This window comes from Cetorhinus maximus, chromosome 7 (assembly GCF_964194155.1).
Source record: "Cetorhinus maximus chromosome 7, sCetMax3.hap1.1, whole genome shotgun sequence".
In the NCBI taxonomy this organism is placed as follows: domain Eukaryota; kingdom Metazoa; phylum Chordata; class Chondrichthyes; order Lamniformes; family Cetorhinidae; genus Cetorhinus; species Cetorhinus maximus.
The window spans coordinates 15,644,618-15,788,796 of NC_135885.1; the positions used below are offsets into that span (position 1 = coordinate 15,644,618).

At 45.5% G+C, this 144,179-nt stretch overlaps 1 protein-coding gene across 1 annotated transcript; it reads right to left on the minus strand.

Annotated features, from left to right (window-relative positions):
* Positions 1–9,028: 9,028 nt before the first annotated feature.
* Positions 9,029–76,596, minus strand: LOC144682608 (interleukin-5 receptor subunit alpha-like). Its single transcript, XM_078545100.1, has 11 exons — positions 76,396–76,596; positions 46,892–47,046; positions 42,020–42,177; positions 34,398–34,545; positions 28,029–28,149; positions 27,757–27,935; positions 27,506–27,645; positions 25,449–25,590; positions 22,719–22,812; positions 20,938–21,028; positions 9,029–11,233 (listed from the first exon to the last, which is right to left on the minus strand). The coding sequence occupies exons 2-11, from the start codon at positions 46,986–46,988 to the stop codon at positions 11,147–11,149; spliced, it is 1,257 nt and encodes a 418-aa protein (XP_078401226.1). The 5' UTR covers positions 46,989–47,046; positions 76,396–76,596; the 3' UTR covers positions 9,029–11,146.
* Between the last annotated feature and the right edge of the window lie 67,583 nt (positions 76,597–144,179).

Sequence of the window (144,179 nt, forward strand, 5' to 3'; positions counted from 1 at the left end):
TCATCTATCCCCACTAAGCTAAACCGGTGCTGGTCCTTTCGTCACACTGCCTCACTAATTGAACTAATCGGCTCTGTGCTGTAATCTCACCATGAGGGATCTGTCTACTGACCAGCTCCATATTTGAACACTACCCCAGCATTGTGGGTGGAATCATCCCAGATTTGCACTAAGTGCAGTAGCGGGTAGGAAAAGGGATGTTTTACCCTTCTGGTACAATGGCGGCTTTTCACGCTGTATCATCCGTTTCCTGCCACATTAATTATGCAGCCACAGGAAACACGCTGTCTGGTGGCCTCTGAATCACCCGCCATATCGTGCCACATTGTTTCCTCACTCCAGGTGCCGTATCTAAACTGCAGCCAAGCACACACAGTTCTCAATGCTCGCAGCCCAGGTCTGCTCCAGTGAAGACATGGCCCTGAAATCCAAGAAGAGTTCAGTGATCCATCACTGGAATGCCTTTCGGAGGCCCACCATGATATCCTTCACCCCTGATCTGGTCTCAGGAGGTCCATCAATCTCACCGCTCTGGCTTTGGGAGGTGGTAGCAGTGGTGATCAGTGCCAAAGCTGCACAGAAGAGGTTCACCATCCAGTGCAGAAAGAGGATGAATGATCTCATCCATGCCACCAGGGTAAGGCAACCATCTCATCGCTCTAAACTCACACTCACAACCCATCACACATTGACTGGCATCTCACTCACTGCCAGATCAAGGGACATCACCATTCAGTCTCTCACATACACCCTCACACCTCCATCTAGCATCACCTTCTCTGGAGACTGCCTCCTCAGCCCTCACTCTCCTGAGGCCACTTTCACAGATCAATTTTGACCCCACACACACCCTGGGATGTGCCCCCCCCCCCCACCCCACTTCCCCAGTACAGCCCTCGCCCTGCAGTCTCTTCCCTTGCCTGAGGTCACTTCTCCCCCTTCCCCAAGCAAGCCCTAGCCCCGCAGCCAATAAAAACCCACCCCTGCTTTACACTGGTCTCGTAAGTAGAGACCTGTCTGTGAGCCGCCCTAAAGCTGATGTGGCGCTGCCAGTGAAGCCTGGCGCTGATGACTGTGAGTACTGCCCACAGCAAGGTGGGCAAACAAGTCTCAAAGTCCCAAGCAAAGGGCAGCTCGCCAGGTACAATCACACTGGCGTACCTGGATGCTCCAGCATTGTGGGGGGGGTGGGTGATTCCTGTGGACAGAGATTATAATTATATGCACAATACCGAGGTATTAAAATGAAGAAATGATATTCCTGATGTCCAGCAGCAGGAAACGTTGCCCGCTATTGACAGGTGCAGCGGATGATCACGAACTGGTTTTATGACATCATGAAACTGATTTTTGCCATATTGTCCGCTCATGCCCACCATGACGCCTGACGCCAAAAGGGACGGAAAATTACGGCCATTTTCTTCAAAGATTTTCTTTCCAGTCACCGCGCTGCGGTTTCAACACTCCCTGGCATTGTGGCTCCATTGCAGTCTGACCAGAAGGACAAGGGTCATCTCACACCATATAGAACGACCTAAGGCTGTTCACCATGTCGTACCTGTACTTAATCGTGCTGCCAGGCTGTTTGACCACCACTGCACACCATGTTGTGTTGTTATAATGATATAAAGGTACCAATCACACATAAAGGATTGGGTAAACACATTGCAGTTTCATTTATTCAGACTAGGCACATGAGAACAGTTATAAATGAATTGAAAGCTTGAAGACATCAGCAGCAGAGCTGTGTCTATGTGCTCAGCTCAAAACCAAAAGTGAAACTAAGATGAGTTGCATGACACACGACTCTTCTGGCGGTGTCATGCTGCTCTCCCTTAAAGGCATATTACAAAAAGAGGGGCTTCAATGAGTCCTTTTTCACCATGGATGCACTACACTGGAACTTAACAAGGGATTTAGGGTGACAACATGGGTCTCTTTGGTCGCTAAAGGAAAAGCTACTGTCTCAATCCACTCAAAGCCTAATAATATCACTCCTTTGAAATGGCCTAGGAGCATTTACATTTATTGCAATTTATAAAGAGTACCATAGTTACATGATTGCTTGTTGCAATGAATTTTCAGACCTTTTAATTGTCTTCATCTAGTCTCTCCCCTCAGATGACATTGCCATAATAATAGTCAGAGGACTGAATGAGGCAGCAGTGAAGGATTCTTCATCAGACCTAGCTTCTCAGAAGTTAGGTATTGGGCCAGAAGAGGCCCAACTAGTTAAATTTTATAGCATTATTTTAGATTTCCTTATGGTTTAGGGGGAGCAGGAATGCTCCTCCAGGCCTCACAAGGAAGCCTTGGCCTTCCTCATCCTTGAGTTCTGCCGTCTCCATGATTATGGTCAGGAACCACTAACACCCCCCTCCCTCAAAACCCCCCACACCCTGCCCCCTTCCCCCATGATCACTGCTAGATCCCCATGTATCCCGAGCAGGGTACATGATCTGACTGGGCTGTGACAGCAATCCAAGAGAATCATGCAACTTGGCAAGAGCTCAACTTATTTCACTCCTCCTGGGTTCGCTGTTGGCTTTGGGGCTCGTGTTCATCATCCCAGCCCCCACCATCAAAATTAGGGCCAAAGGGCTGTGTTTTACCGCAAGCTTTGGGACCCCAATATCAGTGTGAAAATCATGTCTGGAGCCTGTACTTGCCAGCAACGGGAATGACTTTGAGATTTTATTGCAGGCGGACTCCTAATTGACCGGCTGCCAGGACAACCAGAGGTCAAGCAGCTCTGAAGCCTCAGCAATCTTCCTGGGAGAGGTGGGTGCTGCTGAAGCAGGCGGGAGACCTGGGGGATCCTCAAAATGGAGGCGCACTTGGACTGGTGTTTAGAAATTAAAGTTTATGGAGCTGAAGACATCAGGCCCCGTGAGGTAAAGGAGGAATCCTTTTGGGGATGATTTTCAGATCCACAAGGACTGCCTTCCATCCCTGTGGCCTCCTTTTTGGGGCATGGAGCCTTTGGCTCCAATAACCACCACCCTCCCGACCCATGCCCACCCCCATCTCCCCAGCCTGCCGCAAGGAGGTCACCTCCATGAAAGTAGAAGCTTCCCCATGCAGGCGGGTGCCACCGCTGCCAGTCAAATGCGGGCCGCCACATAAGATGACGCCTAATTGGGCCCTTAATTATGCAAAAAATGTCTCCATGGAGCAAGAGGCTTACCTGCCCCCTGGTCTGCCTACTACTCACCTCTGGGAAACAGCAGCAGCACAGCAACGGGGAAACCAACCCGACATGGCTGCCCGATTTCTTATACGACCCGATGCGCCTCCATTCCCAGCTCCTCGGGGCCGGTAGAATTCAGCCCTTTGACTCCATTTCCCACAGCTTCCAAAAAACACTGGCCTATTAGCCAACACGCCTGTGTGACTGAACTGTGACTGAATTGTAGCACAAATGCACGCTGCTTTGTTCCTGCTATACCGGAACTGCCTTGTGGGTACATTTTATATGTTGTTTGTGCTACGGTTGATCACCTCTCATGCCTTGTTTATCAGGGTGTGCCTTTGAGAGTTCCCCATTACTGAAATAACCCTGTCCACACAGTTGTGAAATTAATCAAGAGGGTAGGGTTGCATCTGATTGTCGCTGACTGCTCAGTTAGGAGGCCTGTAACATCAACAAACAACCACAAGAAACATTTATTTTTATATGTGTTCAATGAATAAAAACACCGCTGGCTAGGCCAGCATTTATTGCCCAACCCTAATTGCCCTTGAGAAGGTGGGGGTGAGCCACCTTCTTGAGCCGCTGCAGTCCATGTGGGGTAGGAACACCCACAGTGCAGTTAGGGAAGGAGTCCAAGGACCCAGCAACGGTGAAGGAACAATGATATAGTTCTGAGTCAGGACAGTGTGTGACTTGGAGGGGTACGTGCAGGTGGTGGTGCACCCATGCAGCCGCTGCCCTTGTCCTTCTTGGTGACACCGATCACGGGTCTGGAAGGTGTTGTCAAAGGAGCCTTGGTCAGTTGCTGCATGTATCTTGTAGATGGTAAACACGGCTGCCACTGTGTGCTGGTGGTGGAGGGAGTAAATGTTTAAGGTGGTGAATGGGGTGTCATTCAAGCAGGCACTGTCCTGGATAGTGTTGAGCTTCCTGAGTACTGTTGGAACCACACTTGGAACCCAGGTCATTGTCAACTCCTTCTCCAAGGCATATGAGATAATGGGACTTTCACTAAACACCCGGAAAACCAAGGTCCTCTTCCAACCAGGTCCCACAGCAAAACACCTCCCCACATCAATTAATATCATTAGTGAGATCCTGGAAAATGTGGACCATTTTCTGTATCTTGGGAGGTTCCCCTTGCTGAAGGCAGACGTAGACAATGAAATTCACCCTCACCTCCAATGTTCCAGCCCAGCCTTCAGCTGACTAAGGAAAAGAGAATTTGAGAACTGCGATCTCAAACCCAAGACGATGGCCATGGTTTACTGGGCAGCAGCGATCCCTGCTCTCCCAGATGCTTCAGAGACTTGGACAACCTACAGCAGGTACCCTAAAGCACTGGAGAAGTGCCTCCAGCGGTGCCTTTGCAAGATCCTGCAAGAAAGGTGGTCCAATAGCAACTTCCTCTCCCAAGCCAAACATCCTCGCCAACTCATGCAATCCCTGGCTTGTGATCAACCAAAATGGAGAAGGTTCCTTCAGGAGGGCACCGACCACATCAAGAGGCTTTGTTGGGGACACACAGAGACAAAGTTGAGGCATCAGAGAGAATACACAAACCTCTAAAGAATTCATCTACCTAACCCTCCAAGCACCAGGTGCCCCACGTGTGGCAGAGTCTGCACTGGACGTATCGGCTATCTCAGGACCCATTGAAGGGGAGTTGGAGCCTTTCATCCTCGAACCTGAGGGGCTGCCTAAGAAGACTCACCCAGGCAAGTGGAGAGTATTCCATCAGACTCCTGACTTGTGCCTTGTAGATGGTGGACAGGCTTTGGGGAGTGCAGTTATTCTCCACAGAGCTCCCAGACTCTGACCTGCTCTTGGCTGGTCCAGTTCAGTTTCCGGTCAAAGATAACCCCCCAGGAAGTTGGTGGTGGGGATTGCTCAAAATACCTTGAGTGATCTCGATGCACCCTTCAGTAAAACTTGGCAAGGAGTTTCCTGGACATTGGTGGTGTTGACGATCAGGTGGTGTCCTTCAGTATGGGCCAGCCAGAGTGTCCCATTATGCAGTCATCTGCTGTGCGCTGCACAACATGACAATACTAAGAGGGCTTGGAGCTCGATGAGGTGGGGTCACTGATACACCTTTTTTTCCTTGGAGGAAGACTGGGAGAAGGAAGACAACGAGGAAGAGGGGAATGAAGTGGGTACTGCAGAGGAGCCTGGCGCCCACGCTTTGGAAGGAGATCATCGAGGCTGCATGTCCCAGGCCTCACATCACTCATCAGGCTGGCATGGCCATAAGTGCCACACTGACTCAGCAACGCTTCAGTTGAGTGGTTCCCAGGACAATAGCAGTTGACTGCAAAATTCTATCAGAGAGAGAAATTATTCAGCGAGCACCCAAAGACATGAAGCCTGGGGTCTCCAATGCCACCATCATCCCAGACGTCTGCAACAAGGCCATGCCTACTCTCCCTCCCCAACTCAGCCTCCTTTTCAGTCCCCATCATAATCCATGAACAAAATCAAATGAGAAAACAATCAGGGATAACTCCACCCAGCTAACCCCATCAAGTGCAGCTGATGGTGCATCACATTGTGCTCCGATGTGGTTCTCTCCCTGTGGCTGAGGATGAGCTGGAGGCAGCCTGTTCCATTGTACCTGCATCTGATAGAGGGCTCATGAGGGCTCTTCCCCAGGCTGTTGTGCCTGCATCTTTGCAGATAACCTCTGAATCCGGTCCTTGCGATAGGGATGGTTCCTGAGGGACAGAGGCTGAGGGGGTGAGGGATGATGGCGATTCCCCCTTGAGGTGTGACTTCCGTTATTCAGAGCCCTCTTATCCTGCAGAATGAGGAGAGAATGATGCATGAGTAGGCTGTCTTCCCTCAACTCTAAGAGCATGACATCGATATGAGGTGCTGCACTCCTCGATGATGCCCCTATGCTCCCCAAATGTGAAGGTGGCTGACATTGCAGAGTTCCTACTGGGCATTAGCTCTAGCAATGCTAGGAAGCACTTTGGACACTCAGTCTGCTGAGCTCGTGTACACGCTGTCGTGTTCCGAGTTCGAGGCCTATCAAACGGGCATCACTCGCCATTCACCTTCCCAGAGTTTATGAGGTCATTGATGTGCTTTCAGAATTGGACCACCCACATCCTCCTGGGCACACCTCACCTGCTGACCCCTTCCACCACCCCCAGCCATGCCCTTTTGGTTTCCTAGGGGTGGGGGTTGGAGTATCGGATGGAGGCCGGGAACAAAATCTCCCATCTCTCGGAAACAGCCTTGATCCGGGAGGCTTCATAAATCCTGGGGTTGCTGGTGCCCTTCTGCCCCCGGCAGCGTGGGCCCGGTCCTGACCTGCTCTCTTTGCAGGCATTTCTACAGCGAGTGGCAGGTCCAGTCACAGCTACCGCCCAAAGAGTCCTCCATTTCTATGTCCTGCCTCCATGTCGCTCCGGGCTTCCCTGATTGGGTGCAGAAACCACTCCCAATGGGGGCCAATCAGCTCCTCTGCATTTGAACATTGTGTTGCGTCAGTGACATTGGCACGACATAAGGCCGGGACCTGGAACTGCTCGTGCAGGCAGGCCCCTGACCCGGAATTGAAAATCCCACCTGTTTCTCTCTCCACAGAGGTTGTCTGACCTGCTGAGTATCTGTACTCTCCACCGTTTCTCTTTCAGATTTCCAACATTCAGAATATTTTGCTTCTGCATTTTCATTTGCTTTGCCTGAATTGCTGGGTTAATTCAAGTAATAAATGTTCCTATTCGAAAATAGTCGTGAAACTAATGTTTGAAAAATAGCATTTGCAATAGTTTTGGTCTGGAAGCCTCATAGCCAAACAGTGCCCCTCCTCCCGCTAAACATTCCCCAACAAAAAAGCCGACCCATGTCCGTCTTCCATGTTGACTCTCTGTGGGGCTCATTGTTTGTCTCTTTTCTTTGGAGGGAGAAAACAAAATGGCCGACATCTTCCTCCAGGCTGTTCCTGCTCAACCACCATCGCTGCTCTCATATCTCTACCATGGGATGTCTGCTGCCTTTCCAATGAAGTTATGACAGCAGCTCCAAAGAAAATTCCTGACAACTGCTATGGGCCTGCGAGTGCCATGAGAAACTTGTCCCAGATGAGGTCAAGCATTTCGTGATGAAGGGAGATAAAAGTTTTGTGACTCTTTAAAAGAATTTTCCTTGAAGGCTGGCAGAAACCATAGCAGCGGGGGTGTATGGGATTTTGAGGAAAGTTAGATGCGTGAGTATTTGGAGCGGTAGCTCTTAGCAGAATTATTTTATTCTTTCATAGGATATGGGGGGGGGCGCTGGTAAGGCCAGAATTTGTTGCCCATCGCTAATTGCCCATGAACTGAGTGGCTTGCTAGGCCACTTCAGAGGGCATTTAAGAGTCAACCACATTGCTGTGGGTCTGGAGTCACAAATAGGCCAGGCCAGGTATGCATGGCAGATTTCCCTCCCTAAAGGGCATTAGTGAACCACCCGTAGGTAGTCCAGTGACATTATCACGATGACACCATCCCCCTCTAGAATGGAGCTTCTCTGAAACCTGGTGCTGAGAAAGAGTATGATAAGCAAGGAGTTAAGTAAAGCTGTATGACAAGGTAGAGGATGTGTATTGTTACCAGGGACTCGACTTACCTTAGCTACTAGTGTGAGGTTATTGAACCCTTTTCTGCACCATGTGGCAATTCTTGGTTTGGTGAAGCCTACGTTAACCATTCTGCCATCTCCCTCCAGACAAGACTGCACAGGTCTCCTATGGAACTTGCTGCCCTCAGAGCTCATCAGTCTCCCCAGGCCCTCACTTCTACCAGAAATATTTCCACAGATTCTTTGGTAAATCTAGGGCCATAATCAGTGGCTGACTCCCCCAAGGCAGCTGTTTCTTCTGCCTTGTGGCTGTGAAGTGATATTTCCCTTTGACTGGATCCAGTCATTTAAAGATTGCATTAGAACTGTACTCTCCTGCCTCCCAGCAGCTGTAAGTCAAGAAAGGCTGATGTTCTGGTCAGCAAAATACATTCAATGGCTCGTGACCCAATGGATCGAAGGATATGGGGAGAAAGCGGGAGCAGGCTATTGAGTTGGATGATCATCCATGATCATAATGAATGGTGGAGCAGGCTCGAAGGGCCGAATGGCCCACTCCTGCTCCTATTTTCTATGTTTCTATGTGACTGTTATGAGGGAAAATCATGGTGAGCCTGGTAGTTTCATGATGGTTGGTATTAGCACCTGTCCACCACAAACAGGAAGAGAATTCAGGCCTTCCTATTTTGAGTTTAAGAGGAGGAAGGGGGAAAAGTTCAGAGTAACACCAATAACTGTGACATAATTTACATTCCCCCTTGCCACCCATCTTCCGGTGCACAGCCTATAAATATCTACATATCAGATTGTGTTCATGTACACAGTTGGAGCTGAAAGCAAGATGAAGGAAATAGCTTCCATTTGTTTATCCATCATTTCAAATGGATTCAGCAATGATCCTTTCCCTTACAGGTTAAATAGTGGAGACACAGAGGGTTACATTGGATATACAGTACAGAGACAGGCTATTCAGCCCAACCAGTCCATGCTGGTATTTGTGCTCCACTCAACCCTCCTCCCATCTTTCCTCATCTAAATAGGTCATTGTAACCCTCTATTCCCCCTCAAGCCAGATGAATTGTCCTCCACATATATATGGGAATCTCATTCCCTTCACAACACGGAATGCCACAGCTCAGGAACATCAACTGCAAAATCACAAAATGACCCCCTATGGGCAAACTTTAATTTAAAAAAAACATCAGGATACAAGTGTATCAGCCTCTCTATACAATTCAATACCTGGGATCACTTATCATGTACAATTCAAACTCATTTAGACAATTTAATTTTACCACATGGCTAACTGCTTAACATAAGAAACTAAAACACACACAGATCATTTTAAGTTTTGAAAAAAACATTTAATACACCGTGACATTCTGACGAATCAGACAGCAGTCGTTAAAACAACGTATATCCCCGAATTCGTTGCACATTTCTCCACCAGCTAGCTGCGAGGCTGCTTTAAAAAAACACTTGAATTAAAAATGGCAATGATGTTTGAGCTAGGCTGGACTAGGTAACCACCATCAGGCTATTTAGCTTAAAAATAACATTGCTGTGGCAGTGATCTGCTTCACACATGCCAACACATTTCCACACCTGCTCAAGACCTTTACACAGGAACAGCTCTTGCATTGAAACTTTCCCTCATGAAATGAAAAAAGCTACCAAAGATAAGTCTGTGTCAGCTTCTATGATACAAGTGCAGAAATCGCTGATTGCATTGTTTGCAGGCAAACGCTTAAAATGTATTTAAAAACTGAAAGTGCTGGAAAAGCTCAGCAGGTCTGGCAGGGATAATGTTTTGCATCCATATGAGTCAGAGCTCTGAAGAAGAGCCATACGGACTCGAAACGTTAATGCTGTTTCTCTCTCCACAGATGCTGCCAGACCTGTTGAGTTTTTCCAGCATTTTCTGTTTTTACTTCAGATTTCCAGCATCCGCAGTATTTTGCTTTTAACTTGAATTGTATTTGTCTGATATCTTATCCCCTATTTCATCAACCACAGTACGCCAATGAAAATGAACACCCCAAGTGAAATAGCTGGAGAATGTGTTAAGCAGGCTGCTACTAATATCAGCAACAGACTATTTATAAATGGAAGAGCCTGATGTGAAGTAACACTTTTGGTCCATCTCAAGAAGGCGTTAGATAAAGCTCTTGGGGGTGAAAGGGATCAAAGGAAATGGGGAGAAAGCGGGAGCAGGCTGTTGAGTTGGATGATCAGCCACGATCATAATGAATGGTGGAACAGGCTTGAAGGGTCAAATGACCTACTCCTGCTCCTAGTTTCTATGTTTCTATGTATCTCAGCCACCCACTGTTATTTTTGACAAGTGAACACTTTTCTGCAAAAAACATTAGCTTTCCCATTAGTTTTACCCATTGCTCCAGTAGCGAACAAAATCTGTCGAGAGACAGCAAAGTTGAACAAACATAAACGTTATATCTGAACAAGCAAAATTTTGATAAATGCACACTCGTTGCTTGAAAAAGCTTTGTTTTTTTTAAGATGGGGGTTGGGGGTGAGGGTGTGATGTTTAAACACCACAGAATTAGTTCAAAGAAAACAACAAGTGTTGGAAATCCTCAGCAGGCCTGGCAGCATCTGTAGAGAGGGGAAACAGAGTTACTGGACAGAATTTTCCAGCAGGTGTCAGGACCAAAAGGGGGGTCCTGAGACTGCACTTGTTGGGTGCAGCTAATGCAGATCGTGGAATGCAAGGTCACCACAACATGGAGGCTCTCTCATTGGCCTGCACATGAAGCATTCAAAGCCACAATCTGTACCAATAAGTGAGTCATCATAGAGGGGAAAAACCTCCACTGCATCTGTCTCAGCCTCAATTGCGGCCTCGCGTGCTTATAGCCAGCAAGCAGCCTCTCGTTCCAGTGGCCTCCCTGTACCGTGACAGGGAGGGCACGCCCATTATGTTGGCGGCCTTTGCACCAGGCAGCGGGCCGTTCCACAGCCCGCAAAATACAGACGAACCCTCTAAATTGCCCTTAATTGCGGCTTTAAATATGCAAATTGGCTGCTTGCCTCCGTGGTGGAGGTCGCCGATCTATTTCCCAGACTGCCCCTGGGAAACTTGGCCGGTGGGCAAGAGGGTGTCAGGGAAACATTCTGACGCAGCACCCAGTATTTTCCTGGCCCACCATCTTGGGGTCAGGAAAGTTCAAGCCTAATGTTTCAGGCTGCTGACATTGCTTCAGAACTGACCCAGAGCGATGTGGAAACCTTGACTGACAATAACTAGCAGCTTTTAATAGATAGGACATGGGCAAAATGAAGCATCCTGAACATTGGGTTGTACACACAGGTTTATGGCAGTCTGCCAGATGCAAAAATTTGTCGTGATGAAATTTTCTTCATTCATGCTTCAGTCTTGGGGTTTTCTTCAATGACAACTGGATAGCACTCGTCAACTTTTGAGATTGGTATCTGATAGTTAATCCAATTCTGCTGAGGAAGGAAAAGCTCAATTTAATATTAATGGTTTTGGTTTGCTTTCGTTATCGTAGAACCATAAAACGATACTGCAGGGAAGCAGAGCCATTCGGCCCATCTTATCTGTGCCAGCTCTTTGATTGAGCGATTCAATTTCTCACTCACCATGCTTTCCCCATAGCCCCATAATTTTACCCCTTCAAGTGTTTAGCCAATGCTCCTTTGATTGTTACTGTTGAACCTGCTTTCACCATCCTTTCAGGCAGTACGTCTGAGATCATTCTAACTCTAGCTCATTGGAACTTTAGCTCTGAAGAAGAGTCATACGGGCTCGAAACGTTAACTCTGTTTCTCTCTCCACAGATGCTACCAGACCTGTTGAGATTTTCCAGTATTTTCTCTGTTTTTATTTCAGATTTCCAGCCTCCGCAGTAATTTGCTTTTATCATTATAACTCGCTGTGCAAAAAATGTTTCCTCATGTCGTCTTTGGTTCATTTGTCAATTACATTAAAATTGTGTCCTCTGATTACTGACCCTTCTACAAATGGAAACAGTTTCTCTTTATTTACTCTATGAAAACCTTCATGATTTTGAACATCTCTATTAAATCTTCTCTTAACCTTCTCTGTTTTAAGAAGAATAATCGAAGCTTCTCCAGTCTTTTTGATAACTAATTATCCCTTGTACCACTCAATAGATATCTTCGGGACCTTTTCTGAGCTCTTAACATCCTTTCTAAGCTCTGGTATCTACAACTGAACATATGACTTCATCTGAGGCTTAGCCCCCTACCAGAAAATGTTGGCATCATTTAGCGTGCAACAGGCATCAAATGAGCTCATTTGTGATTGGCTGCATTCAAAAGTGATCATTTAGCCATCATCTGACATCCCATGTAATCAAGTAGCGATCAACTGACATCATTGGTGATCAACTGACTTCAAAATCAAATCATACAAAGCTCAAAAAACATCATTTGAGATCATTTAGCACCATTTGTTTGCCTTCAAAGCATTCAGCAGGGTTCAGCTGACACCAGAAGTGACCATAGAGCTTGCTCAGGAGGAAATATTCCAAGTCCTAGTGATCACGACAAAATTTGACACCAGTTAACATCAACAATATCGTGCCATGATTTTTTTCCAAGTCCCAGCAAATGCAGAATGTTATGCATATATTGTGTAGATTATTTAACACAGTGCACACACCATTAGTGGGGGTGCAAAAACACCTCCCTTTTCCCCCACACCTGTGATTTTAAGAAATTCCTTTCTTTTCTGATGATGACAGTTTTGTCTCATCTCATCCACACCAATCAGACCCCTCCACACCTTGCTAAGATGCCTTGACCAACCATGACTCCAGAGCCATAGTGCCATGGACCCCAAGCAAAGTCATTTCACATCCCTCGTCTTCAGAATCCTACTGGTTTCATTGAGTCTAATATACATGTAATCATAACCTTGATAGGCATAATTAATGTGTACATAAGAAATGGGAAGAGTAATAGACCATTCAGCCCCTCAAGCCTGTTCTGCCATTCAATAAGATCATGGTTGATCTTCATGCATTTCAATTTCCATATTCCCATCTAACCCTGATAACCTTTGATTCCCTTGCCTAACAAGAATCTGTCAACCTCTGCCTTAAAAATATTCAATGACCCGCCTCCACCACCTTCTGAGGCAGAGAATTCCAAAGTCGCACAACCCCCAGGGAAAAAAAATCTCCTCATCTCTGCCCTGAAAGGGCAACCCCTAATTTGAAAACAGTGCTCCCTAGTTCTGGACTCACCCACAAGAGGAAACACCTTTTCGATGTCCACCTTGTCAAGGCCGTATAGGATCTTGTATACTTCAATCAAATCACCCCTCACTCTTCTAAACTCCAGTGGAAACAAGCCCAGTCTGTCCAACCTTTCCTCAAAGACAACCCACTCACTGGCTGCTCCCAACGTGGTCTTGTCTACATTAGAGAGACCAAACGCAGACTGGGTGACCGCTTTGTGAACACCTTTGGTCTGTCCGCAAGCATGACTCAGACCTTCCTGTCGCTTGCCATTTCAACACACCACCCTGCTCTCATGCCCACATGTCCATCCTTGGCCTGCTACAATGTTCCAGTGAAGCTCAATGCAAATTGAAGGAAGAGCACCTCATCTTCGGATTAGGCACTTTACAGCATTCTGGATTTAACATTGAGTTCAACAATTTCAGATCATGAACTCTCTCTTCCATCCTCACCCCTATTCCATCCCTTTTTTCAAATATTTATTTCTTAATTTTTATACATTTTTTTCCCACCTATTTTCATTATTATTATTATTTTTAAATTTATTTCCATTTTTATTAATTGTTTTATCCCCACCTTTTTGCCTACTTCGATCTTTTTTCCCATACTGTCCCCTCCCCCTACCCCACCCCCACTAGAGCCATCTATCACTTGCTCATCCTGCTTTCTACTCTTAATGTCACCATTAGCACCTCCTTTAGCCAGTATCACCACCATCAACACCCCTTCGACCTTTTGTTTATGACATCTTTTGCGACCTCCTTTGCCTCCACCTATCACTAGCCTCCTATCCAGCTTCACCTGTCCCACCCCTCCTTAAACAGTATATATTTCACCATATTTTTACTCCTTTTTAGTTCTGAAGAAGAGTCATAGAGATTCGAAACATTAACTCTGTCTTTCTCTCCACAGATGCTGTCAGACCTGCTGAGTTTTTCCAGCACTTTTTGTTTTTGTTTCAGGTTTCCAGCATCCGCAGTATTTTGTCTTTAACTCATTCCAGGTACCAATCTAATAAACCTCCTTTGAACCACCTCCAATACATTTACATCAGTCCTTAAATAAGGAGACCAAAACTGCACACAGTATTCGAGGTATGGTCTCACCAATGCCCTGTATAACTGAAGTATAACATCCTTACTTTTAAGTTCAATCCCTCTCGTAATAAAGGATAGCATTCAATTAGCCTTCTTAATTACTTGCTGTACCTGCATACTAACTTTTCGTGACTCATGTACTAGAATATCTAGATCCCTCTGCACCTCAGAATCATGCAGCTGTTCTCCATTTAAGTAATACTCTGCTTTTTGTTCTTCCTGCCAAAGTGAACAACTTCACATTTTCCCACATTAAACTCCATTTGCCAGATCTTTGCCCACTCACTCAACCTATCTATACCCATCTGCAACTTCCTCATACCCTCTTCACAACAAGCTTTCCTGCCTATCTTTGTATCATCTGCAAATTTAGCTACCATGTCTTCACTCCCCTCATCTAAGTCATTGATATAAATCATAAAAAGTTGAGGTCCCAGTACAGATCCCTGTGGGACTCCACTCATCACATCCTGCAAACCAGAAAAAGACCCATTCATGAATACTCTCTGCTTTCTGCCAGCCAGCCAATCATCTATCCATGCTAATATGCTACCCGGTACACCATGAGCTTTTATTTCCCGTAATAATCTTTGATGTGGCAACTTATCAAATGCCTTCTGGAAATCCAAGTACAGTACATCCACAGGCTCCCCTTTATCCACTGAGCATGTTGTTCCTTCAAAATACTTCAATAAATTGGTTAAACATAATTTTCCTTTCACAAAACCATGTTGACTCTTCCCTATTGCCTTGAGCTCTTCTAACTGCCCAGCTATAACCTCCTTAATGATCGATTCTAATAACTTCCCCACGACAGACGTCAACCAACTGGCCCATAGTTTCCTGGGGCAGAGTTTTCAGGTCGACGTGTGGGGACGGGCCTGACACGCCAATGTGGAAAATGATGTGCGATGACGTCGGGTGTGCGTCCTGATGTCATCGCGCTGAGTTGTGATGTTTTGTTTGCACGCCGGAGTCAGCTGCACGCCTGCCGATATGTAAACGGCCTACTAAGGATCTAATTCAAGTTATTCTAAACGCTGCCCTTCGAACCTTAAGGTTGGCGGGCAGGCGAAAAGGCCAAGCGGCCTTCGCATTTTTTAGGAGACCTCATCCACGAACATGCGCAAAAGAGCACTGGCCCCGACTCTCCCTCCCACCGCCCGCACGGTTGGCGCTGAGTGCTACATGGTGCATATTACGCCGGGCGGGCCTTAATTGGCCCGCCCGCGCAAAATGGTGGCGCGGAGCCATCACGGGCGGCGATCGGCTCTGCCCCCGCCCCCACCTGCTCCTGCTGAGCCCGCCCATCATATGAAAAATCCTGCCCCTGTTTTCTGCCTCTCTCCCTTCTTTGAACAGAGGGGTTATATTTGCTATTTTCCAATCTAATTGAACAATTCCAGAATCTAGCGAATTTTGGAAAATTAACACCAGCACATCGACTACCTCATTAGCCACCTCTTTAAGGACCCTAGGATGTAGTCCATCGGGACTCAGAGACTTGCCAGCCAGCAGCTCTGTCAATTTCCTCAGTATCGCTTCCCTAGTGATTTCAATTTCACCAAGTTCCTTTCTCCCATTCATCTCCTGATTTGCAGCTATTACTGGAATGTTTTTTGTATCCTCTATAATGAACACAGAAGCAAAATATTTTTTAATTTCTTCCGCCATTTCCTTATTATCTACTATTAACTCCCCATTCTCACTCTCTAGAGGACCAACATTCATTTAACTTACTCTTTCCCTTTTTAAATACCTGTAGAAACCCTTGCCATTTATTTTTATATTTCTAGCTAGCTTCCTCTCATAATCTAATTACATTCTCCTGATTAACCTTTAAGTCATTCTCTGCCATTCTTTATATTCTGTCCAATTATCTATCCTGCCACTCATCTTTGCGGAGTTGTATGCTTTTTCCTTAAGTTTGGTGCTTTCCTTAACATCTCTAGTTAACCACGAATGGTGGGTCCTCCCCTTAGAAATTTTCTTTATAGTAGGAATATACTTATTCTGAATACTCTGAAATATCCCCTTAAATGTCTACCAATGCTTCTCTATTGATCTATCCTCTAGCCTAGTTTCCCAGTTCACTTCAGCTAGCTCAGCTTTCACCCCCACATAGTTGCGCTAATTAAAGTTTAAGATACTAGTCTTAGACCCATTCTTCTCCCTTTCAAACTGGATGTAAAATTCAGTCACTCTGTGTTCGCTGCTACCTAGGGGTGCCTTTGCTCTGAGATCATTAATTAATCCTGTCACATTACACAATATCAAATCTAATATTACCTGCTCTCTGGTTAGTTACAGAACATGCTGCTCTAAGAAACTATCTCAAAAGCTTTCTAAGCAGTCTTCATCCAGGCTGCTACTGTCAATCTGATTTTTCCCATTTATGTGTAGATTAAAATCACCCATGGTTATTGCGATCCCTTTATCACAAGCACACAATATTTTCTCTCGAATACTTTGTCCTACATTGTGGCTATTGTTAGGGGGCCTGCAGATCACTCCCACTAATGACCTATTTCCCCTACTATTCCTCATCTCCACCCAAATTGATCCTACATCCTGATCTTCTGAACCAAGGTCAGCTCTAACTATTGCACCAATGCCCTCTTTGATTAACAGTGCTACCCCTCCACCATTACTTAGCTTCCTATTATTCTTGGATGCCATGTACCCTTCAATACTAAGGACCCAATCTTTTTCTTCCTGCAGCCACGTCTCCGTAATTGCAAGCAAATCATATTTATTCACTTCAATGTGGGGCATCAATTCATTTACGTTGTTCTGAATACTACGTGCATTCAGATAGAGAACCTTCAGTTTTGTCTTTTTGTTACCTTTGTAACATCTAGCCTTGCCTGCTGATGTATTCTTGGGTATTTTTCTCTCTGTCCCTTCCTGCCATTCTCTGTCCCTCATTTCTCATATTATTATTTCGCTCTCCTGTCTTGACTCTACACCTTGAATTGCTACCTCTACCCAAACTTGATCCCTTACCCTTCTTGTTTAGTTTAAATCCCTCTCTACTTCTCTGGTATGTGATTTGCGAGGACACTCGTCCCAGCATGGTTCAGGCGTAAACCGCCCCAACGGTACGGCCTCCACTTTCCCCAGTACTGATGCCGGTGCCCCACAAACCGGAACCCACTACGTCCATACCAGCCTTTGAGCCACGCATTTGTCTCTCTAATCTTATTTGCCCAATGCCAATTTGCACATGGCTCAGGATTAATCCAGAGATTATTACCTTTGAGGTTCTGCTTCTTAATTTGGTACCTATCTTATCATACAACCTCTTTCCTAGTTCTACCTATGTCATTGGTATTTACATGGGCCACAACAACTGGATCCTCCCCCTCCCACTGCAAGTTCCTCTCCAGCCCCAAGCAGATGCCCCGAACCCTGGCACCAGGCAGGCAACATAGCCGCCTGGACTCTCGCTCTTTGATGCAGAGAATAGTGTCAGTCCCCCTCCCTATACTATCCCTTACTACCACTACATTCCTTTTTGCCTCCCCCCACCGCTTGAATGGCGTCCTGTACCACAGTGCCATGGCCAGCCAGCTCATCCACCTTGCAGACTTTGCTTTCATCCACACAGGTTGTGAGCACCTCAAACCTGTTTGACAATTGCAAAGCCTGAGGCTCCTCCCCTACCATCTGCTCGGTCCCATTACCTGCCTCACCGACAGTCACATCTTCCTGTTACTGCTGATCAAAGTAGATGACCCTATTCTAAAAAGTGTGACTGTCTTCAGGAACAAAGTAGCCAGGTATTTCTCCCCATCCCTTATGTTACACAGTGTCTGCATTTGGGCTTCCAGATCAATAATCCTGATCCGGAATTCCTCAAGCTGCTTACACTTCCTGCAGACGTGTTTGTCATGGATCACCTTGGCATCCAAAAGTTCCCACATCCAATAGCCCCCCACATCTCACAGCTGCAACATAACACCTGTCCGATCATTCTAACTTATGTCATTTAATTTACTTTAATTACTTTCTTCCTATGTATGCTACAATTTACTGTGTTTTTTGAATGCTAGTACCACTTGTATGCTTCTTAATGACAAGGTATGTCTTTGTGCTCTTTTATCTTGTATCTCTGCCACTCTCCTCTTGCTCTTTTCTCCTGTGTCCCCGATCTCCTCACTCTTTTTTATCCTGTGTCTCTGGTCTCCTTGTGTTCTTTTACCCCGTGCCTCCGCTCTCCTTACGCTCTTTTATCCTGTGCCTCCACTCTCCTCGCGCTCTTTTACCCAGTGTCGCCGCTCTCCTTGTGTTCTTTTACCCTGTGCCTCCACTCTCTTTGCACTCTTTTATCCTGTGCCTCCACTCTCCTCACGCTCTTTTACCCTGTGTCTCCGCCGCTCTGCTCGTGCTCTTTTATCCTGTATCTCTGCCGCTCTCCTCACGCGCCTTTGAAGAGGACATGTATTCAACATTGGTATCTGTATTTTAAAATCATCCATGGTAAGGTGGATATCAAGCTGGTTCAGTACAGTGACTGTTAAGAAATAAAAATATGGCAAATTGTGTAAAGTAATTTTCCCAATTCCTATATATGAGTGTACGCATGTACTGTAGCTTATAACATCCCATTCCATTCCACACAGAAAATTGAACTGTAAATTAAATGCACTTGGAGTTAATTTACAAGTATATGTTCCATGTTTTTAGTTTTTTGTTGCAAGCAGTTAAAGCTCCCAAAAAGCCTTAGACAATTCAATCATGGGAGTGACCCATCAGAAAAAAAGTCACCCCATAAATGGAAGTGACAGGTTCTTTAAGGAGCTGCACCTTCATTAAGTGAGTGGAGGTGGAGAGTGAACCCAAACAACTGAAGCAGCAGCGGTCAGCAAGGCCCAAGAACCGGAGCAGCGGTGGTGAGCAAGGCCTGAGGACTGGAGCAACACGGGTGAGTGAGGCCCGAGGACTTAAGAAGCAACACCTGAGGGGGGCCGAGGGGGAAGCAAGGCCAACAAGCTGGTGAGGTCGGTGGGGGATTGGGGGGGAGCAAGGTGGGAGGGGGCAACAAGGCTGGTGATTCAAGGCTGGATGGGCTGCAAAAGGGAGAGCGGGGCTGCAAGGGGGAGAGGGGTCAGTAAGGGGGAAGAGGATGGATGCTAAGATGGAGAAGGGGCTGCAAATGGTGAGAGAAGGAGAGAGGCTGAGGTTAATGAAAGCCTTTGATCGCTAATGAATACTTTTCAGTGCAAATGATCACGTCCGAGCACTAATGATCGCTTCTGAATATTAATGATTGCTTCCACAAATTTACCGAAGCTGTGATGGTTTTTGAATGCTTCTGAACACTTTGCTGACACGTTGATGCAAATGATGACTCTATCTGCCATTAAAAAATTGCTCCAAGTTACACCTTTTGATGATAAATGATGTTACTGAATGTTTTGAGCGCATTTGAAAGAAAAATTATGTCATAGTTTTCTGGTAGTGTTTAAATTATATAGACAATTTTCATCAAAAATGTTTTCGATTACTTTTTCCAATTCCTCCTTCTCACTAGATTGTGCTCTGGCTGGGATGTACCTCCACAGGTGGTCAGCAGGGCATTGGCGGGATGTTGTTCCAAGGCACTTCCCCAGGAGGGTGACCAGATAAAAATTGTCATGGGAACCAAAGGAGATATTCGAATGTTGAATAAAAGATTTATCAAAGAGGTAGATTTTACAGATTGCCTTAAAGGAGGAGGGCAAATATGTTTCGAGTGGGAATGTCAAAACTTAGGGTCCTAATGGCCTGAAAGAACCGACAGGTCTTTTTGAGAAGTGGGGAGTGATGGTGGCAGATTGGAAGGGGAGGGGGGGCAGTACCTGAGGAGAGTGAACTATTTACAGGATCAGCAAGAATGGGAGTCAGGAGAGAAAATTGAGTGGGAATAAAGTTGAGTCAGAGCAAGGTGAACCTCATGAGTTTGGGCAAGGCATGAGGGGAGATAAGGAAGAAACTAGTGAAAGATTGAACTGTTGAGCAAAGTTGATCGACCTGAAATGTGAATTCCTTTCTCCCTTTCTACCTGCTGAGATTTTCCCAGCATTTTCTGTTTTTATTCAGAATAGATTTTCCCTCTGATTCAATCAGCTCATATTCCATCAGGTCTTTTTTTTTTTACAGTATTGAGCACCTAATAATTATTTGGCTTGAAACTGGTGACATGCCTCCAATTTTGATGTGAGTGTCTCATAGCCTTGTTCACCAGAAACCAATAAAACACCCCTCTAGCTATCCATAGAGAAACTTAAATATGGTTTGGGTGAACGCTACACTTCATCTCTCATCTCATCCAATTAGTCAACCCTCCTTGATTATCAATGCACCCTAATAGCTGATCAATGGGATGTAAACTGGGCAGGGTCTATAACTAGTGGGGGACCTGCTGTACCAGATTACCATGCATACAGTAAAGACAAACATTTACTCCATAAACTCTGATTCCCCAGTTGTGTTATTTCTGTTTTGTTGACCTTGAGTAATGAAATGTTTGAACCCTGAGGCTCTCTGGCACTTGGATCATCAGACAGGATCAGTACTCATTCTCAGATGAGATACAGAGTGAGAAAGAACAAGTCTTGATATAACACCTTCCACTCCCAGGTGAGGGCACTCAAATTTGAAACTTATTACCTGTAAAAATGTTTTTTTTTTGACAATTTATATTGCATGCCTGAGGAGGAATTACTTCTAAAATTGAGTTTTCCATTCCATGCAAAACACAAAATGCTACATTAGATACAAATAATCAGGCGATGAATATTTGAATTTCTGACCATGAAGCATTTCATTAGTGTATGCTGACCTGGAAATCACCGTTGTATTCCTCAAACAATGTTTTGAACTTCTTTTGAGGATCGGGGATTGGTTTGAATACAGTTTCCAACACTTTGCACCTAAGCAATGTTAAACACATTAATGAAATCCACATTAGCTTTGCATTATTTTACATAGAAATATAGAAGAGCGTTTGAGGTAGATAGTGGCTTTGTGCGATAGTGAAGAACCTGTGATATCAGATCAGCAGCCTGTTGCAGGTCTCTCCCTATTAGTATTTCCATTGAAGTCAATGGGAAAGCTGTAAAATAAATGCCAACTCCTTATCACCCGTTATACACTATCCCACAAAGTCAAAATCCACATTTCTGTGCATTAAAACAAATCTAAAATGCATGTTAAGATAATGAATTTGTACACCATTTGCCATATTAATACTGTGGCTACAAAAGCAGGTCAGGGGCTAGGAATCCTGCGATGAATAACTCACCTCCTGACCCCCTAAAGCCTGTTCACCATCTACAAGGCACAAGTCAGGAGTGTGATGAAATACTCCCCACTTGCCTGGATGAGTGCAGCTCCAACAACATTCAGGCAGCTCAATACCATCGAGGACAAAGCAGCCCGCTTGATTGGCACCCCATCCTCAAACATTCACTCCCTCCACCACTGATGCATAGTGGCAGCAGTGTGTACCATCTACAAGATGCACATCAGGAACTCACCAAGGCTCCTTAGACAGCACCCTCCAAACCCACGAACTACCATCTAGAAGGACAAGGGCAGCAGATATATGGGAACGCCACCACCTGGACGTTCCTCTCCAAGCCATTAACGATCCTAACTCGGAAATATATCACCGTTCCTTCATTGTCACTGGGTCAAAATCCTGGAACTCCCTCCCTAACAGCACTGTGGGTGTACCTACACCACATGGTCTGCAGCGGTTCAAGAAGGCAGCTCACCACCACCTTCTCAAGGGCAATTAGGGATGGGCAAATAAATGCTGGCACAGCCAGTGAAGCCCACACCCTGTAAATGAATTTCAATAGCATTCTTTTCAACAAGATCATTGTTTTCTGCGTGGGGACTTAGCTCAGGTTTTTATGCAGTGTCGCTATCATTGGTCTCGGTGACCCTGGGTTAGGAAATAGAATGCCAGCCAAGGTTGTCACAACAAGACAATGACCCCTCCAACAAGTTGCATGTGTGAGGATGTTGGTTGTGTTCAAGCGTGATGCCTCACAGTGTAGCAGTCAGCAGAAACCCATTGTCTGGTTCATGGTCACTTTGTCCAGGCATCAGAGGAAGCCAGAAACAAGTGAGCACATTCAGAAGAGGAGGTGAGGGTTGAAAATTCACAAAGGAAAAGAAATCTACTGGAATTAGACAGGAGGAGGCTATTCATCCCCTCAAGCCTATTACGTTATTCACTGAAATCATAGGTGAGCTGTGTCCTCACTCCATTCACCTGCCTTGGCTCCATGTCCTTTTATATGCTTGGCTAATGAATGGATTTCCCACTGTGATTTACCAGGAGATTGGTGAGCAGCCCAACCCCCACAGGCGAATAGCACAAATTTCCAGTTCAGCTGCTTCTCGGAGGGCTCTCCTGGTCTCACATCAAAGCTGTGGCAGGAGATTGGGAGAAACCCTGTGAATTTCAGGAGTCTTGACTTTTAACAAGGCACTTCAGGGCAGCTGAAACGCTCTGGAGCTGAGCCTCGATGTCGGTCAGTGCATCAGGACAGGAGCCGGGAGAAACCTGACACTAGTTATAACACAATTAACCTCTGCATGGAGAATTACCTTCTGAATGCAAACAGCAGAAGAAGCCCTGCTGCCATTGTAAGCATGGCCAAAATAAGTAGCATCCGATGCACATTAAACAAATGGATAGGTCCTGTAAATAAACAAGGCAGTTACTATAGGTCACAAGTGATATTCGTTGTTTCAAAAGATGTGAAAGTTGCTTAAAAAGGAGTTGCAATGCAATGAGACATATAGTAAAATTCATTAGCTTGAACACATTCAAAGATATAGCCTTAAAATTGGATCGCACTCTGCTTGTTTTACAGATGTAGAACAGTTGGTGAAGGGTGCAGACAGAATACTGTAATTGCACATTAGAAGTGTCAAATTGGATAGGGTACCTTTGTGGCTGTGCGTCTGCAACTAATGTTCAGCCCATTGCTACACCTGCCCAACCCTTCGCAGAGTTGGACCGTGAATAACTAAAGCAGAGTTATGTTTCACTGGCAGTCATTTTCCCCAGGTGTTCAACAGTCTTTAAAGGGACCACTGAAGGTTGCCACCTGAAAGGCAAGTTTCAAGTTGTCTTACCTCACTGTGGAGCCAGGAGGTGCGTGAGTGAACATTACAATTGCAGATCGCTTGCCAGCCACTAATCATGCCCTGTCTCCTGATTGTCCTCCAGCCCTTGCTCCCTGGCCTTCCCTGAGGACCTAAGCCAATGTTCACCCGCTGGGTGACCTATGGGAATGCCAATGACAATGGTAGTTCACCAGTCCTATATTACTGAGTCCAGCGGAACAGTTTAATGTGATCCTCCCATCAGCCTCATTTGGTGTGCGCAGTGCGCGCTGCACCTAGATCTCACACTCAATTAGTGTAATTAAATTTCCAGGCCCTAGTCTCATTAAAATGAATAGCTTAATCCTCAAAATAACAGAAAGGAAAAGATGCATTTATATAGCTCTTTTGAAGACCTCAAGATGTCACAAAGCGCTTTAGGGCCAATGAATTTCCTTTGAAGTATAGTCACTGTTTTAATGTAGGAAAGGTGGCAGTTGAATTTTGCACAGAAAGCTCCCACCAACAGCAACACGATAATAAGCAGATAATGTTTTTGTGATGTTGATTGAAGGATAAATATTTGACTGGATATCAGAAGCAATTCCCCTGCTCTCCTTTGAACAATGCCAGGGGATCTTGGAAATCCACCTGTGAGAACAGACAGGGCTTAACATCTCGTCTAAATTATGGCAGCCTCAAGAGCACGGAACTCCCTCAGCGAGTGTCAATTTAGATCTTTTGCCCCCAAAAGGGCCTGATTTAATGCTCCCCCACTGGCGGTTTTGAAGTGTGCGGGGGCTCATTCAACTGTGTCGGTGGCCTGTCCGCCACCTATCCACCCGCCCCTACCCTCACCCAAATTATACCAGCGATTGAGGGCCTCGTCCTGATACTTCTGCCAGGATTTAACCGGCAGCAGGAGATGCCCATGCCAAGTGACCAGCCTGGCAGGTTTCCTTGCACAGGCTGGTGGTGGGCGGGTGGGGGGAGGGGGGGGTGGTCCCTCTTTAAAAGGCCCCTATAGGCTTATTAGACAATAGAGAACGCCATACAAGGCGTTACCCTCCCCAGGTTACACGCACCCTCTGCCCCCTCCCCCACCCCCCTCCGCCCCCCCCCCCAACCCCATGGCTTCTGAAACACAAGCCCATCGCCAGAGCTTGCCAGCTTGGCACCCGACATTGCCCCCAAATACTTACCAAAATCTGGGAGCCAGAGCAGCATGCTTCTGTCCCAAAGCGCTAGAGAACGGCAAGTGGCTAGGACTGAAGTGATGCTGCCTGACCTGCCGAGTGTTGCCAGCACTTGCTGTTGGTAATTCAGGTTTCTAGCTATATTTTATTTTTGAGTACTTAAACAGACACGTTTTACTGGCGAAACAGAGAATTCACATACCTTCATTGTCAACGTGATTATCGAAAAAGAACACATTTTTAAAAAGATGTACATATAACCTGTTGCTTATCCAGAGCTAATTATTTATTCATGGATAAGTCATTACCACATTATGGATTAGCATTTAAAATTTAGCATATGTCGGTCATCCAATTTTATTTGCTACATATTTTTTAAAAAAAACAAAATATATCCATGTCCTTTGAGAAGCGTGCTTTGCAGATGAACCAGAGTTAAAGCAGTTTGTTTCTATGCATATTTAGGGGAAAGGGCAGCCAGTGTGGGACCAATCGGATAGCTCTTTCAAAGAGCCAGCATAGACACGATGGACCAAATGGCCTCCCACTCTGCTGAACGATTCTGTGCTTTACTCTCCATGAAATAATCACTGACTTCTTCAACATGGCAAACTCTCCTAATAAAAACCTCAGCCGTCTTGTCTACGCAGGAGAATGAAAATCAGAAGACAGAGGAAGAGAGGCATCACAGCACAGGACGCCATTTTGTGCAGGATAATGAAGTTCCTGTCTGTTTCCTCCAGGTACCTAGGTCGGCTACATTCTCCCAAATCACTTCTTCAAGAGTGGGAGGGGCAGAGGGTAAATCAACAGTAAGTTGATCATTTTCATCTCACTAATGCCACATTCAAGCTGAAAAACAAGCCGGTAGAGAAATGAATAAAAAAAGCCAGCCCATAATTTCACTGGTAGCAGTTGTGGGAAACTTACCGGTTTCAAAAATATTACTACAAAACAGGAAATATGAGAAACCCTCAATGAGCATAACAATGATCAAAGGCTCAAGAAAAGAAAAACACAGGAAACTTACCAATAAAACCCTCGTTGCTCCAGTTACTCCAGATCTTAGTCTCTTGGCAATGTTTTAATTTCATCCTTACTTTCACTGAGTAACGTTTTGCTGGGTTGATGTTTACGAGAACATACTTTGGTTCATCAGTGGTAGTTGAAAACTAAAACAAAACAATTAGTGATGCAGACATTGTGTACTAAAATACCCTATAAAGAAACCAGAGGAGAGATGAGAGGCATTTCCCTTTTCCATGCGGCGAGTTATGGTGATCTGGAATGATCTGCCTGAAAGAAGTCATGGAAACAAATCCAACTGTAACCTTCAAAAGGGAATTGTAGGCATACTTGAAAAAGAAAAGCTTTGCAGGTCTATGGGGAAAGAATCGGGGAATGGGACCAATTGGATAGCCCTTTCAAAGAGCCAGCATAGACACAATGGGCCGAATGCCCTCCTATTGTGCTGTAATGGCCACCATACTCACCTCTGCCCCCCGACTCTCTTGAACTTTGGGGATGTCACCCGTGTCTTCCACTGTGAAGACTGACACAAAGTACCTATTCAGTTCCTCCGCCATTTCTTTGTTCCTCACTACTACTTCTCCAGCGTCATTTTCCAGTGGCCCAATGTCCACTTTTGCCTCTCCCTTACCCTTTATATATCTAAAAAAACTCTTGCAATCTTCTTTTATATCACTGGCTAGTTTACCCTCATTTAATCTTCTCCCTCCTTATTTCTTTTTTAGTTGTCCTCTGTTGGTCTTTGTAGGCTTCCCAATCCCCTGGTTTCCCACTGCTCTTCGCCGCATTGTATGCTTTCTCTTTAGCTTTTATGCTTTCCCTGACTTCTCTTGTCAGCCATGGTTGCCTTGCCCTCCCTTTAGTATGCTTCTTCTTCCTGTGGATGAATTTTTGCTGTGTCTCCCAAATTACTCCCAGAAACTCCTGCCATTGCTGTTCCACTGTCTTTCCTGCTAGGCTCATCTCCCAGTCAATTCTGGCCAGCTCCTCCCTCATGCCTCTGTAGTTGCCTTTATTCAACTGTAATACCGTTACATCTGATTCCAGCTTTTTCCTCTCAAATTGCAGGGTAAATTCTATCATATTATGGTCACTTCCTCCTAAGGGTTCCTTCACCTTAAGCTCCCTTATCAAATCTGCCACATTACACATCACTAAATCTAGAATTGCCTGTTCCCTAGTGTGCTCCACCATAAGCTGCTCCAAAAAGCCATCTCGTAGACATTCCACAAATTCCTTTTCTTGGAATCCACTACCAACCTGATTTTCCCAGTCTACCTACATATTGAAATCCCCCATGACCACTGTAACCTTGCCTTTCTTACACGCCTTTTCTATCTCCTGGTGTATCTTGTGCCCCACATCCTGACTACTGTTCAGAGGCCTGTACATAGCTCCCATTATGGTTGGGAGCAACACAAAACAGGCACAGATCTCCGCTCCCTTTGAGTGTGATTCATTGTGAAACACACTCTCCCGTTTTAGAGTCTTTTAGCCATACAAGTTATTCCACCAATACAAACGTTTACACTTTTTTTGTGAAAACAGCTTTATCTTTATACCATAGGATTTTTATACTCATAATCTCTACTTAAATGGCATGGAAACACAATGGTGGCTTTAAAACTATGTCAATGGACTAGTCATCCAGAGGCTCAGGCTAATGCTCTGGGGACCAGGGTTCAAATCCCCTCTCAGAAGCTGGTGGAATTTAAAGTCAATTAATAATCTGGAATTTAAAAGCTAGTCTCAGTAATGGTGACCATGAAATCATTGTCAATTTTTGTAAAAACCCATCTGGCTCACTAACACCCTGTAGGGAAGAAAATCTTCCATCCATACCTCGTCTGGCCTACATGTGGCTCCAGGCCCACAGCAATGTGGTTGACACTTAACTGTCCTCTGAAATGGCCTAGCAAGCCACTCAGTTCAAGGGCAATTAGGGATGGGCAGTGAATTGCTGGCCTTGCCAGGGGTACCCACATCCCATGAAAGAGTAATAAAAGTGAATTGTTAGCAACTCACAAGAGAGTGAAGGAAGGAATACATAAACGTTACCTCAGTCCTACCCTCATCCATGTCTGTGACTTTCAGCTGGAATTGAAAACACTTAGGATTAACATCATAACCTGAAGGCTCGTCCCATTTCACAGTCAGATTCGGTAAAACCGTAAGATTTACCGGTGGGTTGTACATCTCTGAAAATTAAGGACACAAAACCATTCACCATCAGTTGAACCTTTAACGCAACGAGAAACACAACGATCCAAAAAAAAAGACACGGCCTTAGAAAAGGAGCTACACCATACCATAATCCAATGGGTCAAATTCTGTATAATACGATGGAATTGTGCTAGAATCACTTGATCCATTGATACATATTAGAATATTCTCCTCGACATAAACTCTGCCTTGATCAACATGACAGCCCTGTCTCCCATGCACATCTGTAAAATAATGAGTACATTTCCTGGTGGTCTCATCCTGTCTTAAAGGGGAAATGTTTGCGATTAATATCAAAAATTTAACAGCAAATTTGGAGGAGTTTTAATTTATTACGTGCCCACATTTTGACGCTTACCTGTAATACATTGTATATTGGGTGTCAGTTGGTGCTCTCCTGCCTTTTCTCCATGTGCAATTCATGGATGAATGATTATACACAACACATGAGAAGTTGGAAATCAATGTTTCTGGATCGTCTGCATTCATAAAAATAAACGACATTTTAGTTAAAAGACTTTGCAATGTATGTGGCTCATTAACAATAATTTTAGTCCACAGGATTTTTAAAAGAAATTATATCAGCGATGTTTCCTCTCATAAAGTTAAAACTAACACATGGAACAGCAATATAGAATGGAAAATGCAAGTCCAAATTTTAAAGTCATTCAGGAGAAATAGAATGAATTTCTCCAAATCCCTGCTTTTACTATGTATGTTTTTCTTTAATATGACTCTTGAAGTGTTGGTGCCATAGGCAAGGCCAGCATTTATTGCCTTTGAGAAGGTTGTAGTGAGCCTTCCTAAACAACTGCCGTCAGGACATTTTGAGCCAGTGGTGAGCAAACAAAAGCGATCTTGGGCTTATAAATAGAGATGTTGAATACAAAAGCAGGGAAGTTATGCTTAACTTGTAAAGTTCTGTTTAGGCCACATACAGAATATTGCATCCAGTTCTAGACGTCACAGTTTCGGATTGTCAGCAACTTCCTTAAATTCTCTGGGGGTCAATTGGGTTCCATTGTCACATATTAATCTTTCAGGAACTCCTTCCTCAGTGAACGGAACTTGTACGGCTGAGATGATTGTTGTAGCTCTCAAATCTTCCACCTTTCAAATAAAAGGGAATTTTGAGTGGTAGTCTGCAACTATGAGATATCATTCTTAATTGGATGTGAATAATTTGGTTCCCACAGTATGCCATGGTCTGGGTGGTACTTCAGTAGCTATCATCTCCTCTTTCTGCTGTGTATTTCTGTACTTCAGGCAAATATTGCATGTAGGTACCATTTGTTTGATGCCTTTGTAGATGCCTATCTAGTAAACAGCTGATCTGGCTCTGAGCTTACACTTCTCCATTCCCATGTGGCCTTCATGTATTTTCTGGAGTAGCTCTTACTGCATTGTTTGTGGTATAAGTATTCTGGATTCTGCTAGCAGAACACCATCTTCTAGTGAGGTATCACCTGTGATAGACCAGTGCTGCTGTTTTGCTGGCTGCGTTTGCTGTATCTTTTCAGGCCATCTCTGGATCCCTTGCTGAAAGAACAGTTGAAACTCCTCAGCTTTGCTGATCTCATCTCTAATTTGGCTTAGTTTCGGTGGGTGTTATGTTCATTAGCTGGCAGATCTTTGTACCTAGATCTTTAATCTCATGTTTCTCCTGTGGTAATAACCGAGATAAAGCATTTGCTTGCACTGCTTCTCTTCCTGGCTTATGTTTCAGTGCAAAATCATAACTTTGAAACCTCAAGAGTAACTTCTGCAGTTTTGCACAGATTTCATGTAGTTCGCAGTTCACCCAAATTTTGTGTCATATGTATACCTTGAAATTATGCTTTGTACGCCCAGGTATATAGATTATTGCGTTTAATCCTTGGACTGCCACCAAAACTTGTCCCCTGGGCCTGGCAAGTTTGAGCCTGATGATTGTAAAGCAAAATCTCTGGGGTTGGTGTCTGGAGAAGTTAGTAAAAGTTTTGTCTCTGGAGGCACCAGGGCAGGGTTGCATAATGAAGGTATAACAGTGGTCATATTTGATCAGGAATGACTTCATTATCTTGGCAATTTAGAAAGTATTTATACAGATGAAACATAGATGGGACAGAAATTATGATGAGGTAAGTTGTATATGGTCTTTGGAAGCCAGCACTGTGGCTTGCTCTCAGCCTGTTGGTACATAGTTACATATAATCAAAGCTAAAGAGGCTTAATACTATCATGGCTAAAGTAATCTGCTTGATCAGCCGCCCATGCAATAATTTAAACATTCACTCCCTCCACAACACACCGTGGCTGCAGTGTGTACCATCAACAGGATTCACTGCAGCAACTCAAAAAGGCTTCTTCAGAAGTACCTCTCAAACTCACAGACTTCCCCATCTAGAAGAAGGGCAGCAGGCACATGGAAACACCACCACCTCCAGGTTTCCCTCCAAGTTGCACACCACTGTGAATTGGAGAGGAACTCAGACATAAACTATCATTCATTTATTGTCACTGGGTAAAACTCTGCCACTACCTAGCAGCACTATAAAGTCTATGGCTGGATTTTCGCTACTGAGGCAGGTAACTCGAGTCAGGAAACATAATGAGGCCATCGGGTGCTGCTGAAAGAGGTCTTACAGCTCCTCTCATTTTACATGCTTGGCTGAGAGCCCAAACTCATAAAAAGGATTTTCTCAGCTGGGGTTTCTGTCTTGACAGCTGGAGATAACTGTTGACTTTGCTTGATTGACATTTTTAAGCAGTTATAATAAATTGTTCTTACTGCGATCTCAATGTCTCAATGTTTATTTGCAGAAGCCCCTGTTATTGATACTTATACTTGTTTGTCTGATTGGCACTTTTATAGGGTTGTATGAACAGCAAATGACTTATGAAGGAGCAATTATTTTTCTGAGCAATTCCACACGTGTCATTGTTAATATATTTTAATTCACTGTTACAGGATGTGGGCGTTGCTGGCTAGGCCAGCATTTATTACCCATCCCTAATTGCCCTTGAGAAGGTGGCAGTGAGCTACCTTCTTGAACCGCTGCAGTCTCTATAGTGTAGGTGCATCCACAATGCTGTTAGGAAGGAAATTCCAGGATTTTGACCCAGCGACATTGAAGGAATGGCAATATATTTCCAAGTCAGGGTGGTGAGTTGTTTGGAGGAGAACTTCTAGGTGGTCCTGTTCCCATCTATCTGCCACCCTTGTCCTTCTAGATGGTAGTGCCCATGAGTTTAGAAGGTGCTGTCGAAGGAGCCTTGATGAGTTTCTGCAGTGCGTCTTGTAGATGGTACACACTGCTGCCACTGTGCGTCGGTGGTCGAGTGAGTGCACGTTTGTGGAAGGGGCACCAATCAAGTGGGTTGCTTTGTGCTGGATAGTGTCAATCTTCTTGAGTGTTGTGGGAGCTGTACTCATCTAGGAAAGTGGGGAGCACTCCATCAAACTCCTGACTTGTGCTTTGTAGAAAGTGGACAGGCTTTGGGGAGTTAGGAGGTGAGTTACTCGCCACAGGATTCCCAGCTCTTGTAGCCATAGTATTTATATGGCTAGTCCAATTCAGTATCTGGCCAATGGTAACCCCCAGGATGTTGATAGTGGGGGATTCAGTGATGGTAATATATGGTTCATTGGTTTTGCACACAGTGTACATTGGGTGAATGGGGATGGCAGGGCCATGAGTTGGCATGCAGGATATGAGGTGCCATCAGGGAGGGTGGGGTGCATGTGTGGGCATGGGTGGGCATGGTGGGGACATGGAGAGGGCTTGGGTTTTTGAAAGGGCATGAGTAAGATCTTTTGACCTTACCTTTCTAAAGGTTCCTGAATCCAGGCTATAGGTCATGGTTCCTCTAAGGGGCCGTGAACCACTAATCAACCAGGAGCTGGCCTGACTACGTGAAAGCTGCGAGGGACATAGGAGATACCTATTCCTGCAATGGAGCCAGCCAGGTTGGGAGTGCAGGGTGCGAGCTTGCTACCTGTGTCCTCATCCCACACTAACAAAACTTTTTGGGTGGGGCGGTGAGGTGGGAATCGGGGTGGCAATCCTGTAATCTGATCCCGTCCACTGTTTTTAAATGCCTTTGGAGTTGTTTCAACTCCTTGGAAATTCAGAATGGCTCTTGATAGAACAATCCATGTTAGCCCCACTCCCCTCTAACCCATTGCCATCCAAGTTTATTTCCCTCAAGTGCCCATACAATATCCTTTCTAAATTACTGATTGTCTCTGCTTCCAGCAACCTCGTAAAAATCATTTACACTCACTGCATTAAAAACTTTGTCCCCTCCTCGTTCCACTGCCCACCTCTCTTGTCCAAAACATTAAATCTGAACCCCCTAATCCTTTACCACCAGCAAATGGGAACAATTACTTTGTCTACCTTATCCAAACCTATTATAATCCTGCACGCCTCTATCAAATCACCCCTCAAACTGCTTTGCTCCAAGGAGAACAACCCCAGCATCTCCGTCCAAAACTTTCCCTCATCCCTGGAGCCATTCTGGTGAATCTTCTCTGCTCCCTTTCACGGGACATGAAATCCTTCCCAAGTCATGATAACACCATAGTCAAAGCTAATTAAGAATGGCAGCATTTCAAATGACATTTTACCGTGAAGCCATTTTAGAATTAAGAAACATATCAGGCCAGTAACTTGCACACGCCGCGGGCGCCCAGCCCCATTGGGCATAAAATTGGGCGAGAAGACGTCAGGCGAGCATCCCAACGTCATGGCGCACCCGCACGATATTTCACTCGGTGGGCGCACGCAAAAGTCAGAAGTGCGCCCGCTGAGCATTAAATGGGCAATTCATCCCATTAACGGCGCAATCATCTCCGATTTTTCATGGCCCGTCCAACCTTACGGTTGGCGGACGGGCGTATCGGCCAGGCGGCCTCTGCACTTTTCAGCAAACCTCATCCGAGGGCGGGGTGAAAGCTCGGTTATGAAATAAAATAAAAATAAATATCTGCGGACAGCATTTTTATCAGCTCTGTTTCCAGGTGATTGATCATGACGCATGTATATTTTTTTCAGCTTTTTAAACCTTTATTTTTGCATTTTCAGGTCTGCGGCTCCCTTGAGGCAGCTGTCTGACCTCAGGGAGCTTTCTGGCAGCGCTCACCCGCACCCACGGAAACATCATCGCCCACCCTCTCCCCGCCCCCACCCCGCCCTCTCCCCACCCTCTCCCCGCCCCCACCCCGCCCTCTCCCCACCCTCTCCCCGCCCCCACCCTACCCTCTCCCCGCCCCGACCCCGCCCTCTCCCCGCCCTCTCCCCACCCTCCCCGCCCTCTCCACGCCCTCTCCCCACCCTCTCCCCACCTTGTCCCCGCCCTCTAACCACCCCCAACCCGCTCTCCCCCAGCCCCCACCCCGCTCTCCCCGCCCTCTCCCCGCCCTCTCCCCACCCTCTCCCCACCTTGTCCCCGCCCTCTCCCCACCCCCAACCCGCCCTCCCCCCGCCCCCACCCCGCCCTCCCCGCCCTCTCCCCACCCTCTCCCCACCCTCCCCCGCCCTCTCCCCACCCTCTCCCCGCCCCCACCCCGCCCTCCCCGCCCTCTCCCCACCCTCCCCCGCCCTCTCCCCGCCCCCACCCCGCCCTCTCCCCGCTCCCACCCCGTCCCCACCCCGCCCTCCCCGCCCTCTCCCTGCCCTCTCCCCACCCTCCCCCGCCCTCTCCCCACCCTGTCCCTGCCCCCACCCCGCCCTCCCCCGCCTTCTCTCCGCCCTCTCCCCACCCTCTCCCCGCCCCCGCTCCAGCAACGCTGAGCGTTTCAGTGCGCTTTTCATGCGGCCTGCCAGCACAAAATCACAACCGGGGGGCCGATCGCAGTTGGGGTCCTGTTTCCCGACCCCTCTTGGGCTTGCCGGTTGTGCCAAAGGTAAAATCCAGGCCTATGGAGCTGAGTGCCCCGCATTAAAGATACATTGGAATACACGGTACAGTTAAAGTCCATTCAGCTTAGAGGGGGCAACTATGGCAGTGGTAGTGCCACTGGACCTATAATTCAGGAACCAATGTTAATGCTCTGGGGACACTAGTTTAAATCCCACTATGGCAGCTGGTGGGATTTAAATTGGGAATGTAAAGCTAATCTTAGCAATAGTGACTGTGAAACGATCATAGATTGTAGTAATATTAAATTTACCTGATTCACTAATCGCCTTTAGTGAAGGAAGTCTGCCTGGTCTGGCCTACATGGTACTCCAGACCCACAGTAAAGTGGCTGAGTCTTAGGTCACTCAGTTTAAAGGAAATTAGGGATGGGCAACAAATGCTGACCTTGCCAGTGATGCCCACATCCCATGAAAGAATTAAAAATAATAAAACTAACCCAGGCTTGTGTTTTTGCTCCAGACAAGGTTCCTCTCATTAAAGATCGGAGCTGTCTATCCTATAAATGTCAATTTTTTTTTTATTCATTCAAGGGATGTGGGCTTCACTGGCTGGGCCAGCATTTATTGCCTATCCCGAGTTGCCCTTGAGAAGGTGGTGGTGAGCTGCCTTCTTGAGCCGCTGCAGTCCATGTGGTGTAGGTACACCCGCAGTGCTGTTAGGAAGGGAGCTCCAGGATTGTGACCCAGGGACAGTGAAGGAACGGAGATATATTTCCACACTGCTGCTACTGTGCTTCATACACACATGATATAATATATATATAATATTAGACACATGCACACTCACACGTTAATTATATTCATATATCCAGCTGCCATACCTGGTGGTGAATGGATATCCTTTACAGTCCAGTCACTTTCCATTTTTGGTTTTTGGTGGTTATCCAGAAGCACATTTTTAATTCGTACAGAAACACCCCTGTGTAATTCAAATGTTTTCACATATTCTGGGGACAGAAGCCTGGAATCCTGTGTTACAAGTAAAAACAATTTGTGCAATTAATGTCCTTTAAGATCTTCCATCCAGTATCAATTTTTTAAAATTCATTTTTATGGGATGTGGGCTTCGCTGGCTGGGCCAGCATTTATTGCCCATCCCTAATTGCCCTTGAGAAGGTGGTGGTGAGCTGCCTTCTTAAACCGCTGCAGTTTCTGTGGTGTAGGTACACCCACAGTGCCGTTAAGGAGGGAGTTCCAGGGTTTTGCTCCAGCGACGATCAAGGGACAGCGGTATATTTCCAAGCCAGGGTGGCTTGGAGGGGAACTTCCAGGCAGAAGTACCTGCTGCCCTTGTCCTTCTAGATGGTGGTGGTCACAGGTTTGAAAGATGCTGCCTAAGGAGGATTGGTGAGTTCCTATGGTGCATCTTGTAGATGGTACACACTGCTTCCACTGCGCATCGGTGCTGGAGGGGTGAATATTTGTGGATGGAAGTGCCAATCAAGCGGGCTGCATTATCCTGGATGGTGTCAAGCTTCTTGCATGTTGTTTGGAGCTGCACTCATCCAGGCAAGTGGAGAGTATTCCATCACACTCCTGATTTTTGCCTTGTAGATGATGGACAGACTTTGGGGAGTCAGGAGATGAGATACTTGCCACAGGATTCCTAGTCTCTGACCTGTTCTTGTAGCCACAGTATTTATATGGTTAGTCCAGTTCAGTTTCTGGTCAATGGTAACCCCCAGGATGTTTATATTGGAGGATTCAGCAATGGTAATGCCATTGAATGTCAAGGGACAATGGTTGGATTCTCTCTTGTTGGAGATGGTCATTGCCTGACACTTGTGTGGCTCAAATGTTACTTGCCACTTGTCAGCCCAAGCCTGGAAATTGTCCAGGTCTTGCTGCATTTAGACATGGGCTGCTTCAGTATCTGAGGAGCCACAAATGGTGCTGAACATTGTGCAATCATCAGCGAACATTCCCACTTCTGACCTGATGATGGAAGGAAGGTCATTGATGAAGCAGCTGAAGATGGTTGGGCCTAGGACACTACCCTGAGGAACTCCTGCAGTGATGTCCTGGAGCTGAGATAATTGACCTCCAACAACCACAACTATCTTCCTTTGTGCTGGGTATGACTCCAACCAGCGGCGAGTTTTCCCCCTGATTCCCATTTTTGCTAGGGCTTTTTTGCCAGTTTTGCTAGGGCTCCTTGATGCCACTCTGGGTCAAATTCTGCCTTGATGTCAAGGGCGGTTACTCTCACCTCACCTCAGAAGTTCAGCTCTTTTGCCCATGTTTGAACCAAGGCTGTAATGAAGTCAGGAGCTGAGTGGCCCTGGCAGTGCCCAAACTGAGCATTTGAGCAGATTATTGCTAAGCAAGTGCTACTTGATAGCACTGTTGGTGACCCCTTCCATCATTTTACTGATGTCCGATGGTTTATAGGTTCCATCTTGCTAAATGGTAAAAGATATTATAGTTTGGATTTTACAGGGTGGCACATTCCCTGCCCAATTCAGGCTAAAAGGTTGGTGAGGGCGGGCCACCCACCTACCTTGCTGCTGGCTGCCCCGCAGCAATTTAATGCTGGGAGTGACGCTAATTTCTTTTAGGTGAGTCTTTTGCCCCTTTCTTGAGAGGATGTCCCGCCTTGGGGAGACAGTTCCATTGGATGGCAGCTCTGTATTCCCAGCAGTGCCAGCTGGGAGCAGTGGACACTGCTGGGGATACAGGCAGCCCCACCACGCCAAGGAGTCCAGTTAAGCCTGGGGTCGGGGGGGCCTTGAAGCAAAGAGGGTGAGGGATTGAGAGCCGGGTTTAAGAGGCTACTGGGGAGGGGGTTAAGGAAGGATGACCTTGAAGGGGGTGACTCGGGTGGTCCCAGATGGCCCTCAAAGGAGGTCCCTGCCCCCTTGCCCAAACACCAGCCCGCACAGTTAAAGCTGCCAGGCTTCCCACATGGCTTAGGCCTCTCCCACCACAGGTAAAATACCTGTGGCGGGGTGGAGGGGTGGGGGTTAAGGCCATTAAGTGGCCATTAATTGACCACTTAAGCGCCTTCCTAGTCCCAAGGGTGGGCGGGCCACCCAACGCTTTTCCTGCCCACCCTGCCTGACCCCCTCCCACTTCAGGAAAGTTTGAGACAGGTTGGGAGGGGTGGGTAGGCAGGTCGGTGGCAGGATCAGCCATTTTGCGTGGCCCCTACCTTCAAACCTGCCAGCTGGACGTGTAAAATCCATTCCCATGTGTGTCAGCTGTGGCTCAGCGGGTAGCACACACACCCCTCTCAGTCACAAGGTTCGGGATTCGATTCCTACTCCAGAAGGTGAGCACAAAGATCGAGGCTGACGCTCCAGTGAAGGAGTGCTGTATTGTCAGAGGTGCCGTCTTTTGGATGAGATGTTAAACCGAGACCCTGCCTGCCTGATCAGGTGTAAATGTGAAAGAGCCCATGGCGATATTTTCAAGTAGGGCAGGGGAGTTATCGCCGATGTCTTGGCCAATATTCATCCATGTTTGATGGAGGTATTCAAAATTATGAGGGGACAGGGGAGCGTAGGGAAAGAGAAACTGTTCCCAGTGGCGGAAGAACCGAGAACCAGAGGTTTAACCGATTTAAGGTGATTGGCAAAAGAAGCCACAATGACATAATGAGAAACTCTTTTTTACAGACCAAGCGTTCAGGATCTGGAATTCACTGCCTGGGAGTGTGGTGGAGCCATTTCCAATCATGTCTTTCAAAACAAAATTGGATAATTATCTGAGCAGAAAAAAAATTGCAGGACTACGGGGAAAAAATTGGGTAATGGTATTATGCAAGATGGCATTGCTGTGATCTGGCACAGACACAACGGGCTGAATGGCTTCCTTTTGTGCTGTAACCCATTCTATGAGCCCACGATTCTATGCCTGAGGCCCTCCTCAAGTTAAAATCACAAGGCCTTTTTCTCTAAAACCAGTTTTTGCAGCTGTTCCATCTTGACAAGCTAAGCATTTAGAAGTAACAGTAATAAAAAAATAATCCTCCAGTTGTGGCAGGAACATTGTTTTGTACAGATTTATCATAACTTCTAAAAAAAAACACTGGAAAAACTCAGCAGGCCAGGCAGCAACTGTGGAGAGAAGCAGGGTTAATGGGTGGAATTTTTCGGGCCCGCTGGAGGCTAGCGCGGAAAATATGGCGCGACCTGCTTTACAACCGCTCAGCCTGCCGACAGCGCTTCCCGCCATTGGTCGGCGGGGAGATAATTGTAATACATTAGCATATAATTAAAAGGCCATCCCGCCCGGCTCTTGGAACCCCGCTGTATCGTCCGTCCACATCGGTGGGAACGTGCACTTGGCAACCTTCACTTTGGGGGAACTGAGGTGAATGAGCAGCAGCGTTCTCCACAGCTCGCCCGTTGTTTACAGGCCTCAGGGGCACCGGAGGGGGGGCAACTGATGTCCAGCCCCGGAGGTGACTGATGGCCAGTGCTGTGCTGGCCAGCCTTGGAGGTGACTGCTGCGGGGGGTGAGGGTGGGGAGGTGCCTGGGGGCAAGTGCTGGCCAGCCTCGGAGGCGCCTGCTGAGGGTGGCGCGGTGTCCGGGGTCAGGGGTTAGCTAGCCTTGGATGCGACCGTTGTCAGTGGGGGAGTCAAGTGCTGCCCTGGCGCTGCATCCTGCGCACAGGCAATCGAGGTGGGGGTCAGGGTAAGTGAGGGAAGTGGCCATGCATTAGGGACACATGTATAAACTGACCATCCCTCTGCAACTGAGACAGATCAGGCGCAGCCACAGGGATATGATTGGGGTCGGGCTTCTAGCCTGCCTGCCCATGCAAGCAACGTGGAGGCACCAAAGGGCCACCAAGCGCTCCATACCTTACCCCCGTCACCCTCCCCCAGCACAGACTCGGAGGCTGCCTCCATTTTACTGGACCACGCAGCATTTGGGCTGCACACGTACAATCCCCTCGCCAACACTGGCCATGTAGCAGTCACTGCTGGAGGTGCTCACAGCCTCTTGCAATCTCAGCATCCTGGTTTGGACCAGTGTCCCCTGTGTCACAGGTTGACAGGGCAGCCATGCAGCGTACTCATCTCTGACCATCCGAGGGGTGACCAGCACTCTCCAGGAAGTGTTAAGCGGCAGTCACACAGGGCCAGGAAAGATGCTAAGTACAGCCATGATAACCACATCTCTCTCTCTTTCATGCTGCAGGAGGACCACATCGGGATCATGGATCCTGGTGACCTAGCTGTGTGCCTGATGGCCTACAGAGACCGTAGAAGACGGAGGAGAGCGCGACAAAGGTACCTGGCCACATAAAGGCAGTAGCAGCAACCTCATGAAGAAGGGGCAGCAGGGGCTCCCGCACACGCTGCCCAGGAGTGACAGTGAGCCGTGGCTGGTCGGCGCCTAGCAACACCCAGGGTCTATAGACGCTGCCTGCCATTCCTGCAGATGACTGAGAACCAGTGTCGCCGTTGACTGCTCATGTCCAGGGACCTGGTGGCTCACATCTGCCACTTACTGCAGGACTTGCCACCAAGGGGACGTGGAGGGCATCCACTGCCAGTGGCTGTGAAAGTGACTGCGGTGCTCAATTTCTATGCCAATGGCTCCTTTCAGGGTTCCACAGGTGACCTCTATGGGATTTCACAATCCGCCATCCACAAATGCATCCATGAGGTCACGGATGCCATCTTCTCCATGGCACACAACTTTGTGCATTTTGCCCGGGACCGGGACAGCCAGGATGCAAAGGCCATTGGATTCGCCCTGATCTCGGGATTCCCACAGGTGCAGGGTGTGATTGACTGCACTCATGTGGCGCTCAGGTCTCCATCGCTACACTCGGTGGACTTCATCAACCACAAGGGCTTCCACTCACTGAATGTGCAGCTGGTATGTGACCACCAGAAACACATCCTGCAGTTATGCACACGGTTTCCAGGGAGTATGTACAATGCCTACACCCTGAGTTGCTCGCAGATCCCTGCAGTCTTCCAGGGTCCACAGAGGCTGCAGGGTTGGCTCCTTGGGGACAAGGGCTACCTGCAGAGGCCGTGGCTGATGACACCCATGCAGCGGCTTCAGACTGCAGCAGAGCGACGCTGTAATGAGGCTCATGCAGCAGACCATCGGGATGCTGAAGATGCGGTTCTGGTGCCTGAACCGGTCTGGTAGAGCCCTGCAATACAGTCTGCAGAGGGTGACTATAAGACCAAAAGGACCATAAGACATAGGGACAGACAGAAGTAGGCCATTCGGTGCTTCTAATCTGCTCCACCACTCAATAAGATCTTGGTGCTCCCCGGATATCCACAGTGGAGATGGAGGCAGCCTGCTGACTGTGACGCCCTGTCTGTGATGACTTTGGCGGGCATTCTCTGAAGGGCCGAGACTTGGAGGGCCTTGGTCTGCTTTCGGGGTCCTGCTGTGTGGCAGTGGCATCCTCCTCGGCCTGTGAAGCTGAAGCTGCAGAGGTGACAGGAAGAGGGATTCGGATGGGCCGGTCACTCCCAGAGTCACCTAGGTCAATGGCCCTGGAGTGTGCACCTGCTCATCCTCCTCCATATGGGTGCCCGAGGGCCCCTGGCTGACTCCGTGAGTGGAAGGGAGTAGCTGGAGCGGGATTCAGCTGCCCAGCACCCCTCTCGCGTACACACTGTTGGAGGCCAACTATGGCATCAGCAATGGAGTTAAACGCACGCAGCAGTGCAGGAGCAATGCCCTGGACCAAGGTCTCCATGGCGATCGCCATCCTACCAGCATTGACCTTAGTGCATTGGCATGCCGGCGCTATCACCTCAGCCTGAAGACGGATGGACTCCTCCATCATGCTTTGTAATCTGAGGAGTGCAGCGGACATTCCTTCCTGATGTTCCCGAGCTTGCCTTTGCAGCTCCAGCAACTGTGACATGACCGAGTCCAGAGGCTCCTCATCTGACTCGGACTCAGCAACGTTCTGGCCTCCAGCAGCCCTCTGAGTGCCGGGGACCTGGGAAGTCTCTGCCTCCGCCTGCTGTGGATCAGAAAGTGCGATGTGCTCACCAGAGTGTGATCCTGAGGCTACTCTAAAGCTAGGTCCCACCGAGATGTGTGTCTCTGCGCTGGTGGAGGGTGTGGGTGAGCACTGTGACGGGACTTCAGGGAGGGTGCCTCCAGATTCCTCTTCAGAGGTTTCTTCAGGGCTTGATTGGAGGCCCTGGGTCATGGACTCTGTTGGCTGTTTGGCAGATATGCCTGTGAAAGCAAGGGGAGATAAACAGTGCACGGCACTGGCCTGTGAAAGAGGACACATCACTCATGGCATGGTTGTCTGATGGATGTTGCACTGCTGGATCCTCAGCACCGACCTCAGCGTCAGCACAGGAGCGGTCCCAGTCATCGCCAGCCAGCTGGATGGCTCTGTTTTCGAATTCTGTCAGAACTTTGATCTCTGGTGACCCTCCACCTGTGTGTGCCAGTTTGTCCTACATGAATAGAGATGGGGAGAGTGTATCAGGAGTCCTGCCAGGCCAGATGATAAGTATACCTGGCCTGTGTGTGTGGTGAGTGGTCCCATGGATAGGATGAGGACAATGACGGTGTATGTGAAAGAGTGAACGGTGATGTCCCTTGCACTGGCAGTGAGTGAGGGTGCTGTGGATGTGTGATGGGTTTGTGAGTGTGTGAGTTGAGAGTGATGAAAAGAGTGACTTACCCTGACGGAACGGAGAAGATCATTCGTCCTTTTGCGGCACTGGGTGGCTGTCCTCCTCTGCAGGGCATTCATGCTGACCACCGCTGCCACCGCCTCCCAAGCCAGGTTGGTGACTTTGCTGCCCATCCTGCGGCCAGAGCGGGGGTAGAGCACAGCCCGTTGGGCCTCCACGGCATCCAGCAGTCGCTCGAGGGACCCGTCATTGAAGCGGGGTGGGGGGGGGGCGGGCTGCAGTCTTTTTTCCTTTGCTGGCCGTGTCTCCCGGGCAGCGATGGTGAGCTGATGGCGACGAGCGCTGTGCTGGCGACTGCCTTTTAGAAATGGCGGCCGGCGTGATGCAACAATGGGCTGATGGCGGGAGGGCGAATGAGCACCCGCGCACCATGAAAACGGCGTCTTTCACAGGAGTGAATAAATAATGAGGTGGGCTCAGGACAATACGGCGTGAAAACCCGCCATTTTCATTACCTGCTCGCTACCGCACTCAGCGCAATTCCGGGAAAATTCCACCCAATGTTTCTAGCCAGTGACCTTTAATCAGAACTGGAGAAAGATAGAAATGTAAGACTTTTTCAGCCAGTGGAAGAGGGAGAGGGGGCAGGAAGAACTAAGGAGAAGGTCTGTGATAGGGTGCAGGCCAGGGGAGGTCAAAAAACAAAAGATACAACAGCTGAAGAGAATGGTACTGGATATAATAAAGAAACAAAGGTGGGCAGATGTGGTGCATTTCTGGGGCATTTCCAAATAAACTACAACATATTGGAATTAGGTTTTAACATAATAGAGAGAAAAGAACTAAACTCTTACTTCTTGCCAAGAATCAAAATCAGAGTACTTGAACTCAAATCGATATCGAACTTTGCTCTGATTCTTTACGCCTTCACTGAGGTTGTCATTCCAAGTTAATGTCAGCTCTCCGAGCTGTCTATTTGTAACTGTGATGTTGGTCGGTGGATTAAGTTCAGCTGTTTAAAAATGAATAAACAAGAAATGAACGAGCAAAACAAAAAGTTGCAAATGCGTAAGTTTACTTCACATTCTGGCTCCTGTTCAACATTGGCAGACAATGAGAGAAAATGTACGCTCTCCTCGAGACTTTGTACAGCTCTTAGCAACATAGCAAGGCAGGAAAAGTCTATCTAAGCTACTCATCATAACCTTCTATCCAGCTCCTTACTGGGATTCTGCAACCAATAGCACTGTAACCCCTTTACTGGAAATGACATGCTGGTTGATTGATCTGCAATTCCATTGCCTGTTAAATAAATAAGTTTGCCTAAATTTCTCATTTTACTTCGACACTGTTGAATCGCTTGCCAAAAATCAGCATTCTTGGATTCAAATTTTGCCATTTAAGGTCTGTAATGTCATCTTTTGCTGTTCCACTCACTGCAAGAATAAAGTTCCAGGTTAGAGAACATTTCTTCTTAAGTCAGTCCTGTTTATTCCAGTACTTTCCATTTCTTTCCCATAAACAGCATTGTTCTGATGCTGCCTCACCAAAGCTAGACACAATTTTAAAATCATCAGTTTTGCCTTGGGTGGTACATTTCTAGTTACGCAAATATATTTTTACTGGCTACCTGTGAACACTGAGCCAATGACCTATGTGAAGTTGCTCATTTTGGCAGGAAGAATAACAAAGCAGAGTATTACTTAAACAGAGAGCGGCTGCAGAACTCCAAGGTGCAGAGGGATCTAGGTGTTCTAGTGCATGAGTCACAAAAAAACAGCAAGTAATTAAGAAGGCTAATGGAATGCTATCCTTTATTATGAGAGGAATTGAATGTAAAAGTAAGGATGTAATGCTTCAGTTATACAGGACATTGGTGAGACCGCATCTCGACTATGGTGTGTTTTGCTCTCCTTATTTAAGGAAGGATGTAAGTGCATTGGAGGCAGCTCAGAGGAGGTTTACTGGATTGATTCCTGGAGCGTGCGGCTTTTCTTATGAGGAAAGGTTAGGCAGACTGGGCTTGTTTCCATTGGAGTTTAGAAGATTTGGGGAGTGGGGGTGATCGTGCTGATTTGATCGAAGTATGTAAGACCCCGAATGTTATTGATAAGGTGGTTGTGCAAAGGATGTTTCCTCTGCTGGGTGAGCCCAGAACTGGGGGCACTGTTTCAAAATTAAGGGTTGCCCTTTTAGGACAAAGATGAGGAGAATTTTTTTCTCTCAGATGTTTGTGCGACTTTGGAACTCTGCCTCAGAAGGTGGTGGAGGCGGGGTCATTGAATATTTTTAAGGCAGAGGTAGATAGATTCCTGTTAGGCAAGGGAATCAAAGGTTATCGGGGGTAGATGGGAATGTGGAAATCAAAACACTAACAGATCAGCCATGAACTTATTGAATAGCGGAGCAGGCTTGAGGGGCCTGTACTCATTGGAGTTTAGAAGAATGCGAGGTGACCTTATTGAAACACATAAGATCCTTAGGGGGCTTGACAGGGTAGATGCTGAGAGGTTGTTTCCCCTTGTGGGAGAGTCTAGGACCAGAGGGCATAATCTCAGAGTAAGGGGGCACCCATTTAAAACCGAGATGAGGAGGAATTTCTTCTCTCAGAGGGTAGTCAATCTGTGGAATTCTTTCCTACAGAGGGCTGTAGAGGCTGGGTCATTAAATATATTCAAGGCTGAGATAGACAGATTTTTAATCAGTAAGAGAATCAAGGGTTATGGATAAAAGGTTGGGAAGTAGAGTTGAGCATCATCAGATCAGCCATGATCTCATTGAATGGCAGAGCAGACTCGATGGTCCAAATGGCCTACTTCTCCTATTTTGTATGTCTGTATCTACCAAAATTCCAAGATCTCTTTCCTGCTTTGTTACCTCAAGCACAGTACCACATAACATTGATTTCACATTAATGCTCTTCCACCAACTCTCATCACTTTACATTTAGTGGTGTCAAGTTTCGCCTGCTATTTGACTAGGATTATTCAAGTCCCCTTTGGTTATAAACATTGGCTGCTGCACCCAGTTTGGCCTTACCTGCAAATGTAAGCACTTTGATCAATATTCTGTTCTCTAAGGCTTTATAAAAATGATAAACAGTAGAGGCTTCAACTCCACTCTGTCCTCTCCAAACACAACCAACTTTTTCTGTCTACCTTTCAGTCTTGATGAATATCTTGCCATCTAACCATTCTGTACCAGTTATATGGGATACTGTTAAATGCCTCGCCACAACCCAGGTAGACAACATTAACCGCCTCATCTTTGTGTCATCAGCTATGTGACCTCATAAACTCCTGAAAATTAGTTAGACATGACGCACCTCTTAGGAACTTAAGATATCTCTTTCTAATCAATCATAGTCCTTCCAATTGATTATAATTTGTAGTTTGTAATTTGAGGAATCATTCTTCCCTCTTAATAAAGATGAGAGTCACACATTTCTAATCCAGTTAATATTGCTCGATTCCAATGAGCTCTGAAGCATTTATTTAACATCTTTCACACCCACAGGACACCTTAAAGTGCTTCACAGTCAATAAAGTTATTTTTGAAGGGTTGTCAATTTTTAACATTGTCAAATATGGCAGTCAATTTGCTCCCAACGGCAAAGGGGATAAATGACTAGCCACTTTTTTTTTGGTGATGTTGGTTGAGGGCCACGTATCGGTCACAATACGAAGAGTATTTCCCATCTCTTCCAATAATGCCATGGAACCTTGTACAATCACCTGAGGGGGCAGCATTCCCAGGCCACCTGAGAGATGGTGCATCTGATAATACAGCACTCCCTAGGTAATATACCGAAGTATCAACCTTGCCTATGTGCTCAACGGTCTGGAGTGGGGCTTGAATCTATGACCTTTTGACATAGGTTAATGATTGCTATCATCAAACCAAGGCTGACAGCCATGGATGTCAGCGAAGCAATTTGAAAAGCTCCTTAACCAACTCCACTAACATCCTTGGTTGGAAGTTATCAGTACACAGGCAATTAGGTTTACCTTAAGCTTCGTGAACCTTTCTACAATGCCTTCTGGTGTGATGCTAAGGCTTCCCGGTCTGCACTCTCCCACAGACTCACCTCTCAACTTAGACATCTCTCAGCCTTTTTCAGTGGCAAACAGCAATATAACACAATAATGTACTAATTCTACCACTTCCCTATCTTCAAACACCACTTCCCCAACTAAATAATAAATAAATATCCAATATACCCCAACTCATACACATAAATAATGCTTTATTAGCATCTGCTACATTCCTTTTGTGTGCCTCTTGTGTATCTTTTCAGGTATTTGGGTGTTACGTTGCTTGATTTTTAGTCCTCTCTACTCATGTTTCTTCACTTGGTACATTTTGTAAGGATCTTCTTTCTCCTTATTGCTTCCATGACTTCCCTCTTCACCCATCTCTATTTTGACCTTGACTGGTTTCCGGGATAAACTGCTTTTGTAAAGTAAAGATATCTCCTTAAACCTCACTTATTTGTCCTCCTCGCCCTTTTCCTTAAATAATTCTTCCCATTTTGTTCCTTTCCTGCAGCATCTTAACTTTTCAAAGCTGACACTCCTGGACCACAGTTCCTTAATAAGTTTTCATAATTTGTTCTGTCCTCATTTCAACCTTAAAATCGCTGGAGTCCAAATGTTCCCTCACTTCATGTACACTGATGATATCTCACCTCCACCTCTCTTGATCCCCCCACTGTCTCGAAACTGGCAGCCATCTTGTCTGACATTCAGTATTGGATGAGCAGAAATTTATTCCAACTAAATATTGGGAAGACAGAAGCCATTGTCTTCGGTTCCTGTCATAAACACCGTTCCCTTGCCACCAACTCCACCCCTCTCCTTGACAAATGCCTTGATAAAGGTTGCCTACAACCACCTCCGTAGCATCGACTTCACCCCTGCTTCAGCACATTTGCTGCTGAAACCCTCATCCATGGCTTTGTTACCTCTAGACTTGACTATTCTAATTCATCTGTGGACAGCCTCCATAATTCTACCCTCTATGAACTTGGGGCCATTCAAAATTCTGCTGCCCATGTCCTAATTCACACGACCTCTCCGTCATCTATCTCCACTGACCAATATTGGTTCCCATTAAGCAATGCCTCGGTATTAAAATTCTCATCTTGGTTTTCAAATTCCTCCATTGCCTTGCCTCCCCCTATCTCTGTGGTATCCAACCCTACATGCCTTTTGAGCATCCCCGATTTTATTGCTTCAGCATTGGTGGCCATGCCTTCAACTGCCAAAGCCCTAAACTCTGAATTCCCTCCCTGCCTCTTTACTTCACTTTCCTCCTTTAGGGCAATCCTTAAAACCTACCCTTTGACCAAGCTTTTGGTCACCTGGTCTAATATCTTCTTAAGCAGCTCAGTGTTAAATTTTGTTTGATAATATCTGTAAAGCATCTTAGGACATTTTAAAAACACTAAACACGAGTTGTTGTTTAATCTGGCTCATTGCTCCTTCCTTACTAGTTAGGTAGCAAATCTATAAGGCGTACATCAACAGCTTTAATGCGGAATTGTTTGTAAGAATGTGGAACATATTGCCTGAAAGCCCATAAGTGGTGTTTAAAGGTGAGATAGGTACTGACCTGAGAAGGAAGAGGAATAAGGAACATGGAAGTGGGATTGAAAAGATGGAGCTACCATTGTTAAAAGACAATGGGAAAGCAGACTCTGAAGCTTGTGAAAGCTCAATACTCACTTATGTTTGCTTGGAACTCTCGGCTTCCATCGCTTGGCATAATTGGCAAAACAAAGGAGATTGCAAGGCAAGGTGCCAATAGGAACATAGTGGACATCTTCAGCAGAAACACTGCTTACTCTGAAATAATCTCATAGGGCAGGTAGTAAAGGTCCCTGAAAAAAAGGAAAACAATATCATATTATAAAAATGGAAAAAAATTTGCAAACATACTTTTTAAATAATGGATTTTTACTGCTTCTTACAGAACTTAAACTCATGGCTAGCAAGTGCAGTAAACTCTCATGTGAAGAACAGCATCTCTGATAGTGCAGATCAGTACTGGACTGGACTGTCAGCTAGATTATCTGCTCATCTCACTGACTCAGCCATGAAATGCTACCCACTGAACCACATTAACCAAGTGGCTTATCACATAAGAATAGAAGAAGCTTCAAACAGAAATAAACATGGAAACTACCGGACTAACTTTACACAGTGGTCAACAGAAACCAATGTTTGACAGTCTTTTGCAGTGCAAAAAGTAGGCCTGGAATTTTGCTAATGAGGCGGGTAGCTTGGGCCAGGAAATTTCCCGGCACAGAGCTGCCTCAGAGACCTTAAGATTGTTAACTTTACAAATAAAGATTTTAAAATTAAGGAAAACATGGAGACGTGAGGGTTTGCGTGAGAGACTGAGTTGTGATGTTCCTTGAGCTGGCACAGAGTGAGCTGCCAGTGAATGTGTGATGGGCTTCTGACTGTGTGAGTTTAAAGTGTTGACATGGTTGATTCAGCCTGGGTGCTTAGGTGAGATCATTCATCCGCTTTCTGCACTGGCTGACCAACCTCTTCTGCACTGACCACCTCCCAAACCGGAGTGGCGAGATTGTTGGACCTCCTGCAGCCAGAGTAAGGGTAGGGGACATCACAGCGTGCCTCTAAAAAAGCATCCTAGTGACAGGTCACTGAACTCCTCCTGGCTTTCAGGGCCATGTCTTTACTGGAGCAGTCCTGGGCTGCGAACTGTGTTTGTGGCTGCAGTTTAGATATGGGACCCAGAGTGAGGAACCGGTGAGGTAATGGCATGGCGGGCGATTCAGAGGCTGCCCACCGCGAGTAGGCATGTTTTATGTGGCTGCATAATTAATGAGGCGGGGAGCGGATGATAAGTCGTGAAAACCCGCCATTGTGGCCAGTGGGTAAAACGTCGTTTTTCATACCTGCTACTTGCAATTGTGGGATGATTCTGCCGTTAGAAAATAATGGTAGGATTGGACAGAGTCAACAGGATACACTTGCCATAGAGGGAATGTAATGAAGGTTCACCAGACTGATTCGGGATTGTTAGCAGGATATTCCTATGAGGGGAGATTGAGGAGACTGGAACTGTATTCTCTAGAGTTTAAAAGAATGATCCCATTGAATTGTACAAAATTCCTACAGGGCTCGGCAGGGTAGATACAGGAAGGATGTTTTTCCTGGCTGATGATGAGGAGTTTGTTCACTCGATGGGTGGTGAATCTTTGGAATTCTCTACCCTAGAGGGCTATGGAGGCTCAGTCGTTGGGTATATTCAAGACTGAGATCAACAGATTTCTCGATATTAAAGATATCAAGAGTCATGGGCACACTGCGGGAAAATAGCATTGAGGCAGGAGTTCAGCCATGTTCTGGTTGGATGGCATGGCAGGCTCGAGGGGAGGAATGGCCTTCTCCTGCCCCTTATTTCCTATCTTCCTATGGCAATAATGTCAAGCTTAAATGATGCCATCAAGCACTTCAATGAAATCCATAGCACCACACCATAAATTTGAAGAACTTCCAGACAACACTTTTTTGCCTAGAGGTCAACTTACTTTGAAAAGTTAAAATACACTTACAAAGAAACATTAACATTAAACATTGCTAGTTTGGTTCTGTTCCTTTGCATTTATTGTTTTATGTATTTTGTTTAAGCCACAAAGTTGACATCATCAGCAATATTTTCTTTGAAAAGTTATTGAACATCCTGAGCATTGGGAAGCTGAACTAATCTAAAAATCCAGTCTTATTCATTCATCACTTTTGTGCTCACTGACTTACGTTGACTCCCGGGCCAGCAATGCCTTGATTTTAAAATTTTTATCCGTCCATCCCTATCTCAATAACCCCCTGCAGACCTATAACCTCTGAGTTATCTGCCCTCCTCCAGTCCTGGCCTCTTGCCCATACCTGAATTTCACTGTTCTATCTTTGGCCTTGCCTTCATTGTCTAGGCCCTAGGATCTGGAATATTCTCTGTAACCTCTCCACTGCTTTCTCCTTCTTTAAGATACTCCCTAAAACCTATCGGTTTTATGCTGCCTGTCAATATTCTCTCCTTATGTGGCTCAGTGTCAAATTTTGTCTTATAATACTTCTGTGAAGTGCCTTGGGATGTTTTACTATGTTAAAGATGCTATATAAATACAGGCTGTCGTTGTTAAAAGTAGAAATTACTGTTAATAGTTGAAGGTCTAATGCTATTGCTCAACAATCCTCTGTTCATTATTACAAAGCAGGTATTAACCTGTCTCTGTAAAAATGGGCAACAAGATGTCACAAAAATGGATTCATCCACAAATATTGCTCAGAATAATTTCAATGTGACTAACCCATGCTGTTTGGGTTAATAACTATCTCCAGCGATGATATTCAGGTCACTTTTTCTGTCAGTCTCAGTAACTCTTTGACAATGTCGTTACTGCTTTATAAAATATTGACGAGAGCGAGGTAATAAATGGATGCTGTTGACATTATCATCACCATCTGATGCAGGACCGGACTTTACAACGACAAGATGACATTGTCAGATTTTGACTAGGCTTTTTGAAGACACTCATGCTTAGAGAGTGGCCGTGGTGTCTGGAGTAAAGGAAGAGCTTCCATGCTAGAAACTCACCACGAATGAATCCTGGCCCTTACCACAGGCACCTCCGATCTGCATTCATTGGATTCTTACACGAGCAGCAGCTCAGTGCTCCCTCCCTTCAAATGCAGACAACACTTGACTTCCTCTTTCTTTGTTACTAAAGAGGTGGCGGCTTCCACCAGAAAGCACTTGTCACTTCAAAAGTGCTAGCTAATGTCAACAGACTACTGGAACACTCCAAAGCTCACAAAACACAGCTCACAAAATCGTGCAAACTGTTGTGATCTTTCAGCCTTATTGTACACCTAAAACAAAGATAAAAATCACACTGCATTGACATTTGGTATATGTTGATTCCAGAGAGTTTCTATGCCATTAGCCTGTGACGAAACCAACAGGCCTTACGTACAAATCCCAAAGACTGACTGACGTGGGTTATTTTCAAAATGGTTTGATAATTATTTATGCCCCAAAAATCCTCATAGTTAAGCCAGACAATTTGGGTGTGAAATTCAGACCCATGCTGCCACTGGAGAAGGTGCTACAGAAGCCGAAAGTCCTTCTGCCAATGCGCACTGTGCCTTGGGCCCTGCTGCAGCTGAATAGGCGGAAGTATGTGGAGGCACCGAGAGGTGGGTGTGAAACTGGCAGCACTGGTAGGTGTGTGATGCTGAAGTGGAACATCTGAACGTTAGGCCTAAGGCCTCTGTGCCAGTGCAGATGATAGTTGAGTGATAGAGGTACAGTGCATTGAGCAGCATGAGAGGCCAGTGGTGTGATGGGTAGGAGATGTCATGTGAAGATGCATTCACTGACCAAGACCACCCACGTGACGTCATTAGACTTCGGGTGGCACTGCTGGAAGGTCCTCAGATCCAGAAATCGGGAATTTATCTCCTTGACCATCCCCAATCCCTTCTGAGGGTGGCCCTTGAGAGTCTCCTGAACCCTGTGCAGCCATGGGGAGGAATTTTCCGCTGGTGTGTTTGGCAGCATAAGCGGACAATATGGTGAAAAGGCAAAAATCGGTTTTATGCCGTTGTGAAAGCAATTTGCGATCGTCCACCCCACCCACCAATGGAGGGCCTTGTTTCCCACTGCTGCACATCGGGAACCTAATTTCAACATTTTAGCGTCTCGTGTGGTACCGGGAGTGAGGAAACGATGAGGTGACAGCGTGGTGGGTGATTCAGAGGCTGCCCACCAGCGAGACAACATGTTTCCTGTGGCTGCATAATTAATGAGCCAGGAAGCAGGCGACACGGTGTTTAAACCTGCTATTATGGCCGGCAGATAAAATGTCTTTTTTCATGCCGGCTACCAAACTTGGTGTAATTCTGGGACAATTCCGGTTTCCCTTTTTTTTTTCCACCTTCACCACTAAAGCTCCCAGCACAAGAATGTCTGCTTGTTCAAATGGAGCCCTCTCCAACTGCCCTGGTTTTCCATTGTCCTTGTTTAGAGTTGCAGCAATAGTATTCAGCAGCAGCCTCCTGTGATTCACTTCAGCCTCTTTTTAAGATGCCTTTCAGGACATGATATTATGCCACATGATACTAGTGCATGCTGCTCGGTTCCCTGCTGAGCACAGAAGCAGCCAACAGTGCAGGAGCCACTCAGCCCAGTGCCACCTTAGGGCAAACAAGGAGGCAAAACTAAATGTGTGTGCTACCTATCTCCATGCCACTGGGGACAGACAAGTCGATGTCCCTGCACGTCAATAATGGTGTGGATCAATTTCTAGCCCATTATGATTTTCTGTACATTACTGGAGGATTACTGCAATGCTTGAAATGTAACTTTTTGGATGGGAAGTTGAAACAAGAATATCTGCTTGTTCAATTGGATATAAATGATTCCATGACACTAGCTGGAGAACAACAAAGAATTATCCCAATGTCTTCGCTAAAATTCATCTTTCAAACAATGGCACCAAAGTGATTAATGTTTATTTATCGCATTGCTGCTGATAAGCCCATGACATGAGCAAACATGGCTGCTGTGTTGTTTATACAACATCAGCGGCTACATTTCAAAAGTAATTAATTGGTTGTAGAATGCTTTGGGACGAGTGTAAGCGTAAGTTTGGCTTTTGGTTCTTGATAGCATACTTGAGGCAGATCCTCTTAAGTTATTGAAGATAAAAAAGAGAAAGGTTTGCTTTTATATGGTGCCTTTCACAACCTTAGGACTTGCCAAAGAATCTTAGCCAATGAAGCACTTTTAAAGTGTAGTCACTACTGTAATGTAAGAGTTGCGATAGCCAATTTGTTCAGAGCAAGCTTCCACAAACAGCAATAAGATGGATGACCAGTCAATCTTTCTGTGTGATGTTAATTGAGGGATAAATGTTGACTAGGACCTTGGAGAGAACCTTCTTCTTTAGAATAATGCCATAGTTTTTTTTTTATGTCCACTTGACAGGGCCTCAGTTGAATATCTCATTCGAAAGAGAGAACCTCTGACAGTACAGAGCTGCCTCAAGATCGCACTGGAGTGCCAGCCTGGATTTTGTGCTCAAGTCTGTACGACAGGAGGACACCTCGGAGGGCTCATGCAGCGAGGCAATATGGGTAGAGCTCCGGAATAAGAAGGGTGCAGTCACAATATTGGGGGTTTACTATAGGCCTCCCAATTGCCGGCGGGAGATTGAGGAACAGTTATGTAGGCAGATTTTGGAAAGATGTAAAAGCAATAGGGTTGTTGTGGTGGGTGATTTTAACTTTCCCTGTATTGACTGGGAATCACTTAGTGCTAGGGGTTTGGATGGTGCAGAATGTGTAAGGTGCATCCAGGAGGGCTTCCTGAGACAATATGTAGATAGTCCAACTAGGGAAGGCTGGTATTAGGGAATGAACCCGGCCAGGTGGTCGAAGTTTCAGTAGGGGAGCATTTCGGGAAAAGTGACCATAATTCAGTAAGTTTCAAGGTACTGGTGGATAAGGATAACAGGAGTCCTTGGGTTAAGGTGCTTAATTGGGGGAAGGCTAATTATAACATTATTAGGCCGGAACTGAGGAATCTAGACTGGAGGCGGATGTTTGAGGACAAATCAACAACTGACATGTGGGGGGCTTTCAAACGTCAGTTGATAAGAATTCAGGATCGGCATGTTCCTGCTAGGATGAAGGATAAGCATGGCAAGTTTCAGGAACCTTGAATAACGAAGGATATTGTGAGATTAGTCAAAAAGAAAAGGGAAACATTCGTAAGGACTAGAAGGCTGGGAACAGATGAAGCCTGTGGAGAATATAAAGAAAGTAGGAAGAAACTTAAGCAAGGAGTCAGGGCTAAAAGGGGTCATGAAAAGTCACTGGCTACCAGGATTAAGGAAAATCCCAAGGCCTTTTATCCATATGTAAAAAGCAAGAGGGTAGCCAGGGAAAGGGTAGGCCCACTCAGGGACAGAGGTGGGAATCTGTGTGTGGAGCCAGAAGAAATGGGAGAGATACTAAATGAGTACTTCTCATCAGTATTCACCAAAGAGAAGGACTTAGTGGTCGATTTGTCTAGGGAAGAGTGCGTAGATAGCCTGGATCATGTTGAGATCAAAAAAGAGGAGGTGTTAGGCGTCTTGAAGAATATTAAGGTGGATAAGTCCCCAGGGCCAGATGGGGTCTACCCCAGAGTGCTGAGGGAGGCAAGGGAGGAGATTGCTGGGGTCTTGACAGAAATCTTTGTATCCTCACTGGCTATGGGTGAGGTCCCAGAGGACTGGAGAATGGCCAATGTTGTTCTATTGTTTAAGAAGGGTAGCAGGGAGAAACCAGGAAATTACAGGCCGGTGAGCTTTATGTCAGTGATAGGGAAATTATTGGAGAAGATTCTTCGTGACAGGATTTACTACCATTTGGAAGCAAATGGGCGTATTAGTGAGAGGCAGTATGGTTTTGTGAAGGGGAGGGCGTGTCTCACTAACTTGATCGAGTTTTTCGAGGAAGTGACAAAGATGATCGACGATGGAAGGGCAGTGGATGTTATCTACATGGATTTCAGTAAGGCCTTTGACAAGGTCCCTCATGGCAGACTGGTACAGAAGGTAAAGTCCCACGGGATCAGAGGTGAGCTGGCAAGATGGATACAGAATTGGCTTGGTCACAGAAGACAGAGGGTAGCAGTGGAAGGGTGCTTTTCTGAATGGAGAGCTGTGACTAGTGGAGTTCTGCAGGGATCAGTGCTGGGACCTTTGCTGTTTGTAGTATACGTAAATGATTTGGAGGAAAATGTAACTGGGCTAATTAGTAAGTTTGCAGACGACACTAAGGTTGGAAGAGTTGCTGATAGTGAAGAGGATTGTCAAAGGATACAACGGGATATAGATCGGTTGGAGACTTGGGCAGAGAAATGGCAGATGGAGTTTAATCCGGACAAATGCGAGGTAATGCATTTTGGAAGGTCTAATACAGGCAAGAATTATAGAGTAAATGGCAGAACCCTTAAGTGCATTGACGGGCAGAGGGATCTGGGTGTACAGGTCCACAAGTCACTGAAAGTGGCAACGCAGGTGGATAAGGTAGTCAGGAAGGCATATGGCATGCTTGCCTTCATTGGCAGGGGTATTGAGTATAAAAGCTGGGAAGTCATGCTGCAGCTGTATAGAACCTTGGTTAGGCCACACTTGGAATATTGCGTGTAATTCTGGTCGCCACATTACCAGAAGGATATGGAGGCATTGGAGAGGGTGTAGAGGAGGTTTACCAGGATGCTGCCTGGTCTGGAGGTTATTAGCTATGAGAAGAGGCTGGAGAAACTCGGATTGTTCTCACTAGAGCGACGGAGATTGAGGGGTGACTTGATAGAAGTTTACAAAATTATGAGTGGCATGGACAGAGTAGATAGTCAGAAGCTTTTTCCCAGGGTGGAAGAGTCAATTACTAGGGGACATAGATTTAAGGTGAGAGGAGAAAACTATAGAGGAGATGTGCGGGGCAAGTTTTTAACGCAGAGGGTAGTGAGTGTCTGGAATTCGCTGCCAGGGGAGGTGGTGGAAGCAGGTACGATTGTGGTGTTTAAGAGGCAGCTTGACAAATACATGAATAGGATGTGAATAGAGGGATACGGATCCTGGAAGTGCAAAATGTTTTAGTTGACGGGCAATATGATCGGCGCAGGCTTGGAGCGCCGAAGGGCCTGTTCCTGTGCTGTACTTTTCTTTGTTCTTTGTTCTTTGTTCTTTGTCTTTGGACATGAACTTTCTGACTCAGAGCTGAGAGTGAAACCCATGAAGTCATGGCTATCACCTCAGTGCGGAAATCAGGCTGGGTTATTGTAGGGTTTTGGTTTACTCACTGACTGGTGAACCATTGTGACCCCAGAGGTGATGCTATCCACTCCTACATTTTTCAGACTATGAGAAACAACATATTTGAAGAGAGGTTTAGGGTATAATGAAGCTTACCACAAAACACACGTCTGCCATTTAACTCCAAAACATGAGACACAACCCCAAATATTAGCCATTATGCTTTGGGTTTATTGTTCATGTCACAAACAAGGGTAACTGCACAAACCATGAAGAATAAAACTTCAATTTAGTTATAACTAATTGCAGAAGTGTGAACATTAATCATCCTTTTGCATTCTAATGAAAAACCACAGGCTTGTTCCCATAATGCGTTAGTTAGAGTGAGGTAGTGAGAATTTGGGTCAGAGAGAGAAAGGCACGCCTGGGTTCTAAAGCCCATGTTGAGCCTTGAGTTCTAATTCAAAGCTGTAGTTCTTTGGGGAAGGGTGGCAGCTGGGGTAGGAGAGGAACGGGTGGCACCCACTTTATGGATATTAACAACAACAACAACTTGCAAATAATATAGCACCTTTAATGCAGTAAAACATCCCAAGGTACTTTGGAGGAGCATTGTCAAACAAAAGCTGACAACTGGCCACATAAGGAGATAATAGGGCTGATGACAGGGAGCAGAGAGTCGGGATAAATGGGTCATTTTCGGATTGGCAAGCTATAACTAGTGGGGTGCCACAGAGATCAGTGCTGGGGCCTCAACTATTTACAATATACACCAATGAGTTGGATGAACGGATGGAAAGTATGGTAGCTAAATTTGACGATGGCACAAAGATAGTTGGGAAAGTAAGTTGTGAAGGGGAGGTAAAGAGTTTACAAAGGGATAGGTTAAGATAGATGGTTTAAGTGAGTGGGCAAACATTTGGAAGATGGAATATAATGTGAGAAAATATGAACTTGCCCACTTTGGCAGGAAAAATAGAAAAGCAGTATGTTATTTAAATGGAGAGAGATTGCAGAACTCTCCGGTACAAAGAGATCTGGGTGTCCTGGTACATGAATATCAAAAAGTTAATATGCAGGTACAGTGAATGATTAGGAAGGCAAATGAAATGTTGTTGTTTATTGCAAGGGCAATGGGATATAAAAGCAGAGAAGTTTTGCAGCAACTGTATAATGTAATGGTCAGACCACATCTGGTTTGTTAAATTGGGTTGTACGTGAGGCTGGAATTGGAAGAGCCCTGATATCTCGAATATGCGATCAACCATACAAAAGGCTGCACTGAGGTCAGGAGGGATGAGGAGCAATAGTTTAATTCCATCACAGTTCCATGGAATGTCATTCGTGACTTTGATAAGAGGTTTCTTGGGACTGTGGCAGGGGTGGAAACCTCATTGGAGGGATTCAAATATGGAGTTCCAGTAACGATGGGGCACAGATTTGTGAGGGGACAATGGGTTCAAGGACTTCTGGGGGGAAAAGGAGGTTGGATTTGGGGCAGTAGTTTGCAAGGACAGAGGGGTCAAGGGTCATTTTTTGTGAGGAGCTGGTTGAATGTGGAGGGTGACAGCACCTAACAGTTAATAATATCAGCTATTGGGGCCAAGAAGGGAATTTGGGGCTGTCAGTGGTTTAGTGGGAATGGGGCTGAGGGAGCAGGATATGGATCCCATGGACAGGATGAGCTCAGAGAGGGCATGAGGGGAGATAGGAGATGTACCAGAGAAAGATGTGAGCTCAAGGCTAGGGTTGGAGGGGGGGGGTCTTCAGGGGAATTTGGTTCATGGACTAGAGAAAGGGAGGGAATTGGCAGAAGCAGCTGATTGGATGATCTCAATCATAGTGACAAAGAAGTTCATGAGTTCCCCACACTTGGGGCAGAATTTTTCCGTTGGCGAGCTGGGGGTGGGACCCGCTCGCCGACGCGAAACTGACACAGGATGACATCAGGAGGAACCCCCGATGTCATCTCACCCCATTTAAATATTCAGGATGACGGGGGACAGCGCGATTAGCTGTCCGCCCGCCGACCAGTCAATGGCCAATTGAGGCCATTGACAGGGTAGTTAAACCAATTAAAGGCCCTGCCCATCCAACCTTAAGGCTGGCAGGCAGGCCAGGAGCCCCACTGGGTCTTCTGAAAAAACATGACACCTTATCCACCGGCGGGATGAGGTTTCATGTCAGTTTTGAAAAACTTTAATAAAGTTTCTGTGATATTTATTAACATGTCCCATCTCGTGTGACATTGTCACATGAGGGGGACATGTTAATAATTTTTTTATTTTTCTATTTTTAAACTTTCAAATCCTTTCAGCGCTCTCCCTGAGGCAGCACTTAGCCTCAGGGAGATGTCCGCTCTGGCAATTGGGGAATTCCACCCCCCAACCCTCGCCCGCACAGGGAGCGCATAGTGCTTCCTGTTGGGGGGCCCACTGGGCAGGCCAACTTAAAATGCCGGTGGGGCCCGCCCGCCTATCAAGGGCAAAATTCTGCCCTTGATGTTGGAGGGGGGTGAGAGTAGAGGAGACAGGGAAAAGGGGTTTACAAAGACCATTTTCAGTAAAGGAAAGAATGTGGGGGTTATATTTGCATTCCACGATGATCTGCGAAAAGTGGGTTGTTTTGGCAGAGGAACACAGCACTCATTAGTACTTTATGTGACCCAGCCAGACCTGGTGACGAATGGCTAAATCAATTGCCCGCCATATGTATTCTGTTACAAATGTGAGATTTTATAAGATTATTACATTTTGGTTCTGGGCTTCTAACTTAGGGTAAAATGGAGGAATGAAGGGGTACTCTGACCTTTTCTGAATTCTGCTGACAGCAAACCTGAGTGTTTTTTAAAGATTAAAGGGAGGCCCAGGTTGTTTCACTGGGAGGAAGGTGCACTTGTCGACAACGGCAGAAGCATCTGTGCTGACAGTGGATAGACTGTTAGCCTCTAAAGTCCCAGGAAGACGTAAAGAATGTCAGGTTTTGTAACCAGTTATACTTGAACTGTGAGATGGCTTTGTTGGTTCGGACCCATCTGCAGGATTGAAGATGATTGCATAATCAAGGACTTTCTTAGGTAGCTGGAGCCAGATGACCTATAGGATGCCCAAAGCTCCACTTCAAGGATGCTTGCAAGTGTGATAAGAAGGCCCTAGGCATAACTAGCTAAGAATCATTGGTTGAGGACAACGCCTCCTGTGGGCTGGCGTGCACCACCAGTGGCTACAGTGGCTTAGCAACAGATGCCAATGCCAAAAACAGCTCAGATGAACTTCGTAGATTCAACTTGTGGTGCTTGAGGCTGAACCTGCCTCTCAAGGATTGGCCTCTTCAACCAACAGCACAGGTCCACCATATGAAGACAACCCACCTTGAATGGATTTGTTTGCTGCATTTCCATTATCTTTCATAGTTGGATGCCAGGAAGTAATACTTTAACTGTCTATTTAATTATAAGATAGAATGAGGATTGGACTCTAAATGATAGCTAATCATCATGTCTACCTGGATACAAGACCCATGTGATTCATATTATCATAGCGATTGGCTTTGAGAGAGGTAGAGCGCATAGGAAACCATTGTAGGATTAGATTACATGGTTCTCCTAAAAGATATCCTGAATTTCACAGACAGTGAAGTCCATCAGGATCCGAGAGAGAGCAAGAGGGACGGAGCAGATAGAGGTGACAAGTCTTTACGGTTCACCGCACAGGAATACAGGTGGGAGCTTGTGCTCACATTGAAAACAATATCCAAACATACACACATATGAATTAGGAGCAGGAGTAGGCCAGTCAGCATCTTGAGCCTGCTCCACCATTTAATAAGATCATGGCTGATCTGATTGTAACCTCAACTCCACATTTTCACCTACACACATAACCTTTCATGCCCTTGCTTAGTAAGAACCTGTCTAACTCTGCCTTAAAAATATTCAAAGATTCTCTTTTCACCACCTTTTGAAGAAGAGTTCCAAAGCCTCATGGCCCTCTGAGAGAAAAAAATTCTTCTCATTTCTATCTTAAATGGGCGACCCCTTATTTTTGAACAGTGATTCCTAGTTGTAGATTCTCCCACAAGAGGAAACGCCCCCTTCACATCCGCCTTTTCAAGACCCCTCAGGATTTTATATGTCTCAATCAAGTCGCCTCCTACTCTTCTAAACTCCAACGGATACAAGCCTAGCCTGTCCCACCTTTCTTCATAAGACAACCCACCCATTCCAGGTATTGGTCTCGTAAGCCTTCTCTGAACTGCTTCCATTGTATACGCATCCTTCCTTAAATAAGGAAACAATACTGTACACAATTCTTTAGAAGTGCTCTCACTAATGCCCTATATAACTGAAGCATTGCCTCCATACTTTTGTATTCAGTTCCCCTCGCAATAAACAATAACATTCATAATAGCTTTCATAATTACTTGCTGTACCTGCATACTAACCTTTCGCAATTCATTCACTAGGATACCCTAGATTAAAATCATGAGGATACCTAGAACAAAATCATGAGGATTTAAAACGAGGCTGGAAGATTCGCCTAGCTTGAGTTAAAGGGAGTATCTCCGGGAAAACCCTCACCTTATAAAAAACCATTCTGGGGTTAAAAGTTACCAGGTTGCAAAAGGAACAGAATGGAAGTGAACCTTTGGGAGCTAATAATTACCTTGGGCTGGTTCCATGAGAATTGAATGCCTATTTAAGGGATAATGTAAAGTATAACTGGAGAGTGGGATTTTCAGTTGTGCTAAAAGTAAAAAGGGAAATTTCTGTTTTGTGATCTAAAGTAGACATTGTCTACAGGAATAGTGTTTAATAATGTTGCTTTTAGTTTGTTGTAGTAAAAGTTGTAACACTTGAAATCTTGACATATGATCCCTTAAGTTGGTCACTGGGAATTTGAATTTCTTTTTAAAAGTTATCAATCTCAATGGAGATTGTAACAATTCAAATTAGCATCCCTTGTACTTAAGGGAATTGAAATAAAAGCCATACTAAGGGAATAACCAGAGTGAGAGAGAGGTTAATGGTTTTAATGGGAACTTGTTCATCAAAGGGGAGTTGAGGTTGTAGTTGGGCAGATCGTGGGCTGCAGATATTTTTCATGTGAATGGAGGGCTAGACAGTTGCCATTTTGAAAATGTAGCCATGAGTGAATTGGGAAAGTGTTTTTTTTTCCCCCCTAGGAGAACGCAGAATGAAGTAGGATTGTGGTAGGGAGGGGAAGGGGGATGTGGCTGAAGAGTGACACAAGGAAGAGATCAGAAATGGCTGTGTCTATGATAGGTACAATGGGAGTAGAGAGGCCTCATGAGAAGGCCATGGGGATGGCTTAAACTAGATTGGGAGGGGAATGGGAACTTAAGAGGGAGCTCAGATTCGAGGGAGCAAAACTGGGAGTAAAAGGAAGTAGAAAATTAGAAAGCAAAAACAGAAGACAGACAAAGCATAGACAAGCATCAGATAGGATCGGAATAGAGAATAAAGTTAAAAAAACAGATTTATAGGCACTCTATCTGAATGCATGTGGCAGTCACATATAGTTTGATGCACATATTGAGGTAAATGGGTATGATTTAATTGCTGTTATGGAGATGTGGCTACTGGGTGACCAAGATTGGGAACTGAATATTCAAGGATATTCGGCATTTAGGAGGGATAGACAAAAAGGGAAAGAAGGTGGGATAGCACACTTAGTAAAGGTCGAGATCAGTACATTGGTAACAGAGGATCTTAAATTGAAGGATCAAGATGTAGAATCAGTTTAGGTGGAGCTCAGATACAGCAAGGGGCAGCAAATATTGGTGGGAGTTGTTTATAGGCCACCAATCTGTCATGGTAATGTTGGGCACGCTATAATTCAGGAAATTTGAGATGCATGTAACATGGATAATACAATGATAATAGCGACTTCATTTACACGTAGACTGGGTTAACCAAGTCAGCCCTAATGCTCTGGAGGAGGAATTCCTGGAATGTATATGAGATGGGTTTCAAGAGCAGTACGTTGAGGAGCCAACTAAGGATCAGGCTATTTTGAGTTTAGTGTTGTGTAATGAGAAAGAGCTAATTGATAACCTTGCTGTAAAGGAGCCTTTGGGAAACAGTGACCATAATATAGAATTTCGCATTAAGTTTGAATGTGATATAGTTCCTTCTGAAACTAGGATCTTAAACCTGAAGAAAGGAAATTATGAAGGTATGAGGGGCAAATTGGCTATGGTGAATTGGAAAAATACACTAAAAGATCTCGCAGCAGACAGGCAATGGCTAGTGTTTAAAGAAATACTACACAGTCTACAGCAGATATACATTCCTCTAAGGCACAAACGCCCAAATGGAAAGGTAACTCATCCGTGGTTAACGAAAGAAGTTAAAGATTGCATTAGATCAAAGGAAATACCTTATAAGGGGAAGGGTTCTCAAAATTCCCACATTTTTCATATCATCAACAAGAATATGACTTTTGGACTTTTACCTGAAACCAGACAACGAGAGGAGACAGAATACGCATTCTTCCCTTTATAACAATCAACACAAAACTAAAGCCCATCAAAATCTTGGATAAATAATCGTTACCAAATACTATGGCAGAAAGGCAGAAAGATCTACAATTATGCGAACCCATCAATACTCCACACATACAATGGCTTTCAGTTCAAGGTTAGTTACGGGGGCAGGAAGACAATGATAAACATCATGCAAGCCCATTAAAAACAACGAGACAACAATCACCGGGGGAAGCCCACCAAAACTAAACAAAGAACTAACATTGATTTGGATTGAGATAGGAAATTCGAAAAAAACAATATAACTGGGCCAGGAGACCTGAAGTGAGCAGGTTTTTTGGGCGGACACAGAAGTGAGCAGTTTTGAAAGCAGTTTTGGGCAGTGAGCAGTGTAAGCAGGGAACTGAGCCAAGCAGAGGAAGGAAATTTGGAGGTTTTCAGGCCCGCTGACAACATCACGGCGAGGGGCACAGGCTCAACCAAAGACAACAAGGCCGCAACCGCAGCCCTCCACGAAGATTGACCACTCACAACCGCGTCCTCCATCCAACTGAAGAACCTTCGCAGATTCCACGGACCAGGACCGCGTGGGGACGGCAGGCCCCAGAGGACACAAAGAGCATACCCCAAAACTGCAACCGGCTTACCTGGCTGGATTTCGAACTGTCGAGGAACCCTGGGTTGGTGAGCATGCTCCCTGACCTCTCCTAGTTCAATTTAGTTAGGTTTTGGGGGTGCGACAAGGGTAAGGGGATTAGTAGCGTGATTTTCCCTCATTATGCCGTGTTTTCCCCATTCTTAACTAAGTGAACTTTGTAAGTCTGTATAATCTCAGTGTAATCCTAATGTTATAAGTTCATTTGTGACTTCAATAAACTCAGTTGTTTTCTTGCACCAAAACCATTTGTCTGCTGCACTTTGTCACAACCCCCAAAGAAGTCCAAGGTCTAGAACCCAGGGAGTGGGAGCGATTTGAACCGCTCAGAAGTCAGAGGTGGAGCTGACACACACACCACCACCCCCTACAAAGGATGCCAAGACAAAGTGGTAAGCCTGAGGATTGGGAGCAATTTAGAACTCAGCAAAGGTGGACCAAGAAGCTGATTAAGAGAATATGAATGCAAGCTGGCGAGGAACATAAGGACGGACTGTAAAAGCTCCTTTAGGCATGTGAAAAGGAAAAGATTAGCTAGGACAAATACGGGCCCATTACAGGTGGGGACAGGAGAATTTATAGTGGAGGACAGGGAAATGGTGGAGAAACTAAACAGTTACATTGTGTGTGTCTTCATGGAAGAAGATACAGAAAATCTCCCTGAAATACTAGGCAACTAAGGGACTTGTGGAACTGACGAACTAAAAGAAATTAGTGTTAGTAAGGTGGTAGTGCTTGAAAAGTTAACCGAATTGAAGGTTGATAAATCCTCTGGACCAGATGAGCTTCATCCCAGAGTGTTGAAATAGGTGCCCAGAGAGGTAGTGGATACATTGATGGTTATCTTTCAAAATGCTACAGGCCAGGATTTTATGGCCTCGCCACGGTGTGTCTGCACCCAACGGATTCGGCAAGCCCCCTTAAATCTCCATTCAGTGGGACTGTAATACCCCACCAGGCAGGAGAGGCTGTAAAACCCTGGCCATAGATCCAGGAAGGGTTCTTGTGGATTGGAAAGTAGTACATGTAACCCCACTATTTAAGAAAAGAGGAGGAGGGAGAATGGGGAACGACAGACCTGTTAGTCAGTAGTAGGGAAAATGTTAGCATCTAATTGTTAAGGATGTGATAACTCAACATATAGAAAAAAAATGGTAAAATTGGGCAGAGTCAACATGGATTTATGAAAGGGAAATCATGTTTGACAAACTTGTTGGAGATTTTTAAGGATGTTACGTGTGGCATAGATAAAGGAGAACCAGTGAATGTGGTGTATTCAGATTTTCTGAAGGCTTTTGATAAGTTCTCACACAGGAGGTTAATAAATAAATATTAGAGCACATGAGATTGGTGGAATCATATTAATATGGATTGAAAATTGGTTAACAGACAGAAAGCAGAGAGTAGGACTAAACGGATCATTCTCAGGATGTCAGGCTGTTACTACTGGAGTACCGTAAGGATCAGTGCTAGGTCCACAGCTGTTCACAATCTATATAAATGATTTGGATGTGGGGACCAAATGTAATATTTCCAAATTTGCTGATGACACCAAACTGGGTAGGAAGGTAAGTTGTAAGGAGGATGCAAGGAGGCTTCAAGAGGATTTGGACAGTGTAAGTGAATGGGCTGGAACATGGCAGATGGAATATAATGTGAATAAGTGTGAAGTTATTCACTTTTGTAGAAAAAAACAAGAAGACAGAATACTTCTTAAATGGTGAGGGGTTGGGAAGTGCAGGTGTCCAAAGGGACCTGGGTGTCATTGTTCATGAGTCACTAAAAGCTAGCATGCAGGTGCAGCAAGCAATTACGCAGACAAATGTTATGTTGCCCTTCACTGCGAGGGGATTTGAGTACAGGAGTAAGGATGTCTTGCTGCAGTAGTATAGAGCCTTGATAGACCTCACCTGGAGTACTGTGCACAGTTTTGGTCCCCTTGTTTAAGAAGGGATATACTTGCGATAGAGGGAGTGCAATGGAAGTTCACCAGATTAATCTCTGTGATGGCAGGATTATTTTATGAGGAGAGATAGAGGAGACTGGGTCTGTATTCTCTAGAGTTTTGAAAAATGAGGGGTGACCTCATTGAAACTTACAAAATTCTTAGAGGGTGTGACAGGGTGGATGTAGATAGGATGTTTCCTCTAGCTGGTGAGTCTAAAGCCAGGGGACATAATCTCGGGACAAGGGGCAGGCCATTTAAAACTGAGATGAGGAGGAATTTCTTCACTCAGAGGGTGGTGGATCTTTGGAATTCTCTACCTCAGAGGGCTGTGGAAGCTCAATCATTGAGCATGATCAAGACAGAAATCAATGGATTTCTGGAGACTAATGACATCAAGGGATATGGAGACAGTGCAGGAAAGTGGCGTTGAGGTAGGTGATCAGCCATCATCTAACCAAATGACGGAGCAAGAACAACGGGCCAAATGGCCGACTCCATTCCTATGTTCCTATAAGTTCCTAGGCAAGGCCAAGTGGGTGGGGAGTTTATATGAAGGCAGAGATTAAGGGAGGATGGGAGGGCATTGAACTCAGAGGACACTATCCAATGCTGGAGACTATGGGCGGAATCACCCCAGATTTGTACTAAGTGCGGTAGTGGGCGGGAAAAAGAATGTTTTACCCACTGGCCTCAATGGCAGCTTTTCATGCTGTATCGTCCAAATCCCGCCTCATTAATCATGCATTCCTGGGAAACACGCCGTCGCGATGGCAAGCGGGCTCTCATTTGCCCACCATGCCATCACCTCGCCACTTCCTCATGCCGTGTGCCATATTTAAAGTGCAGCCATGCACACACCTCTCAGTGCTTCCAGCCCAGGGCTGCCGCGCAGAAGACATGGCCCCGAAAGGCAAGAAGATTGCAGCCTCCCTGATTCAGTGACGTGCCCCTGGAATGCATTTTGGACGTCACCGAGGCCAGCCACCACCTCTACCCCAGCTTTGGCTGCAGGACGGCCAACAATCTCAACACTCTGGCTTGGGGGGTGGTGGCAGAGGTGATCAGTGCCAGTGCTGCACAGAAGAGGTTGGCCAGCCAGTGCAGAAAGAAGATGAATGATCTCATCCATGCCGCCAGGGTAAGGCAACCATCTCATCACTCTAAACTCACACACTTACAAGCCCATCACGCATTCACTGGCATCTCACTCACTGCCAGCTCAAGGGACATCACCACACACTCTCTCTCACACACACCCTCACATCTCCACCTGGCCTCATCTCCTCTGGAGATTGCCTGCTTAGTCCTCACCATCTTGAAGCCACTTACACAGATCAACTTGTGCCCCGCACACACCCTGGGATACATCTTCTTCTCCAGTACAGCCTTTGCCCCGCAGCCTCTTCCCTTGCCTGAGGCCACTTCTTCCCCTTCCCCAATAAGCCCTAACCTTGCAGCCGTTGAAAAGCCACCCCAACTTATGGCTGGCCTGGTAGGTAGAGACCTGCCTGTGAGCACCCCCTAAAAGTGATGTGGTGCTGTATGCGAAGCCTGGCGCTGATGACCGCGAGTGCTGCACAAAGCAAGGTAGACAAACAAACCTCAGAGTCCTGAGCAAAGTGCAGCTCACCAGGTGCACATTGCTTATGTTCAGTTGTGAAACGTATCGGTGTGATGTGCTCGGATGATCCATTGCGGGCAGATGATTCCAGCGAGCTAGGGTTATAATGATATGCAGATGCATTACAATGAAGTTCCTGACGTCTGACGGGAATTGTAAACTGGTTCCATGACATCGTGAAACCAATTTTTGGCCTTTTCACCATATTGTCCACTCAAGCCGCCAAAAACGCCTGCTGTCAACGGGCACGAAAAATTCCACCCTATAAGTGGATGGATACCAAGCAAGATCAAGATGGGCCCACCATGGATGCCGTTTAACATAAACAGCTTGCTGACATGCGTTTGTCCAGATCATTTTTGGCTGAGGTACCCAAAGGTAGGTTAGACCCTTGGAGTCTTACTCCAAGATCCTGGATATTCAGAAGAGTTGGGGAATAAAGGGAGGAAATGGAGGTCAAACAAGATGTTGAAATATTCCTCTTGTCTTACATCTTAGATTTGCATAATTCCAAACACCAGTTGGGGCCAAATGACAAATCTAAATCAATGATGAGAATCACTTAATAGGGAGGGAAGTTAAGTCTAAGAAATAAAATTCACCATGCCTTCCTTGCGCACCAAATGGTTTCAAAGCATGAATCAAGGATAAATAAAATAAACTAAAACTGTGAATGTTGCAAAAAAAACCCAGGATTTACTGGAAGTGCAGGGTTGGTCAGTCAACAGGGAATGGGCTAACATTTGGGAAATGAGTTCTGATGAGGGAATCATGCCAAGGAAAATATGCCCTTTAACAATTCCTGAGATTCTATGAGAAACATTTGGAACTTAAGGTCATCCATGCAAGGAGGATGACATCCTCGAAGTGAACACCTTTGGCCTAATGAGATGCAGATTCCTTTGTGGCCAACACTTGTCAGGACTGAGTGTTGTGAAAGGAGTACTTCAATATTGCTCAGTCACAGGCGTATTAAGGAACTATAATCCAAAAGATATATAAAAAAACAGAACTGCAAGCAGTGCGATCAAAACTCGATTCTGTTGGGTGTGCAGCATTTTCACTTATTGTGAATAATTGTTTAGACTCTAAGCACTGGATGTGCGTTTATTTCCTTTATGTTGACACTGCACCTTTGTGCCAAAAAGCCTTGAGTTCAGAAAGAAGCATTCCCCACACCCACCCAGGATTTTCATTATTGCAGCTTATTCACAACGACCTGTACCCACCCCCCTGCCATCCCCACCACGCCCCCCTGCCATCCCCACCCCCCACCATGATCCCTTCCCCCATTACCCACTTCATATACCAGAATTGCTGCAGCCAGGGCTAAGTGTTGCCCAGTGATTCCTGTTGGAAGATGCAAGTGTAAAAATTAGATTCGACTTGGCTGTATCACACGTGGCAAGGGACCCAAAGGTTATCGGGCGTAGATGGGAATGTGGAATTCAAAATACAAACATCTTAATGACCTTAATGAACTGTGGAGCAGGCTCGAGGGGCTGAATGACCTACTTCTGCTCCTATTTCATATGTGATGCCCTTCACAATAATTATCTACACTCAACACATGTAGAATGATGACTTGACCGAACCCTGGATCATGTGGAATGATAACCCAGCAAGAGTCAATGCTTTTAGGACAAGAGAGGGGAAGTTATCAAAAGAAACCCAAAATGTAACTAAAGAAGACAATTTGGAAACGTTTGTATTTTTCAGTTTATGCTGTTCAGCAAATTGACTGGAAGGAGAAGAAAAATGGAAGTGATTCAAATGATTTCTGTCTCTTCCAGGAACTTAAGGCAGCTTGAAAACCTCACCCCCAGCCCCCCGCACCATGAAACAAAAATATTCCAGCTCAACTATGCAGCTATTCCTCGCTCTTCCAGAAATTTAAAATATCATCAAAACTTCCAGTTACAACGTCAGTTCAGCTGGGGTTTTCAAAGGCTTCAGATTGGACAACAACATTATTTTAACAGAAATTATTATTTTACAACCACTTGCAGAAAAAAAAACACATTGTCAGAGGATCAACCATAGTGACCTTGGTTTGCAAAGGTGACAGAAATGAATTGTTTCTAAATCAAACACTGAGCGAACTCTGAGACTGTAGATCAGAATTCCACCCTCTCAGCAGCAAAATACCATCGCTGGTTAATAATGCAGCCCCAATTTGTAACTTTTAAGGAACATGCCTCGTTCAACCATTGTTCTAAATCCTTTGTTCGACACTATTGAGCTCTCTCCCCAAATTCTTTATCAATAATATGGCCTTTGAGGGAATCAAGAAATATGATTCCCTCACATCCTTTAAGAAGTACCCGGATGAGCACTTGGCACGTCATAACTATCAAGGCTATGGGCCAAGTGCTGGTAAATGGGGTTAGGTAGGTAGGTCAGGTGTTTCTCACGTGTCGGTGCAGACTCGATGGGCTGAAGGGCCTCTTCTGCACTGTGTGATTCTGTGATTCTGTGAATGATTTGGCCTTTGAGGGAATCAAGAAATATGGGGAGTGGGCAGGAAAGTTGAGATCAAAGATCAGCGATGATCATACTGAATCGCAGAACAGGCTCGAGGGACAATATGGTCTACTCCTTTTCCCATTCCTTATATACTCATGATTGTGCTTCCACCTAATTTTATAGAATATTGGGTAGAATTTTCCCCCGTCGGGGGGTTATGCGGGGGTGGGCACGGACCCGATCGGTGACCCCACAATTGGGTCACCATTTTACGTGGGTGGGCCTATTAAGGCCTGCCCAGCGTGACGTGCACCCGGAAGCGCTCCCTGTGCGGGCGGGGGCAGGGGGGGCGTTCCCTGAGTTGGGAGCACAGAGGTTCCTCAGGGAGATTACTTCCACTTATGAAACATTGATTAAATGTAAACAAAAATTTATGGACGTGTCCCCTCATGTGAAGTTGTCACATGGCCATTAAGTTTATTAAAAACTTTTAAATCACTTTAAAATCGTTCATGAAGCTTCATCCCGCCTGTGGATGAGGTTCCATGAAAAATGTAAAGGCCGCCCGGGCTCTTCGCATGGCCGCCAACCTTAAGGTTGGACGGGCAGCTCAGTTTATTAGTTTAATAGATATTTAACTGGCCGCAATAGGCCTTTGACAGTTCGGCGGGTACGCAGCAGACTCGGCTGCGCGCCCGCCAAACTAAAAATCTAAATCTAAATCACTGCGCGTCATTTTATGCCTCAACGAGCAGGCCCCACCCCCGCTCACCGAGTCAAAGATTCTGCCCATTAAGTCTAATCATTTTAAAGTAGGAACCCCCTTCTCAAAAGAAATTTTTCTTACTCATTTACAAAACAACACCACAACAATATGAACCACATTGAACTACTCATTGTTGCTTCAACTGATGCATTGAAAATGATGCCTGTTTCACTTTCTAGGAACTGGTAAATCCTCACTTGATTCTTCGGTTTGCCAGTGCAACATCTAGTCTGGAACTGAGTCACACAGTGTAGGAAGGTCTTAGATTCAGAACCTGGTCCATGCTGAATCTGAAAATACTATTTAATAATTCTCTGTTCTACCTGCTTCTGTCTTAGCCTATCTGCTGTTGAACTCTTCATCTGTACATCTGTCACCTTCATCCTGCCATTCTCCCATTTTTCACCCAGCATAAACTTCACCTCATCCACACTCTGCTGCCCATATCCTGTCCTGCCCTGAGTGCTGCTCACACATCACCATCATCCCCACTGGCCTACACTGGCTTCTGGTTCCTCAGTCAATAAAATTCTCAAATGTGAACTCTCATCCACATGTTTAAATCTATCATGATGATACCCAATCCTATACCTTCAGCCTGCTCCAGTCCCACAAGGACATACACTCCTTCGAACCTGTCTGTCATTCAAGACGATCATGGTTGATCTTTTACCTCAGCTCCACTTTCCGACCTGCTCCCAACATTCCTTGATTCCCTGAGAGATCAAAAATCTCAGCCTTGAATATCTTCAATGATGGAACATCCACAACCTTCTAGGGTAGGGATTTTCAAAGATTCTCAACCATCCGAGGGAAGAAAATTCTTCTCATCTCAGTCCTAATTGATTGGCCCCTTAGTGTGTCCCCAATGTTCCAGTTTTCTCAGTCAGGGGAATCAACCTCTCAATGTCTACCTTGTCAAGTCCCTCCAGAACCTTGTACATTTCAATGAGATCAACTCTTATCATTCTAATACCCAGAGTACATAAAGGCCTAATTTAATCAGCTCCTCATCTTAGAAAAACCCTTTCACCCCAAGGATCAATCAAGTGAACATTTACTGTACTGCTTCCAATGCAAGTATATCCTTCCTTAGATGTGAAGGCCAAAAACGCTCACAGTATTCCAGGTGTGGTCTCACCAAATCCCTGTACAATTGTAACAAGTCATCTTTATTCCTGTATTTCAATCTCCTTGCAGTAAAGGCCAACATGCTAGCTTGCTGTTTCTGCATGCTAACTTTCTGTGCTCCATGTATGAGTACATTCAAGTCTTCTGAACATCAACATTTAGAAATTTCACACCTTCAATCAAATATTCTGCCTTTCTATCCTATTACTGAGTACTTTTGGAAATCCAAGCTCCCCTTTATCTACTCCAATTAGTTACATAAAAGACATTTGTTGTTGAAGCACCATCAACTGGTGCATTCTTCATGACAACGCCTCGACCAATCAGAGTCTACTTGCCAACCAATCAGCACTCTCTTCTCATATAGTGAAATTGTTTGTTTCCCCTGACACGAGCATTTTCTGGCAAATTGTGCTGATGAGTGCAAGACGACAAGCTTTAACAGCAAAATGTCTTTTTCTTTCAGCAATGCTCAAGTTCTGTACTACCAAACGACTATCTAATAAATTTGTTAAATAATATTTCTCTTTTGTAAAAGCAGTTTGATTCGGTCCGATGATATTATAATGTTTTTCTTGCTTTGTTAAGACATCTTTAATAATAGATTCCAGCATTTCCGTGATGACTCATATAAGGCTAACTGGCCTTGAGTTTCCTCTTTTCCCTTTCCCTCCTCTCTTGGACAGCGGTGTTACATTTTGTAATTTATAACCCACTGGGACCATTCTAGAATCTGGAGAATTTTGGGAAATCATAACCAATGCATCCATTATTTCTGCAGCTGCCTTTATTAGAAACCAGAGGGTGGACCATCATTTTTTAAATTCTTTCATGAGATCTGGATGTTGCTGGCTAGGCCAGCATTTACTGCTCAATCCCTAATTGCCCTTGAGAAGGTGGTGGTGAGCCATCTCCTTGAGCCACTGCAGACCATGTGGTGTAGGAACACCCCAAGTCAGGATAGTGTGGGGCTCAGAGGGGAACTTGCAGGTGGTGGTGTTCCCATGCATCTGCTCCTCTTGTCAGACTTGGTGGTTGGAGCCATGGGTTTGGAAGGTGTTGTCAAAGGAGCCTTGTTGAGATCCTGCAGTGCATCTTGTAGATGGTACACACTGCTGCCACTGTGCATCGGTGGTGGTAGGTGTGGATGTTGGATGGACTGCTTTGTCCTGGACGGTGTCAAGCTTCTTGAGTATTGCTGGAGCTGCACTCATCCAGGCAATATCCTGAGGCTTTGTCGTCTTTTAGTCCCTTAAGTTTCCCTAACACTTATTTCCTGCTGATATTAAGCTCCTCATTCTTATTATCCCCTTGCTTACTCTCTATTTATGGTATGTAAGTTGTGTCTTCTACTGAGAAGGCAGACACAAAACATTTGTTTCACATCTCTGCCGTTTCCTCATAATCCGTGCTAATGTATCCTGTCTCCATCTCTAGGGAACCAACGTTCACTATCCCATTGTTTTATGTTGCCAATTAATAAGCTGAAACACAATAGTGATCCCTGTTGTTGTTATCTGGTTAGCATTGTAAATTCATTGCTCCTTCTAATAGACACTAAGTTGCCAATTCCCTTCTGATTCTGTCCTGGCCTATGTGTAGGTAAACATCTCGAATCGGAACTTGCATTAATGGCGCAAGAAGGAAGAAAAGACGAATCAGTCTAGGTTGTCAGCCATTGATGAATAGTGGGCAGGGTTGGCCTTAGCTGTAATGGCCCTAAGTTAGCCAGTACGCAGGCTGCCTGTTGCTTGTTGGTGAGAAGAAATGGTACCTTAGAGGAGGTATGGGGATTAGGAGGGACAGTGTCCATTAGCTAACACTCCAGCAATGCATTGAGGAGAGAATTTCAGGAGATAAAATTTCCATGGGCTAGAAATTCAACACACCTTCACCTTCCGGGGTGCGGAGACAGCCAGATCTGCGAGGGACACCCCTACTTGGGCAGTAGATAAATAGAGGACGAGGCTCGGGGCTTTCACTCACTTTCCAGCAGCAGACACAGCCGGACCTGTGAGGCACCTCTACTCGGGCACCAGGCTGAGTTTGAAAAAAATCCAGGAGTGACATCATAGGAAAACTAAGTTCATTGGTTGGTGAGAAGCTGCTATTGGGAGTGTGCTTAAATATCTTAAAACTAGAAAAATGTATCATTTTTAAAGAAGTAGCTACTTGGATTTCAGTCAGGTACACTAGCAATAGGGAGGTAAGGTTAAATCAAGTCAAAGTGAAATAAAGTAATAAACCAATGTAAGATAAAGTTAGCATAAGTGTAGTAAAGTTTAGTTACTAGTAATTTATTCTACTCATTCTACTTACTGTAATAAATAGTTTTTAGAGTTACGGAATGGAAGGTCAGCTCAGCCAAGTGGAGTGTACATCCTGTGGTATGTGTGAAGTCATGGATGCACCATGTGTCCCTGACAAACACATCTGTAAGAATGTCACCAGCTGCACAAGCTTGTGCTCCTGGTTTCAGAACTTGAGCGGCAGCTGGAGTCACTGTTGTGCATCCGCGAGGCAGAGGACTATGTGGATAACCCGTTTAGGGAGGTGATCACACTGCAGGTCAGAAGCGTACAGTCAGAGAGGGAATGGGTGACTGACAGGCAGTCTAAAAGAACCAGGCAGATAGTGCAGGAATCCCCTGAGTCTATCCTGCTTGCTAATCGGCTTGCCATTTTGGGTGCTGATGAGGCGATGGTTCCTTGGGGAATTGAAGTCAGAGCCAAGCCTGTGTCACCATGGACAGCTCAGTTGTACAGGGGGGGAGGAGGAAGAAGAATGGAAGGGCAATAGTGAGCGGGGATTCCGAAGTCAGGGAATCAGAGAGCGTATCTGTGGCAGGGAACGTGATTCCAGGATGGTGTGTTGCCCTCCCTGGTGCCAGGGTCAAGGATATCATGGAGTGGCTGCAGGACATCCTTCGGGGGGAGGGGGATCATCCAAAAGCCGTGGTCCACATTGGTACCAATGACATAGGTAGGAAGAGGGTTGAGGTCCTGAAAGCAGATTTCAGTGAGTTAGGAAGGAAATGAAAAAACAGGACCTCAGGAGCAGTAATCTCAGGATTTCTCCCAGTGCCACGTGCTAGTGAGAATAGGAATAGGAGGATAGATCAATTAAATGCGTGGCTAGAGAACTGGTGTAGGAGGGAGGGCATCAGATTTCTGAGGCATTGGGACCAGTTCTGGGGCAGGTAGGATCTGTACAAGCTGGACGGGTTACATCTTAACCCGCAAGGAGATTTGCCAGTGCTGTTGGGGTGGATTTAAACTAGCTTATCAGGGGGGTGGGAACCTGGGGGGTGGGCCAAATTAGAAGAAAGTAAAGCTGGTAACAGGAAGTAGCAGTGAGACCAGAAGGTAGGAGAAACAAAGCAGAGCATTGAGTATGCTTTGAATGCGGAATGATGTCAAAAAGACAAATGTGTGCAGCATTCGCAATGAGGTAGCTGATCTAAAGGTACAAATAGAGGTAAATTGGTATGATCTAATTGCCATTACAGAAAAGTGGCTGCATGGTGACCAAGACAGGGAACTGAATGTTCAAGGATATTCGACGTTTAGGAAGGACAGACAAGAAGGGAAAAGAGGTGGAGTTGCACTGATAATAAGGGATGGGATCAGTGCACTAGTAAGGGAGGATCTCAGATTGGAAGAACAATGTGTAGAACCTGTTTGGGTGGAGTTATTTTACATTATGTTTGAAAGTGAGGTGGTTCACTCTGAAGCAAGGGTGTTAAAGTTGAATAAAGGAAATTGTGAAGGCATGAAGGACAAATTGGTTGAGGTGGATTGGGAAAATACATTAAAAGGTATGACTGTACATAGGCAATGGATAGTCTTCAAAGAACTATTACACAGCTTACAGCACCTATACATTCCTTCAAGGTGCAAAACCCAAAAAAAAACGTCAGTCAACTGTGGCTGACAAAGGAAGTTGAGGATTGTACAAGATTAAAAGAAAGGCTTATAAAGTTGCCAGGTGTAGTGGTAAACCTGAGGATGGGAGGTTTTTAGAATAGAGCAAGGGAAGACCAAGAAACTGGTAAAGAAAGATAGAATAGAACATGAATGTAAATGAGCAAAAAACATAAAAACGGACTGTAAAAGCATTTCTAGGTATGTAAAAAGGAAACATTTGGCTAAGACAAATATGGGTCCGTTACAGGCAGAGTCAGGAGAATTTATAATGGGGAATAGAGAAATGGCAGAGAAGCTAAATGATTACTTTATGTCTGTTTTCACTGAGGAAGATACAGGAAATTTCCCAGAATTAGAAATCCAAGGGACTAGGGAGAATGAGGAATTGAAGGAAATTAGTGTAAATAAGAAGGTTGTATAGGAGAAATTAATGGGACAGAAAGTTGATAAGTCCCCGGGACCTGATATCCTGCATCCCAGAGTGTTGAAAGAGGTTGCTATAGAGATAGTGGATGCATTGGTGATCATTTTCCAAAATTCTATAGATTCTGAAATGGTTAAAGGAGATTGGAAGGTAGCAAATGTCACCCCACTATTTAAGAATGGGGGGAGAGAGAAACAAGGAACTATAGACCTGTTAGCCTGACATCAGTAGTAAGGAAAATGCTAGGATCTATTATAAAGGATATGATAAATGGATACTTAATAATCATGGTCTGATTGGGCATAGCGTGGATTTGCGAATGGGAAATCATGTTTGATGAAGTTTTTCGAGGATGTTACTAACAAAATTGATAAAGGAGGATCAATGGACATAGTAGACTTGGTTTTTCAGAAGGCTTTTGATAAAGTCGCCCACAGGAGATTGATTAGCAAAATAAAAGCAAATGGGATAGGAGGCAATATACTGGCAAGGATTAAGGATTGGCTAACAGGCAGAAAGCAGACAGTAGGAATAAACAGGTCATTCTCACGTTGGCAGGCTGGGGGTATCGCAAGGACCAGTAATTGGGCCCCAGCTGTTCACAATATATATCAATGATTTAGATGTGGGGACCAGATGTAATATTTCCAAGTTCACGGATGATACAAAGCTAGGCAGGAAAGTGTGTTGTGAGGAAGATATAAAGTGGCTATAGGAGGATTTGAACAGACTTAGTGAGTGGGCAAGAACATGACTGATGGAATATAATGTGGAAAAATGTGAGGTTATCCGCTTTGGTCAAAGGAACAGATGTGCAGAGTATTTCCTAAATGGTAAGAGATTAGAAAGTGTAGATGTAAAGGGACCCGGGTATCCTTGTCCATAAGTCACTGAAAGCTAACATGCAGGTGCAGCAGGAAATTAGGAAGGCTAATGGAATGTTAGCCTTTATCGCAAAAAGGTTTGAGTACAGGAGTAGCGAAGGCTTGCTTCAATTGTATAGGAGCTTGGTTAGATTGCACCTGGAGTACTGTGTAGAATTTTGGTCCCCTTACCTCAGAAAATATATTATTGCCATAGAGGAAGTGCAACAAAGGTTCACGAGACTTATTCCAGGGATGACGGGACTGTCTTATGAAGACAGTTTGGGGAAACTAGGTCTGCATTCTCTAGAGTTTCAAAGAATGAGAGGTGACCTCATTGAAACCTACAAAATAATTAAAACGATAAACAGGTCGATGCAGGTAAGATGTTTCTCCTGGTTGGGGAGTCTAGAACCAGGGGACACAATTTCAAAATAAGGGGAAAGCCACTTAGGACCGAGAGGAGGGGAAATTTATTTACTCAGAGGGTTGTGAATTTTTGGAATTCTCTACCCCAGAGGGCCATGGAAGCTTATTCATTGAGTATGTTTAAGGTGGAGATTGACAGATTTCTGATTAACAATAAAGTGAACGGTTATAGGGATAGTGTAGGTAAAAGGCATTGAAATGTTCAATCAGCCATGATCGTATTGAATGGCGGAGCAGGCTTGATGGGCTGAATGGCCTTCATCTGTTCCTATGTTCCTAAGTACAAGAAATTGGGCATCAGCACAGAGCAGGCATTGTTGCATCTACAATCAATTATAATCCCTGTTCGATATTTCTAAAAGGAATATCTACCCCTTGAAAACAAACCAGTTCACGCACTCATTGCCTTGCTTCCCTATTAGACAGGCACAAGAATCACACTGTTATCACTCATTCTAGGAAACCCAATTAAAAACATCCAGCACTGTCTACTCATATTGACAGAACACCGAGACAAAGTGAAAGAACAACTTCAAAAGAGTCAAATTTGTGCCAGATTTGCTACAATGATTGCATTCATCTAAAATTAAGCTAAACTAGTGAATGAATTGAAGGTAATGATTACTAAAAGTTGGTTCTAAGAGATGTTTTTACCTGTGCCATATCCAATCGCAAATGAGGAGAGAGAAGCGAATTGTCCCCTCCCTCTCCGAGATCAACCCCAGGAACAAGTGGGAGCTTCTTTGTCGGAACAGCCAGCAGCTTTTCCTCCAGATGTATTCTTGTTGCTGTGCAGTGCAGTGTGAGAGCAGCTATTCGAGAGAAGTCCCTCTATAGCTGCCTCCTACTCCTGAAGTCACTCTCAACAGGACTTCCTGTTCATCTGATTTACTGCAAGCTCTGAAGCCTGGCTCTATACAGTCAGTGAGGCATCAGACAAATTGGTTCACACCTAGATTTCATCATATCAGTTTATAACTTTGAATACTGTAATAAAACTATGTTGAAGTAATCAGAAGCAGCAAATGTATGGGTACAACAGTTTGCCAAGTTTCCCATCAGCTGATCTAATATCACTCTTCTTTCCTCATCACTGGGAACTCCCTCCCTATCAGCACCTTTTTAAAGCATACCTTCACACACATTTTTTTTTTCCCTTTGGAGAAGAGTGGGCAGGTGGTGGAAGGATTATAAACCCGTTGAACAGCTCCTTCCATGGCCAACAAGTCCTGGCACCGGGGCTTGAACCCAGGGTTTCCAGCCCAAAGGTAGGGATTGCTACCACTGCTTCACAAGACCTGGTACCTTAACAGCACTGTGGGTACACCTATACCACATGGGCTGCAGCAGTTCAAGATGGCTCACTCCTTCTCAAGGGCAACCCAGAATGGGCAATAAAAGCTTAGTCTTGCCAGAAATGTCCACATCCAAAAAATGTTTAAAATAAAATGCAAATTTAATCTGTGCCAGGCCGTTAATTCTGATTCCCTCTCAATAGCCATTAATGCTGGAACCATATCGATGGTTTACACTTCAACACTAAGTTTTTTTTTCATTTATGAGATGTGGGCATCGCTGGCAAGGTCAGCATTTATTGCCTATCCCAAATTGTCCTTGAGAAGGTGGTGATAAGCTGCCTCTTGTACTGCTGCAGCCCATGTAGTGTGGGTACACCCATCGTGCTGTTGGGAAGGGAACTCCAAGATTTTGACCCAGCAACAGTGAAGGAACCATGATATTGTTCTGAGTCAGGATGGTGCATAACTTGGAGAGGAACTCGCAGGTGGTGGTGTTTCCATGCATCTGCTGCCCTTGTCCTTCTAGATGGTAGAGGTCATTGGTTTGGAAGGCACTGTCACATAAGGTTTGACATGTTGATGCATCTTGTTGATGGTACATCTTGTTGCCACTGTGTGTCGGTGGTGGAGGAAGTGGATGTTTAAGATGGCGGACGGGGTGTCAATCAATTGGGCTGCCTTGTCCTGCAGGGTGTTGAGCTTCTGGAGTGTTGTGAGAGCTGCACTCATCCAGGCAAGTGGGGATTATTCCATCACACTCCTGACTTGTGCCTTGTAGATAGTGGACAGTCTTTGGGGAGTCAGGAGATGAGTTACTTGCTGCAGAATACCTAACCTCTGACCTGCTCTTGTAGCCACAGTATTTATATGGCTAGTCCAGTTAAGTTTAAATGGGTTGTAACCATTTCTCTGAACTGTCCAGTTCATTATACCTTGTGGCGAATCGTACTTGACAATCTCACTCTTACTCTTCTGTTATTGCTCTAAATGTTCAACAAATGTAATTACTGTGTTACTTCGTTAATTGTCACTGGTGATACATTGATTGCGAAAAGAGATAGAAAATATTTAATAGACACATCATGATGTTCAGAAAAGGATGAGAAACCTCTTCTGCTGTGAAACTGAGCTTCAGTCTTGTGGTTTATGATGTTCTCCTCTGAGCAGAGAAAACAGCAGCATGGAGCCAACAAATTCAGCCCAGGGGAAGCCCCAGGTGCTGACCTAAATTTCAGCCTATTGCAGTGCTGCAGGTTTCAAATTCGAATGTTTTAAAAACAGTGAAACAGGAAAATGCCAGAAGTGCACAGCAGGTCCATTAGGTGACCCATTAAAAACATGGGCAGAGTTTCCCTGTCGAGTGCAAACGGAAAATTGGGCGCAGATTGCTCTCGACAATGAGCCGGCTCAATTACAATCCAAGTTCCCTGCTGAAATTCATGAGTGTACTGCATTCACAAATGTGAAAGCTCCCATAAACCGAGTGCAATCGGGCAGCATAATAGAACACAATTGTTCATCATTTTTCATTGCATTGTAAAATATTCATTTCATATTGGAGCAGTTTTATTAACACAGCAGTAAGTAGGTTTATCATAAGAAATAGGCATTTTTAATAACAGTATCTTGTCCACCCACTATGAGTAACTTGATTTTAGATCACTGAAAATGGTGTAAAAAAACTATAATGAACCATTTTTTAGTTTCATTGGTGTACATGAGTCAGTTTCTTATTAAATCAGATATTTTTAATACATGTAAACTTTTAACACATGCCTACCTACTGGTGCCTGTGCACCTGAGAAAACAGGTACAATTTGAAGACTCTGTTCAAATGGCCACAAATGAGTGCAAACGATGGAATTTTGCCATAAAGTCACAGACCTGAAATGTTAAATCTGTTTCTCTTTCCTCAGATGCTGTCTGACCTTCTGAGTATTTCCAGTATTTTGTGTCTTTATTTCAGATTTCCAGCATCTGCAATGTTTTGCTTTGGATCAAATAGCGCTGACAAGGTAAGATAGTCATCATTGTGCGCATGACCATAGTTCACTGACTGTTCACATGAGATCAATATGAGTGAATTATATGCCATGTGGCTGCCTGATATTTAATTTCGGCACCAGGTAGCTGGGAGACCTCCAGCCCCCAGTGGCCAGACATATCAGGACTCAGCTTATCCCGAGCACCTACTCCTCTGCAGCTATTAGTACGGGGATGGCTGGAGGGCCAAGTCTGGTTCTCTGCCTCTCCCTAATGTTCTGTGCTCTCTTATCCTGCAAGGAACATAAGAACATAAGAATTAGGAGCAAGAATAGACCATACAGCCCTTTGAGCCTGCTCTGCCATTCAATCCAATCATCAGCCTTAATTCCACTTTCCATTTCACTCCCCATATCCCTTGACTCCCTCGGATGCCAAAAATCTGTCCATCTCAGCTTCAAGTATATTCACCAATGGAGCTTCTACAGCCCCCTGAGGTTGAAAATTCCAAGGCTTCACAACTTTTGAGTGAGGAAATTTCTCCTCATCTCAGTCCTAATTGATTAACCTTTTAGCCTGAGACTATGCCTCCATGTTCTAGCTTCCCCAACCAGGTAAAACAACCTTTCAGTGTCTATCCTGTCAAACCCCCTCAGAATCTTACATGTTTCAATGAGAACACTTCTCATTTTCTGGAACTTCAGGGAATATAGACCCAATTTACTCAGCTTCTCTCCATCCTTACTTGAATAGCGAAATTATATTTGCTAACCTCCAATGCACTGAAACCATTCTAGAATCTAGGGAATTTTGGAAAATCATAATGTTTGCGTCCACTATCTCTGGAGCCACCCTTTTTAGAACTCAAGTATGGAGGCCAGCAGGTCATTGGGAGCTGTCAGATTTTAGTTCCTTAAGTTTGTACAATGCTTTTTCCCTGCTGATATCAATAATATTGTCTTAATTTCCAAACTCTTTTTAGCCCCTTGGTTACCCTCTATTCCTGGAATGAAATTTACAACTTCTACTGGGAAGATGGACACAAAGTATTTGTTTAATGTTTCAGCCATTTTTTCATTCACCGTGATAATTTCCCCTATCTCTGTCTCCAAGGGATCAGTGTTTACTTTAGTTACTCTCTTAGCTTTTTATATACTCATAAAAGCTCTTACAATCTGTTTTTGCATTGCTGACGGGAATACTCATTATTTTTTTTCTCTTTTTATCATCTTTTTGGTGGCTCTTTGCTGGTTTCTAAAATACCCCCAATTCCCAGTGTTCCCACTATACTTTGTCACGTTATAGGCCTCATCCAATACTATCCTTAACTTCCTTAGTAAGTCACAAATGGGTCTTTCTTGCTGAGTTTTTGTTCTTCAGTGGAATGTTCGGTTGTTGAACATGTTGAATTGTTTCTCTAAATGTTTTGCACTGTTTATTTATCATCGTAGCTTTCAGTCTATCTGCCGAACCAACCTTAGCCAACTCTCCCCTCATACCTAGGGAATTGTTCAAGTTTAAGGTTCTTGTTTGGGGCTGGAGCCCATCACTTTTAAACTTAATAAGGAATCCCATCATACTATGATCACTTTCTCCAAGTGGATCTCTTGTGATGAGATTACTAATTAACCCTGGCTCATTACACAATACTAGATCCAAAGGGCCGGATTTTCCTATTAGCGATGGGAAGCGGGAGGTGGCTCGATTCCGGATTGCTAACCCGCGTCCATCAGGAAATCGACGCTGGACGGGATATTGCCTTTGCCGGGGCCCTAATGAATTTCGGGATGGGTCCGCCCACCTGAGCAGGCAGACTGGAGGCAGAAACAGAGATGGGTCAACCCCGGAGCGGGCGAGATGAAAGGCCCACATTGGCAGCCATTTTTTGTGGCTGCCGCTTCAATTTCTGCTTAAAGTGCGAGCAAGCATGTGGAAGGCGGTTAAAATAATGGCTCAGCTGCCTCTCCTTGCTGCATTTTTGCTCATGATATGTTCTGGAAATCCCTTTCTCTAAATGGATCAAGAATTCAAAGAAAAAACCTTTGCAACGTGCATTGGTTTGAGTCTTCGCCTTGCTTGCTCAGAGTTTGCTTCTAAATACTGTGCATGAAGGATGGAGTGCAGTCTCTTCTCTCTAGCATTTTGGCACAGACTGTAATGTAGAAATAATCCAAGTGACAGCAAAGTAGTGAAAGTGAATCAAGGCCAGCCATTTTTAGGGGGCTCACTGGTCATCTGACTCTGAATGATGTGCCTTTTCCTAACGACTCATGTAGAAATTTGAAAGATGTGAAGATTTCAAATGCACAAAGCCTTGGGCACAGCCAGCTGCTTACTATCCCATGGGAGGAAAGAGCTCAATAAAAGTCAACTACTTATAAATATTGTCAAATGGCAGGAACCCATTCCATTAACAGAGAGGAAACCACTCCTACATATGAGGCACCAATCACTTGGCTGTAACCCACAAGTGACTAGATGCTCATGGTCCTGCAGTGTTTCATTGCTGATACTGTACTCTGAATAAAATAGAAACATATTTAACTTCTGTAGTCCTTTCATTTCAATACCAAGATGTCACAGCAGACCATCAACCAGGAGGACCGGGACAGGACTGTCCTTGGCTTTCTGAAAGTTGACCTCCAGGCACTTGCAAGCACTGTAAGGGAGACGGGGGACATCCTCTCCCTGGAGCGAAGAAAAATGCCTCCAGCCACAACCATGAGGTCTTGGTTGGAAATCGCCAAATAGCCAGTGTCATCAGAGAAGTTTGGTGAACCTGGGTGCAGGGCTACTGGTTGTTAATAGCCTTATTAAGTCTGGTGAGGTGAGTGAGACCTCCACAAAATGGGTGGGCCCTTGGGCATAAATCTACAAAGACTCACAGCAGCTGAGGAGACACAGGGCACACGCAGCCCCTCAACTTTGGAGACGTGTGTGGACCCAGGACACTCATTCATCCCTTGGAGAAGCCCTGAGGCATAGTGCTTCCGAGGACAGGCAACTGCAATGACATGCTACCTCTAACAATCTAAAGGAGGTGCCCTTTTCCATATAGGAATGCAGTGCATGATCTCCCTCTCTGCCTTGTCCTCACAGGGGAAATAGGCACATAAAGGCTGGCGAAAAGCCTCATGGTACCTCTCAGGTGCTGGAGTGAGGCCGCCATAGACATTGCAATGGCCCCGCAATTGGGGGAAGTTCATGATGGCGATGCTTCCATTCCAGGCGCATGTGGTTATTGAAGAAGCCCGTGCAGGCGTTTTTTGGTTAGGGAGAGGTTGAGTAGATCGCACCGCACCTCGTCTGAAAGCATGCCTAGCACGAAGTGGTGTGGGAGACCTCAGCGCAGCTGAGCCTTCAGGGTCTCAAAAGCTAACTCTTTTCCATTTTATATATTCGTAGAAGTTTTTACTGACTGTTTTTATATTCATTGCTAATTTTTTCTCATACTCTAATTTTTCCCTCTATTATTTTTTAGTCATTCTTTGCTGGTTTCTAAAAATTTCCCAATCTTCTGGCCTGCCACTGCTCTCCGTGGCATTGTGTGCCTTTTCTTTGAATTTGATAGCATCCTTGACTTCTTTAGTTAGCCACAGGTGGACTATCCTTCTCATAAAGTCCTTCTTTCTCACTGGAATATATCTTTGTTGAGAGTTATGAATTATCTCCTTAAATGTCGGCCACTGCATTTCTACCATCTTTCATTTTAACCTATTTTCCCAGTCCACTTTAGCCAACTCTGTCTTCATGCCCTTGTAATTGCCTTTATTTAAATTAAAGACTCTATCTTAATATAGAAACATAGAATCTAGGAGCAGGAGTAGGCCATTCGGCCCCTCGAGCCTGCTCCGCCCTTCATTATGATCATCGCTGATCATCCAACTCAATAGCCTGCTCCCTTTTTCTCCCCATACCCTTTGATCCCTTTCGCCCCCAAGAGCTATAGCTAACTGCTTCTTGAAAGCATACAATGTTTTGGTGTCAACTACTTTCTGTAATAACGAATTCCACAGGCTCACCACTCTCTGGGTGAAGAAATTTCTCCTCGTCTCAGTCCTAAATGGTCTACCCCATATCCTCAGACTGTGACCCCTGGTTCTGGACTCCCCCACCATTGGGAACATCTTTCCTGCATCTACCCTGTCTAGTCCTGTTAGAATTTTATAGTTTTCTATGAGACCCCCTCCTCATTCTTCTGAACTCCAGTGAATATAATCCTAATGAACTCAATCTCATATGTCAGTCCCGGCATCCCAGGAATCAGTCAGGTAAACCTTCGCTGCACTCCCTCTATAGCAAGTACATCCTTCCTCAGATAAGGAGATTAAAACTGCACACAATATTCCAGGTGTGGTCTCACCAAGGCCCCGTATAATTGCAGCAAGACATCCCTGTTCCTGTACTCTGGCTATGAAGGCCAACATACCATTTGCCTTCTTTACCGCCTGCTGCACCTGCATGCTTACCTTCAGCGACTGGTATACAAGGACACCCAGGTCTCGTTGCACATTCCCCTCTCTCAATTTGTAGCCATTCAGATAATAATCTGCCTTCCTGTTTTTGCTACCAAAATGGATAACCTCACATTTATTTACATTATCCTGCATCTGCCATGCATTTGCTCACTCACTCAGCTTGTCCAAATCACACTGAAGCATCTCTACATCCTCCTCACAGCTCACCCTCCCACCCAGCTTTGTGTCAAATGCAAATTTGGAGATATTACATTTAATTCCCTTATCTAAATCATTAATATATATTGTGAATAACGGGGGTCCCAGCACCGATCCCTGTATTCCCCAACATTTCTGGTATGTTATTAGTGTCCTCCTTTGTGAAGACAGAATCGAAGTATGTATTTAGTTGGTCAGTCATTTCTTTTTCCCCATTATAAACTCCCCTGTTTCTGACTGTAAGGGAACTACATTTATTTTCACCAATCGTTTTCTCTTCACATACCTATAGAAACTTTTACAGTCAGTTTTTATGTTCCCTGCAAACTTACTCTCGTACTCTATTTTCCCCTTAATCAATCCCTTGGTCCTCCTTTGCTGAATTCTAAACTGTTCCCAATCCACAGGTCTGTTGTTTTTTCTGGCCAATTTGTATGCCTCTTCCTTGCCACTAACACTATCTCTAATTTCCCTTGTAAGCCATGGTTTGGCTACCTTTCCTGTTTTACTTTTGTGCCAGACAGGAATAAACAATTGTTGCAGTTCACCCATGCGCTCTTTGAATGTTTGCCATTGCCTATCCACCGTCATCCCTTTAAGTAACATTTCACAATCCATTATAGCCAACTCGTGCCTCATACCATCGTAGTTTCCTTTATTAAGATTCAGGACCTAAGTCTCAGAATCAACTACGTCACTCTCCATCTTGATGAAGAATTCTATCATATTATGATTGCTCATCCCCAAGGGGCCTCGCACAACTAGATTGCCAATTATTCCTTTCTCATTGCACAATACCCAGTCTAGGATGGCCTGTTCTCTCATTGGTTCCTCAATGTATTGGTCCAGAAAAACATCCCGTATACACTCCAGGAATTCCTCCTCTACGGTATTGTTACTAGACATTTCTGACTCTCAAACTGAATGTGAAATTCTATCACGTTATGATTGCTCTTTCATAGAAGATCCTTTACTATGATGTCATGAAATAATCTTGTTAATCTAATCTAATATATCCTGCTCACTGGTTGGTTGCAGAATGTATTGTTCTAAGAAACTGTCCCAAATATACTCTATGCACTCATCCTCCAAGCTTCCTTTGCTAATTTGATTCATTCAAACTATATGAAGATTGAAAACATCCATGATTATTGCAACACTGTTTTTACAAGTACCCATTATGTCCTAATTAATACTTAGTTCTACAGTGTAGCTAGTATAAGGCGTCCTGTAAACTACTCCCATAAGTGATTTCCTTCCTTTGCTATTTCTTATCTCCAGCAAACCGATTCTATATCTTGACCTTCCAAACCAAGATCATTTCTCATTACTGTACTGATCTCACCCTTTGTTAACAGAGGTACCCAACCTCATTTCCCTCTCTTTCTGTCCTTCTGAAATGTCAAGTATCTTTGAATATTCAGGTCGCAACCTTGGTCATCTTGTAACCATGTCTCTGAAATGGCTATCATTTCTTACTCATTTATTTATTTGTGCTATCAATTCAGCCATCTTGTTCCAAATGCTGCAAGCATTCAGATAAAGAGCTTTTAATTCTGTCTTTCCGCTCCCCCCCCACCCCCCCCAACCCCCATTTTTCCCTACTCTGACCCTATTTGCTGGTGCATTCTTATGTTTGTATGCCCTGTGCCTCCCTGTCACACTCTGGTTGTCATTACCTGTATCGTTTATCCTGCATCATCATCTTGTCCTTTCTCTTTAACTTTCCAAATCTTCCCTCCTATGAACCCTCCCTCCCACACCCCAAACTCCCGCTCCACCCGCTATTTAGTTTAAGGTCCTCTCTACAATCCTAGCTGTACGATTTGCCAGGACACTGGTTCCAGCACAGTTCAGGGTGAAGACCATCCCAACAGTATAGTTCCCATTTTCCCCAGTAGTGGTGGCAGTGCCCCATGAATCAAAACCAATTTTTGAGTCAAGCGTTCAACCTGTCTGATCTTATTTACTCTATGCCAATTTGCTTGTGGCTGAGATTATAATCCAGAGATTATTACCTTTGTGGTTCTGCTCTTTAATTTAGTCCCTAGCTGCCCTTACTCCCTTAGCAGAATTTATTTCCTGGTCCTACCTTAGCCGTTGGTGTGGATCACAACAACTGAATCCTTCCTCTTCCACTCCAGGTTCCTCTCCAGCCCTGAGGAAATGTCCCTAATCCTGGCAATGGGCTGGCAACACAGCCCTCAGGCCTTGATCTCAGCTGCAGGGAACTGTCTACTACAGCTACATCCCTTTTAACTCCCCCAGTTTGAATGGCCACCTGTTGACTGTTTCCTCATCCCTCTTGCATTCCTTGTTCTCGTCTACACAAGCTGCAAGGACATCAAATTTATTGGACAAATGTGAGGGCTCCATTGCTATTTTCTGGATCCTCATAGCGGCCTCACTTTCAGGCAAACCCTCCTACCCCTGATACTGGACCAAATCAGGGGTGTGACTGCCTCCTGGAACATGGTGTCCAGGTAACTTTCCCTCGCCCTGCCATGTTGCAGTGTCCAAAGCTCAGACTCCAGCTCACCAGCTCGAAGTCAAAGTTCCTCGAACTGCAGACAATAATGGCAGATGCAGTTGCCATGGATCACAATGGTGCCCACTAGCTACCAAATGCTACAGCTGCAACACATCACCTGCCCTGCCATCTTTATTTTGTTTTTATTTAACTAGTTAGGTTTCAAGTTTAGAAATATCACTTAATTATTTATAGTTTTATTAATTCATATTGTAGATATATTAAGTTATATTATTTGTCATAATATTATTATAATGGGGGTCCACCCCAATTTTCTCAATATTCCCCCTCCTTCACCTTATCAGTTCTGCAGCCTTGGTGATTCCAATCTCTACCTCAGCTCCCCTTACCCTCTCTCCTCTGAATTCATTGCCTTCTTGTCCTCCTGGAACACCTCCCCGCATGTGAACTCCCCAACCCACATTGAGTGAGCAAGTAGCCATGATGACAATCCTAATCAGTCTATTTCAACTCAACAACTTAAAGGGACCCTGCCAGGATGGGATTTGTACAATTGTACAGATGTTACAACAGGACAAAACCCCCGCAGCACTGGACTCACATCAAGGCCGTCCCTGCAGGTAATGCTGCAGGCCGTAAGGACCCATAGGGAGACACAGCTCCCAGCTGTTGGGAAGATGAAGACTGCCGGAGAGAACAAGGAAATTTGGTTGGAAATCGCTGAGGAGCTGAGCAGAAGGAGTGTGGTGCCAAGCTGAGCGCAGTCCCAGAAGAGGTTTAATCAGGTCTGGAAAGGTAGGTGGCCTGGCATATTCAAGTAATTGCTGATTTGCATCTAACCCCAAAACCCTTGCTCAAACCTACTCCAGCACACCACACCTCAGACCAACTTACCTTCCTGATATAGGGCGAGAACGGCAGGGTGTAGAAAATAGTGAAGACATCACCAAGAGCCAGAACAGAGTAAGACCATAAGACGTAGGAGCAGAAGTAGGCCATTCAGCCCATCAAGTCTGCTCCTCCATTCAATGAGATCATGATTGATCTGATAATCCTCAACTTCACTCTCCTGCCTTTTCCCCATAAACTTTGATTCCCTTACTGATTAAAAATCTGTCTATCTCAGCCTTGAATATACTTAACAACCCAGCCTCTACAACCTTCTGCACTAAAGATTCCACAGATTGACTACCCTCTGAGAGAAGAAATTCCTCCTCATCTCTGTTTTAAATGGGTGCCTCCTTACTCTGAGATTATGCCCTCTGGTCCTAGTTTCTCCCACAAGGGGAAACAACCTCTCAGCATCTACCCTGTCAAGCCCCCTAAGACACTTATATGTTTCAATAAGGTCGCCTCCCATTCTTCTAAACTCCAATGAGTGCAGACCCAAACTACTTAACCTCTCCTCATAAGAAAGTTCCTCCACATCCGGGAGCAACCTAGTGAACCTTCTCTGGACTGCCTCCAATGCCAGTATACCTTTCCTTAGATAAGGGGACCAAAATTGTTCACAGTATTCTAGGTGTGGTCTAACTAGTGCCTTGTATAGTCTTAGCATGACTTCCCTATTTTTATACTCCATTCCCTTTGAAATAAAGGCCAGCATTTGCCTTCCCTATTACCTGCTGAACTTTATGCTAGCTTTTTTGTGATTCATGAATGAGGACCCCCAAACCCCTCTGTGCTGCAGCTTTCTGCAGTCTTTCTCCATTTAAATAATGTTCAGCTCCTCTAGTCTTCCTGCCAAAGTGCATAGCCTCACATTTTCCCACATTATATTCCATCTGCCAAGTTTTTGCCCACTCACTTAACCTGTCTATATCCCTCTGTAGACACCTTGTGTCATCCTCACCACTTGCCTTCCCACCTATTTGTGTGTCATCCGCAAACTTGGTGATAGTACATTCACTTCCCTCACCTAAGTCATTAATATATATTGTAAATAATTGAGGCCCCAGCACTGATCCCTGTGGCAATCCACTAGTTACAAGTTGCCATCCTGAAAATGCCCTCCTTATCCTTACTCTCTGTCTTCTATTTGTTAGCCAATCTTATATTCATGCTGTGGCTCAGTTCATAGCACCCTCACCTTTGAGTCAGAAGGTTGTGGGTTCATGTCCCACTCCTGGAAAACCAAGAACTGTGAATGTACTCGAAAGAGTTACATTCGATCTGTTGATAACTCGAAAGAGTTACTACCCCCAACACCATGGGCTCTTACCTGATTAAGTTAGCCTTGTGTGCGGTACCTTATCGAACGCCTGTTGGAAATCCAAATATATTACATTTACTGGTCACCTTTTATCGATCCTGCTTGTTACATCCTCAAAGAATTTTAATAAATTTGTTAGGCATGATTTTCTCTTCATGAAGCTATGCTGACTCTGCTTGATTAGATTATGTATTTCTAAATGCTCTGCTATTACATCCTTTACAATAGACTCCAACATTTTCCCAATGACAGATGTTAAGCTAACTGGCCTATAGTTACCTGTGTTTTGTCTCCCTCTCTTTTTGAATAAGGGTGTTACATTGGTCGTTCTCCAATCCTCTGGGACTTTTCCAGAATCTAAGGATATTTGGAAGATAACTACCAGTGCATGCACTGTCTCTGTAGCTACTTCCTTTAATATCTTATCATGCAACCCATCAGCTCCAGGGGATTTATTGGCCTTTAGCCTCATTAATTTCCCGAGTACTTTTTCTCTAGTGATAGGGAGGAGCATAAAAGAGCTAGCAGATGCATGTTTGAAAACAATCTTATCGCGGCTTCAGAGAGAAGTAGATGCTGTAAGCGATTGGTTAAGCCAATTAATATAACCCACAAGTCAGAAACAAATGCGATGGTTGCCTTAAAAAGCCACAAACACACTGCTGAAACTTTTGTTTTCCTCACACGCTGCTGAGCTCCCCCACTGCCAGCACCTTGGACAGCTAAAATCGAGAGCAACATCTTGGGTCAGTGACCTTTCACTGGAACTCAGTTGAACAAAGTTCTGATGGAAGGTCATTGAGCTGAAATGGAAACTCTGCCTCGCTTTGTCTTCCAGCATTTTCCTGCTTTTCTTTCAGATCAAACAGTATAACTGCTCTATTTCATTTGAGTTGGACTTATAATTCTCTTCTAATTATTTGACATCTTTCTTTTCCTTGATGCCAGTTAACAGTTTCAAATATAATACAGATCTTTGTTGCTGTGTGTGATCAGCTCTGTGAATTCATTGCTCTTTGTAATATTCCCTTCGAATTCTGGCCTCTCCTGCTTGAAGAGAATCAGAGGTTTAACATGCTGGCTATCAAATGGCAAGCCTTGGGCTACGAAGTTTTGCTGTACATAACTCGATTTGTTGCCCAAGTGCCACAAATTTGCATAAGGAGTCCTTAAAGCAACGAATACAGTATTTTCTGAGCGCTTCTGAATGGTAAGTCAATTGATCTACTTGTGACACAAGAAAGACAAGTCTTCACCTCATCAACATTCTGCAAAGTAAAACGCACATTCGCTTATGTTGTGTCACACCACTTCATTCTGAATGTCATGGCACAATGACTGGGGCCAGAAATGGATGCGTATCAGTACTGAACAGTTATTTCGTTTCCTGCTGTTTGGTCAGATAAGACAGCTAAAAAAAAAAAGTCACTTTTCTGCACTTATCATCCAGTTAGCAGCCTGTTTCAATTCAGTATCACACCTTGAACTTATTTTGCAGTCACAGGTCATAACCTCCAACCTCCTCGATGTTCGTCCTTTAGTAATGTGCTTCGAGCTATGTGTTGCCCTGCCTATTGCACCCTCTCGTGAATCATGCAAAGGTGCTTCTCTGCTTTTATCGCGTCATATTTGTAGTGATGTCCTTGTGCTATCTACATGTAACACAATTGAGGTGCGTGGACTCCATTGTCTTGGCCTCGCACAATAATTAATAAATGATATTTCAGCACTACAGTTGTCGTTGGGGTTTTTAATGATGCTATGGGAAGCGAGTTCTGACAAAGGGTCACAGACCTGATTAATTGTTTCTCTCTCCACATATTTTCCGAGAACTGCTGAGATTTCCAGCACTTTCAGTTTTTATTTCACAAAATGCTGTTGTACGGTTTTATCTCATTTTTCCAAGGATCCACCCCAATTTTCTCAACATCCTCCCTCCTTTTCTCCTTTGGTTGTGAAGCCTTGGTGATTCTAATCTCTCTCCCAGCTTCCCTTGCCCTCTCTTCTCTCCATTCACTGCCTGAATTCATTGTTCCTCCCGGAACACCTCCCTCCATATAAATTCTCCAACCCATTTTCACAGAAACACATTTGAACTTGTCAGCCCCTGTAACCTCCCGTATTACCTTTTCTGAACCACGTTTTCGGCTGCATTCAAACTGGGAGAAAATATCCCCCAAGTTATTTATGAGCATTCTCAAGCTGGCCTTCCATTCACCACAATGCTCCTTTAGATACCTATCTACTTAATCACTCTGTCACCTCTGCCTTTGATGCCTTTGGCCCTGGTAAATCAATTAAATCCCTTCCATTCTAGTTATTCCCCTGGTCCGTCCACCATCTTCATCCCCTAAAGTCTAAGGGGTGTAAACTTGAGTATATCTCGTGAACAGCAGGTTTAGCCACCCCTCAGCTCATCCTGCAGAACAAAGGTAACCCCTGGTTTATACATTACCAGTCTCAGTTGTCCCATTGTGCTCCAAGCTGAACCTCCCCAAAAACTGCCAAGCCGCAGCTCTGAACCTGCGTCTTTCTCTAGCCTTTCTCCTTCCTATTCTCATGCCCCCTCGAGCTCATCATGCCCATGGGACCCGATGTTCCCATTAAACTGCAAGCAGCTGAACTTCCTTTCACAGTCCAGATGATGGTTGACATTGTAAGTGGTTCAATCCCCTGAGGCGCTGTTGCTCAACCTGTCAGCACTGCTGTCATCACCTATCTCCTCAGAAAACCCACCCTCAATCCCTCTGTACCCTAAATCAGCCGCCCCATCACCAATGTCCCCTTCCTCTTTAAAGTTCTTGAACAGGTTGTCACCTCCTAAACTTGCATCTGTCTTTCTTGCAACTTCATGTTGAACCTCTCCAGTCAGGTTTCAATCCCCTGTTTGGCCATAACCAAAGATTGCTGTCACTGCACCTGCCATGCAATATTCTGCCTCATCTTCCTTGATCTCTCTGCAGGGCTTGACATAGTTGAAGAGGCCATCCTCCTCCAAGGTCTCTCCTGTGTTGGTCAGCTCAGTGGCATCGCCCTTGAATGGTTCTACTCTTAGATGGCAGAACATCTCAAGCTTTCCACACTCAGTAACTGTCACCAAGAGACTATCCTTAATGCGCTTCTCTCCCCCCGCTACATGCTGCACTTGGTAACGTGAACCACAGGCAGAAAGTGAACTTCCACGTGTATGCTGACAACACCCAGCTTTACCTACTGTCACCGCCCTCTGGACACCTTCACGGCACTGGACTCCTTTTCTAACATCCAGTCTTGGATGAACAGTAATTTCCATCATCCTCAGCTCCCAACACAAAGTCTGCCACGTATTCCACCCCCCTGCTATTGCCTCAGAACTGGGCTGTTTGCAACCCTACTGACCCATTCAACCTCAAGCAGAGGTTATGGTCAAACAGGGGATCGAAACCTGACTGGATAGAGGATTGGCTAACAAACAGGAAACAGAGAGCAAGGATAATTTCAGGTTAGCAAACTTCAACTAGTGGAGTGTCACAGGTATCAGTGCTGGGGCCTCAATGATTTACAATCCATATTAATGACTCGAATGAAGGGACTGAGTGTATTGTGGCCAAGATAATACATGGATAGATAGGAAAGCAAGTTGTCAACACAAGTAGGCTTTGGCACATAGGCTGGATCGTGATATCAAAAGTGTTTAGGTGAAAAAGTTGAGCTTTAATGCAACCACAAAGATGAGCCTTAAACTATACGAACATACGAACAAGGAGCAGGAGTAGGCTATTCAGCCCCTTGAGCCTGCTCCGCCATTTAATAAAATCATAGCTGATCTGATAGTAACCTGGAATCTGCATCCCACCTACCCCCGTTAACTAGCACCCCGCTGTTTACCAAGACTCTATCCACCTCTGCCTTAGAAATATTCAAAGATTCTGCTTCCACCACCTTTTCAGGAAGAGAGTTCCAAAGACTCACAGCCCTCTGAGTGAAAAAAATTTTGCCTCATCTCTGTTTTAAATGGGTGACCCCTTACTTTTAGACCCCTAGTTCTAGACCACTATACAATATAAGCTATACAAAATAGCCCTGCCCCAATGGGAATGAGCTCTCAAACACCAGAGGGCAATAACATATAATGGTGCAGGAGGACACAAAGGGCAGGATTTTACATCCTGCAGGTGGGTGCGCGCCTGACCCAATCGGGTGTAAAAATCACGCGCCATGGCGTCGGGTGAGTGTCCCCACGTCATTGCAATCTTTCGGTCGACAGGCACACGAGAGGCGCCGCCAACAATTAAGAGGCCCAATAAGGCCCTTAAGCAGGTAATTCATTTGGATTTTTTGTTGCCCATCCAACCACTCGGTTGGTGGGCGGGCGAATCAGCCGGACGGCCTTTGGATTTTTAATGAAGCCTCACTCATGGACAGGATGAGGTTTCCAGAAGTAATTTTTAAAAAAACTAAAAAATTTTAAACATCATTTTAAACATATCCCTCTTCATGGGACTGGGTCACATGTGGGGACATGTTTCTCTCATTTTCAAAATGTTTATTTTTGGGTCCAGAATTCTTCAGCTCCCTGAGAGTTCTGTCCCTTCAGGGAGCTTTCAGCGCATGCTCCCCCCCAGCGCATGTGCAGACTCCTGTGCTCGCGCTCCACCCTCCCACACCCCGACAACGCCGAGCTCCTCCGCGCTAATTGGCCAGCCAACCTGAAAACGCAGTCGGGGCCCGATCGCAGGTAGCAGATCGTTTCGCGGCCGCTCCCAGACCCTCCCGCTGTGCCCGCCCGACAACTGGAAATTCCTGCCCAAAGAGTCTGCAAAGGGATACAGATAGATTCGGTGAGTGGGGAAAATTTATCAGACGCAGTATAATGTGGGACAATGTTAGGCTGTCTACTTTGGCAGCTGGAAGAATAGAGAAGCAGAATATTCTTTAATGGTTCAGAGGCTGCTGAATGCTGCAGCGCAGAGGGTCCTCAGTGTACTTAGGCACATGAATCACAAAAGTAAGCATGCAGCTACAGCAAGTAATTCGAAAACATCAGCATGGTGGCCTTTATTGCAAGCAGGATGGAGTTTAAAAAGTAGGGGAGTCTTGCTCCAGCTGCACAGGGCATTGGTGAGACGGCACCTGGAGTACTATATAGAGTTTAGGTCTCCTTACTTAGGGAGGGATATACTTGCATTGAAAGCTGTTCAGAGAAGGAATTAAAAAATATAAATTAAAACCTCACCATTGTAGGCTGAGAATTTGAATCCAATTTGGAATAAATAGATGAAGATAAAAAGTCGGAATCCGTAAAATTGAAATCACAGGTTATAAAAACCCATGAATAAAAAAAAATTAACCTTTGACGTGGCACCTTATCAAATGCCTTCTGCAAATCCAGGTACACCACATCTACAGGTTCTCCTTCATTCATATTTCTTGGTACTTTCTTTTTAATGACAATTGTGGAGATTCTTCAGACTGTGAGATGAAAGATTAATCATCCTGAAGATGCAGGCTTGTGCGTGAGCCTGTTGGCGGAGTGAGGACAGGGAAGGTTTGGTGCTTTACAAAAGACTCTAATTTTCTTTCCAGCATTTGATGGCAAGTGCCTAAATTTCTGACTGAGGTGCAGCTCTTTGCTTGTTTACCGTTTGGCACTGTTAATATTTTCCCCAACTAACTTAGAACGTTACGACATTTGCATAGGGTAAGCTGTTCATTTACATCGGACAAACAGCTCAGTAACATGAGTAAACATCTTAAACTTGTGCAATTTTAGCTGCTAAACTTCTAAAAGGAAGCAGCTGCTAACAATGTGAATCTGTGTTTTTCCTATTTTTTTGTTCAATTAAAAAATAAAGGTGTCATTTGCAATGTCAGCATTTATTGCCCACCTCAAATAGCCTTTGAGAGGGTGGACTTGAGGTGACCTCTTGAATCCCTGTAGCTCGTGTGGTGTAGATCGGTTTGATGCAGCTTTCTTGGCCATTTCACAGAGAACCAAAGAGTCAACCACCTTGCTGTGGGTCACATGTAGGCCAGACCAGGTAGGGACGGCAGATTTCCTTCCCTCAAGGACACTAGCGGACCAGATGGGTTTTTAGGACAACCCAATTGGCTCTTGGTCATCATAATAGCTTTTAATTCCAGACATTTTTTTTATAAATTAACTCATTTTAAATTCCCCAACTGTTGTGTTGGGATTTTAACATGTGTCTCTAAATTATCTCTGAACAAAGGTCATACGGACTCGAAACGTCAACTCTGTTTCTCTCTCCACAGATGCTGTCAGACCTGCTGAGTTTTTCCAGCATTTTCTCAGTGCTTGTTTCTCTAAATTATTAGTTCAGGAGCAGGAGTTTTAAGCCTCGCTTGGGGCAAGAATGGAGGTGGACGAGTGCAGAATTTCCTGCTGCCAACCAACGTGCCAGTTCCCCTGCTGCATACCAGCCATGAGCTATTTTCGTGGAGGACAGATAGGGAGTCAAAGCGGGCAGCAGGGCTACTCACCCACAAGTGGCAGGTAGCCAATAGAGGCTGCTTATGGCCAGTGAAGGCCAATTATTGCAGACTAGCTGGGATTTTCTAATCAGCCTCTAGGTCCTCACAGGTGGTGGCATAGTGGTATTGTCACTGGACTAATATTACAGAGAAACCCAGGTAATGCTGGGGACCCAGGTTCAAATCCCAATGCAGTAGATAGTGAAATTTGAATTCAATAAAAATCTGGAATTAAAAGTCTTGATGATGACCATTGTTGTAAAAACCCACCTAGTCCTTGTTAAGAAATGAAACCTTGTGTAGTCTACATGTGACTCCAGGCCCACAGCAATGTGGTTGACTTTTAACTGCCCGCTGAATAAATGCAATTAGGGATGGGCAATAAATGCTGGCCTAGCCAGTGACGCCCACATCTCATGTACAAATAAAACAAAGGTAGTGGGGTCAGTTTAAGTGCCTGGAGGCAATCTCCCAGGGGCAAACACAGGGCCCAGCACTCAAGGCAGGCCTAGAGACCCTCCTTGGTTGCCTGGACTCAGCATCAACTGCAGGTTGCCATGTACAGAGGATTTCCCCTTCCCTAGTGGTGGCCCAACAGTAATTTTAATTTAAAGAGTTGGAGAGACAACACCTCCATTTTGGGGTGCCCTTTCCCTCACTTCTCACCTCCTACTGGCCCTCCAGCTTCAAGAACTTGCCAACCTTCCTTAATTGTGCAGCAAGGCCACCCCATTGGTCAATTCAGGAGAATTGCATTAACTGAATGTTTCCCACATAGTGCAGGACCCCCATTGGTGGGAATGTCCTGAAGAGGAAAATCCTGCCCCAAGTCTCTGGATTACTTGTCCAGTAACAGAGCCACTATGCTAATGTTCTTAACTACAGTTAAAATATCTTCAAGACTTCAGTAACACTACAAGCAGAACTAACAGATTCAATGAGAAGCCACAATAAAGTTAGTTGTTTTTATGTTCAGTTCTTTGTTCACAGAAATATCTAGAATCTTCCCTTTGTGAATAAACTTGTGAACTCTTTCACCCACAGTGTTGTTCTACTTTAGTCTCTTCTTGAAATTAATTCCTCTTCAGTACAAGCAGAATTTCTCAATTCAGGACTTTAACCACACTAAAATGACAGCTATACATAGAAACATACATAGAGAATAGGAGCAGGAGTAGGCCATTCGGCCCTTCGAGCCTGCTCCGCCATTCATTATGATCATGGCTGATCATCCAACTCAATAGCCTGCTTCCGCTTTTCCCCCATATCCTTTGATCCCTTTCGCCCCAAGAGCTATATATAACTCCTTCTTGAAAACATACAATGTTTTGGCCTCAAACAAAAACAAAAATAGCTGGAAAAACTCAGCAGGTCCGACAGCATCTGCGGAGAGGATCTGACAGCATCTGCATAGGGGCGTTCCCATGCATCTGCTGCCCTTGTCCTTCTTGGTGGAAGAGGTAGTGGGTTTGGAAGGTGTTATTGAAGGAGCCTTGATGAATTGTTGCCTCAACTACTTTCTGTGGTAGCGAATTCCACAGGCTCACCACTCTCTGGGTGAAGAAATTTCTCCCCAACTCATTCCTAAATAGTCTACCCTGTATCCTCAGACTTTGACTGCCTGGTTCTGGACTCCCCCACCATCGGGAACATCCTTCCAGCATCTACCCTGTATAGTCCTGTTAGAATTTTATAGGCTATCAGGAATCCCCCTTTCCTCTCTTTGCAAATGGCTGCTGAACAATTTCATTTGATAAGAACACAAGATCTTATGCAGATGCCAAAAGATAATTCATGTGGATAAAAGCAAAATACTGCGGATGCTGGAAATCTAGAACAAAAACAAAAATACATGGAAAAACTCAGCAGGTCTGACAGCATCTGTGGAGAGGAGCACAGTTAACGTTTCGAGTCAGGATGACCCTTCATCAGAACTACGGACTTGAAATGTCAACTGTATCCCTCTCTGCAGATGCTGTCAGACCTGCTGAGTTTTTCCAGGTATTTTTGTTTTTGTTCGGTAATTCATGTGTCTTTGTTCATTCATCGGGAAACAGCCCAATGTCTCCCAAGCTGTTTTTTTAAATTTATTTGTTTATGGGATGTGGGTGGCACTAGCTAGGCAAGCACTTATTGCCCATCCCTAATTGCTCTTCAGAAGGTGAGCTGCCTTCTTGAAGCACTGCGGTCCATGTGTTGCAGAAACGCCCACAGTCCTGTTAGGGAGGGAGTTCCAGGATTTTGACCTAGCAACAGTGAACGGTGTTATAGTTCCAACTTAGGATGGTGAGTGACTTGGAGGGGATCCTGCAGGTGGGGGTGTTCCCATCCATCTGCTGCCTTTGTCCTTCTTGGTGGAAGAGGTAGTGGGTTTAGAAGGTGTTATTGAAGGAGCCATGATGAATTGTTGCAGTGCATATTGTAGATAGCACACATTGATTCCACTATGCATCATCAGTGGAGGATGGAGTGAATGTTTAACGTGGTGGATGAGGTGCCAATCCAGCAGGCTGCTTTGTCCTGGATAGTGTCGAGATTCTTGAGTGTTGTAGGAGCTGTACTCATTCAGGCAAGTGAAGAATGTTCCATCACTCTCCTGACTTTGGCCTTGTAGATGGTGATCAGCCTTTGGGGAGTGAGGAAGTGAGTTACTCTGCAGAATTCCCAGCCTCTGACCTGCTCTTGTAGCCACAGTATTTATATGGCTAGTCCAATTCAGTTTCTGGTCAATGGTATCACCTAGGATGTTGATAGTGGGGGATTGAGCAATGGTAATGCCATTGAATGTCAAGGAGAGATTTTAATTTAACCCAGAGTTTTTGCCTCCATGCCAGAAGTCCAATCCGTGTTTTGATCACTCTTTTTGTGAAGAAATCACTGGAGGTGTCAGGCCAAATTGATAAAGATGTTAAAAATGCATACAGAATGCTTAGCTTTATGATTGGAGGCATAGAGTACAAAAGAAAGAAAATCATGTTAAGGCTTTATAAATCATTGGTCAGGCCTCAATTTACAATGTATGTCCAATTCCGGGTGCGGCATTTTAGAAAAGACTTCTAGGCCTTGGAGACAGGGCAGAGAAGGTTTATCAGAATGGTCTCAAATGGAGATGGGTTTCAGTATTCTATATAGACGACAGCTGAGATTGTTCTCCTTAGAGCAGAGAAGGTTAAGGGGAGATTTAATGTAGGTTTCCAAAATGATGAGGGATTTAATAGAGCTGATAGGGAGAAATGTTTTCTGCTGGTTGCAGTGTCAGTAAATAGAAGACATACAATTAAAAGCCCAAGGGTTAGATATGTTTTTACTCAGCAAATTCTTATGGCCTGGGTTATACTGCCTTAAAGGCTGGTGGAGGCAGATTCATTCATGACCTTCAAAAAGGAAATGGATGCCTACTTAACATGGAAATATTGGCAGAGTTACGGGGAAAGAGCCGGGGAATGGGCTGGTAACTCTTCCACAGAACCAGCAAAGACATGAGGGACCGAATGGTCACCTTTCCTTTTTCCCATTTTCTGGTTTTGTTTGATAATGCTTCTGTCAAACTTTTTAAGATGTTTAACTGCATTGTTACATTGGATATACTGCACAGAAATAGGCCATTTGGCCCAACCAGTCCATGCCGGTGCTCATTCTCACTCGAGTCCCCCGATATCTTCCATCATTTAAAACTACCATTCTGACTGTTTCTTCCCTTCTCCTTCATATGCTTGTTTAGTTTCCCCTTAAATACATCGATACTATTCACTTCAATCACCCCCTGTGGTAGTGAGTTCTGCATTCTCACCACCCTTAGGATGAAGAAGTTTCTTGTGAATTCCCATGTGGATTTCTTGGTGACTATTTTAAATTGATGACCTCTAGTTATACCCTTACCCACAAGAGGAAACATTCTCTCTGCATCCACTCTATCAGAACCTTAATTTTAAAAACCTCTATTAGGTCACCCCCTCCCTTAGAGGGAGAATATTGAAAAAAAAACCCAGGAAAATGGCTATATTTACAAGTATGTCTTCAATGGATTCCTAATTCAATTTTTTCACAAAACTCACTGGGCAATTATATTTGGAAACTATGGGGTGGGTCTCCCTCTCCAAGCGACATGCAGCAGAATTGGAATTGCATTCAACACCAATGATAACTTGTACCTTCATATAGCACCTGATGTAAACAAGGCTCAATGCTTTTTCCAGATAAGCATAAAGAAGGCTGAGGCGAGCTAGCATGGGAGATATTGGGAGGGGTAAACAAAGGCCTGATCAAGATGGTCTTTAAGGAGTATTTTTAAAAGGGGGCGTGGTGGTGGTGGGGAGAGGGGGGAGGCAGTCTTATAGAAAAGTTTAGGGAGAAAATTCCAAAAAGTAAATTGCAAGCAGCTGATGATGTTGTGATCAATTGTGGGAGGAAGGGAGACAGAGTGCACAAAATGCTGAGGACCTAGGAACAATGAATAAAAAAAGGTCAAGTGTACGGCGTACTTTTAACCATGAGCAAGAGGAACAACAGATTAAAACAGAGAATCAACAGACTCGTGTCACATCTCCGTTTTTATTTATACATTTCCATCCTTCCCCTTTTCTCAATTGCTGAGATTAACTTCCTCAATGTCATCCCTCCCCACTACATTCAAGATGAACTCTTCAGAGTTACTCATTCCCATCTGGATGAGGCAGCGGAGTGGAGTTTTCTGTGGGCGATGTTGGGCTCCAGGGCCAGGATTTTACCTTCAGTGTGCGGGCACGAGCCCGACACGCCGGAATGTAAAGTGAGGCGCGATGACATCGGGCGTGCGACCCCGACGTCACCACGCACCGTCCAGGTATTCCATTCGGCGGGTACGTGCTGGAGTTGGCTGCGCGCCCGCCAATAATTGAAAGGCCTGTTAAGGCCACTTAAGAAGGTAATTAAGTTGTAGTTTACGCTGCTTGTCCAACCTAACGGTCGGTGGGCAGGCAAAAAGGCCAAACGGCCTTCACGTTTTTTAGGAAACCTCATCCACAAGCGGGAGGAGGTTTCCTAAAGCTATTACAAATTAAATAAAAACTTTCTTTTGAAATTAAAAACATGTCCCATCTCATGTGGCGCAGTCACATGAGGGGACATGTTTCATTGAATTTTTATTGTGTTTATTCATTTACTCAAAAAAGCTCTTCAATCTCCCTGGGGCAGCGCCGCACCTCAGGGAGACTGAAGCGCTCTTCCGCGCGCAGGCACGAACTGCTCACCAGGCCCCGGCTCTCCCTCCTCCCCCCCGCCCCCACAGGTAGCACTCAGCGCCACCGCTCGCGATCCACGCAGGGCAGGCCTCAGTTGGTCCGCCCGTGTGAAATCACGGTGCGGAGCCAATCGCCGGCGGCAGTCGGCTTCCCAACCACCCTGACCCACTCCCACTGAGCCCGCCCGACACAGGAAAAGTTCAGGCCCAGGAGTCTGCAGAGATGGGGGGAGTGGGAGACAAAATGGCGGGATTGACAAACAAAGGGATTAAATTGGATAGCTCACAAAAATGGGCGCAGGGATCGCAACAGGCACGCAACAGTGTTTCAAGCCTCACACCCATTTCTCACAGCTTGCACACAATTCCAGCTATTCAACTGTAACAGCCACATCACCCAAACATATTGCAATACACTCAGTGACACACTCCCTCTCCCTTGGAGGACCAAGTGGTGCACCACTGAAGGCAGCAGGAGCTAACCAGAAGGGTAGAAGCATGCCTGCATGTTCTAATCTCCATGGAGGAGATGGTGTTGCCCATCAGTGGATGGGTCATGGAAGGACATTGCTGAGTCCATGGCCAGCATTTGAAGCTTTTTCAGATGATTTCCCCCCTCCACAACCCCCACCACTCCCACCCCGCCATTCAATATAATGCAGGCAGAATACCATGGAATAATAGAATACTTACATTGCAGAAGGAGGCCATTCAGCCCATCATGCCTGTGCTGGCTCCGTGAAGGAGCAATTCACCTAATACCATTCCCCCTGTCTTATCCTCGTAGCCTGGATTTTTTTAATCCTTTTCAGATAATATCCAATTTCCTCTCGAATGCCTTGATTGACCCTGCCTCCACCACACTGCCAGGCAGTGAATTCCAGACGCTAAACACTCACTGCATGAAAACGCTTTTCCTCACGTCGCCATTGTTTCTTTTCACCTTAAATCTGTTCTCGATTCTTCCACCAACTGGAACAGTTTCTCCCTGCCTACCCTGTCCAGATGCTTCACGACTTTGAATGCCTCTATCAAGTTTCCCCTCAACCTTCTCTTCTCCCAGAGAAAAGCCCCACCATGACGGGGCCGTAAAATTCCACCCATAGAGTATAAAAACATGGAGGTTTATAAAATACTGGTTTGGCCTCAAGTTGAGTATTGTGTCCTGTGTTGGTCACCATTTTGGTCCATAATCAGCTCCACTTCTACTCTTACCACTCTTTTATCACTTATATGCCTATGGTAGACTTTGGGGTTTCTTCTTATGCTAGTGACCAATATCTTTGCACACTCTCTCTTTGCTTCTCTTATTTGCTTTTTCAATTCCTCTCTGAACCTTCAATATCCTGCCTGGTTCTGCCTGGGTGTATAACCCACTGACACCGGTCCCAAAACACTTTTTCTGCTTCACCATAATCCCTAACCCTTTCATCATCCAGGGAGCTCTAGATTTGTTTGCCCAACCTTTTCCCTTCATTGGGAATATACCTTGACTGTACTTGAACTACCTCTTCCTTAAAGGCAGCCCATTGTTCAGTTACAGTTTTGTCTGCTAATCTTCAATTCCAATTTACCTGGACCAGATCCACCCTTAGCCCATTGAAGTTGGCTTTTCTCCAGTTAATTATTCATACTCTGGACTAATCTTTGTCCTTTTTCATAGTCATCCTAAACCTCATGATACAATGATCACTGTCCCCTAAATGTTCCCCTGCTAACACTTGATCCACTTGGCCCACCTCATTCTCAAGAACCAAGTCTAGCATTGCTGCTCTTCTCATTGGACCGAAAACACACTGCTGGAGAAAATTCTCCTGAACACACTCTAAGAACCCTTGCCCCTGTCTGCCCTCTCCTATTATCCCAGCCTATGTTTGAATAATTGAAGTTCCCTAAAATAATTATTCTAGAGTTGTTGTGCTTCTATGTAATTTCCTTGCAATTTTTTCCTCTACATCTTTCCCACAATTTAGCAGCCTGTGGACTACACTGAACAATGTCATTGCAAGCTTTTTGTTCCTTAGCTCTAGCCAAATAGATTCTGTCCTTGACTCCTCTGGGACATTATCTCTCTCCAGCCCTGCAATGTTCTCCTTAATCAATACTGCTACCCCTCCCCCTTTCCATTCTTTCTGAACACCTTATATCTAGGAATATTTGACACCCAGTCCTATCTGATTTTTTTCTCCCTCACTTTAGTAATCCTTACCTGCTTCACAGTAATCCTGACCTGTTTCACACTCCTCCCAGTCTGCTTCACAGTGATTCTGACTTATTTCACAATCCCCCCAGTCTACTTCACAGTGATCCTGACCTGTTTCACACTCCTCCAGGTCTGCTTCAGAGTGATCCTGACCTGTTTCACACTCCTCCAGGTCTGCTTCACAGTGATCCTGACTTGTTTCACAATCCTCCCAGTCTACTTCACAGTGATCCTGACCTGTTTCACGTTATTCCTGGTCTGCTTCACAGTGATCCTGATATGTTTCACACTACTCCCAGTCTACTTCACAGTAATCCTCACATTCCTCCCGGTCTGCTTCACAATGAACCTGACCTGTTTCACACTCCTTCCAGTCTGCTTCACAGTGATTCTGACTTATTTCACAATCCCCCCAGTCTACTTCACAGTGATCCTCACCTGTTTCACGTTATTCCTGGCCTGCTTCACAGTGATCCTGACCTGTTTCACACTCCTCCAGGTCTGCTTCAGAGTGATCCTGACCTGTTTCACACTCCTCCAGGTCTGCTTCACAGTGATCCTGACCTGTTTCGGCAGGAGTGTGGGAACCAGGAGATAACATCAGAGAGGAATGCTAAGGTGCACAGAAAACCAGGAGAGATGGTTAGACTAGAGTAGTAATTAATAGATAGTGTCAGAGTGAAGGAGAAAATAATAGAGTCTAAATCAGGGTTACTGTGCATGTATGTGAAGATCACTGCTGGGACTGGAGCACTGAGGACCTGGATGTAGTACTGCAAGAGGTTTAATGTTGCCACAAGTGGTCAAGGCCAGTGAATGCCCCATTAGCCAGTCACTGCTCAGTTCCATATGTCAATCACTCATTTACCAACGATCTCTACCAATCAGGACTCATACCTAACATTTGTAGTTTCATCCTCACACACTCAACAGTGTTTCAAGCCCCACACCCATATCTGACAGCTTGCACACAATTCCAGCTATTCAACTATAACAGCCACATCACCCAAACATATTGCAATACACTCAGTGACACACTCCCTCTCCCTTGGAGGACCAAGTGGTGCACCACTGAAGGCAGCAGGAGCTAACCAGAGGGGTAGAAGCATGCCTGCATGTTCTAATCTCCATGGGAGAGATGGTGTTGCCCATCAGTGGATGGGTCATGGAAGGACGTTGCTGAGACCATGGCCAGCAGCTGAATCTTTTTCAGATGATGGTGTCCTCATACCTAATCCTTCTTATCACATCCCACTTTCCCCTCATCGCATAACATTCCCTCGCCTTGATGAGTGCGACTCCAACCACACTCAAGAAGCTTGAAACTATCCAGGACAAAGCAGCCTGCTTGATTGGCACCCCATCCACCAACTTAAACATTCACTCCCTCCACCACTAATGCACAGTGGCAGCAGTGTGTACCATCTACAAGTTGCACTGCAGCAACTCACCAAGGCTCCTTTAATAGCACCTTCTAAACCCATGACCTCTACCACCTAGAAGAACAAGGGCAGCAGACACATGGGAACACCACCATCTGCAAGTTCCCCTCCAGGCCACACACCATCCTGACTTGGAACTATATTACCGTTCCTTCACTGTCGCTGGGCCAAATCCAGGAAGTCCCTTCCCTAACAGCACTGTGGGTGTACCTAGACCACAGGGACTGCAGCACTTCAAGAAGGCGGTTCACCACCACCTTCTCAAGGGGCAATTAGGGGTGGACAATAAATGCTGACCTAGCTAGTGACACCCACATTGCATGAAAGACTAAAACAATCTCTGATATGCACTCCATATAGTGTAAACATGCATTCCCTATTTTCCCCTCTCCCTTCACCTCAACCTTATCCTTGTACCTTTTTCCTTTCATATCCCAAAGATGTACAACCTGGTCAGGCAACGCAGGAAGACCAAGAAGACAACAGTGATGAAGACACATCGCCAGTTGTTTTTACACTCACAGCAACCATTTCAGATCTTGATACTGGGGCCTGAATTCTCAGCTTGGCAGGTGGGGGCTATTGGCAGGCCAGGGACTGGTTAGGAGATGGACCGCTGACCGCAATCGGCCCCTGACTGCAATTTCACACTGGCTGGCCAATGAACGGCCAGCTAGCGTGAAGCACGCGCTGAAAGGTTCAGCGCTGCCAGGGTGGAGGGCAGGCGATGATGCCAACTCAGGCGCTGGCAGAAGGCTCCTTGAAGGCGGAGAGCTACCTCAGGGAGCTGAAGGCCCGGAACCCAGGAAATAAAGTTTTTTTAAATCAGGAACAAATGTCCAAGCATCACAATCAGGCACCTAAACATATAGATTACAAAAACACTGTCCACAACTTTCCATTTTTATCTTATTTAATAACAGAAACCTTAACCCACCCTTGGATAACGTTTGCTGAAAAATGTAAAGGCCGCCTGGCCAATCCACCCATCCACCAACTGTAAGGTTGGACGGGTCACGAAAAATGACAGAGAATCGCAACTTGTGTCTCTAAAGATAGCATCGGGGTGGGGTCTGAACATTGGCCACAAGTGTGCTGTAGCAATGGTTCTACTGGAGTGGCGCTGGTGGGGGGCAAGAGGAGTGCAGGTGCCAGCTTTGCAAAGGGCAAGGTCATACGTGGGCCCTGCTGTAGAGGACTCAGGTGTCGAGGGGATTTGAGGAAAAATGTTTTCACCCAGAAGCTGGCTGGGATCTGGAACACACTGCCTGAGGGGGTGGTAGAGGCAGGAATCCTCACAACATTTAAGAAGTATTTAGATAAGCACTTGAAACGCCGTAGCCTACAGGGCTACGGGCCAAGTGCTGGAAAACGGGATTAGAATAAATAGGTGCTTGATGGCCGCCACAGACAGAATGGGCCTGATTCTATGCTGTATAACTCTATGACTTTATGACTCTATCACTTTGAGGGCCCAGGTTACAGAAATAGGCTGCAAAAATTGATGCATTCAACAAAATGCTTGGTACATTGGGAAAGCCGCCAGAAAGCAGAAATCTCGAGAAGAATGGGTGAGTGCAGCGCCAACTTGGCACAGGGCTTTGCACAGAGGCTGGTGGACATCCTTTCCAGCATGAACCGGGGACCAACACCATCACTACACTTGTGGGCCCAACTGTGATGCAGTTTCTGATGGCAAATGTCTCAGCTTCTGTTGCAGCAAAAGCAGCTTCCACCAAAACCTGAGCTCCACAGCTGCCATGCAAATTCTCTCTGCAGCCATCAGTGTTCACACACTGCAGCAACCTGTCCTCCAGCAGGTTACTAGGATTGCTGAGGCACTGGCCTGTAGAAGCGGCAGTGGCTCCCTGGAATGTGAACCTGTGGTCCTCTCCCAGGAGGACAGCATTTGCGATCCCACCAGCGCCACTCCAGTAGAACCATTGCTGTTGCCTATCAGCCCACCAGCCCAGACTGCTGCTACCCATGGCAATATGGTGGAATTGGAAGACTTGGGCCTTCCAGGCCCAGAGTTGCTCGAGGTTGTCCTGCAAAGCCATCTGCAGTCTTCTCCAATGAACGTCAGTAATCTTCCACCAGCCATGCTGCAGTCACTTGGGTTGCATTGCGTAAGAGCAACAGTACAGGCAAAGGCACACAGAGAGCAGATGGTAAGGGAATGAGCAGGGTGATTAGTTTAAGTCTACGTGCAGTATAGCATGATTTGCTTTATCAGTTTGGCTTGCAGTGTTTATGTTGGCTTTTATTTTTACATTGTGGGCAGGGGTGGGTTGCATATATATATATATATATATATATATATATATACTCCACAAACAGAAATGTGATAATGGCCAAATTATGTATTTTTTGTGATGCTGATAGAGGGATAAACATTGGCCAGGACACCGGGGATAACTCCCCTAACCTTCTTCGAAATGGTGCCCATGGGATCTTTAACATTTACCCAAGGAGGCAGCTGGGGGCCCCTAACCTGTGTGACTCAGAGGTGAGAGTGTTGCGAACTGAGCCACAGCTGAAGGAAGTTGAAGAGTGTGAGATTGTTGGTGAACAGGGAGCTGGGGTTGAGGTTACTGATATCGCACTCGAATGAGTTCATCATGCGCAGCCCAGGCAGGAAGCGAGTGCCTGGGTCTGGGATCTCCGACCTGTGGCTCCGGAGACACACGCAGCTCTTTAACATCTCATTTGGGCTTCCAGCTTTTTTCTAGTTGGACCGCGTTAATGCGAAAAAAGGCCTAAAAGAGGTTAAGTCAAGGAAAGTAAGAGCTGCATTTTTATTGCGGGGATTATGCTGCACGTGACAGTTTCAAATGATTGTTCCAATGAGAAACATCCCTGGTACTTTAAATAAACCTTTTCAGGAGGTATAGCTGCACCAGGTGTCAGCCGGGATTTTCCGCTCCCAGCCTAAGTCCCGCGCCCAGGACAGGAAGCGGGTGTATTTCCCTCTGCTGCACCCAGTGTGAAACTGCACCGACTCACGCGACGCTGGGCTCATTAACTGTGCAGCCGGGGGCTTCCCAGCATTTGACACGATGGGGCAGGCAAGATGTCATGTGTCCCGCTGTCATATCGGCACATGCCCGTGCCGATTCGGAGATGGCCCAGAATCAGCGAGCTGCACCGGCACCCAGGTTAAGTGACGCATCCCCGGAGGGCACTGCCGAATGCAGTATACGTGAGGAGGGGCGCCCTGTACCCCAGAGATGGAAGGAGGGGGGCCCACTCCACTCACCAGCCTTTCCTAGAAGGCATTTGACGGGGTGGTGAGTGCAAACAGCGCACACCAGAGGACAGCCCTGCGGTGCAGGGAAAGGATGAAAGATCTCATTTGCGGCGCCAGGATAAGTGAGCCCTCCATTGTTCCAATTTACATCACAGGGGAGGGAACTGGTTGGTCGGCCTCAGTGGACAGTGGACAGGCTGCCCATGCTTAAAGGGCTTCTCAATGTGAAGCGCTGATGCCTCATTGTCATACAGCAGCCCGACTAGTCTGCAGGTACAGGTGCGACTGTGGGTCACTGACCCTGCCACTTAGAGAAGCTCATATTACAGAAGGAGCCAGGGCAGGGGTGGTGGTAGTGGAGTCTGGCGTTGAGGACCCTGTGAGAAATTGGGCTCTTGAATAAACAGGCATTTTCTGCATAATAGAGAACCTTGATAGGACTTGCTAAACAGCATTGATTCTGTCTCTGGAAAGAGGGTTTCTAAGCACTTTGACCTCTAAACAGTCTTAGTTCAGGCTGCCACGTTAATATTCCTAAGCTGGTAGGATGGGGCCTTATGCACCCTTTTATCAATGCAAGTGTTTAGAAAGGACCAGGAGATGACCCCGCTGACCTTGAACAGGGTGACAAACAGGGGGGTGGTAACCACCCTGACAATTTGGGTACCTGTCGTGTATCCATTTGTCAAAATAGTTTGAGTAGATGGTTAACACTGGATAAACTCCCAGCCCCCAAAAAAAGGGTATGTTAACAAGTGCTGAGGCACAGGGGTCGAGTGTTGTACGAACATACGAATTAGGAGCAGGAGTAGGCCACTCAGCCCCTCGAGCCTGCTCCACCATTCAATAAGATCATGGCTGATCTGATTGTACCCTCAACCCCAGGTTCCTGCCTTACCGCAATAACTTTTCACCCCCTTGTTAATCAAGAATCTATATAGCTCTTTCTTAAAAATATTCAAAGGCCCTGCTTCCACTGCCTTTTGACGAAGAGAGTTCCAAAAACTCATGACCCTATTTTTGTAATCAATTCCCCTCGCAATCAATGATAACTTTCTATTAGCTTTCCTAATTACTTGTACCTGTGTACTAGCCTTCTGTGGTTCATGCACTAGGACACCCAGATCCCTCTGAATCTCAGAGCTCTGCGATTTCTCACCATTTAGACAATAAGCTTCTTTTTTATTCGTCCTGCCAAAATGGAAAAGTTTAACATTCACCCACATTACACACCATTTGCCAGATCCTTACTGACTCACTTAACATATTAATGTCCCTTTGTAGCCTCCTTATGTCCTCTTCACAATTTACTTTCCTACCTGAAGCGGGTATTCCCTCCCATCCTGCAACTACCACATAGGCCAGTTGAAGAGGAGAAACTACAATCCCCGACCACATAGCGACCACAGAGACTCAGGCTTCCTTTACCGGTATTATTCAAGCATATGCAAGGGAGCCACAATCATTCCTAAGAATGAAGACCAAGCTCCCTGATTGATTACATTTCATTACTTTTGTACTTTTTCTTATCACAATACATTTGAGTGCATTTGAATACACCCAATCGGTAACCTACACATAGGTACCATGTTAAAACTATCCTATTGAGTACATAAACATTTGATTGTGCTAATAAATTATTCTAAAGGGTGTATACATAATTATATTATCCAATCAAAATTAAAACACGTACGCAAAGACCTTGGTTCTCACAACTCAAGACTGCTTGTGTTTCATCAAAGACCTCTCTTGCCTTTGTATGTCCTCCCTTATCTAAGCTAAACCATCTGCCCTGTCCCTATCTGAGAGGGGAGTATACCTAAACTAATTTTATGTTATATTTTATCTCCAGTCCAGCTCTCAAGGCTTCACCGCATCGTTGCACCACTTGAATGGTTCTGCCTGTGACTGGACATTAGCTCATCTCTTGAAACTGTAAATCACACAAACTCAAAGCTCCTTTGTGTGCAATGTCCATCTGCTTACCCTCAGCTGTCAATAGGTTTAACATCCATGGCTTCTTGGAGATTTGAAGTGTTCTTCAGTAAATTCTTACAGTGTTCTCTTTTAAAATTTTTAATTTTCCCCTAACAGTACCTATCATTGTGTTGTCAGCAAATTTAGCAACCATACCTTCGGTCCCTTCATCCAAGTCATTTCTATAAATTGTAAAGAATTGAGGCCCCAGCGCTGATCCCTGTGACACACCACCCGTCATATCCTGCCAACCAGAAAAAGATCCATTTATGCCAACTCTCTACTTCCTGTTAGCTAGCCAATCTTCTGTCCATGAGCTTTTATTTTTCACAATAACCTTTTATGTGGCATCTTATCGAATACCTTCTGGAAATCTAATTACAGTACATCCACCAGTTCCCCTTTATCCACGGCACATGTGAATCCTTCAAAGAACTCCAATAAATTGGTTAAACATGATTTCTCTTTCACAAAACCATGTTGACTCTGCCTGGTTGCCTTGAGTCTTTCTAAGTGCCCTGCTATAACATCTTTGGTAATAGCTTCTAACATTTTCCTTTGACAAATGTTAAGCAAATTGGCCTGTAGTTTCCTGCTTTCTATCTCCTTCTCCTTTTGAATAAAGGAGTTACATTTGCTATTTTCCAAATGAATGGAACCTTCCCCGAATCTAGGGAATTTTGAAAAATTAAAACCCATGCATCAACTATCTCACTAGTCAGTTATTTTAAGACATTACAGTGAAGTCCATCAGGACCTGGGGATTTGTCAGCCCTCAGCCCCAACAACTTGCTCAGAACAATTTGCTCAGTACCACTTCCCTGGTGATTGTAATTTTCCTGAGCTCCTTCCTCCCTTTCAATTCCTGATTTACAGCTATTTCTGGGATGTTACTGCCCCTACTACAATTACATTCCTTTGTGCTCCCCCCACTTGAATGGCTTCCTGCACCATAGTGCCATGATCAGTCAGCTCATCCACCCTGCAGCCCCCACTCTGATCCAAACAAGCTGAAAGGACCTCAAGCCTGTTGGACAATTGCAAAGGCTGACACTCCTGCCCTCCTGCCCTTGGGATCCCCTTGCCTGGCTCAGCTACAGTCACACCCTCCTGCCTCTGACCACCTTCCAAATCAGAAGACCCTCTCCTGAGGGGTGTGACCGCCCCCTGGTAGGAAGTGTCTAGGTAACTTCCCCCCTCCCTGATGTGTTGCACTGTCTGCAGCTTAGCCTCCAGCTCAGCGACTCTGAGCTGAAGCTCTTCAAGCCACAGACACTTATTGCAGACGTGCTTGCCCTGGATAACACTGGTACCCAGGAGCTCCCACATACTGCAGCCATGACACATCACCTGTTGCCGCATATTTATGTGCTTTAGTTAATTACTTAATTATTTTATTCAATTATTTATTTTCTTTTTATATATTTATTAACCTTATCACAAATTTCTGTACTATTTTAAACCTTAGGAATAGAATAGACCTTGACCACTTACCAGATACTCACCAAACAACTAGCTTCTTCCCTTGTAGTAGAGCAAGAACCAGCTCCTACTGGGTGAAAAAGTTGTAAAAAGCAAAGGAACATCTCCACTCCCCTCTTCATTGAACTCCCTCAGCTCATCAAACTCTCACACGCCGTTGAGGTTGCACTCCAGTGCTGGTCGCACCCAAGAGGCAAGAAATTTTCCGTCGGCGAGCGGGGGCGGGGTCCGCTCACTGACACATAAGATGACACGGAATGATGTCGGGCGGAACTCCCGACACCACCTTGCGTCGTTTGCATTTTCAGGCAGTCTGGGGGGGGTGGTGGGGGCCAGCTGAGTCAGTTGTGTGCCCGCAGACCTGTCAACGACCTATTTAGGCCGTTCAAAAAACAATCAAGCTCATTAGTGGACCTGCTCATCCAACCTTAAAGTTGGCGGGCAGGTCAGGAGTGCGGGCAGCCATCTGAAAAAGCATGAAACCTCATCCACCGACAGGATGAGGTTTCTTTGCTGAATCAAAAAATTAAGAGACGTTTTCGATTAACGTTATGTCCATGTCCCAACTCATGTGACATTGTTCCATGAGGGGACCTGGATGGCGAATGAAATTTTCACGGCAGTAACCTTTTTACTTTGGGGACCGATCACCCCGAGGCAGCACTTAGTCTCAGGGAGATCGAAGCGCTCCTTCGTGCACAGGCATATCGCGCATCGGGCTTCCCTGCGGACCCTTAATTGGCCTGCCGACTAAAAATGGTGACACCCCCCCCCAAGATCGGGGGTGGCGATCAGAGGGCTGTCCGCCCACACACATTCCTTCCCCCCCTAGACGGCTGGAAAATTCTGCCCAGGATGCCTGAATTTACATGTTCTAAACAAAGGGATGAGCTGAGCCCCGGTACAGAAAGACCAGTTCATGCTAGTTTCCTTAATTAACAGTTCCAGCCGCTGCCAGTGGATAGTTTCTATTTCCCTGCTTAGGCCCCGGGATGAGACTTTTAGAATTTAAACAGTACTTGCAGTTAAATGTTAAATACAAGCAACATTAGATTTTTGGAAAGATATTTAAGTTTCCCTCAGCTCACCAAACTCTCACACTCCATTGAGGTCGCACTCCAGTAACACTGGTGAGATACTGGTGAGGTGCCGTGGTGAGGTTGCAGTGCTCCAAGATGGACAAAGAGGAGGATGATGAGATCAACACACTCTGTGCCAACTGTTTGTCTGCCCTCTGGAACCAATAAAACGCTCTCAACTGTCACGGGTCGTGTATGTTTTCTGCCAAACTAGTTATTGCTTCATATCTAAACTGCTGTTTCTTAATAAACTACCTTAAAATTACTTACGACTGGTCGACTGCCTATTTAGGCATCTGTGGTCCCCGAATCCAAAAATCTTCACAGAATGCTGTCAGAAGTGGGATCCACACTTGACTAGTCAAGGTATCATTGGCTTGGAATTTGAGAAGCGACAGTCTTAGATTGCAGTTAAACACGTGGTGTAGTCATAAAGTGAAGCCAGGAATCACAATGGCATACACTGGGGACTGACTGATAGAGAGTTTGACTGAAAACAGAAGTGAGCCTGGAATGAGACATATGCTGGGAGGTGTAAAATCTGACCACGAGTGTATTTTTGATAAGCTTTCTAAGAAAGGTCAGGAAGAAAAGGCTAAGTTGAAAAAGTACCAGAATAAGTCAGTCTAATGCGTATGTGTGTTTGCTTTACAGTTGAATAAAAAGTATAAGGAGTTAAGAGAACAGGTCAGTAAGCTACAAAAGAGATTGACCCATTCAATCAGTTCTGCTACCAACAGGAGGCACACGACAGAGCACATTATACAAGGTAAAAAATTAGACCAAACACTGGAAGACTTGAGGTCTGACCCGATAATCCTTCGACAAATGCAAAACAAGTATTTGTGGGAGAGGGCAGAGAGGTTACCACCAAGCGTGATGAAGTGACGTGTAGCGGAAGGAACATTGCCCGAAAAGAGAATCACTAGAAAACACATCCAACAGATAGAGAAACATGTGAAGATGACTTACGAATGTAAAATTCCAACAGAGGATTTAAGGAGGAATTGGAACACTGGTGTGAGGGTGCAGAACTGATTTGTAATTTGCGAAGAAACTGACATGTAAGAGTACATGGTGCATCACGGATTCCCAGGACACCTGCCCTTTTAGTGGTCTTGTGGAGTCCGTGGACCATGCTTATATAGGGTGTGGTAGGCTGCACTCCCTTTTCAGTTATTTAAAAAACCTTTTATTACTGTTTTGTTTGCACTTCAGCCCCACGCTCCTGATCTGCGGACGCCCGGTGCGGAGGGGGGGTCGGGAAGGAGGAGGACCTCCTCATGAACCTGCTCCTGGGCCTGGCCAAATTGGCCATTAACAGGTCCAGGCAGTGGGCGATTGAGGGGGTAGTCCCGCCCGATTGTTTGGCCCTCTTCCGCGGCTACGTTCGCGGCCGGGTGTCCCTGGAGAGGGAGCACGCGGTGCCTGCCGGCACCATCGAGGCCTTCCGTGCCTGGTGGGCACCGCGGGAACTGGAGTGTTTTATCGACCCCTTTAATGTTTAATGTTTGTAAGTTTCCTTTAAACTTTGTCCTTGGTTTTACAGCTGACCTGACTTAGGGGCTGTGTTTATTTTATCCCTTATTTTGTTCATTTAGTTTAATTGGTTAACTCCAAAAGAGATACACGGAAGAAGGGGTCCCAGGCTTGCTCAGCTACTTGGCCATCTCAGCGTGACATGAAATGGTTAACACGGCCTGAAGAATAAGAAAACCTTTTTAAATGATCATGGCATTGACATGCACTCCATTAAGATGGTAATGGTCAAAGGGGGCCAAATTAAAGTAAAAGTGAAAGTAATTTTGGATTGGGATACACGAAGGGTTAGGGAGAAATAATACTTAATAAGAATTATCTACAAGATGGGTACAGGTGAAGGGAGAGCTGGAGAATCTTTTAAGTCCATGGATAATCTATTGCTTTAATTATTATGTACTTATGTGCTAAGAGCCTGGAAATTAGCAACACTCCTGCAAAAGAGTAAGGCCATTGGGATTTTCCTGCCCGCTTGTGGCAGGACCCTGTGGGGGATGCAGCCGGCCAAGCAAAAGCCTGTTGACTTTTGGTGAGACTGGACAACCCTAGTGAGCTAGTGGGCAGGCCTGGAAAATCCTGCCCTAAGTATATTTCGCTCTCAAAGTGGGGAACCATAAGATCTGTAGGTGAGGAGGGCCAAACCAAGTAATCAGGTAATCCTAGTAGCTTTAGTGTGTTACCTACGATATGTAATCAGGAAATTAGGGAAACTTTGAATTTTAGCAATAACTATGTTAGGATAAAAATTAGCTGTCAGAAGTCAATAAGGATATTTCCTTCTCAAAGGAAGGAATTGTAAGAATTTGGTGTCTTTTTCTGCATAATATAGAGCATTGATAGGGTTTGCTAAACAGCATTGATTCTCTCTCAGGAAAGAGGGTTTCTAAGCGCTTTAACCTTGAAACAGTCTTAGTTCAGGCTGTCATCTTGACATTCCTAAGATGGTAGGATAGCGCCTTGTGCAGATGACAAACATCTTGGCAGTTTGGGTACCTGTCCTGTATCCATTGGTCAGAATAGTTTGAGTAGGTGACCTGACACTGGGTAAGCTCCCAGCCCAACGAAAAAGGGTATATTAACAAATGGTCAGGCACAGTGGTCAGGCGTTTTACTGGTGAGATACTGTGGTGAAGTTGTTCTTAATGTGGGCAAGGAGGAGGGTGACGAGATCAACACATTCTGTGCCAACTGTTTGTCCGTTCTCTGGAACCAGTAAACCGTCAACTGTCACAGATAGTATACGTTTTCTGTCTAATTAGTTACTGCATCATATCTAAATTGTTGTTTATTAATAAACCATCTTAAAGTTACTTATGACTCATCGACTGCCTATTTAGGTACCTGTGGCCCCAGAACCCCCGAAATCTGACAACACCAGCAAACACAGCAGAGGACGTGTCTCCTCGCGCCTATTCCTTCTATGTGCATGAACTCACTGTTCTGGAGGGTGCAGCCAGAGAACCCTCGTGGTCCAGGCGCAGTGGAGCTCTCACATGGTATACAGTCACCAGCGGGTTGCTGCTGTCAACTAGCAGCATGTGTACACCACCTGCGTCCTAAGTGCTCGCAAATCATTTTCTCTCCTTGTGCAGGACCAATTGACGCAAAACAAGTGCAAGAGAGAGAGAGAGAGGACGGGAGAGGACACAACACAGCCGTGCCCCTGACACCATACAAAGAGCAGGATACCGAGCTGGCAAGAGAGGATCAGGACCAGGCACGTGGAGATGGCGAGATCAGCCTCAATCCAGTAAGGAACAATGCTTAATGTCTCCAACTAGAAACCTAAGGGTCATGCGTGGTGCCATGTTGGAGGCAGCCCATGCAGGTCACTCACTCTCTCCTCTCGCAATTGCAAGTGCCGGCAAGAAGAGGGTGGGGCCTGACCCTGGGGCTGAGTACACCACATTCAGAAGCCTACAGGTGAGCGAGGGAGATCAAAGTGAACAAGACATTTCACCTGTTGAGCCGTCACAGCAGTCACCTGCGCCCTCCACCCAGCCCAGAGACGCATGGGTACGAGAACTAGTTCGGGCAGGGTCTCACATTCTGGTGGTCACCACATGGGCACGTTTCCACAGCAGGAGGAGGCAGGGGTAGCCAAGCTCATTGGCATTCGGAGGACTGCTGGGGAAGAGGCCCCTGCAAAGTCCGAGTCAATGTCGAGCCTCTGGGAGTGACCCGAGAAAAGACGCTTGAGATGCAGTGAGAGGCGGGGGAACATCAGGCAGAGATGTCGGAGGCCTTCAGGAGTCCGTCCAACTGCTCTCTGATGAGGTGGTACTGATGTGTGTACATTGAGGTCACCGTGGGGAGGCTGGTAGACGCCATGGAGACCCTTATCCAGCAGAACAACCAGTTTCTGCCGGAGATGCACACAGACCTTCAATCCATCACGGTATCCTTGGGCTGACCTGCAGCTCCGCCCACCCCCGATGACCCAACTCCCATGCAACATCTTGAGATCTCCACCACGACGTTAGGACAATAGAGAGCGGCCATGGCTTGTGTGACTTTTGAGGTGCAGTCCAAAACCTTTACGCCTTCCCCTGTGACCCACACCCTTCCCCCATAACCATTGACCGCCCCCCAACCGGATGTAACATTTGACCTTCCCATAGTTACCCTTGAAATCCCTCTGCCATTACCCCCCATTCCATGCAGGTGAATGTCCACGACGCCTACCTTCCCAAGGTGCCAACCCCCATGACAGTAGATCTGCCCCCCACCATTCTGCCGACCCCCAGAAACTGCTTCTCCTTCCGTGTCCCCTCCAATAACTGTCAGCACCCCTTCATCCACCATCGCAGGCCCCTCACTTTCCCACCCTACCGGCTCCAACTGTCATCTTTAACACTTACCATCCTTTCCTATCAACAACTTCCTCAGTATGTCCCCAAAGACTCGTCAGTTGATACCATGGAGACCTCCTTATGAACCCTTTTTCCCCCCTTCCCTCCCACATCCCCCCACTGCCTGTTCACACCTGCCACACCACCCTCCCACTGCTGGAAGATACCTGCAACCCCCCCCTACTCCCGTTCACACCTGTACACACCCCCCTACTCCCATTCACACCTGTACACCACCCCCTACTCCCGTTCACACCTGTACACCCCCCCTACTCCCATTCACACCTGTACACCCCCCCTACTCCCATTCACACCTGTACACCACCCCCTACTCCCATTCACACCTGTACACCACCCCCTACTCCCATTCACACCTGTACACCACCCCCACTCCCATTCACACCTGTACACCACCCCCTACTCCCATTCACACCTATACACCACCCCCTACTCCCATTCACACCTGTACACCACCCCCTACTCCCCGTTCACACCTGTACACCAGCCCCTACTCCCATTCACACCTGTACACCACCCCCTACTCCCATCCACACCTGTACACCAGCCCCTACTCCCTTTCATACCTGTACACCACCCCCTACTTCCATTCACACCTGTACACCAGCCCCTATTCCCGTTCATACCTGTACACCACCCCCTACTTCCATTCACACCTGTACACCACCCCCCCTACTCCCATTCACACCTGTACACCACCCCCTACTTCCCGTTCACACCTATACACTACCCCCTACTCCCATTCACACCTGTACACCACCCCCTACTCCCGTTCACACCTGTACACCACCCCCTACTCCCATTCACACCTGTACACCCACCCCCCTAATCCCATTCACACCTATACACTACCCCCTACTCCCATTCACACCTATACACAACCCCCACTGCTGGAAGATACCTGCACATCCCCCAATGCCTGGTCACACATGCACACCCCTTCCACTGCCCATTCACGCATACGACACCCCCCAACTGTTCGTACTCCAACATAGCCTTTCTCATCCTCCTTCACCTTAAACCACCTCACCCATCCCATGAGCCCCGCAGCACCCCACTCTTTCCCCTACCACCCACAACTCCCCCCTCCCCCACCCCCCGCCCCCAGGCCTACATACCTGCTCCACCTCTTCATTGCTGTTCTCCTCGTCCAATGTCCCCCCGCCCCACACCATTGCCACCCAATAGCACCTCTTCCAGACTTCCAGGGGCTGGAGGATCCAGGTGCTGGAAGCACCAACGGTTTGAGGATCCATGTGATAGAGGTTCCACCCACACACACACACAGCTGCACATGATCTTCCAGGGCCCACAGTCACCGGAAGCCTCCATCTCTTCCACTCTCTGCAAACTGGCCCAAACCTTCATCCAAGTAAGTTCCGACATATCATTCATGCCTCATTGGTCCAGACGTGTTCAGGACCTGTGTGGAAATCTCGACGGTGGGGTTGGGAGGAGTGCACGATTGGACGGTGGGTGAAAATTCCAGTCAGGAATTCATTTGCATCCTGACAATTGGGTGCAAAAGGGCTTCCCAATGGCCTGTGGTGGAAAGGGCGGCCTGCCATTATCCCGCCATTACCCCGCCATTATCCCGCCATTACCCTGCCAATATCCCGCCATTATCCCGCCATTACCCCGCCAATATCCCGCCATTATCCCGCCATTACCCCACCATTATCGCGCCATTACCCCGCCATTGCCCCGCCATTATCGCGCCATTGCCCCGCCATTACCCCACCATTATCCCGCCATTACCACGCCATTATCCCACCATTATCCCGCCATTACCCCGCCATTATCCCACCATTACCCCGCCATTATCCCACCATTATCCCGCCATTACCCCGCCATTATCCCACCATTACCCCGCCATTATCCCGCCATTATCCCACCATTACCCCGCCATTATCCCACCATTATCCCGCCATTACCCCGCCATTATCCCACCATTACCCCGCCATTATCCCGCCATTATCCCGCCATTATCTCGCCATCCCGGTTGGCACCTCAAGCTCCCACCGTCGCTTCCCGCCATCGGAAATCCGATTTTAGAGATCCCGGGATTGCCCGCCCCTGACTGCCATGACACCTGCTGGAGGCGGGGGAGGGGGAGGGGGATGGTGGGGAACGATTCCGCCCAATGCCTTTGATTCAAGGAACAGGTTTCACGTTTACATCCGTTGTTGTTTCTAACGTAGCTGAGGTGATAAAGTATTCTGAATGTGCTAATAATTCATCAAGAGAATTAATAGCTGAAAAATTATCTTCATTCTACGCGTCTTAATGTTCAACTTAATTTTAAAGATGACTTTATCGACAAAATTATAGTAAAACGAAAGTTAAAAGAAATTGTGAAAATTTTGAGTTCCGTCTATTTTAATTTTGTTTTTTCTTCTATTGATACATAAATACATGAATTTTGTTTATTACATATGCAAATTATGTTTTCTGCCAGAGACACTTGGCAATTTGCCAAATATTTCAAACTTCTGTCTTGAAACTCCCAACAGTGTTTATATTAGGCATCGTAATCTAATAAAGGCTCTTAAGATGAAAAATGCTACTGACCCCACCCCCCGGCCTATGTCACCATCTACTTTTGCCTTTTCCCTCGTTCGAGTGCCGTAGGGCTTCTTCAGAGTATTCGAGGCATCAGAATCACCGGCAGGCCGGTGGTCCACTCTATCGTATTTCTTGTTGCAAGATGGACCTCTTTGGATTCATGTGCGTGGGTGGCGAACTGGTGCCATGAGCAATGTGGTAAGCAGATAGCCCTCATTGGCCTTACCCTTTGGTTTGCCATGGCGGATGAAAAGCAGCTGGTACACTGGGCTGCTGCCGAATGAAAGCCTCGTGCCAGCTGCCAGGATAGTGGGCATTGACCTGTATGGTGCGCTGCCTATGGTCACACACCAGCTGCACATTGAAGGAGTGGAACCCCTTTCAGCTGCAGCACCTGGCAGAGTTGGGATGGGGGCAACTACAAAGCAATGTGTGTAAAATCAACTGCACCCTGCTCCATGGGGAAGCCTAGAAACATTAAAAACCCTCGTGCTCACTCTCCTTGCCTCTCTCTGAATATGGACAGAGAGCTCCGGTGACCTCTGTTACTCAACAGTGGACTGCAAACTGCAAGATGCTGTTAATATTTCCAGCTCCAGCATGGTAAAAGTTCCTCACCAAGGTGCCACTCACACCCATTGGCATTGAGGCCCCTGTACTGCTCTGAGGTTGCACCTGTGGCTGCAGCAGGTGGCAGGTTTCAGTGAAGTCCACCATAGTGAAGTTCAACTGTCTAAAGAATTGGTCATCGCTGAGGTTCAGGCAGGAGATTTGCCCCCTGGACATCCTAGGTGGTTATGGCCTCCTGCTGACTTGGATGAAGGGATGGAAGGAATGGTGGCTAAATTTGCTGACAACACAAAGATAGGTAGGAAAGTAAATTGTGAAGAGGACATGAGGAGGCTACAAAGGGACATAGATAGGTTAAGTGAGTGGGCAAATGGAGTATAATGTGGGAAAATGTGAAATTGTCCATTTTGGCATGAAGCTTATTATCTAAATGGTGAGAGATTGCAGAGCTCTGAGATTCAGGTGGATCTGGGTGTCCGAGTGTATGAATCACAAAAGGCTAGTATGCAGGTACAGCAAGTAATTAGGAAAGCTAACGGGATGTTATCGTTTATTGTGAGGGAAATTGATTACAAAAATAGGGAGGTTATGTTTCAGCTGTACAGAGCACTAGAGACCACATCTGGAGTATTTTAAAAGGTACTGGCCTCCTTGTTTAACGGAAGATGTAAATACATTAGAAGCAGTTCAGGAAAGGTTTACTACACTAATACCAGTAATGGGCAGGTTGTCTTATGAGGAAAGGTTGGACAGGCTAGGCTTGTATCTGCTGGAGTTTGGAAGAGTAAGAGGTGACTTGATTGAAACCTTTAAGATCCTGAGAGGTCTTGACAGGGTGAATGTGGAGAGGATATTTCCTCTTTTGGGAGAATCTAGAACTAGGGGTCACTGTTTAAAAATAAAGTGTTGCTCATTTAAGACAGAGATGAGGAAATTTTTTTTCTCTCAGGGGGAAGTGAGTCTTTGGAACTCTCTTCCTCAAAAGGCAGTGGAAGCAGAGTCTTGGAATATTTTTAAGGCAGACGTAGATAGATTCTTGATTAACAATGGGGTGAAAGGTTATCGGGGGTAGGCAGGAATATGGGGTTCAGGTTAAAATCTGATCAGCCATGATCTTATTGAATGGCGGAGCAGGCTCGAGGCCTACTCCTGCTCCTAATTTGTATGGTCGCATGATTCTTGTGTGGACGTTGGTCACTACATCACCCTCCGTGGAGATGTTGCTCCCTAATAGGGGAAGTGATCAACATCCTCGACATTCTGTTGTCCGATGGTGGTGGGATGGCCTTGTTGCTGTCCGGTCTAAATTGCCTTGGCCTTCTCACAGCTGATGCGAAGACCAACATTGGTGCCACTACTCTCAAGATGGTCATGTCTTGGAGAGCCCGCGATTCTTCTGCCAGGGAGGCTATGGCAACTGGGAAATTTAGATCCTCCAACCAGTGGTTTTGTCACAGGGTGCCATGGTCTGCACCCACCATCGTCCTCCTCATAGTGAACTCAATAGCTGAGATAAAAAAACAAAAACCTTGAAATCAGCCAAAAGTCCTTCAGCACCTGCCACACCATTCCCTATAGGTTTATGAAACTCGAAAAAAAGTGTCAAAAATATGTAGAATTGTAGCGATAGCCAATAGAAACCCACTAACAATTAACCTATAAGCAGTGATGATCTGTTTAAATAGTCCTGCTTGTGGTGTCTTTCCTATTGTTTAACATGTGTTCAGCTGTGTGAGCACAGGCACTGGGCACTGGCTGGACAGAGGAGCTCCAAACTAGCAGCCTCAGATCAATGTTGCATGCTGATTGGTGCCACAATCTGCCTGTTCTGCGTATTCTGGTGGGCGTTTAGTGCATCTGCACTGATCTCTTTACCAATGAACCTGGCACGCTCTGTGCTTACTAGGCTAATACCAGGAATGGGCAGGTTGTCTAATGAGGAAAGGTTGGACAAGTTAGGCTTGTATGCACTGGAGTTTAGAAGAGTAAGAGGTGACTTGATTGAAGCCTTTAAGATCCTGAGAGGGCTTGACAGGGTGGATGCGTTTAGTGCATCCGCACTTATCTCTTTACCAATGAGCCTGGCATGCTCTGTATTGGTGTGAGCATTGCATGCACAGTTTTGGAACTCCAAGAACACGCAAAGCACCCAAAAAAAACCAGGCAAAACCCAGCCCGATCTCTCACCCAAGATTTATCACTTGTTTGTCTCTTAGGATGAGGACATTACTGACACGGCCAATGTTAATCTCCCATCCCTACAAAGTACTTGTGGACCTTCCTCCTGAAGCACTGCCACTCTTTAAAATAACCGAGTGGCTTGCTAGGCCACTGTAAAGGGCAGGTAAGAGTGCGTAAGGATAGCGTGTTTCCCTAAAGGACATCTCAGTGAACCAGGTGAGATTTGATGGTGGTCACACAGCTTCATGATCAAGTTTTATCGAAACCGGCGTTTAGTCCCAGACTCGAATCATGACCTCTCGTTTATTGGACAAATAACTTTAAGCACTTCATCACTGCGCTCCAGGTCTGAGCTTAGCAGGTCAGCTCGGGAAGGACAGGGTTAAGCGAGACAATGCAGGACAGGATAGCGACATCGATGCAGTGGAAATGATCCCTCATAAGGATGAATTTGTGTGTGTTATTCCCAATAGTTGACTACTGGGATTAATTGGCCGGTGAGGGGCAATCAATTCAGCGTCATAAAGTCTTCCACATCCCAAGAACAAATTTGAAATAAAAAACCTTTAACCATGTCCCAAGGGGAGCAACAAGTTAAAATAGACCATAACTGCACTCATGTCCCATATTTTACTATCTTCGTGCATAGAGTCAGAGAGCTAAATTTAATTCCCATTGTGTGGTGTCTCGGTGATGGAGGTGGAAGAGCAGGCAGTCGCTGAATGTAAGGGACGAAGCCGGGTAACCGCTTTCATGCAGTGACCCACCAGTTAACATCGTGCAGGCACAGAGCCTGTCGGATGCTGTCATGGGGCCAGGCAGCGAGATGCCAACCTTGGTGTTACCTGACAGAAAGGAAGGTGCTGGCGCCATCTAGTGGCCTGACCTGCATACGGTGCTCCCTTAATCAGTATAAATCCTTTAGATGCAGGGGAGACTCAACTGGGGCAAAATGTTTACCTTGGCAGGCGCGCACACGACCTGCTCGAGCGTAAAATGACACACGTTGACGTCCGGCGCGCGCAGGAATCGGCAGCACGCCCGCCGACAATCAAAAGGCCTGTTAAGGCCATTAAAGTCTTAGTTAGCTTACAGTTGGCAGGCAGGCGAAAAGGCCAAGCGGCCTTTGCACTTTTTAGGAAACCCTCATCCACGGGCGGGGGGATGAGGTTTCCTAAAGCAAATAAAAATAAAATAAAAAATGAATTGAAATAGAATTCAAATTCCACCATCTGCCATGGTGAGATTCAGACCCAGGTCCCCCAGAGCGTTACCCTGGGTCTCTGGATGTCCAGTCCAGTGAGAACACCGCTATGTCACCGCTTCCCTTGAATGCACCCAAGATGCACCCAAGAATATTGAAGGAAGTGAGAGCAGAATTTGCAGAGGCACTGGCAATAATCTTTCAATGTTCCCTGGATTCGGGAGAGGTTCCAGAAGACTGGAGAATTGCAAACATTATGCCCTTGTTCAAAAAAGGTTGTAAAGATCTGCCCTGCAATTACAGACCAGTCAGCTTAACTTTGGTGGTGGGGGAACTTCTAGAAACAATTGTTTGGGATAGTCATACAGAAGATGTGGATTAATTCGGAAGAGTCAGCATGGATTTGTTAAAGAAAAATCATGTCCAACTAACTTGCTGGAGTTTTTTTGAAACGGTAACAGAGATAGTTGATGAGGGCAAGGCCGTTGATGTGGTGTATGTGGACTTCCAAAAGACATTCGATACAGTGCCACACAACAGACTTGTGAGGAAAGTTATAGGTCATGGAATAAAAGGGACAGTAGCAACGTGGATACAAAATTGGCTGCAGGATAGAAAACAGAGAGTAATGGTTAATGGGTATTTTTTGGGCTGGAAGAAGGTTTGTATTGGAGTTCCCCAAGGGTTGGTATTGGGACTCTTGCTTTTCCTGATATATATATATAAATGATCTAGATCTTGCTGTGCAGGGGACAATTTCAAAGTTTGCGGTCAATACAAAACTTAGGGGAATTGTATACAGTGAAGATGACAGTGTAGAACTTCAAAAGGACATTGACACATTGGTGGAGTGGGCAGATAGATGGCAGATGAAGTTCAGTGTGGAGAAGTGTGAGGTGATGCATTTTGGTACAAAGAACATGGAAAGACAGCATAAAATAAAGGATACTATTCTAAAGGGCGTGCAGGAGCAGAGAGACCTGGGTGTATATGTACATAAGACATTAAAGGTGGCAGGACAGGTAGAGGGAGCTGTTTCTAAAGCATACAGTATTCTAGGCTTCATTAATAGAGGCATAGAGTACAAGAGCAGGAAGATTATGATGAACTTATATAAGACACTGGTTACACCTCAGCTGGAGTATTGTGTACAATCCTGGGCGCCGCACTATAGGAAGGATGTGAACACATTGGAGAGTGTGTAGGAGAGGTTTATTACGAGAATGGTTCCAGGGATGAGACACTTCAGTTATGAGGAAAGATTGGGGAAGCTGGGACTGTTTTCCTTGGAGAGGAGAAGGCTAAGAGGAGACTTGATAGAAGTTTTCAAAATCATGAGGGGTCTGGACAGAGTAGATAGGGAGAAACTGTTCCCGCTCATAAACAGATCAAGAACCAGAAGGCACAGTTTTAAAGTGTTTTGCAAAAGAAGCAAATGCGAAGTGAGAAAAAACTTTCTAACACATTGAGTTGTTAGGGTTTGGAATGCACTGCCTGGGAGTGTTGGTGGAGGCAGGTTTGATTGAGGCATTCAAGAGGACATTGGATGATTGTTTAAATAGAAACAATGTGCAGGGTTACAGGGAAACGGCAGGAGATTGGCACTAAGTTAAAATGCTCAGAGAGCCAGTGCAGACATGATGGGCCGAATGGCCTCCTCCTACACTGTAACAATTCTGTGATTCTGTGTGATTTTTTGAACATAATTCAAAGAAAAGCTAATCTCCATTTCCTGAATACCACACGTCTATCAACATTACTTTGCAAAGGATACTCAGTATTTTTACTGTGGGGATCGATCTGACAGACAAGATGAGCCTTGAGAACATTTAAGCTGAATGTAAAGTGATTGTTCTTTGGATTTGGCTTTGCACAGGAGAGATATGGTTGAGATTTAGAGCTTTGATCTGACTTGCGCATTCATAGAAACATAGAAACTAGGAGCAGGAGTAGGCCATTCGGCCCTTTGAGCCTGCTCTGCCATTCATTATGATCATGGCTGATCATCCAATTCAATAGCCTGCTCCCGCTTTCTCCCCATACCCTTTGACCCCTTTTGCCCCAAGAGCTATATCTAACTCCTTCTTGAAAACATACAATGTTTTGGCCTCAACTACTTTCTGTGGTAACGAATTCCACAGGAAGTAGTTCGAAAGCCGGTTGTTCACCAATGCAAGAAGAGTACAATAGTTTAACAGGAGTTTCATTCTGCAGTATATATAAAGGCAAAATGAACAACTTACTTCAGTATACTGAGCATATTTTGCAAAATACTTTTGATAAAGCTTAGGCCTATGGGGTTTAGCCATTTGATGCTTAGCTCTTCTTTGAACTTGCATGAATATCTAGGGTGGAAATTTCAGTGCCCGCTGGCATCAGGCGTCACAATAAGGAGAAACATTGTTCCCATAAAAGGTCCCACATAGTCAATATGCAATTGCACCCATGGCCTTCCTGGCCACTCCCACGGTGTAACGGAGCTGTTGGAGGTAATTTTTGCACTTGCTGACACTGCAAACAACTCCTCACTAAGCTTTCTATTTTTCCATCCATTCCAGGCCACCACAGATAGCTGTGTGCTATCGTCTTCATTTTGGGACATTCCTGGATGTGCACAATGTAATTCAGTTAACAAAGGGTTTCATCCGTATGGAGGAACAATCTCTCTAGCTCCCCACAATAAGATACCATCCTGGTTGGTTATCTCATTTCTTCTGTGCAAATACGGTTTTATTTTGTCAGATTCCTGTTCCTGTGACCAACGGTGAGGAACTTGATCTCGTACTTTGGATAAGGCTGGGTCTCGACTCGTCCAATCTCTGATCTGTCTAGCACATACCGGTGATGAATCAAAGAAGCTCAATAATGAAACGAGTTCTTGAGGAACTGGAACATCTTCGTTGTTTTCTTTTAAAAGAAAACGACTAAGTGCATCAGCGTTTGCAATCTGATTTCCAGGCCTGTGGATGAAAGTATATTCATACGCTGCCAGAATCAATGCCCATCTCTGTATTCTTGCTGAGGCTATGGGTGGTATAGCCTTGTCCTTGCTGAACAATCCTAGCAAAGGCTTATGGTCTGAAATGATAGTAAAATGGTGACCGTGTACATACTGGTGAAATTTCTTGACACCAAAGATGATTGACAGGCCGGATTTTTCTACCTGGGAGTATCCTTGAGCATTCTTGATACATCTCCAATAGGCCGTTCTGACCCATCGTCCATTCGATGGGAGAGCACTGCTCCCGCTCTATAAGGAGATGCGTCACATGTCAAAACAAACTATTTTCTTTGACCAAAATGTACTAATAGGGTGGATGAATGCAACAGCTGTTTCACTTTTGTGAAAACTTCTTGGTGTGTGCGAAGACCAACATTGGTCTTTCTTAAGTAGGTAATACAAGAATGCCAGTTCTGTTGACAAATTAGGCAAAAAGCATCCAAAGTAACTGATCGTCCCCAAGAATGATTTGAGCTCGGAGGTGTTCCTTGGTGCTGGTGCCTCTCTAATGGCTCTCACTTTTTCTTCAACTGGGTGGAGGCCCTGTGCATCTACCCTGTGACCTAAATAGACTAACTCTTTCACTTGGAATGTGTACTTTTTTAAAAATGCACTTCCACCTGTGAAAAACACTTCAAAGGTTCTTCCAAGTTTGCCAAATGCTCCTTTTCAGTGAGTCCTGTCACTAGAATGTCACCTAAATAAACTACAACATGAGGCAATCCCTGCAGTAAATTTTCCATTGTTCTCTGCAATATGGTGCATGCAGAGGATACACCAAAAGGCAACCGGGTATATTGTGTGTATTAATTGTGACAAATTTCTGTGAGGCCTTCTCTAACTCCAATTGTTGATAAGCATGACTCGTATCAAATTCCATGTAGGCGGTTCCACCTGCCAACTTAGTATACAGGTCTTCAATTTTTGGCATAGGTGTCTGCCCAGCTTAGCCACTTTATTGACAGTCAACGCGTAGTCTCCACAGATTCAAACACTTTGGTCAGGTTTAAGTGCGGGGACTATTGGTGCTGTCCATTCCAAGAAGAGCACAGGTTGTACCACTCCCAGTTTCTCCAATCTATCCAATTCGGCGTGTAACTTTTCCCACATTGTATAAGGTACTGGTCATGCCTTCATAAATTGGTGGGGGGGGTGGAGGTAGAGTCTGGAATTTTGCTTGTAGACCTTGGATTTTCCCCAAGTTCATCTTGGAAAACAGGTGTATTTTTGTAATAGCTCAGGTAACCCACTGGCTCTCAGCTGGAATATCTCAGTGCAATCCAATTGAATTTCTTTCAGCTAGTTTCGTCCAAGGAGACTTGGCCCCTCACCTGCTACCACCATCAAGGGTAATATCACTGATTATCTTCCATACTGTACAGTAACTCTGCTTATGCCTTTGATTTTGATGTCTTCTCCTGTGTAAGTTTTCAATTTGGCATCTGTTCCTTCCAGGTTTAATTTACATTCCCCATGATTCAGATATTTAAAAGTATCCGTAGAGGAAGCTACTTATCCACCTCCACTCTGAAAGGCCAATTATTCACCCTCACGGTTACATAGATTGGTTCTGTTCTTCATCCTTTTAAGTTATACAATGAATAAATATCTGAATCTGTTACTTCAGGCTCTTCTATGTTATGACTCTCACAGGGTTTTTTCTTTTGATTGAAAGTCTGCCTGATTCTATCCTTGCAATGTCTCATGAGGTGTCCGTTTCAATGATAGTAAAAATATTCAACTTTTTTCAACTCTGATTAATTCCAAGGTTGTCTGCTTCCGTCTCTGTTACCATTATTCCATGTTTTCGCTGCAAAGTAATTTCTTTTTATTTGTCTGAAAGTTGTGGCTGCTTCCCACTTCTCATCAGAGCTGTGCACTTTTGGCTGGGGCTCCCTGCCCAACATGGAGATTGTCGCCATTTTGCGCTCCCTGCATGACTTTTGAGTCCCTCGCTGCACCTTCCACAGCCAGTGCTATTTCCTACGCCATCTGAAAATCCAAATTTGTTTCAGGCAGTAATCTCTTCTGAATCGAATCTTCATTTATACCGCACACCAAACGATTTTTAAGCATTTCATTTTCAGATGTGCCAAAATCGCAATATTCTGTTTTTTTTTAAACTTGCCACATAACAAGCAACTGTCTACCCTGGGGCTCTATTTCTTGAGTTGAATTTGAACCATTGCTTCATTACCGAGGGCTTGAGCTGGTAATAACTCTTGACAAGGTTCACCAACTCATTCAAACTTTTCAAACACAGGGCACTGGGCGCCACTAAACTTCGGATCAACTATAAGTCTTACTCCCACACGTGGATAAGAGGATCGCTCGCCTCTTCTCCTCCCCCTCAATGTCATTAGCTTGGAAAAAGAACATGAGGCATTCAACATAATGAGACCAATCATTCACTGTTGGGTCGAATGGATCAACTCTTTCAAACTGCGGCATTCTTCGAGGGGACTGTTTCGACGATTAGGATGGAAATTCCACTCACAATTACCGTGTGAGATACAGCCCGATTTCGGTTCACTTGATTTCCTTCCTCACTTCTTCTTGCTTTTTTTTTCATCCTTTGTTGCTTTTTCTTGCTTTTTTCACCTTGTTGCCAGTTTGTTGGATCCTGGTCGCTAGTTTAGTTGGACTAATGGATCCGGGTTGCACACTTGTTTTGGGATGATCAAGTTGGTACCATAGACAGAGTAGATCAGCAGACAGTTCTTATGTAGAACACATTCTATTTATTTACAAAGGAACTCAGCAGCTACACTTGTCTACTTACAACTAAAACTCTGTCTCTACATTACAGACTTTTACTCTAGACTACTCAGTACAGGCGACAGGCTACTAAGATAGCCCGCGCTACTCTGTCATGATAAGATCATGTGATCTTCTATTGTAACATTTTTCTTGAAGGCTTGTTACACATCAAGTGGCATAGCGGTATTGTCACTGGACTAGTACTCCAGAGACTCAGGGTAATGCTCTGGGGACCCAGGTTCAAATCCCACCACAGCAGAAGGTAAAATTTGAAATCAATAAAAAAACTGGAATTAAAAGTAAAGATTCATTGTCAATTGTCTCAAAAATCCATCTGATTCACTCATGCCCTTTAGGGAAGGAAATCTGCCATCCTTACCTGGTCTGGCTTACATGTGACTCCAGATCCTCACAAGCCACTCTGTTCTCAAAGGCAATTGATGCCTACATCCCATGAACAATTGAAAAAAAAACATATACACACACACCACACCATACTTCAGCTGGAGAGTGCAAGAGCCCCACATTGCCTCTGTTAATGAAGGCAGGCTGCATATGTTTCACCCATGCACTTAACTGGACAACTGTGAGCCTCCCCTGTGATCAAGGACCCTGGGGATGGAGGCCCTGCCTGCCAAGAGTTGCTGGCTAATCAGAGGTCAACAGCAGCACCACCGGGGAGGCATTGGTTGCTGCTGGTACTGCACTGACCCAAGACCCAGGATTGAGGACTGCCCCAAGCCAGAGGTGAGTGATAGTGGGAGGGAGGTCATGGAAAGGTCACTGAGGAGGGGATGAAGGGGGTTGGCAGCAAGGGCAGGGTGCTCTCAGTATACACACCCCTTCCTGTTGCCAGGTCCCTCGATTAGGCACTTTGCCTTTGAATGAGGGACCCTCCCACCCACACCCCCTTGGCATTTGCTTGCTATGCTTCCTGCATGGCAAGCCCTCCACCCACTGATGGGTGAATAGCAGCAGCAACAGGATGAAACCTTTAAGTTGGCATTAATTAAGGGCCTCCATTGGTGGTAAGGTGGGAGGCCATTCACAGAGTGGAGGCAGGAAGGCCACCATCACACCTGATTAAATGTCCACCCGCCAACAAACTCACCACAGGGGAGGGCATTAATTTCTGCTCTCACACACCTATAGTATACACTGCTACTCCCATCAGGCTCTGAGTCAGGTGGTCGTGGATTCAAGTCCCACTCCAGAGACTTGAACACGAAATCTACGCTGACACCCTGGGGCAATATTGAATATTGCTCTTTCAGAATTGTAACCTTTTCCATGAGACATTAACCAAGGTCCCAACTGCCATCTCAGAGTTTGTAGTGCACAAATTGGCTACATTTTCTATGTTATGACAGTAACTGCACATCAGAAGTACTTCATATAGTTCTGTGTCAGGATGGCGCGTGACTTGGAGGAGTACTTGAGGTGGTGGCGTTACAATTCAGCTGCCCTTGTCCTTCTGGTTGAAAGAGGTTGTGGGTTTGGTAGGTGCTACAGGAGGCTTGGCGAGTTGGCGCAGTGCATATTGTAGGTGGTACACATAATGCCACCGTAGGCTGGCACTGGAGGGAGTGAATTAAAGTGTTGGATGTGGTGCCAATCAAGCAGGCAGCTTTGTTCTGGATGGTGTCGAGCTTCTTGAGTGTTGTTGGAGCTGCACTCATCCAGGCAAGTAGAGAGTATTCCATCACACTCCTGACTTGTGCCTTTTAGATGGTAGACAGGCTTTGGGGAGTCAGGAGGTGAGTTACTCACTGCAGAATTCTTAGCCCCTGACCTCCTTTTGTAGCCACAGTATTTTTAATGCCCATCCCTAATTGAGAAGATAGTGGTGAGCTGCCTTCTTGTACTGCTGCAGTCCATAGGTGCGTCCACAGTGCTATTAGGGAGGTTGGGGGGTTGTTCCAGGATATTGACCCAGCAACTGTGAAGGGACAGTGATATATTTCCAAGTCAGGACAGTGAGTGGCTTGGGGGGAAACTTCCAGGTGGTGGTGTTCCCATGGGGTTTGGAAGGTGCAGTCTGAGGAGCCTTGGTGAGTTCTTGCAGTGCATCTTGTAGATGGTACTGTGCGCCAGTGGTGGAGGGAGTGTATGTTTCTGACTAGGGTGCCAGTCAAGTGGGATGCTTTGTCCTGTCAAGCTTCTTGAGTGTTGTGGGAGCTGCACTCATCCAGGCAAGTGGACAGTATTCTATCACACCCCTGACTTGTGCCTTGTAGATGGTGGACAGACTTTGGGGAGTCAGGAGGTGAGTTACCCACTGCAGGATCCCAAGCCTCTGGGCTGCTCTTGTAGCCACAGTATTTATATGGCTAGTCCAGCTCAGTTTCTAGTCAATGGCAACCCCCAGGATGTTGACAGTGGGGGAATTCAGCGATGGTAATGCCATTGAATGTCAAGGGATGATGGTTAGATTCTGTCTTGTTGGAGATGGTCATTGGCAATTGTGTGGTGCCAATGTTGCTTGCCACTTGTCAACTCAAGCCTGGGTATTGTCCAGCTCTTGCTACATTTGGACATGGACTGTTTCAGTATCTGAGGAGTCATTAATAGTGCTGAACATTGTGCACTCATCAGCGAACATCCCCACCCCTGACCTTATGATGGAAGGAAGGTCATTGATGAAGCAGCTGTAGATATTAGGGCCTAGGACAATACCCTGAGGAACCACTTCAGTGATGTTCTGGAACTTAGATGATTGACCTCCAACAACATCAACCATTTTCCTTTGTGTTAGGTATGACTCCAACCAGTGGAGAGTTCTCCCCCTGATTCCCATTGACTCCAGTTTTGCTAGGGCTCCTTAATGCCACACTTGGCCAAATGTGACCTTGATGTCAAGGGCAGTCACTCTCACCTCACTTCTGGAGTTCAACTCTTTTGTCCATGTTTGACACAAGGCTGTAAGGAGTTCGGGAGTTGAGTGGCCCTGGTGGAACCCAAACTGAGCATCAGTGAGCAAGTTATTGCTAAGCAAGTGCCATTTGATAGCACTGTTAATGACACCTTCCATCACTTTACTGATGATCGAGAGTAGGCTGGTGGGGTGTAATTGGCTGGGTTGGATTTGTCCTGTTTTTTGTGTACAGGGCATTGTTGTATCTGTATTGGAACAGCTTGGGTAGGGGCGTGGCAAGTTCTGGAGCACAAATTTTCACTATGTAAGAGCCCATAGCCTTTGAAGAATCCAACACCTTCAGCCATTTCTTAATATCATGTGGAGTGAATCAAATTGACTGAAGACTGGCATCTATGATGCTGAGGACCTCTGGAGGAGGCTGAGATGAATCATCCACTCAGCACTTCTAGCTGAAGATGGCTGCAAATGCTTCAGCCTTATTTTTGCACTGATGTGCTTGGCTCCCCATCATTGAGGATGGGGATATTTGTGGAGCCTCCTCCTCCAGTGAGATGTTCAATTGTCCACCACCATTCACGACTGGGTGGACTGCAGGACTGCAGAGCTTAGATCTGATCCATTGGTTGTGGACTCGCTTACCTCTGTCTATCACTTGCTGCTTATGCTGTTTGGCAGCAAGTAGTCCTGTGTTATAGTTTCACCAGGCTGACACCTCATTTTTAGGAATGCCTGGTGCTGCTCCTGGCATGTTCTCCTGCACTCTTCATTGAACCAGGGTTGATCCCCTGGCTTGATGGTAATGTTAGAGTGGGGGATATGCCAGGCCATGAGGTTACAGATTGTTAGTGTATACAATCTGCTGTTACTGATGGCCCACAGCGCCTCAAGGATGCCAGATTTTTTAAGTCAATCCCACTTAGCACAGTGGTAGTGCCACACAACACGATGGAGGGTATCCTCAATGTGAAGATGGGACTTTGTCTTCTCCCGTGGTCACTCCTACCAATACTGTCATGGACAGATGCACCTGCAACAGGCATAAGGTCAAATATGCTTTTCCCCTCTTGTTGGTTTCCTCACCACCCGCCACAAACCCAGTCTAGCAGCTATGTCCTTTAGGACTCGGCCAGCTTGGTCAGTAGCGGTGCTACGGAGCCACTCTTGGTAATGGACATTGAAGTCCCCCACCCAGAGTGTATTCTGCACCCTTGCCGCCCTCAGTGCTTCCTCCAAGTGGTGTTCAACATGGGGGAGCACTGATTCATCAGCTGAGGGAGGGCGGTATGTGGTAATCAGCAGGAGATTTCCTTGCCCACGTTTGGCATGATGCCATGAGACTTCATGGTATCCAGTTTCAATGTTGAGGACTCCCAGGACAACTCCCCCCTGACTGTATATCACTGTGCTGTCACCTCTGCTGGGTCTGTCCTGCCGGTGGGACAGGATATACCCAGGGATGGTGCTGGTGGTGTCTGGGACGTTATCTGTAAGGTATGATTCCGTGAGGATGACTATGTCAGGCTGTTGCTTGACTAGTCTGTGAGTCAGCTCTCTCAATTTTGGCACTAGCCCCGAGGTGTTAGTAAGGAGAATTTACAGGGCTTAGTTTGCCATTGTCATTTCTGGTGCATAGTTCTTTGTACCAAAATGAATCACTGCATATTTCTCCACATGAACTTCATCTGCCACTTGTCTGCCCATACCATCAACTTTTCTATGTCCTTTTGAAGTTCTACACTATCCTCCTCATAGTTTGCAATGCTTCCAAGTTTTGTATCACCTGCAGATTTTGAATTTGTGCCCTGTACACCAAAGTCTAGTTCACTAATATCTGCCAGGAAAAACAAGGGTCCCAACATTGACCCATGGGGAACCCCACTACAAACCTTCCTCCAGCCTGGAAAACATCCATTAACCACTTCGCTCTGTTTCCTCGCACTCAGCCAATTTTGTATTCATGTTGCTACTGTCCCTTTTATTCCATGAGTTTTAATTTTTCTCACAAGTCCACTGTGCGGCACTGTATCAAATGCCTTTTGGAAGTCCATGTATACCACATCAACAACGTCACCCTCATCAACCCTCTCTGTAACCTCTTGAAAAAAAAACCCAGCAATTTAACTAAACAGTACTTTCCCTTAATCAATCCATGCTGGCTTTCCTAAATTAACCCACATTTGTACATGTGACTATTCACTCTTGCTGTTTCCCGTTGCTCTGGAAGTGAAGTCTTGCCCTCTCAGTATCAAGTGAATTGGGCATGTGAGTAAAAGTGAGTAAAAATAGTTTTAACCACTTGTGCATTGTGACAGATTTTTAAAAAATGTCCGTACCAAGTTAAACCTTAGACAACAATACTTCATTTTTATCAGTCACTTTACTTATAAATACACATAGTATAGGAGACAGATGTGTCATATCTAATGATTTAAATACAGGCACTAAATTTGGACAATATAAAATGATGTTTTGCCTATATCCTTTTATCAATTTATCTCAATCTTTAACCTTGTTGAAAGAATGGTTTGAAATTTCCTTATTTTGTCTTCTCTGCTGCTGATCTAGAATCAACCCTGGGATTTTTCTAGACTGATTGGCTCAATTCGATACTAACCAACTGAGCTAACAATGATTATTCATTTCTTGAGGCAAGTGGGGCTTTTAACATAAAAACCCATCTAAAATAAGTTTTTGCTCAATTAAAAAGTATTACATGAATTTTACCCGGAAGGGAAAGGATGTAGAAAAAAAAAAGATACACCTTAGGAGTAAACAGAGATTAAAGAGCTGCAGCAGCTCACCTGATCATCGCGTATACATTATGGTGATAGAAGTCACCCCCTTGCTACTGTCATGTCAATCTCAGTGGGTTAATGTCCATCCCGGTTCTAAAACACTTTAAAGCACATATAGAGAGAGTAAGTGGTAATGAGATGTTGCAGAGATGTTATGGAAACCTTTCTTTATCACACACCCTACTGAGTCTCCCAACCATCTTGTTTAACAGGCTGGTCATTACGATCCAACTATGCCTGTCTGTATGAAATTTGAGTGGGGGGCTAATTATTACCTTATCAGCCAGGGGTAATAAAATAATGAGGTATCAAACTTAAGAATTACAAGCAGTAACTAGGCACTGTGAGACTTTTGCTGTTAACTTGTTTCTTCTCACTTTGATTAATACTACAGACAGAATACTTAAAAAGACCTGATGCTGAGCTACTTTGTAAAGGTGCTTACTCATTAGTGGACTAGGTCTAAAGGAGAAACAACTGCATTTGGCTGCAAAACTTAGATTACAGTTGAAGCCTGCAAGAGGAAGAAAGAACTTGCACCTTTCGTGACATCAGGATACCTCAAAGTGTGTAACGGCCAATTAATTACTTCTGAAGTTTCGCAATGTAGAAAAGGCAGCAGCCAGTTTGTGCATAGCAAGCTCCCACAATCAGCAATGACCACATAACCTGTTGTTTGAGTGATAAATGTTGACTAGCACACCACGGAGAACTCAGCTGTTCTTTGAATAGTGCCATGGGATCTTTTATGTCCACTTGAGTGGGCAAACAAATACCTTTGTTTAATGTCTCATTGAAAGAAGGCATTTCCAACAAAAGCACCTTTATTTTTGAGTTGATACAATATTTTCAGGGGAGAATGGGCTGGGTATCAGACTGAAAACCTCAGCATAGCTTCCACAGTCTTGCTGACGTCCGGCTGCCACCATGTTGGAGCAGGTCAGGAAACAGATGTGGGCCTACTCACAATATGAAAATGGAAGTCCAGCGATGGATGCAGGAAATTTTGGCCCTCCATCAGGCGGGGTATTTACTCCATCCAGTGGAATTGAGAGTCAAGCAGAAATAAAGGGTCCTTTGCAGGTCACTCAGGAAACCTCCTACTCAAAAAGGCTGTGCCACTGACTTAGTGGGGCCAGAAGGAACATCAATGCATCCTCTGTCCTACAAATTTCTTCCCAGCTGCTGATGGCCCAACCACAGATGCCTTCCCACTGAATTGCCTCTCATCCCTTTCACTTCTGACTTGGCTCCAAAGCAGAGACTCCAGAGTTCCTGACTACACCACCCTCCCCACCCGACGACCCCCTCCACCAGACTGAATAGGTGAGCTGATGGACTCCACCCAACATCACCACTTCATCCACAGCCCGTCCACTCTGCAACCTTATAAACTCAGAAGCTCAAAGCAGAAAAATAAACTTTGCTGAAGATATTCAACTGGGAGGGGCAGTGGAGTTGGAGGAAACAGCTCCAAAATGATCCGAAGAGAATAAGTCTGCGTACAGGAAAAAAATTTAGTGCGGACAACATACTCCATGAGTGGTGTTGGCCTATCAAAGTATGATGCTGAGAGAGTCCAGGGAGCCTCGGTAGACGTGATAGTGAACATGTCCAATTAATGTAGAATAGCAATCAACAAAGCAAATAGAACGTGGAACTATATAGCTAAAAATAACAATCAGAGGAAAGTTGGGTCAAACACCTTGGGTACCTTGCACATCCTGATGTAAGACTGACATGCAAACGCTGGAGATAGTAGAGAAGAGCTATAATGCCAAGCCTTTGGTTTAGAGTATGAATGATGATAAAATATGGTCCGGAAAAACTTAGCCTGAAATGCTACTTTAAACTAATCCATAGGATAAGTCAAGGGGACCTGGTTTCACTAGAAAAACATAAATTGAGGACTGATAATGGAATGTCTTTCTTCACAGAAATATTAATTAATATGTTGGACAATTCGCCAATATCGTAAACACCCTGGAATCATTTAAGGAACAATTGAAAGCTGCAATGGGAGAAATACAAGGGGGGGAATTTTCCTGTCAGTGAGCGGGGACGGACCCTGCACGCCAACGCGTAAAATGACGAAATGGTGATTTCAGACATGCGTCCCGACGTCACTGCGCCTCATTCAGATCTCACGTTCAGCGGGCACACATCGGAGGCGGCTGCGCGCCCGCCGAACTGTGAAAGGCCTGTTAAGGCCATTAATAAACCAATTAAACTAATTCTCAACGCTGCCTGTCTAACCTTAAGGTTGGCTTCGGGCAGGCGAAGAGCCCAAGCGGCCTTTGCTTTTTCATGAAACCTCATCCACGGGCGGGATGAGGTTTCATGAAGGTTTTATTAAATTAATAAATAAATTTTGCTCATTTCATAAACACGCCCCAGTTCTTGTGATACTGTCACATGAGGGGACATGTGTAAATGATTTTTAACATGCTTCATTAAAACTTCTCAATATGAACTTAGTCTCCCTGAGGGAGCTCCATGCCTCAGGGAGATTTCTGCGCTCTTTCATGCGCATGCTCGAAAGAGCGCAGACCCCAACTCTCCCTCCTCCTCCCGTCTGCACAGGTAGTGCTGAGCGCTACCAGGCACGCGTCACGCTGGGGGGGCCTTAATTGGCCCGCCCACATAAAATGGCGGGGCGCAGCCAATCATGAGCAGTGATATCGGCTCCGTGCCCGCCCACGCCTGTTCCCAACCAGCCTACCCGATAGGGAGAAAATTCTCCCCAAGGTATTTTTGTGTGGATGAATTAAGATGGTCTTTATCACCCTTAATGATCTCGTGGCTTCATCTTAAAGTTCTTTGAGATGAAGAAAGCTGGAGAAAGGTTATAAAATGTTGCAAATTATGTCATTTGTCTCTTGTCAGAGGTTGGGGTTGGAAAGATCTGTGGCTGACGCTTTATGATTAAAAAAATATTGCTTCTTTAATAACTTGCTCGCTTGCATGTTAACTGGTATCTGACTAGGCAGAAGTAGACTGATACAATGGTATCCATGACCTAGTAACTGAAAGTTTGGAAATTAATAATCTTTTCTGATTACAGAGAAATTCTATGTCTAGACTACAAAGGTAAAAATTAAACATCTGAAGAATACCACATACATATTTCTGCATTTCAGACACTACAATTTCAGACATATGATCCCAAAAGAAAGATAGTCACAGTTCACTAAATAGCGTGCAATCAATTTTTTTTCCCAGTTAATTGCTTTGTTTCTCCTTTTTTATTCTTGCCTACATGAGTGAGAGTGTGGCAAGGAATCATTGAAACATTAAGTTAAATGCAAAGTACTTCTCTGGCACCCAGATTTTAAAAAGCAGCAATTTGATTCAGTTAAATATTGAGAAAGTCAAAGCTACGGTCCTTGACTCCAACCCTAACATCATACCATCACCACCCACTCCATTATACTCCACCCCAGCCTTTGTTTCAGGTTGTACAAGACTTTTTGCAGCACATTCCTCCCCTTTAAAATATCCATCCTCATCTAAACGTTAAGTCACTCTTCCCGATAGCCCCTTTTGTTTGGCTTCCTTTTTATCTGATGACACCTGTGTGAAGCCATCTCGAGATGTTTTTCTACGATGTGGGTTAATGCCTTTGCTAAAATAGCAAACATCTCAAGATAATGCATTGGACCAGATTTATGAAGCATTATTTTTTGTGCGAAAATCAGGGGGCAACTTCCAGTGACTACAAATGCACAGTTAAATGTGGATGTTCAGATCTCACCGTCCAAAATGTGGATGTTTTTTCCATAAGCTCCATGAAAATGCCATCTCACGGTCTAACTCAAATATATTGAATGGCATGCAACTCCTGTAGTCATCTCATAGATATAGATAAGACTCACTGGAAAATGTGAGCATAGGGCATGTCAATTCCAATGTAAGTACTCTTTTAACAGTGTGGTATGTGTTAATTACTGCCAAGAAAATGTCTCTGGCAATGAAAGTTTGTTTTACAAGTGTGGAGTCTCATCCCTTCGGTTTTTTATTTTTGTTGGCGATGCTTTTTATTTATTTTTTACTTCTGTTTCTTTTATCTCTTGCTCTTTTAATCTAATCTTTCTTTTCCTCTAATCAAAAAGCAGAATTCTCTGGATGCCGGAAATCTGAAATAAGAACGGAGAACCTGAACTATTCAGCAGGTCAGGCAGTATCCGTGTTGAGGGAAACAGAGTTAACATTTCAGGTCGATGACTTTTCATCAGAACTTGGAAAAGTTAGAGATGTAATAGGTTTTGAGCAAGGGGTGGGTGGGACAAGGACAAAAGGAAGGACTATGATAGGATGGAAGACAGGAGAGATTGAATGACATAAGGGTTTGTTTTCCATAACCAAAGGGAATGGAAATGGGGAAAGAAAAGAAACACAAGATGTGCCTAGAGCAGGTCTGTTGCTATCTGGAATCAAAATTAAGAGAAAAACCAAAACATGCAAAGAAAAGAAAGCAAAATAGGCGGACAGAGTTTATGGACATGAAACTTGTTTCTCTCTCCACAGATGATCTGCCAAGTATTTCCAGCATTTTCTGTCTTTCTTTTCCTCTATTCCTTTCACTATCTGTACCTGATTGGATATTGAATTAAAAATTCTAACTTACACTTCCTGGTCCTGACTCTGTGCTGCTCGTTAATAATCCTTCAATCTGATTTGTTCAGGAGGTGGACAGTGGCTTGTCCTGTTCTTGCAGTTCTCAGGTCCCCTGCAGAGGGCACTGCACTCCCTGGCTAACAAGAACTCGCAGTGCATTAAGCCCACAAGTAGCCAATGGGCAAGTGAAAGTATAACAAATGGCTGGCGTTGTTTTGTTTGGTCAATGCGCAGGGGTGAGGTCGGCCCGTTAGTTACTCTTGCCAGTTACACCATAATTTCAAGGCCATTGCGCAAAAGTAATAAACATTTAAGAAAAGTGTCTGGTGCCCCTCCATTTACCACTATGGCCGTTGTGTAACTGGGTGACAAATAAAAGCTTGACAAACATGCTCCGTGATGCTTAACCACCACGTCATTTGTTATTCATGCAGGAAACCAAACAGCATGTGGAACAACTGAACCTTTAAAGGGAACGCCAACTACCCTCGTGTGAATGTTTTTAAACCGTAGGGAGGGAAGGCAGTGATTACACTCAGATGGCATAACCTTATACAACACAAGGCAAAGATAGTGTCACGGTGACCACAGGTTCCTCACATGGAGTAACCTCATATCACATATACTGATAGCGTAAATGTAGAAAAAAATGTTTACATTTTACTTAGAAATGTCGCATAATGCTCAGAAAAAATATGACTTTCTTTTGAATTTCGACCACCATTTCAGGGTCGGGTGAAGATGACCTTTGCTGGTCACCTAACATTTCTCAGTTCTTTGCAACATTTTAAAAGCTGTTGAGGGGCAACAAAAAACACATTAGCATCCTGCTGTTCTGCCAATGGTGCCTCAGTGATAACACTCCTGTCTCGCAGTCAGAATGTTGGGGTGGTGAGGTTGGTTCAAACCCTGTCCCAGAAACCTGAGTACAAATTCAAAGGGCTCGAGTACCCTACTGAGCGAGTGTTGGACTGTCAAAAAAGCTGCCTTTAGGCCAAAGCCCCATCGTGTTAGCTTGTTCTTTCAGATGATGACGGATCTGACGCCCATTTCCAGCAATTGTGCTTTTAACAACACATTAGAAATGTATTTTTCATCGCATAAATGACTCCAGGAGCTGCCCCTTGAACCTGTGATTTACCACTGCTGGGCTAGAGGCGTTACCTGAACAAGTTATGTCTCGCCACAAGCTGTATTAACCTTTAGCCTTATGATGAGTGTGGTTGGGGAGGGGTGGGATGTGCTGCTAAGGCTGCCTGCTTCTCACTAACCTGCCTTCAACCATGTTAATTAGAAGCAGGAATCAGGAAAGAGCAAAGGGCGAGAGCGCTGATGCGCGGTTGAGAGCGAGAGAAGTAAGGAAGACATCAACAAGCAAATTCAGCCGCGGACTGGACTCTCCCAGGTTATGAGAGAAGTTGCTACTGGAATGAGCAGGAGGTAAGAGGGAGTCTGTAGCCTGGGTCTTAACATAAAGACTAATGTGGAAGCAGGCAAATGCGTGTATTTTTTTTTTTCAAAAATGAACCTTATTTTCATTGGAGTTATGCCACCCCAGCGATCTTAAGCTGCATTGGGTTCATTAAGGTGGCTGATTTGCAATCGCTGATTCATAAGAGAGGAGTGAGCTCTATTGGACAAGTTCCCGTTTCCCTCTCGCCATTTTAATGAAAGTCAAGCAAACAGGCCGCTGGTCCATCAGCTGAAAAACCTTTTACTGAGACCTCCAGAGAGAGAGGCTAACGCAGAACGTTCGAAAAGAATATTTAAAGCAAATTTGCAGATTGTTGATCGCGTCACTAAAATATTAACGATATTAATTTCAAAATGTCCAATTTAAAATAAAATACAAAAAAAACCAAAACCCCTCGGTGGCAGATACTCCACATCTCCCCCCCTTCCTCCCCACCTTTACCCCTTTACCCCTCCTCCCTCTTCCCCCTCCCCCTCCCACCCTTCCCCTCCCCCTTCCCCTCTCCTCCCCCTTTCCCCCTCCTCCTCCCTCCTTCCCCCACTTCTCGCCCATTTCCCTCCCCCCTTCTCCTTCTTCCTCCCTTCCACCTTATCCTCCCCTCCCCCTCCTCCCCTTTACCTCCTCCTCACCATTCCCCCTTCCCCCCTTCCTTCCCCTTCTCCCTCATCTCCTTCCCCCTCCAACACCCTTCCCCCCTCCGACCCCCTTCCCCCTTCTGACCTCCTTAACCCCCTCCTCCATCCCTTTCCCCCTCCTCCCCCATTCACCCCCTACTCCCCCACCTCCCCCTTCCTCCCTCCTTCAGCCCCCTCTTCCCCTTCATGCCCTCCCCACTTCCCCCCTCCTCATTTCGCCTTTCCCTCTCCTCCCCTTCCCCACCCCCTCCCCCTCCCCAGTTCATCCGTTCCCCCTTCCCCCTTCCCCTTCCTCCCTTCTTCCCCCCTTGCTCCCCCTCCCCTGCCCCTTCCCCTTCTCCACTTGCCCACTCCCCTTCCCTTTTCCCCCTTTGCCCTCCTCACCCTCTACCCACCCTCCTCCTCCACTCACCCTCCTTCCCCCTTCTTCCCCCTCCTCCCCTCCTCCCCCCTCCTTCACCCCCTCATTCACCCCCTCCTCCCCTTCCCCGTCCTCTGCTTACCCCCTCCCTCCTTCCCCCATTTTCCCCTTCCCCCTCTTCCTCCCTTCCCCCTTTCCAACCCTCTGCCCCTTCATCTCCTCCTCCCCTTCCCCTTCCCCCTTCCCCCCTCCTCCCCTCCCCCTCTTCCTCACCCCTCCCCCCTCACCCTTTTTTCCCCCCTCCTTCCTTCCCTCTCCTCTCACTCCTTCCCCTTCCCCCTCCCTCCTCCCCTCCCCCCCTCCCCCCCTCCCCCCCTCCTTTGCCACCCCTTCCCCCCTGGAAGAAAGGTCAGTTGCCCTGAAGAAGTCATACTGGACTCAGAACGTTAACTCTGTTTCTCTCTCCACAGATGCTGCCAGAGGAGCTGAGATTTTCCAGCATTTCTTGTTTTTATTTCAGTTGCAGAGCAGGACAATATAGCGTGTGCAAAGCATGCATAAAGTGTCCCGTTCATTCTGCTAATGGGGACACAAGATAGCAGACCATTGGCAGAGAACCAGGGTACAGGGCATTGGCACCTGTCAAACGGCAGAATTGCCAGTTAATTGGTAAGAGGGGCAAATATATTCTTCCTCCCTCTGAGCTTCACTCAAAGTTTGCCCCCACCGTGTGATTGGAGGATGAAAACAGGGGATAAGTGCAGACTTCCCTGCAATGACGGTGCAACGTTCAGCCTTCAGGTTAATAAAACCCTTCTTGAACATTTTGCACTGCTCCGAGGCAGTGGCGTAGTGGTATTGTCACTGGACTAGTATTCCAGAATACCCCAGGGTAATGCTCTGGAAACTGGAGATCGAATCCAACCACAGCAGATGGTGAAATTATAACTCAAATGAAAAAAAAATCTGGAACTGAAAGCCCACGAAACCATTGCCGATTGTTGTTCAAAACCCACCTGGTTCACTAATGTCCTTGAGGGAGGGAAATGTACCATCCCTACCTGGTCTGGCCTACGTGTGACTCTAGACCCACAGCAAATGCGATTGACTCTTAAATGCCCTCTGAATCAGGGAAATTAGGGATGGGCAATACATGCTGGCCTAGCCAGCAATGCCCACACCCCCATGAATGAATAAAACAAAGTCTGTTTGCTCACCTGTGCAAACAATGTGTTTCAAATGAGCAAGAAGCTGTCAGTATTCCTCAGTTCTAATTTATTTTGCACTGGAAGGACCTGTCCTGATGCGTGCAAGTCAAAAAGCTTTGACAGAATGTCTCTTTTTTCAGCAATCCTTTAATTTCTGTTTCATCAATCCTTCACGGCTAAATTACTGTCAGGCAATGATTCTACTGCGTGGCACCGGCCGTGCAGTGTGTGATATCAATTTACAAAGCTAAGAATACTAATAACTTTCATTGGGGGTGTTGATCCTAAGGTTTTTAGTCTAACCGGTCAATCCTTCACAGCTAAATTCCTGTCCCGTTGCTCTGTCACTTTCATCCCTGTTTGATGCAACAGAAATTAAAGGATTGCTGAAAAAAGAGACATACTGTCAAAGCTTTTTGACTTGCACTCATCAGGACAGGTTCGCAAGAACGCCGAATCTCAAAGGAATTAATTAATTAATAATGTGTCCAGCATAAATTACTGTTCCCTTTGAAACTTGATGTGTCTGCATTTGCCCTGTTAAGCGCAAGTTGAACATCTTTTTTTGAAGTAATACTCAAGTTCTTTATTACCAAGTGTTGTGAAAGTGATGGTGACAGGGGAGGGGGAGGGGGAAGGCCGGCAGCAAGGGCAGGGGGAGTGGCTTTCAGCAGGGACCCCCAGCCCCCTCTTCTTGACGCTGAGGTGCCTTGATCAGGCACTGTGCCTTTGACCAAGGAACATTCCCCACCATCCCGTAACCCCCCGCACCATGGGAACCCACAAGCGACCATGCCAGGATTTGCTTGTCTCGCTCCCCACATGGTGAGTCCCCCCCCCCAAACCCACTGCTGGGTTAGTACCCAGCAGCAGCAGCAGGGCGAGGCCCTTAATTGCCCGCTTAAGAGCCTCAATTGGTGGTGGGCCAGGAAGGCCATCCATGGGCCTTCCTTTCATGGACTTAATTGGATTGGCAGAGTCCCCAGCCAATACCCTCCCACCTGTTTAAGTGCCCCAAACTTTCCAGGAGAGAGGGCACAAGATTCTGCCCAATATTTCAGCCGTGTGATCTTTCAGGAAAATGTCATTGACCTGAATCATTAACCCTGTTCCTCTTTCCCGAGACGCTGCCTGGTCTGCTGAGTGTTTCCTGCTTTTTCAGTTTTTTATTTTTCTCTCAGCATCTACCCTCTAAAGCCATCAAAGTTTTTTTTTCTGGATTTCAGTGAAATTACCTGTCCTTTTTCCAAACTCCAGAAAATATAGTCCCAATTGATTCAAGGTGGTGCTTACAATTAATGCAATTAATGTGACAGTATTTGATAGGAGATTTTAAAATCTGCCTTGGGGGCTGCGTGACATTTAAGGCTCCAGTCACTAGATGGCACCATGGAGCACCACATTTGGTTTCTGAGCTCCAAATCTCTGCAAAATTGACTTCCTCCTGTTCCATGTAAAATTCTTCAGCTTTTAGGATGTACACTGAGATTGAACCTTGTGAATACACTTACCTTTTATAATAAAAACAGAAAATGCTGGAAAAATTTAGCTGCTCTGGCAGCATCTGTGGAGAGAGAAGCAGAGTTAACGTTTCGAGTCCGTATGATTCTACTTCACCCCTCCTGCTCTCTTGCCCACATGTCCGTCCTTGGCCTGCTGCAATGTTTCAGTGAAGCCCAACGCAAACTGGAAGAACCGCACCTCATCTTCCGATTAGGCACTGAATAGCCCTCCGGACTGAACACTGTGCTCAACAACTTCAGACCGTGAACTGTCTCCTCCATCTTGACCCCTTTTCTCAATCCAATTTTATTTTGCCCAACAGCATCCCACCCCCACCCCCCAACCCCCAGGGCCTTCTGTCACTTGTTCTTATGTTTTGCCTTCACGAAGCCCTTGTTTTGCTATTAGCACAGTCTGCAATCTTACCTTTATGCCACTATTAGCACCTACTTTAGTCTTTAACGCTACCATTAACATTCCCTTTGTCTTATG

Excerpts from the sequence above, each read along its gene's own strand:
- LOC144682608 (XM_078545100.1), bottom strand. The coding sequence starts at position 46,988 with ATGTCCACTATGTTCCTATTGGCACCTTGCCTTGCAATCTCCTTTGTT. Across the intron at positions 25,591-27,505 it reads TGGATGAGGGTAGGACTGAG|TTTTCAACTACCACTGATGA; the intron begins GTAACGTTTATG and ends GTTTTGTTTTAG. Across the intron at positions 11,234-20,937 it reads AATACAACGGTGATTTCCAG|AATTGGATTAACTATCAGAT; the intron begins GTCAGCATACAC and ends CTTCCTCAGCAG.